The sequence below is a fragment of the Astatotilapia calliptera genome, chromosome 17, assembly GCF_964374335.1.
Source record: "Astatotilapia calliptera chromosome 17, fAstCal68.1, whole genome shotgun sequence".
In the NCBI taxonomy this organism is placed as follows: domain Eukaryota; kingdom Metazoa; phylum Chordata; class Actinopteri; order Cichliformes; family Cichlidae; genus Astatotilapia; species Astatotilapia calliptera.
The window spans coordinates 9,019,270-9,163,448 of NC_137438.1; the positions used below are offsets into that span (position 1 = coordinate 9,019,270).

General features: G+C 39.6%; 1 protein-coding gene across 4 annotated transcripts; it reads left to right on the forward strand.

The window, feature by feature from the left end:
- Positions 1-753: 753 nt before the first annotated feature.
- LOC113008869 (contactin-associated protein-like 4) lies at positions 754-114,610 on the forward strand. 4 transcript variants are annotated; one of them, XM_080291438.1, is made up of 25 exons: positions 754-1,028; positions 1,619-3,129; positions 23,032-23,142; positions 43,746-43,939; positions 47,427-47,574; positions 48,845-49,051; positions 63,482-63,657; positions 64,062-64,208; positions 67,261-67,528; positions 68,611-68,760; positions 71,995-72,166; positions 81,169-81,275; positions 84,908-85,027; positions 85,176-85,376; positions 86,014-86,176; positions 87,475-87,602; positions 88,231-88,401; positions 90,250-90,468; positions 98,513-98,752; positions 102,698-102,922; positions 106,153-106,286; positions 106,993-107,080; positions 112,222-112,437; positions 112,874-112,945; positions 113,739-114,610. In XM_080291438.1, exons 2-25 carry the CDS (start codon positions 3,048-3,050, stop codon positions 113,933-113,935), a joined length of 3,936 nt encoding a protein of 1,311 aa, XP_080147564.1. In that variant the 5' UTR covers positions 754-1,028; positions 1,619-3,047; the 3' UTR covers positions 113,936-114,610. The 4 variants fall into 4 exon arrangements, with proteins under 4 accessions (XP_080147564.1, XP_080147566.1, XP_026002515.1 ...); XM_026146730.2 differs by lacking the exon at positions 754-1,028 and having other exon boundaries at positions 1,257-3,129; XM_080291439.1 differs by lacking the exons at positions 754-1,028; positions 1,619-3,129 and adding an exon at positions 14,682-14,795.
- Positions 114,611-144,179: the final 29,569 nt, after the last annotated feature.

Below are 144,179 nucleotides of genomic sequence, written 5' to 3' on the forward strand. Positions count from 1 at the left end.
TGTGTACTTGTAACATTGACCTCTTATTGAGAGAAGGAACATATTCATTCTATTTTTAGTGCAGTTTTGGGCTTATAAAAACAAATTTCAATCATTTCTAAAAGATGAATGTTTGCGTGCTTGTAACATTCTCAAAGTATTTCTTGGTTACTGGACTCGATACACACAAAAACACTTGAAATACTTGTGTATTAAATTTCCACGAATATTCGAGATGCTTGTATTTTCTCTGTGGAGATTTTATTTGTTGCTGTAGTAGACTGAGTCGGAGTGCCTGAGTGACCTACTGTAAACTCCCCAGATTGTTGTGAAAAAACAAAACAAAAAAACAAAAATGTAGTGATGTACTGACTATCTGTGCACAAAGTGCATTATTCAGATATGGCTGTGAAGGCCCAGGGCCCCTCTTTGTTGCTTTTAATTATACAAAACCTCGTTGTATAAACTGATTTGCATAAAAGGAACATCAAAAAACGAGACAAAAATGATGCAGTGATGTGTAACATTACAGAAAAGCTATTGAAGTGACCCTATTAATAAAACTGCTGCTTAAGCTTTGATGCAGGGACAATTTTGAAGAACCTTAAGTTTAAAAAAAAAAAGTGCTTTGCTCATTGTAACTTTAGTTGGCTGTTAGACCTCCATGATGCAGAATGATAGACATGCAGGATTCGACACTAGAAGGCTGTTCACAGCAAATTCAAAAGTGTTAAATGTTTTGGTGTTAATAGTCTTCTTGCAAGAGTTAATTTTACACTAAGCAGAGTCACATTCTTTTAATGTAACTCTGAGGTGTAAAATGATAGTAGTTAAAATCGAGTGTTAAAAATGAGTGTTTCTCTGTCAAATCTGGAGGTGTTACAATGGAAACATTAACTCTTGACCTCTTAACTCTGAACTCCTACAGGGGCTATGACACCAACAGAGTAAATTCACAGACTCCGCCCCCAGCACGGCTCCAATCGAAGCTGAAGTGAAGCCGTTTCAGAACATTTTGCTCTACATATTTGAGTTGTTTGCCATGCTTGGTAAGTCATTTTTTCAAATATTGTTTCAATTGTTATTAGCTTTTACTTCTGTGGCTCTTTGGAGTTGAGACAAAGCTGTGTGAAAGGCATTAGCCATGTTGCTCGCTGATAGCATAATATTCTGTTTTAGCTAGCTGAAAGGTATTGTTTGCGGGCAAATACCACAGCCTTGAAGAAAGCTTGCATGTGAATTTTCAGTCAACCTTTTGGTCAAATACACCTAAAACAATGTGTAGAATTTGAAATGTTGGTATAATGGTGCTACTTGAAGCCTGAAAACGATCGCCCATAAAAAAAACAAAACAAAACGAGCAAACAGCAGTAGCTGACGTCCTGACTGGGTTCTACGTTAGCATTTAGATCCCTCCAGAGTTTTGTGCCACACGGTTTAGGTAAAAATGAAAAAGGTTGAGGTTTTACATTTAGTTCAGTATTACCTGTTGCCTGTGTCTTTGTCTTTTGGGAAAATACTTTACACAAGTAATGGCTCAAAGAGGATTCCTTTTTTTTTTTTACTGTGCTGCAATTGTTTACTGGATTATTTGTGCCATTAATTAGTGTCAACTAATTTTTATTCAATCTCCGCACAGGATATGCTTGTGAAGATGGAATATGGGGGAGAGCAGAAGTGCGTTGAAGTTCCACAAAGGGATGAATGAAGGACATGCATATTGTATTGAAGAAATAAGTGATGAGAATGCTGTTATTTGCATTTACCATGTCAGACCTTTTGATAAACAAAATTCTAATGAAAGTGAGAACATGTATACTGTTACATCTTTCAGAAGATGTTTTGAAATTGTGGTGCACAGTTCAGAATAAATGTTTTTCAAAAACCATTGCATCTTTTTAGTAAATGTTTATTTCCAAAAGAAATTTCTAGAAGTTCAGAACAGTAAAATTCCCGCTTTTTAGAATGAATTAGAAGATAACTCTTACGTAGTTAAACTAAAATACTCTTTGAGAGTTAATATATAAACTCTTAACACCAAGTGTTAAATTATCAACTCCAGACAGATTTGGTGTTTAACACTAAATCAGAGTTAACGTACCAACTCTCCAAAAAGAGTTAAATTAACACTCTCTGGTGTGGACCCATATAGACACTTTAATAGTGTTGAAATCAAATCCGACAGTGTTAATTTGGACATGCTGGATTTGCTGTGTAGAAGAACGAGTTCACCTTAAATCTGAGTTTTGGATCAGTAGCTTTGGGCGTAATTTTGTGATGTTCACATGTATGCAGCCTGATATAGAATCATGCTAATAATGATTTTTTTTTTTTATAAAGTGGGGTATATTTGATGTCCAGCGTAAAGCAAAGACATTTGAATACATTTTGTTTTTAAAAGAAGAAAGAGTTAGACGATTTTTAAAAAAAATCGTTACAAACACACTAAAATTGACCACAAAGTGATCAAAACTGCAAATTTAAAAAATAGCAGTTTTGTTCGGGTGTCTCAGAGTGAGCTCAAAACTGCCTCATAGTCTCCTTATGAATTATCCTTTCCTTTCCTGCTTCTGTTCAAATAAACGTGACAGTTGTTGCTTTTACGGGGAAAGCTTCCTAAAGAGTTAAACATCAAGTGCGCTCACTGCGCCGTGGTGGTGGCACTAAACCAGTCCTGGGGCTCCCAGAAGGAACTCTTAAGATTCTTTCATCTCAGTGAGGGAGGCAGTGCGTTGGACTCGGACCTGCGACAGTATCGTAAAAAGAAAGAAAGGGAAAAAAAAAAAGGAGCCCTTCCTCCTCACGGCTCCATTCTTTTGCCTCCATCACTTGGCGGAGTACAAGCGGCGTGTGAGCATCCTCTTCCTCCCTCCGCTGGGCACCGGCCTGCCTCTGTACACTGTGACAGCGAGGCTACTCGGTGCGGCGCAGCGCACCGGAGCGCAGCTGGAGGAGAGCAGAGGGGAGAAGCGAACAGGAGAGCAGAAGAAGGGGAGGAGGTGGAGGACGGACGGACTGCTACCCTCAGACAGGCGGGATTATACCCCACAGTATCCCGTCCCTTCAACATGCCTCGAGGGAATAAAAGACTTGCTGGGATTATCGCGCTGATCGCCTCGTTGCTGCTCGGCTCTTGTGGGACAGGTGCAGGTGAGCGGCTCCGCGCGCCTCTGGCACTGTTTAGGAGAGATGTAGAGTGGGGTGTTTTCTTGAAAGTCATCCCTGTGGTTTACTATTCCACCTGGACTCACTCAGCTGTAATGAATGAGAATAATATGTTTGGACGGTTGTAAACACGCCCGCTAATTAACCTGCCAGCTGGCAAAAAAGAAAGAAAAAGTCTTCTTCGTCTTTGTTCTCATATATTCTGCAGATTGTTAATTCACAAAAAACCCTGAAAAGGCTATTATAAATAACTATAATAACTCATAAAACACATTACAGTTTGTTTATTTGGATTTAATTTCTTGATTATTTTTTCGAGTCATTAAGGTACAAATGATTTTAAAATGAAGAAATATTTCGTGTCTGCCCTGCGAAAGCTTTAACTGATCTGACCTGTTTTTCCGGGTTTGGCAAGGAGAAGCTCAGCGCAGTAAATTTAGTGAATTAAACAGTTGACTGGATCTAATCCGACCACCACAAGGGCTTGTTGTTGAAAGGGAGCGCATATCCTCTGGGGATTTACGGCTGTCAAGTTTTAAGAGATAGTGAATTCCAGTTGCCTTCTTATTTTATCATTTTTCAGCATTTGATGTTTTCTCATGAGAAGGAGAGTGGGAGAGACTGTGGGCTCGTCCTGGAGAGGCAGGGAAGCTGTGTAGGATCCTGGAGCTTCTTTAAGGTTCAGAAAAAGATCCTTAAAAAGTGATTTCATGGTGTGAAGAGATTTCTTTAAAAGAAACCACTGAACATGTCTGTATAACAGATATAGAATATTTGTCTGCAACAAGTGTGCTACATCTCCTGTTCACTGCTGCTGTTCAGTCCATGAGTGCATATGAGCTGTTAGTTTTTGATGGGAGGAATTTAGTGAATGGTTTCAGGACCTCCACAGTTGAAGTGGTTCAGTAAGATGTCATGGCCCCCTGCTTCCCACTGTAATTACTGTAGTCTACTTCCATGATACTGTAAATAAGGGCAATCTTGTATGTGACATCTCAGATTAAAAAACAAAACAAAAGGATCAGATGGTTTTGTGCACACAACTGGCCAAAAAAAACAAAAACAAAAAACAATCAGGAGGACGACTGTAAAGATGGGCATCCACAGGCATAGCACTTTCTCAGCTGCATTGATTGTTTGGATAGATAGTGGACGTATTTATATTACTGCCTGAAAATGACCTAAATTTGGATGAAAAGACAGTGTTGGTGCAGACCCACTTTGTTCAGGTTCATGAAGCCTAACAATCGCAAAGCCAGCAATTTCACTTTGCTTCAAATAGTTGATCTACAGAGTAATGTGTATTAGTGGGAGCCTTTATCATCCGTCTAACAATCTGTCGTCTGTCCATATTATGCTTCCTAAGCAATGAGCAGGTGTCAGCTCAGTAAAGAACTGCCATCTCATTCATCATGTTTCCTACAAGGAGGATGGGATGCTTCTGTCCATTCTGTAATAGTCTCTATCTGTCAATATACCCACTTTGTCACACAAGCACGCACACACTGAGCCAATTTCTCTAACGTTTCCAAAATGACAATATAACATACCCACATGACAAACTAAATGAACAGCTGTGTGATGGTGAGGAAGTGAACTGCTGAACTCGTCACTTTCCAGAACAGCTATGAGTCAGTTTATTTCCCAATGTGGACAGACAACATGTTACACAAACTAATTCTTTCTTTGGCGACCCAGTCCTTACCCTAACTAACTCCCAGCTCAAACAAAGACTTCAGCCTTGGACACAACAAGATGTTTCAGGCTGTGTGTACTTAAAGTCAAGGTATCTGTGATGACACGGAAGGTGCTGAGGTAGAGGGTTTTAGATGCCATTTAATGACCAAACAATGAGTTTGATTGAAATCCTCTTTGCTATTTGTGTGTAGCATCAATTTAGGCAGAACAGGTGATCTCAGTGCCAGCACACATAAGCCGGTGGCTGAGCTGCTATTCATCTTTAAATCCAATTAGCATAAGTCATATCAGGCATGGTATTTATGCTGCTTTAGCCTGCATACAGCTGCTGCACATCTGCAAGCTGCTTTGCAACCCACCTCCACCACAGCTGCTTCATTCCACGGTGCTTCTGACCTCATCAGCGTCATTATCTGATGGCTGCTCTGTTCTCTTTGAGCTCGCTTTGCGTGTATGCACAGAGAAGGACAGAGAGGTCCCAGAAAGAGCAAATGTGAACAAATGTAAATTGCTGAAGATGAAAATAAAAATCTTTTGACTGCTGTAGTCCTGACTGAAATAAATTTTTCATCCACTCACTCACGATCACAAGCCTAACCCGAAAGATGGTGATACCTAAAGCGAAATTACAGTACAATACAGAGTCACTTTAAGGTGAGAATAATGCAGACAAATCCAATGATTTTTCATACCTAAGTTGGAAAGTAGGCCAAGAAAAGTGTTTTGTGTCGTGACTGTCAACAGCCACAGTGGAAATTAAAAGTTTTACTTTCTCGCCCAGCGCTCATCCTCTGCTAATCAATTCATGAAGAGGAGAATTTATTTTTAAGGCTCTCTTACCATTAAACGTACATTTCTAATTGGGGGTTTAATGACCATTTAAGAACATTATGCAACTGCTGCTGCTGCTAGTAACAAAACAGAGGTCACCTGCTGGATAAATATGTCATTTTAAACATTTGAGTAAATGACCAAGGCTATTATTTTTTCCCCAGCGAAGACTCTTCACCCCTTAGATCATTAGCATCATCAGCAGCACCACCATTATCATCTGTGAGAAACAATCTGGATCTCCTTCCTCCCACACACACCCTCACTGTTTGCTTTGTTTCATTTCACAATACAGGTAGACACATTTCTTTTTGCATTTTTCTCAAACTTGAAAGAAACCACAAATTTTCTTTATCTTCTTTTTGATTATTGCACCGACAGGGGCACCAAGGTAGCACAGGATGCGTTTCATCTCTCAGATGGCTGAGGGTAGATGTTTGATTATTTAAATAGCCGAGGCTGGGACGACAATGACTTTAAGGTGTTGTTATTTTCTAAGAGTGCTGGAAATTCATCTCCACCAGTCACAGCCAGACAGAGAATAAAAAAATGTGCTGGGGGAGAAGTTGATTTAAATTTGTGGCTGGCTCCCCGCTTCATATGGGAACAGCCCTGTCTCATCAGAATTTATTACTTTTCAATGAGCTGGTGGTTTGCACAGAGTGATCTAAAACCACGGAATAAAATCAATTTGATGCGAATGTGTCTCTGCAAACCATCCCTGTCCTTTATGCTTCATGAGGTTTAGAGAGCCAGTATGTGGCAAAAGAGCAAAGTAGTTAAGTATAAATTGCCCTTATTTTTATGTCATGTATTTAGCAGATGTGGAGTCATGAAGAGGTTCTGATTAAACCAAGGTTGCACAAAGGTGGCAGTACCTGGTGGTGTGAGCCTGGAGCTGTCAGTCATGAATCTAGATTTATTAATCCAGGGACAAGTAGTTAAGCCATAAAAGTGACAGAGAACTGCAGTCCATCCATCTGCCTTTGTAACCTCTGGGATTTTGTATTTGCCCAAGGCCAGCTCCCCAGCGGACGTCTGCCTGCCTAAAAACAGACCCATTCATCAAATGGGCCTGTCATTATATCAGATGACTTGTTATCGGTTCAAGAATTGGCCACATTCTGCTGAGGTCACTACTCACTGTCACTCTCTGGAGCAGCAGGAAAGCAGAAACTGTAGTCATCAGCTATTAGCAAAACCACACGGTGATTACCATCACTCTCTACAAGAAAATCTGCAGAAAAAGCTGCTAAATGGAAGATGTGATGAGATTCTTAACTGCTGTTTCAAATGAGTGTAGTCTGAACCTTTTGATCAAACATATTTTTGAAATTAAACAATAATAAATAATTAATTAAACATCCTTTTTTTTTTACTCCAGTTTTTTTTTCCTTACAGTCCTTCTTTTATATTGCAGCACTGACCAGGAAGTTTCAACCATGGTTGCTGGAAATAAACCTACCAAAAACTTATGTTTTCTGCTTTGTTGCTAAACAAAGATTTCAAGCCTACATTACATTTTAGCCACCTGGGGGCAGTGCAACCCTCATAGACTGTATATAAAAGATGGCTTTACCATCAAAGTCTGAAAACTGAAGCCACTGCAAAAGCACCTTAAAGCTGCACTCTGTCCAGCATATTATACTAATAATAATGACACTAATGATAATTTGTTATATTAAAAACAAAATAAACTAAGTAAAAAATAGCAATACAAATAGTAATACATAGAAATAATATCAATAATATATTACACAATATGTTATTGTACAATATATTATTGATATTATATATCTGGTAGATAATTCTCTGTGTTTTATTGTATCATAGAAAGTCACAGCGTGTGCTATAAAGATTCCCTGTATCTGTCCTTGGAGTGGAGTTAATCAGTCTGTTACAGATGCTTCTCTGCTGCCCACCCACTAAGTGTTGTGCAGGGTGGTCAGGATAATCCATGATAACAATTTTCTGACTGCTTCTTCATAGAAGACTCTGGGAGAACAGCCTTAATATTGCTTGTCTATCAGCTCAGAAGGACCATAATAAAGATCAAGTTGGTTGCAACCAAGCCCATAAACTCATCAGGTGTTTTGTTAGTGACAAGAAAGGCCCCAAAGTATTCTTGCCTTGCTGTTGACAAGTCGCTACTATATTAGCACGCCGTGTACCTTGATTTGTCAGTCAGATCCACCACTCTGCTACATCCCTCACTTACATACAAAAAACTATGAAAGTTACTGTTATTGTGTTCTTGTCTGTTCTACACATGAACTTCATGTAATGCGAGTAGTTTTAATGACATAAAGACTTTCCCTGTGTCACCTCACCAGCTGAGCCACCCATTAACACTGACACTGAAGTATGATTAGGTTCCTTCAGTTATCAGGTAGCTCAAGAGGCACAGAAACTGTGCAAAAATATTGGGATGTGCTCTGCTGTTCTCGGGTAATATAAATCAAAGGTAAACATGTTAGGATTTAAACGGTGGCTAATTGTCAAAAAACAATTCGTGATTAACAGATTTGTTGACCTGGAACTTCCCAGAGAGAGCATGAACATGTATTTGGCCACTTTCAAAACGTAAACAAAATTTCTCTGGCTCGTACCTCAGCTTTGCCATCCTGAGGAAGCAGTTTTAACCATTTAATGCCTAATGAAGTGAACTGCAGGGTTTTTCTGCTTTGTTTGGCTGAAACACTTGTTAGTGACAAGCTAAGAAACCAAAACAGTGACTTAAAAGGTGCTAAAATATTCCTTAGAGCTGAAGGAAACAGCTTTACATAACTCCCTGTGGGTTTTGTCAGCATACGCAACACCTTTGACATAATCATCTAAGCCATTGCCATCTTAACAATATCGATTATTGCAGTGAGTAATGCAAGAGTTGCATCAATATTTTAGTGGAATTAATGTTTATGTGCTTGCTTTGAGCCCAAGATCTTCCCTACTGCCCTGCACAGTTTTAAGGTTTTCCAACTGCTTTTGACAATCTCATGTGGAGAATAATGTGTTCTTCCATTCAAATTAAATACATGATATGGCTACAAAGTCATTTATTATTAAAGGAAGGGTCATACGAGCTGATCCTTAGAAGAATACGCTGTATTTCTGTTAACGTAATGGAGGAGAAGCTGAGGAGATCAGCATATGGTGGTGGAAGGCACAAGAAATCAACAAGAAAGTGGAGGAGTTTGGTTCACTGCCCTGCATGGACATTCGTTGCCTGCGCCCTTCGTCTTTAATCCATTCAGTGACACTCCCAGGTCCTTCTCTCATTTCATCCATCAGTGGGTTTTCTTTGTGTGTGTATGTGTGTGTGTGTATTCGGATTCATTTGTCTCTCCTCATCTCACCTTCACACAGCTGCTGCTCTGTGGTGCACAACAACACAAGTCCCAGCAATGAAGTCCTGTTCAGTCCTGCATCACAATCTCTCTCTGTATGGTATTACTGTAACAAAGGCTGGGGGTGGAGTAGCAGGGTGGTAGGTGAATAGTAACCTACTTAACTGCTTGTATTATTGTATAAATCCACTTTGAACTGCCTTGAGAAAAACAAACTGAATTTTTTGGTGAAAAACAAAAAACAAAAATTTGACTGTTAATCATGTTACCCTGTGTGCAGTATCGCATGTATCGCATTCTCCTTTGTTCCTCTCTCAACCAGTTAAATAGGAAATCATCGTCACATTGAACCTAATCATAGTCGGTGACCTTCTCTGTTTTCAGTTTAATGAATATGTAAGAACCTCTTAAAATATGCTGAATACCCCAACCGGCTGCGGTAGATGGCTGCTGCTCCCTCCTGGAAGTTTTCTTCCTGTTAAAAGGCAGTTTTTCCTTCCCACTGTTGCCAAGTGCTTGGTCACAGGGACATCATCTAATTGTTGGGGTTTTCTCTGTATTATTGTGGGGTCTTCCTTTACAATAGAAAGCACCTCAAGGTGCCTGTTGTTGTAATTAGAATTATTTAGAATTATTTAGATTTAGATTAGAATGATTAGAAACTGAATTGAATTGAACTGGACTGAGTCATCAACTGAAATGATTCCTTTGTTGTTCTCAGTAGTGCCTTTTTTGTTGAGTGTGTTTGCTTTGCTTTGTAGTAGTGTTTACTCATAGTTACAGTAATGTGTGTTTTTATTAGCATGTTCTGTTCTGTTAAGTTTTGTTAAAACTGATGGAAGGCTGATGGAAGGTGAAAACCACAAAGAGAAAAAAAGATTGTGAAAGGAACCCTCAATGTCACTTTGTATGAGAAGCAATATTGTCATTGTGGGCTATTATTTATCAGACAGGCCTTGAGAAACAGAAAGGTTTTTCAGTTGCAGGATGTCATCCAAGGAAAATCTGCTTCTCACAGATCAATATATACAATAAAATATAAGTCAAAGGCATGTCGATACAACATTTTAGTGTGAAACATTACAATAAAACGTTATTTAGAAATGATTGCCTGTCACACAAATTATTGTGCCTGAATATAAAAGAATTCACCCCTCGCTTCTGGAAGTTCACATTTTATATGTGATTTAACACCTTTTTTTTTTTCTTCTTCTTTAGGCTCCTCATATTTGGGGTCACCACAGCAGCCCATCTACCTCCATTTTGCTATATCCTTAGCAGCCTCCTCTTTCATACCAACCTGTCACTACACTAGACTCCATGACATTCGTGAATTTATTTCCACATTTTTTCCTCATGTCGGGCAGCTACCCATCCAACATCCTTTCTATTCATCTTTCAACGCATATACACCTAACCTTGCCTCTCTAACTGTGTCTCCAAACCACTCAATCTCAGCTGTCCCACTGATGTACTCTTTTCTAATCTTGTCCGTCCAATGAAAATCTCAACATCTCCAGCTCTGCCTCCTGTTATTCTTTAGTGCCACTGTCCTGAAGCCATACATTATAGCAGGTATCACAACAGACTTGTAAACCTTCTCTTTCACTCTATCCTTCTGTCACGAATCACCCGTAGCACTTTAGCACTTCCACCCACTCCTGCACTCTCTTCTCCACCTCTCTTGTCAATCAATCAATCAATCAATCAATCAATCAATCAATCAATCAATCAATCAATCAATCAATCAATCAAGGCTTTATTGGATAGGTGGAGAAGAGAGTGCAGGAGTGGGTGGAAGTGCTAAAGTGCTACGGGTGATTCGTGACAGAAGGATAGAGTGAAAGAGAAGGTTTACAAGTCTGTTGTGATACCTGCTATAATACCATCAGCCCTTTTGCACATCTTTCTTTAACACCATACCTACCCAACACATCCTCATCTACGCCTGTTCCCTTCACCTACATGTCCATTTAAATCTTCTCCAATTCCTCTAATTTTTCTGAACGTCCAACCTGTGGGGCATGCATACTAACAACATTCAATATCAGCACTTTGATTCCCAGCTTCAAGCTCATGATCTTTTCTGTTGATCTATTCATGATCTATTCTATTTCAGTTCCTTTCTATACCATGGTAAGATGCACCACTGATGCTCCTGGCTTTGGTTCCCTCCCATCTGATCTCCTGCACACACAATATACAGGGTGGGCCATTTATATGGATACACCGTAATAACATGGGAATGGTTGGTGATATTAAAGTCCTGTTTGTGGCACATTAGTATATGTGAGGGGGCAAACTCCTCAAGATGGGTGGTGACCATGGTGGCCATTTAGAAGTCGGCCATCTTGGATGCAACTTTTGTTTTTTCAATAGGAAGAGGGCCATGTGACACATCAAACTTATTGGTAATGTCATAAGAAAAACAATGGTGTGCTTGGTTTCAACGTAACTTTATTCTTTCATGAGTTATTTACAAGTTTCTGACCACTTATAAAATGTGTTCAATGTGCTGCCCATTGTGTTGGATTGTCAATACAACCCTCTTCTCCCACTCTTCACACACTGATAGCAACACCGCAGGAGAAATGCCAGCACAGCCATCCAGTATCCGTAGTTTCAGGTGCCGCACATCTCGTATCTTCACACCATAGACGATTGCCTTCAGATGACCCCAAAGATAAAAGTCTAAGGGGGTCAGATTGGGAGACCTTGGGGGCCATTCAACTGGCCCACGACGACCAATCCACTTTCCAGGAAACTGTTCATCTAGGAATGCTCGGACCTGGCACCCATAATGTGGTGGTGCACCATCTTGCTGGAAAAACTCAGGGAACGTGCCAGCTTCAGTGCATAAAGAGGGAAACACATCATCATGTAGCAATTTTTAAATATCCAGTGGCCTTGAGGTTTCCATTGATGAAGAATGGACCCACTATCGATGTACCCCATATACCACACCAAACCATCACTTTTGTTGTTCCAACAGTCTTGGAGGGATCCATCCACTGTGGGTTAGTGTCAGACCAATAGCGGTGGTTTTGTTTGTTAACTTCACCATTCACATAAAAGTTTGCCTCATCACTGAACAAAATCTTCTGCATGAACTGAGGGTCCTGTTCCAATTTTTGTTTTGCCCATTCTGCAAATTCTGGGTCATCCTCGTTGAGATGCTGCAGTAGCTGGAGTTTGTAACGGTGCCATTTGTGAGTAGCTAAGGGACCGAAGGGATGTTCGACTAATGCCACTCTCCACTGACATGTGGCGAGTGCTACGCTGTGGGCTCTTGCTGAATGAAGCTGGGACAGCCACTGATGTTTCTTCATTAGTGACAGTTTTCTTGCGTCCACATTTTGGCAAATCCAACACTGAACCAGTTTCACGAAACTTAGCAAGCAGTTTGCTAACTGTAGCATGGGAGATGGGTGGTCTCGTAGGGTGTCTTGCATTGAAATCTGCTGCAATGACCCGGTTACTGCGTTCACCAGATATCAACACAATTTCGATCCGCTCCTCACGTGTTAACCTCTTCAACATGTCAATGGCTGTAAACAAAGAGAAACTTGTAAATAACGCATGTGTGATGGCATGCCACACATGGTAAGCTCCACACCTCACCACCCGTTGATTCACTTTAGTTTAATTTACAGTCACTACTTTAAAATATTCTATTTATTGTTCAATATCGTTTCTTTATTAAATGTATTCATTTTTCCATCACACCTTCCAATGTTTATATGGCGTGCACACATATTAACCTTGCAAGGTCAAAGTTCTGTTTTATGTTATATTAATATATCTTTCTTTGTTTGAGTTACCTGGGGGTTGGTGTCTCCTCCTGTCTGGCAAAAGGTGTGGCAAAGGGCTGGGAGACCTGAAGTACTACTGACAGCCTAATTGGATTGCACCACATGCTTCATTGCCTGGGGAGTGTTTCATGTTTGTTTAAATGTTTTGTATTAGTTGGTTATATGGCAGCCATCTTGTTTTCCCCCGTGTGTGTCATTTGGTTTAGCTAAACCAGTATTTAAGTTCCCCTGTGTGTCATTTCAGGAGGTCAGTTTGTCATATGTTTGTTTGAGGTTCTGTTAATTATTATCTTGAGTTTAGTCTATTGAGTTGACCTCTTTTATTGGTCGGCCTGTTTAAGTTTTGGCTTTGTTAAATATATTTTCATATTTTTGGGTCAATAAAACCCGTTTTTTGAATTAAAACCACCTGTGTCCTTTATGCTTTACTGCTTGGTCCCTGACAGCATGGAAGAATAAAGTTACATTGAAACCAAGCACACCATTATTTTTCTTGAGACATTACCAATAAGTTTGATGTGTCACATGGCCCTCTTCCTATTGAAAAACCAAAAGTTGCATCCAAGATGGCCGACTTCTAAATGGCCACCATGGTCACCACCTATCTTGAGGAATTTGCCCCCTCACATATACTAATGTGCCACAAACAGGACTTTAATATCACCAACCATTCCCATGTTATTACGGTGTATCCATATAAACGGCCCACCCTGTATATACCTTTCTCCATTATAACAGACACCTCTGTCACCTTACTAGTAATAAACCGTGCATTTAAAGTCCCTACTCTCACATCAGCAAGCCTGCCTTTCCTTCTTTCTTACTACCTCCTAACACACTTTTCCTTCTCATCTCTTTTATTTTTGTCCAACAGTAGGAGATTTTCCGCTGACACCCTGTTGGCCAACAGCACCAGAGGCGGTCGTTGTTAACCGGGGCCCTTAACGATCCTGCACAGACATTCTTTATTATCTGCATGTTTGACTTGGTAAAGATTTTATGATGAATGCCCTTCTGATGCAACCCTCCCCATTTATCCAGGCTTGGGACTGACACTATGAATACGCTGGCTTGTGGCTCCCTATTGCTGGATTGTGTGTAATTTGACACTGATCAGTAAAAATGACTGGTTGAAGTAGATGAACTTTTTCAGTGAAAAAAAACTTTTCTGTGGTCAAGATATGTACTGTCTCTGGAGGGTAAATGTCCTGCAAGAACTGAGAAAACAGAGGAACATGTCAAGTAGCTCTTAGGCTCCTAGTGTGGACAGTGTTTAGCAGTGCTGCCTTGCACCAAGAAGGTTTGACCACACCAGTTGTGGAGTTTGCATATTCTCCTTGAGTGGAGTTTTGGGAGTAAAAAATATAATCAAATCAAATATGAAGTATACCATCAGTAAATGTCTCTATATTTGCAGTTAATGTCAATGGAGAAGTTCCAACCCAATCGAAGGGACTGTGCTCTCAACAAAATAATAAGTCTTGTACAGCAGTGCTTCCCAACCTTTTGAATCCACGGCACATATTTCACATTAGAAAAATCACACGGCACACCACCAAACAAAACATCACAAAAAAACATAATAATTTTCCCCGTGCACCAGGTATAGCGGAATTGGCTCCGTTTGTCCCCAGTATACCATTTTTGCTTTCTTCTGTCTACTACTCATGCTAGGGCCTTCATCTAGAATTAAATTGATTACTTTTTCTTTTCAAATATTTATCTATTGCTATTACATGCTGCATTGTCTCACTCACAGCACGACTATTATATAAGTTCTTGTTCATCTTCTTCTGTTTTACTGGCAGTTGGCAACCTATTTAATTAGAGCAGGTAGTTGTACTGCCCTCTACTGGAAGAGAATGTAATTGTTCTGCACGCTACGCTGATCGCTTAGAGCAGCGGTCCCCAACACACCGGTCCGTGAGTCGTTTGGTACCGGGCCGCGAGAGTTGAGGCTCAGGTATGAAATTTATGGTTTTCAGGGTTTTTATCGGTTTTCAGCATTCTTTTGTTATCGTTTTTATCGTTAACTGTTTTCCTGGGTCTTTTCACGCGTGTTATGAATAAATCTTCTTTTTTTCGGTACCGGTACTAGTTTTATTTTGTTGTATTTATCCGCGACACCTTAAAGGCCAGTCCATGAAAAATATTGTCGGGCATAAACCAGTCCGTGGCGCAAAAAAGGTTGGGGACTGCTGGCTCAGAGTACTAATCAGATTGAACCAGATTATCTTCCACGGCACACCTGATCATTTCTCGCGGCATAGTGGTTGGGGAACACTGTTGTGCACAGTGTAATCATCTTCTAAGGCCATGACCATATGTTTTTTTAGAAAGCTCTTCAGGTCCACTTTAAATTTCTTTTGTTTTTTTCTTTGTCCAAGTTCCACCATTTTTTTGTGAAATTCAGCTCTGGGTTTTGCAAAATCTTGCCGATAGAGAAATGAACAAACACCACAGCAGACAAACTTGTTTTGAGGCTCCATCTTGGCTCCTCATCTTGGCAGAGGAACAACAGTCATTCTAGCAGATGCCCAGTAATGATGTTCATTCAAGTGACAAAGCCTTCTAGTGGCCATAGGGACTGTAACTCTTGTCCATTGATAACTTCAGAGGGAGTGGTGAATCATTGCCACTGTAGTTTATAAAGGCAATGGTTACTGTCATTAAAATGTTACAAACAATAGTTGTTTTTAGATCTGTATGAGTTGTTGTAATACATCCAAATTGTCTGACAGAATTTGTGAAACTTCAGGTTTAGATAATGTACCTTTAAAAGGAAAAAAAGAAAGAAAAAACAATGCTTTGCAAAAATCTTTAGGACTAACTTCTTACCCAATGCTGAGGATGAATGCTGGAGGCAAAAAGGAAAGGAGGAAGCAGATAATAATTTGTAAGTCTGTTTGTTTGTTTTTAATATCACTTAATATTCTCTCAGGGAGAATGTCTATAAAGACAAGTATGCCATTCAGTGTATTTGTCCCTATTTTGAAATGCAAAAATGATCCATTAATGATATTTGCATCACATAATCCACATATCTCCTTCTGGGTCCATTAGTAAGTGTGATGTAACCAGCAGCAATTCTTCCAATCTACATAAGACTGACATATTTCATAGTGAATGGTCTTAAGTTTTCCTGCTTACTACCAATGTGTTCATTAATTTTTTTTAAATTACTAGTTTCAGCATGTGCTGTAATGTGGTAAGGGTTAAAGCTTACAGATACATGTTTTAATTGTGGCCTTGTTGCAGCACAGTTCCTTTTGATGATATAATTTACTGATTGGGTCTGCCTCCCATGAATCCTCACATCAATGCAGTTAACACAGCAATGCCAAACAGCAGTGATGTTTTCATGCCGTGTCAAAAAAGAGCGGTTAATTATGTTGCATGGGAAGGTGAATTTATGAGTGTTTTATAGCTTAATGTGATTTTGTAACTTTGGAGGGCTTCGATCATGAGTCAGCAGAATTACTGGCCTGGTGTGTTGCTAATAGACAGATGAAGGGCTGGTATGGAGGAACTAACGTTTCTCTCATTGTTAGCAGTCAGCCCTGCAGCACAGCATCTCACTTGAGCTGTCAGACTGTCAGGCTGTGGTCTGCAGCCAAAGAAGACACAGGATTCATATCGTTCTCAGCCAAACTGCATTACCACGCAAACTTTTCCTTTGACTTTCATGGCCACGAAATAGTAATGATTATGGATGACTCAACAGAATAGTCTTATTTCACAACTTCTGCAGGGAAAAGAGAGATAGGAAGACACAACAGGAGAAGTGAGCTTGCTCCAAAAGGGTTTAGGAAAAGATCAATTGTAGCTCAGTTCCGTTCAATGACAGCATAAGTTGTTCTGGTATCAGTTTAGTAGCTGGAGTTTAGCTTAGCAGTTACCTCGACTGTGCCAAAGAACACAGAGAGGACTTAAAGAGGTATGCTTTGGTTTGTCTGGGCAAGTTCATGATTTTGTGGATTATTTGGGGCCATCTTTAGGAATGGCGACATGCTGACCTCTCATATCGCATGTAGTGATTAACTGTGCAGAGACACATATTTAACTGAACCAACTAAAGTCCACTGAATTAAATTTCCAAATGAACTGAATACATAAAATTACAACTAAGTATGATGTACAAAAATGAGTGGGCTCGGTAGTAGGTTGGTTGGCAAACAAGCTTTTGGGCCTCTCTGTGTGGAGTTTGCATCTTCTCCCCATATCTGTGTGGCCTTTCTCCAGGTACTCTGGCCTTCACACTGTCTCAAGAACATCCATGTTAGGTTAACTGGTGATTCTAAACAGGCTGTGAGGAAAGAATGTGATTGTAAATGTGATGCTTTTTCTGTGTCCATGTCACAATACAAGCAAATATTAAATAATCAAAACCTGCAACGAAGAAATAAGAGACACTAATCAATATAAAGACATTAAACCTAGAAGCATAATGAATTCCAATACACATAACAACAGCAACTAAGCACTAGAGCTAAATACTAAGGAAAATACAAAGATACAAAAAATAAAACAAACAAATAGTGAACATGTTCAAGAACTCAAAAGCTCTGGGTCAGACCCAGGACCACGACAGAAAGTATTTAACTTGATCTTTCTTATCTGTCATTTATTAAAATGTTAGATACCACTCAGTATTCAATATCTTGAACTGAAGTGCTTTGGATGCCTAAAACTAACTAGATAGGGAGCTGTACTCTGGATGCAAACACTGGTCTCTGATATTATAGTTGTATGTTTTACATACTTACCATCCACTCCAACCACTGTGTTATCTCTGATATAGTCTATAAATGCCAGACTTCCTTATTATTCACAAGGTAATCCGGCACAAAATAGAAGAAAAAGAATATTTAATTAAAGTGTGCAAAATGATTTGCTAATGTTTTTGACACTCAGTCTACTACTAATTGCACCAATATTTAGTGCAGAAAAAAGCACGTCTTAGTTTTTGCACTTCATATTGAAATGGACTGATTGTGCTTGTGTTTAGAAAGTGGTGCAATTAATCACACCTATTAGCGCTATTCAGGGGTTGCGCTCATACTTAGATTAGTAAATCTGGCAAAAGTACTGCATATAAAGATGCCAATTGTTGAGACACACAGTGAGTAAAAGTTGCCAACACTCAGCTCTCTGGTATTAACATTAGCACATAAACTATGCACTGGGAGCTTCATGGCAAAGGAGCAGGGTCTGTAGGTGTTATGTGTTTGATTTGTGGGTTTGCTGAGAGAAACAGTGTTCTTGAAACAGCCTTATTCCACTTCTTTGTGGAAATTTACTAAGTGACAAAAACATACACTTAAATAATTAACGCTCAGAATTCAGGGACTCAAAATAATAGACTTATTTCAAGCATAGCTTTAGTTTACTTGTAATAGTGTTATATTAGGTTTCCGGTAGTACAGGCTCTATCAGTGTTTGCATTATTATTCCACAATCAAATCCAGTTAGTCCTTCTGTCAGTTTAGTCCTCAGTAAAAGTTCTAAGCAAAACTTGAAGCTGTTTTTTAGTCTAATAAAGTTAGTTAGTGGCTGGGATTTCAAAGCATCTTATATATGATTGCTATATCATGTTATATCATGTTTGCCTGTGTTAATCAGTACTTTTCCCCCCCTCACAGCCACCTTTCAAATGTCACAGCAACTCTGAAGAAAATCAGACTTGCTTATTCAGAAATCTGATGATGTTTTACAGCACTCATGCCCTTTCGGTCATCATCTATATCTTGTTTAGTATCTCTGTCTGCTTTAGACTAAGCTAGACGCAGGTGAAGCAGCATCAGAATGATATGAAATGTGTTAGGTTGCATGGGTTATATGTTGTTTCCATAAATGAACTGAAATGAAAATCTGCAAAGATTCACTGCTTAAAAAACAGCTGAAATCCCCAGTTATTGATGATGACTGTGCACATTTAATGAAATAGAATCAGAATCCAGTCGCTCAGGCTTGAGTCCATGCTCACCCACTGTAGGTTGGCTCGAGCAAGTATCTGCTGAAGCAGGCACACACGAGACAACTGTACTGTTTCCTTGAAGCCTCTGGAGTGTCACATGTGTGCCTTTTGCCACAGTGGATGATGACACGAGGTTATTAGGCCAAGTCTCACTGCCAACTCGTCACATATGGATGCTTGCAGAGGACCCCTGGGTGCTGCATTTAAATGCACTGAGTAAGCATCATTTTAAGCAGCAGGGTTAATGTTGTGCAGCATAGTTTAACTCTAGGGAGTAAAAACTGTAGATTATTTAGCAAGTGAAAACAAACTCAAAATGCTAAGATTCCAAACAGGACACAAACTGCAGTCTTCTGACTGACAGACTTGTGATTTACTGCACATCTATTCTTCCAAACTACCAGTCTCTACTGTTTATGATGGGATTATTGACGTTTGTTGTCCAAGAGTTCATGCTGCCACATGAACAGCACAGTTTTATCCATTTGCTAGATTAGCTTAGATTAGATTAGATTAGATTAGATGAAACTTTATTTATCCCTCGGGTGGGTTTCTCTGGGAAATTCAGCTTTCAGTAGCACAGCACCGACAGAAGTTGCAGAATGTGAGCAGAAATATACCATATATACACATATACACATATATAAATAAAGATACATATATAAATACAGAGTATACAATAGGGATAAATAGAATAAATAGAAATAAGAATATACAAGGGAATTGCACATTTCAACTATTGTGAGTCTATTGCACTGTTGGATATTAACACAAAAATATTGCACAGTGAAAAAGGCACTATAGATTAGTTGTTCCCGCCCTCCTTTGTATCCCTGTTTCCCCTCCCTCTCCCCTCCAGCAAGGAATTAAACATAGCCATGACAGTAGTTGCATGCCTTTCTTTGTACCTTTATATTACTTTATTTTGTTAAAATAACGACCTGCATAAGAAATAAGTTTGTAATATAATGGGTCATTAAATTAGTCTGCTTTGCTAACCTGACTGACTAAGATATTCATTGATTATTTTGCTAGCTATACCTAGGCTAAAACTTTAGTCTGTTAACAAGCTAAAGCTAGCTAGCTACATGTAACTTAGCTACACTACGTAATTGCTGTTCAAAATGAGAAGTTAGAAAAAGCTCTTTAGCATAACTAGCAAAATCCACATCCATAAGGTGGGAAACAACAGCTTTTTCACATTCTTTATTCAGTATTGCAGACACAAATTCTGGTATCTGTTAAGTTATTTACGGATATGTGGGAGAAAAAGGCAGTTGGAGAATGTGGCTTACTTGCAGGGGGGTATAAATATGAAAATCAAACAAGTTGGGATTTATAATAAATCTTTTTTTAAAACATAGATGTTAATATTTGCTTTAGGTGTGACAATGTTGTGCAAAGGTTTGTTGAGATTTGGCTCACTTGTTAAGGAGGACAGATGAACAAGGTTATGTAATATTAGTAAACTAAGGAAAACATCCTGGCATTTTATACTGCACAGCTTATAATCTTATAGTGAGATTATACATTTCCTGAACACCTTGTCATTCCCACTGTCATTTTATACTGCACAGCTTAATTATCTGTTCTTGAATCTTCATTTTTCTGTAGGTGAGAAACATGTTTACTGTTTCCTATGTTATGAAGGGCTTACAAGTCACTGCTGTCCATATGGGATCTGCATCAGTGCATCACGGCTTCAAAGAAAATGCCTGGATGTTTTCCTGTTTTCCGTAGTTGACTAATATTACTTTATTACTTTGTGCAACTGTTTGGTGGTGTAGTATTTTTTTTAAGTATTGCTGTTGTTTTAAAACATGGACTACTGAAAGAAATGACAGTTGTGATTATCCAATTTCTTGCACAGGGCTACCCAAAGTAAAGAATAGATTTCCGACAATAAATTCACCTGAGCTTGAATAGAAATGCACAAACTCTCAAGTACTTGCAGGGAAGAGCGGTTTTAGATGGAAAAGGCTTAGCTGGATATGACAGGCTATTCAAAACTGTCAACAGTCTCTGGTTTATAGTCTCAGGTAATGAAAATCCCTCTGTGCTTGAAATGAAGTACAATAATGTTGACAAAGTAATCTCAGAGGAAGCCTTGTTGTCATGGTTGGGAGACAGGACCAGGCATCTCTGAAGGGATTGTGAATAATTTAGGCCGACTCTTCTTGGTGGTGGAAATCCATTAAAAAATGTTAGATTACACAATAGTCATAGAAATGAGTGAACATTTGTAATGATCTAATAGTCAGGTGTTCTGGGGAAACGGCTTCCCTGTGAATAAATGACATATTAGTCACAGCCTCTGTCTTATAAGTACTTCAGTCATGAGGAGAACAGCAGCCCTCAGTTCTTGACTAAAGGGTTCTTCAGCATGACATATTCTGACAGACAGAAATATCGAGTCTGGGTCCTCCACCGAAGGGTAATCCTGTTCACTAATGTGTTCTTGCACTTCAAAAAAACAACAGCTGTGAAGTAGCATTGGCAGATATACGCTACAGCAATTTAAACACAGGGAGCCACAACATTAAAATCACTTCACTGGTATTGTTTATATTTCTGACATATTTTAAAATTTGTCCTGGACCACTGAATCATGGAAAGAGGATCTCTGGTTTCTTTTGGCATCTTGCCTTTGGCAGTGAATCCTTTGGGTCTTAAAGGTTATCAGTTTAGAAGCCCAAGCATTTTGTGGCTGATTTGTTGCTAGAACTCGCTAGACGCACTTGTAGTGTACGTACATCAGACAAAATGTCATGGATACCGCTTATAACTGATGATGAGAAACAGCATTTATGATGCTGTTCGTCGTAAATGTATACGATCAATTACAAATAAAAGTATGTGTTAAATATGTTGCAATAACAAGACTTTTTTCTGATATGGTTATATCTAGTATTTCTACTGAATACCTGTTGGCATTAGTGCTGAATTTTTTTAATAAATTTACATCACTAAGGTTCAGTACGCCAGCATTTGACCTTGTTCGGTAACAGAGAAATGATTTATTTTCTGTGTTCATTGATTCAATATTTAAGATTCATCCTAGCAGCGTCAGTATTAAAGCAGAAAACCAATGAAATTGTATAGTTCATATGCACACTTCACTGCTGCAAGTTGTAGTAATTGTGTACACATTGTGTAATTGTGATCAATGTATCACAATCAGATTTTTCCCCCTTTATTACTTTAAACCCTGTATTAATGGTCTGGTAAAATTTGTCCAGTGTTTCTTTAATAAGCATAACACTGATTATATTAAAGACTGAATGAATATACTCAAACATTTGTCAGTATTTTATATACACTTTATATTACTACTGCAGAATTTACATTTTCTAATAAAGGCCCGTGGACAAACTCTTGTCATAGTGTAGATCCTCTGATCATCAAAGCCATTCATAACATCATAATAAGAACTTCACTTTATGATATAGTTTTTGCATTGTATCAATGACTCAACTGCAGGTACATAAGTCACTAATTCATATAAAATTTGAACGTTGATGTATTGCTTGTCCTTGATTTCCATAAACATTAGAGTGTATGAGGCATGTAAACGTCTCTCCATGAAACCAAGCTGTCTTATTGCCTGAAAGAGCATTTTAAGGCCCCATATCTATCCCCCAACCTAGGATTACATATATTTTGGGTATCGGGCAATCCAAGTTTAACCTTTCAGGTGGAATGACACTATCATATGAGCAAAACACACTGAGATATTAGCCTATGAGACTGATTGAAATGGGCTAGTATAGATCACTTTTTCTAGTCTTACTGACCATACAAAGCATCCTACATTATGTGCCTCACTTACACAGCTCTAAACTCTTAATCTGTACTTTCCTTTAGGCTAACTGTTTTGGAAGAGTGGATGGGGTCCCCCCTCCCCCCTTGACAGTTATGATAGATCTGATCATTTTGTTGAGGGGATGTGACACCTTACCAAAGCCAGTTCCTGGGAAAGTGAGATACATACAGACTTTAAGTGCAGAATCTTTCCCACTTCCAAACCCACGGTGGATTCAGGATGAACATTTAGCCTAAATGTCTTTGGACTGCAAGAGGAAACCAGAGCACCTAGACAACACTAACATAGGCAAAGGGAGAACATGCAAACTCCTCACAGAAAGTCCTTATGAATGTCCAGTGAAACAGACCGTGAGTGTAAACACTGATCTCTGTCTTTTCTGCTGTGGCTGGATAACAGATGTTTGTGACAACCCACTGATGTCCAGTCTTCTACCATCATCCTTCAGAAGCTCCTCCCAGCTGTCCAGTAGTCATGGGCCGGTCTTTGCTAAGGTCAACAGGAGAGAAGGTGAGTAGTTATTCATTGTTATTGTTAAACTTAGACGTTTCACCATCTGCTGTTAGTACCCTGGTAATTGTCAAAAATGCTAACAGAGACAATCCAAGCTGGTTAGCCGTGCACCACTGCAAGCCCAAGTGAAACTGTGACTTTATTACCCAGAATTCATTACTCAAACTTAATCCCACACAGCAGTAAAAGTTCAAACATAAAACTGAACTCATTGGGGAGTGCTCTCTTATTGTAAAGGCAATTATTTTGTTTTTGTTTTATTTGCTACCTTGTGAAGAAATCCATTTGGCTGACCTTACAGAGCACTCACAGTAAAATTCAATTATCCTCATGGTGTAGTCATCGTACAGCCCACAACTGTGGATGTCACAGAAAGATAATAGGTACACACACTGTGGGCTTCATATGTATGTTGCTATACTGTGCTTCACACACCTTTCGCCCAGTTCTTGTAAGATGCTGTTTTTGCTGGTTGATCTTTTTTGTGTTGGCTAACAAGAATAAACAAAGAACTGTTTCCCCTTCTGTCAGATGGTTCTCATCATGTTTTGTGCATGTGGAAGGCATCTGCATACACAGAAACCAGATTTCAGTACTCCAGCAAACATTATGACGTTTGAATTACTGTCGCGACTGGCCGACTGTCTTTTCTTGGTCTTGATTGGATTGAGTTCTTGCTCTTGGTTTAAAAAAAATGTTCCAAAATTAAATTGCCATCTGGTAATACTAGCTTGTGTATGTGGAGCAGATGTCATCTGGCTGTCTACACTCGGTTGGTAACCAAATAAGTTGACAGTCGGATGAGACATGCATTTCCTGTTACTATTGCATTTTTTTTTTTGCTGCATGTGGAAACAATGTCAACATATGTCTGTCTGCAGTGTAGCTTGTGACATCATGCTGGGACTTTGTATGCTTCTTGAATCTTATCTGACCCAGATTGTGTGACACACTGGATTTACCTTCCAAACCGCACACGTTTTTCATGTCTTTAACCCCCCCCCCCCCCCCCCCCCCCTTACAAAAACTATTGTCATGAAGTATTCACTTGTAAAGGATCAATCAGTGGATTTAGTTCCTTTATTTTTTATCTTTTGTTAAAAACTTCTCTCAGTAATAAAACTTTATAAAGATCAAAATGCTATTGATGTCATGGTGAGCTATGTGGCAGGCTAGGTCAGGACCCAAACGCCAGTTTCGGAGACAGAAAGCTTAACTAAAGGCGGCAGCATTATTGCTTGAAAATGCAAACTAAAAACAAGATACATGAATACTAATGAAACAAAACAAACTCAAACTAGAACTAGGAAACTCCTGACTGGTCATTAGTCACTGGACAAGACTTGACATGACTGAAGAAAATGGAACTACACATGACACACAGGTAACGTAGAGAACGTGACAACAAACGGAAAGGTGGAAACACAGCAGGGACTAATCAGACATACCAAGACAAAGGCAAAGCAAAACTGAACACACTAACATAGGACATAAGACTGTCAAAGTAAAACGTGAAGCGTGCACAGAGACACAGACTTGACACTGAGACGCGACTGACTGGACACGAAACTTGGAACACATGGAAGACACAGTGGCTGAAACTAAAAGCTGGAACCACAAATATAACGTGAGCAGAAAACAACATGAATAACAATCATTAAGGAATATAAATTTAGCAACACAAAACACTGGGCCACTGGTCAGTGCTGTGACAATTGAGGCTGAACGTTGATGGCTGACCCCAAAGCACCTATGAGAGGCCACAAAGCAACTTTCGCAAACTTTCTTAGAAGAAAGTGTATAAATAATAATATTGGGTTAAGACTGAGATAGTTCTTTTTATTAAAAAAAACAAGTTTCATTATGTACTGACCCCCCCAAACCCCCATTCAGTTAAATATCTCCTTTACATTCGTCCTGTACATCCAACTCAAACATGGTGGATACACAAAATCGAAAAGTCAAAGAACAGTAAGTTTACTCTGTGCTTTTGTTTCCACTGCTTACCTCGAGTTCTTAAAAAAACAAACTAAAAATATAACAAAGGTCATTGATCTAATCTGTTTGATCATCAGTTTAAATGTTGTTGGTAAAAAAAACAGGAACGGTTTCATATTTCCTGCAACTATTCTGTCGAAAAGGGCTAAATATAAGATTTGTGTTAGCTCAACCTGCATGGTTATCATTCTTCTCTACCCTTTTCCCTTACAGCAATGACCTTTTCCATTTTTCACATTTGTGTTTGAAAGTATTAACAGTGAGGGGTTTGAGGTGCAGGCTATCCATAAAAAAGTTTTTACCTTGTGCAGCTTTACGCTTCATACATTTGGTCAGTTGTTGACATCAACCGTCAAGAAGCACCTTCAGGCCAATGAAATGGTAGGAACAGACTGAGAATTAAAAAACAACAACAACAAAAAAAACAGTACTCCTTGACCGACTCTCTGTCTTTTTACTGAGATGTGCTCAGTTCTGTGGGTGTCAGTGGTGCAGGAGAGTCTTTGCCTCCCTACAGGGCACTGAGCACAAAACATCAAAGGCAAGCCTAAGCTGGATTCACAGAGTGTGAGAAATACATTCGCGTTGGCTGTAGGGATATCGAAACAAAGAGAAGAAGATGACATTTATCAATTTATCATTTGTTTTATAAATGACTCTAACATGTGAGAGAGATAGATAGATAGATAGATAGATAGATAGATAGATAGATAGATAGATAGATAGATAGATAGATAGATAAAGAACAGTTACTGCTAACAATTTGTACTGTACAACACACTGAAATTATATTACACTAGTACATCAAAAGTCTCTACCGGGCCACCTGCTCGCAATAGGGACATAAAACTGGGTTGTGATTCACAGAACACAGTAAAAATTCAAGAGAGATGTCTCTACTGGATGCAGATGCTGGCCTTGCAAAGGGCTACCATGCCATGTTTGGAGCTTTACAAAGCTCACTTGCAGACTGCAGAACCAGTGGACAACATCGTCAGTGGGAGCGGGAGACTTCTTCATCTTTTACTCAGACTGTAAGAATAATTTGATCAAGCTGGAGAAAAATGGAAGATGAGCCACCAGAATGTTGTTTTTTAAATAAGGTTGTTTGTAAACGATGTACACACATGATCGATATTAGACTGAGACAGAGGAATTATTGTTTTCGTTTTTCCACTGAAACACTAAAGCCAGGCACTTATTGGACCACTTCCAACTGCCTAGTGTAACATGTACTGTGTCTGCTCAGTTTGTAATTTCATTCAGGGCAGGTTCAGAATATGTCTTGGGAGGTAGAAAATATCTGCAAAATACATAATTCATCTGCCACATTAAAACCACTGACAAGTAATGTGAATAACACTTATCAAAGCATTATTATAGAATAAAACAGAATAGGCCTTTATTGTCATTGTACACGTACAATACATTTATGGGACAATGAAATGCTACATTGTGCTGGAAAACCTGGGCTCCTGCCATTTATGTGCATGTTATTTAGAAACCAACATTTACCTGGCGCATTGTTGCACACCTGGCACATTGCAGAAACTCCTCAGGAATGACTTGTGGGACATAATGAACCTAATGAATTGATCCAGCCTCCAGACTCCCCACATCCTAGTCTGATCAGACATCCGCAGGATTCACAAGGTGATCAACAAATAACGTTAAGGGATCCAAAGGCAACATCCTAGTGCGAAATACCACAAGGTACCATCTCAGGTCCCGTGTACTTTTAGTGGCAGAAGTAGAACTCGGTTTGAGGTATGATTACAAAGTGGTGGGAATAACTCATGAAAACTAAAACCCTTCAAAGTCAACTGTTAGGCATATCTGGACAACGCTCGGTGAGGCTATTTTTAGATTAATAACAGGAAGTCCTGTTCTGATGGCGTCTCTATGATGTGTCTCTGAATCTCCTTCATGTGTGTCAAAACAGCAACCCTTCAGCTTTTTTGGGTCTCTCCTGCTGAGTATTCTCCCTTTTTTAACTTTAAAATAGAATTCACAATGCACAATGTTGTAAATTTCAAAAAAATACATGCATACATCCTGAAACTGCTAAGTTGAGCCCCAAACTACGATCTTGAACATGGAAGTCTGACCAGTCTGACAGAGAAACCCACTGCTCATTGCACACATTTGAGATCTGTGGTGAAATGGTCATAACAGGATTGTAAAGATCCGTCTGAAAGTGGCCCAGACCTATACAAGCCAAATGTAAATAGTTTTGGTTTTTACAAGCAGATTCCAGGAAGTTCTTGATCCCACCCTCATTTGTTGTTTAAAGGAACAACAGAAACAGCGTCCTGTCATTTACTCAGGATTCTACAACAGTGATTGTCAGTTTCCACTAGTTCCCTCTTGTTGGTGAACAGGGGCAATAAAAAGTGAAGAGCAAAGCACAGTGAAGTGTCCTGTCCATCACAAAGTAGTTAGAAGTCTACTAGAAGCCAAGCAGCCGGATTAGATGAAGGTGACAGAACTCCCACGTGCTTCCTTGGGCTCCTTTGGCTCTCATTCCCACCTCTTGAGTTGCATCGTGGCTGCTCAGCCCATATGGGGACTGGTGCTGGATAGGCTGCTCACACATGGTGCCCTGTTAATCCCACTCAAGGATCACAGTACTGCCTCCACTCCCAGTACTGTGCCTCACTGTATGCACTATTTGGCTGAACATTGAACGTGGCCAATTCATTAGGCTGGGAAATGGCCCTGGCACTGAGAGTTGCTCCTTCTGATGAAGCTATAAAAAAAGGGTCTTGGGAGAGGCCAGAGAGAGGCTTTGACACAGAATTCAGCAGAGGCCCTCAAGCAGAAGGCTTTAATTTAAAGGCCAAGGAGCAACAGTCCTCAATATGTTGAGCAAGTTTGGTTTTTTTTGCCATCAGTTATGCAAGAAAGACACTTTTGTAGGACTAAGTTGAACTACTTTACTGGAGGAGTGAGACTAGTGCAAGTGGTGCAGCAGCTTATCAGAGCCTAAGTAAAAACAAAACTTATATTGACCCATGTGAGTTCAGACGCCTAAAGCAATACAGAGGCACAGAGTTGGGGATAACATTTTTGAAATTTCTGTTCATAAATGAGGAGCAGTGTGGTGCCATCTGTCCAGATTCAACCTGTTATTTAATGAAGAAATATTTTCACACCGCTGATAGCACCTGACGGAAAGTGAATCCAAGGCAGAACGGGGTACAAGGTACACCTTTCAAATCCAGAATAATGAGGTCAGTCACGCTCAAATCTTCTGTACAGTGGCAGTTTGGTTCTTGAGGTACATAAAGGTTAATAGATGCCAGGACTCTTTGTACAAGCTGATCAGTGCCTTGCTGTTACTGCCTTTAGGCTTGACTTTTTCCACCTCATCAGGCCTAGAACTGGAACTGAGGGTCTTGTGTGGAAAAAAAGCAAAGTGAAGTCCAGAACAGGGCTTTAGATTTGAAAAAAGCTATTTTACTGCTATTGGCAAAGTCAGCCAGTTCTCACTCACACACACACACACACACACACACACACACACACACACACACACACACACACACACACACACACACACACACACACACACACACACTGAATTTTCATCTATCCTAGTGGGAGTTTGCTCCGTGACAAAGCATTTGAAAAATTTGAAAATACATGATGTATGCCTGGAAACCTGCGATTCTTCTTGAGTTAGTTAACAGTCTCATCTTTGTGTCAATGCTGTTACAGGACTAAAGAAAAGCACAGGGGAAATTTCCCACAGGGGTGATCAAGCTGATGTTAAATGGGTGCACTCAGGTGTTCATATTACAGATACTGAGCTGAAATCTGCCTCCATATAAGGGGAATGACAATAGAGTTCTTTAGCCCCTCCCTCCTCTCAAATCCAGCAGTTCCTCTCTCTTGCCGCTCTTCTTTGTACAGTGTGGTCAGCTGTAATTATAATTTAAACTCAGTCTCATTTGGACTGCCAAGAAAACATTAAGATAACTCCATTTCATCTTAAAGCCAAATGTTAATGGCCGCATTTAACATTTATAGGCAAATGTTAATGGCAGTATTTAACTTCTAAACAGTTTCTGTTTTTCAGTGGTCCATACTGATAATTGCACATTAGAGTCACTGTAATTATGCTGAAACAGGCTTGGAACACTCCATCAGTCCCCAGTAATCATTTTCTGGAAGTGCTCATTTAGAGTTCAAGGAGGGGTGCAACATTAGCAGAGGGGGGGAATTAAATGTAGAATCAGATATTGATTTAAGTGTGATATGTTTATGTGTCACCTTTGCCACCCCAGGTGCCCACTTACTGCTTACTGTTAAACACCCTATCTAGTTAAATTCCACAGCTCCTCCATTCAGTTCCTTCTAATCTGAGGTAGTCAGCCTCCCCATAAATCTTATTATATGGATAAATATATATAAATATTGCCTCATTCCTTGACAAAATGCAGCTAAAGAGCCTCTAATCTTAGCATTCTGTCTACATTGCTTCTACATCCTTCAGTCAATTTACTGAAAATAGCCAGAGTAACTAATCCATGACAGCTCATTAAAAATCACATTTTTATGCTGTGACTAACCCCAATTTACTGCTGATAATAAACTATCTGGGACCCATAAGTCTTCTTTAACTGTGTTCACTCACATGAAATATCATATATTTAATAACATCCTGTATATTATTAATGGATATGCATGGCCATGGTCACACACGGTTCAGATGGCAAGTATCCGTGGATGAAGACTCCTAATGGAGTTGTCAAGAAGGTTAATTTCTGATATACACTGCTCATTGTTAATGCTCACTTCTCAACATCTGCAATATGGAAGTGTCAGTACCATCACTGCCAAGCTCAGTAACTGAGGGTCATGCTATTAATGGGAAATACGACAGTTTGAAATGAACACAAATTACATTTTAAGCTAAAAGCTTCACGTGCTTAAACTTGATCAAAACTTAAACCGCACGGCAGCAATGAAACCAGGTTGCACATGAAAAATCGTCTTACGAAATATTTACTTTTATACATTCAGCACTTTTGGGTTGATGTTACCATTTATTTCACCCAACTTAGCTAATGTTGGTCAATAATAAAGGTCTTTTAGCTCAAATTCATCCTCATCCACTAGAGAAAATGCCCAGCTCTAAATTCTCGAATATATTCAATGGTATGGAAATGATCATGAGCCCAGGTTAAGCCCAGCATAAGCCCTTCATGCAGAAAAAGTAAATCAAGAGACTTAAATATGTTTTAAAAGTGTTTGATAGAATAGAATAGAATAGAATAGAATTCAACTTTATTGTCATTGCACATGCACAGGTACAGGGCAACGAAATGCAGTTTGCATCCATCCAGAAGTGCTTTAGTGATATAGATATATTACAATATATATTAGCAATAATATAGATATGTGAGTATATTACAGAAATGGGTCTATTATGGTATGTTATAATGTACACGGTATGAAGTATGTTGTGAATATTCTATAACTATAAGTATGTACAGGTTGTAGTGAGTACAAGCTATGTACAGGATATGAACAGGATATAAATATGAAAAAGTATACAGAATATGAAATAAATAACTTTACAGAATCTGGGATATACAGCTATACAGAAATGGGAACTATGCAAGTTGTAAACAGTTGTAGGATTAAAAATTATCGAATGTACAGAATGATTATTTACACAGAGCTATACAGTAGTGCAGTTAAGATAAGTGAGGGTGTAGATAGTTTCTACAGAGGCTATATAAAGTGCTAGTGGTTGTGAGTGGTGGTTCAGTCCATGTTATTATTGTGTTTGAGGGTACAGTTGTCCATTGTGGGTGTGTGTATGTTCCAGAGGTGGGACCAAGTCATTGTTTTGCAAGTCTCAAGTAAGTCTCAAGTCTTTATCCTCAAGTCTCAAGTCAAGTCTCAAGTAATGTCAGGCAAGTCAGAGTCGAGTCTCAAGTCACTGGTGTAAAAGTCCGAGTCAAGTCACAAGTCTGAAACTTTGAATTTCAAGTCCTTTCGAGTCTTTAAAAAAAAAACAACGAAAAAATAATGTTGCAGTTATATGCTAAATGTAAATATTAGACCATGTAATTTTAAAATCTGTGTTTTTCTCAACACATGACAAAATAGTGAACTTAGAAAATATACACAAATTGTGAAATTGCACCTCTTTAAAATGCAGCTCAATTAAACCTAGCTCCAAGAATAATTTTCACCGACAGTTCTGAGATAAGCTGCATGTTATTCTTGGATGCGGTTGTAGGACCAGCTTTAAAATCGCATGACAAAAATATACACATTAAAAAAAACTGTATCACCAACGTAGCCTGGACAACATTTGCTAGTTAGATGAAGTCAGCTATCTCATCGTAGCATATTTATATGCATATTTATAATTATACGCTTCTTGGAGTGAGTGCATACACTCATGAAGTTTAGTAACTTCCGGTCACTGCAACAAGCCCAGGTACAGTTTACCGACGGATGGGTGCAGGACCTTGAAATGCACCGTGTAGAACGAAAGACCATCGTACGTATCATAAGTTTACCAGTCTCACAAATCGTCGTCATAAATACACATTCGTTAACCGTTTATTAATAGGACCTTTGAGCTCAATGGTAATTAATTAGTAGTGGAAATAATTTCTGGTAGCATCACAGAAATGTAGCAGTGACAATAATACTGTATGCTGTAATCGTACTGGGCAATTAGTGATACAAAAAACCTGTTTTATCCTGTGAATAAAAGTATATGTTTTTGTCAGTGTACCATAATAACAGAAGCGAAACGCAATATTGTGTCAGGACAATTCACTATTTATGCACAATAAACAAAGGAGCATAGCGCCACAATTTCTGTTCAGCGCCAGACTTGCTTGTAACCTATATCACCAATTATGTTATGAAAATGACGTATTAACTACTAAAAAACACTGACCTTCGTGTAAATGCTTGGAGCAGACTAACCTGTGAGCTGGAGTGTTCTGGGACGTTATATTTGGTCTTTGAATGGCTGCAATCCAGGCCATCCGTCGCGTCTTTGTTACTTCGGAAACATGGCTCGAACAATTTCTCTTCAACGACGTAATCCGATAACAACCGATCTCTTTACCCGTCGGCTTCCCGTGGCTGTCATGCGACCGGCTATTGCAGTTAATAATACAACGGCTTCTTGACATTTTTGTGTTTCTTTTTATCGCTGTGTGACTGATTTCAATTGAAAGCCTGCGTGCGCTAGTACCGCTTGCCACGAGTTCCCAGAATCCTTTGCGGTTCTACCCGTGAATGACGTCACATTTTCAATCTCTATATAATATGCATGTTAAATTTTATATTTGGGGTAAAATATCAAGTCTTTTCAAGTAAACCGGTTCAAGTCCAATTCAAGTCCCAAGTCATTGGTGTAAAAGTCCAAGTCAAGTCACAAGTCTTAGAACATTATTTCAAGTCAAGTCTAAAGTCATAAAATTAATGACTCGAGTCTGACTCGAGTCCAAGTCATGTGACTCGAGTCCACACCTCTGGTATGTTCAGTCCATGAGTTTAACGTGGGTCAGATGTCAGGAGGCAGAGTTCAGGAGTCTGACAGCTGTGGGGAAGAAGCTGTTCCGGTACCTGGTGGTCTTAGTCCGGAGGCTCCTGTGGCGCCTCCCAGAGGGCAGGAGGGTGAAGAGTCCATGTGATGGGTGACTGGGGTCTTTGATGATTTTCCCAGCCCTTTTCATACACCGCTTCCTGTAGATGTCTTTTATGGCAGGAAGTGGTGCTCCGGCGATGCGCTGGGCAGTTTTCACGACCCTCTGCAACGCCTTCCGGTCCGAGGCAGAGCAGTTCCCATACCAGACTGTTATACAGTTGGTCAGGATGCTCTCGATGGTGCAGCGATAGAAGTTCACCAGGATGTCTGAGGACAGGTGGTTCTTCCTCAGAGTCCTCAAGAAGAAGAGGCGCTGGTGAGCCTTCTTGACCAGCTTGGAGCAGTTGGTCGTCCAGGTGAGATCCTCGGAGATGTGGACTCCCAGGAACTTGAAGCTGCTCACACGCTCCACAGCCGTCCCCTTAATGTGGATGGGTGGATGTGGGTCAGCATTCCTCCTGTAGTCCACGATGAGCTCCTTGGTCTTCTCGGTGTTAAGCAGCAGGTTGTTTCTGTCGCACCACTCAGCCAGACGATCCACCTCCTCCCTGTAGGCAGCCTCATCGTTGTCACTGATGAGGCCAATCACCGTGGTGTCATCTGCAAACTTAATGATGGTGTTGGAACCATCAGCAGGTCTGCAGTCGTGGGTGAAGAGGGAGTAGAGGAAATGCATCTTGATGCATCTTGAAGCAGAATAAAGGCAACCAAGCATCGTAAGTTCTAAGCACTGTCCTTTCACAGGGAGTATTCACTTATAAAATAATAATCACAGGTTCTTTTTCTGGGAATAAGGATCCTATCTTCTCATTTTCAAGATGAATTAAGACCCCCTTAGGATTCTGTATAACTCAAAGATCAGCTTTGTTACATATTTTAAAAAAATCACATTGGTTTTTATGATTTTAAGCTCTTTTCTTTGCTGCATTTGGACACTAAAAGTGGTTTTGCTATACCTGTATTAAAGGCTTTCATAAAAGATTTCAGTGACCTGGCCTCTGTATCTTTCAGGTGTTTCTTTTTTTCTTTCTTTTTCTTTTTTTTTTACTTCCAAGACTGTTTATTTGCTCTGGTGCCCGGTCAGTTTTATATATAGCTGCATATTATCTCCCAGGTTGTCAGAAATACACCTCAAGCTCTGTCTCATATTTGACTCTCCCACTCAAATCAGTTTAAAAACCAGACACAGACACATTTACAGATCTTGGCCTGAAATACTGCCATGCGTCTCTGCTTAGTTATCTGTGACTTACTGCATCTTTGAGACCCGCTGACTTTGGGTGACTTTTTTCCCTTGTTATAATGGCTCGTATCCTTTCCCCTCTACCACAGTTCTGCTTTTGTCTTCTTGTTCCAACCTTCTGTTGACATGAACAACTGTGCACCAGTGCTAACCAAACAGTACATTTATCTGGCAGACACATCTATTCCTCCTTGTAAAGCCACTGCCCTGACAAGCGTTGTGTCACCATCTATTTCCCAATAGACACTAACATGGTGGAGATAGCAATTAGAACAGAGAGGATAGAAATAGATTGCAGGATGTTGAGTTCTTTTACCGTCTTATTAGCAGAGACAAAAGCTGAAGTTAATTCTGCAAGTGGAGATGGCTCTGTCTAGCACCAGGGGCACTGCTCCATTATTTGTTGCAACAAAAGCTGTGTCACCGGCTTGATTGGTCTCTCTGTGGTCAAGCCACAGACTTTGGTCATGAACATACAGTAACTGCAGCAGCAGGTATTTCTCAGTAAAATTCCTAGTGGCTACTGCTAGTTTGAAACTAGAGATTTACTAACACGAGCTTCACCATTAAAAGATAATAAATAGCATATATAATAAAGATTTTATAGGGACATGTAATTGGGTTGCTGAGAAAATTTATAGCTCTCCAATCAAAAGCAGTCAGCTATATAAACAGGACGTGACTGCAGTATCATTAAGTCTAAGTGACAAAATGAAGGTTTTAGGAGGAAAACTGTAGTGCCCATCCTTTGTAAATATGGTTGTGCCATCAGAGATCATTGCTAGCACTCAAATGCACATAAAAAGAAGCAGGTTCTGATACATAAGCTCACATATGCATAGTTAGTTTTTCTTACATAAATTTGCAAAACCAGGCAGGTCAACAATAGCAAGCAGAGGGAAAAGCCTCTAAAAAACACCCCTTTGATGCTTTCCTTCTCCTCACATACAGGGTCTTAAATAATCAGACCCCATGTTATCTTAAAAACATCATAGTACCATATCACCACAACGAAGGCATAGCCTTCAGCCTTCGGACTTCACTCCTGAGGAACAAGCTCCCAGTTTTGATTTGGGAGACAGATGCCCTCTCTACTTTTAGGATTAGGTGACCCTGAACTCCCTTCTCAGTTACACAGCAACAGACCTCGGGGGCTTCCCATGATGCACTTAATGTTTCTTCTTCACTCACCTGTTTTCACTCAGTACGTGTTTATACACAACTCTGCATTTAATCACTAGCTATTATTAATCTCTGGCTCTCTTTTGTCCTGTCTCCCTCGCCTCACCCCCACCTGGTCATGGCAGATAGCTGCCCCTACCTGAGCCTGGTTCTGCTGGAAGTTTCTTCCTTTTTAAAGGGAGCTTTTCCTTCCCACTGTCGCCAAGTGCTACTTTATTGGCGGTTGTCTGATCGTTGGGGTTTTCTATAATAATTTTATGGCAAACAAATGTGTGTAGATATGTTGGACTATTTCCGTTTTACTTCTTTATCCATATGAACTAAAATATGATCATTTTGACAATGTTTCATGTTTACTAATCACAGAGTGAGATACTGTACGTGCATGGGTTTAAAGAGTGTAAAGATTTTGTTTCTCTTTTTTTTTTTACGTAACAAGTGTTTTGCAGTGATATAGCTTGTTAATTCATATGAGGCTTTTATCAAAAATCTGTTCCACATTTCCGATAATCCCAGTCATGTGTGGTTTCTCAGTAGTTTTTTTTTTTCTTATTTTGATCTAAATCAATCTTAGGCACTAAGATGGTGTTCTTATTTGGTGTGACTCAAGGACACTTGTGAAACATTTGCAGTTTCTGATGGGCACAAACTTGGTGCTGTGGGAACTGAACTTGTTATCTGTGAGTTTCTGTTCCATCTCCCACCCCTGCCCACCATGAAAAAGTCATAATCCATAGCTGACACCACGTGTCCTTGGCCTGTATCCTAGCTCTGAGCCAGGAGGAAGCCTCTAAAATAACACCCCCTTTGATGCTTTCATGCTAGCCCAAATAAAACCATGCCCGATTTACCGCAATGACACATATTAACTTATATGAAAGGATGTGCTTGTTTATGGAAGAGTAGAACTTGAATCCTACCTAAACACTAGGTACTCTCAGTAGATTATCACACTCCTAAGACAAATAGGTGGCTTTTCAAAATCTACCAGATGCAGATGAATACATTTTAATAATAAAACATTGTGCAATCAATACTACAATTTATCCAGTTTTTTATTGACCAACCATGAAGAAATCAAAACTGCACAGTCTCCCAGTCTCACCTTAAATCTCATTTCCAAGCAGACTGTTTGGCATTAACTTACTCCTAAATTCTCAAAGAGCATTGCACCTGGGTACTGTTGTTGGTACAGATGTAAAGGTGTCTGTTTTGTTTTTAAATTGTGCAATGAAAATAAAAGCTAATTTACTTTGTGACAAAAATTCAAAACTCTTGCTTGAACTTGTAGTTCTTATATAATTCTGCTGTGCGTGCATGTTTTAATTGGAAATTTGCTAATTACATTTGTTTCTTATTTGGCCAGTGTTCTACAGTAAAATCTAAATGTCTCAAATCAATATTTTAATGTAAACAAGGCAAACCATAAACTCAAAGGAATTACTTGTAGCAACAAAGTACAGCTGCTCTACAGTGCTTTTCAATCATGTCAGGATACGAGCATTTTAATAGTTGGCACCAGTACCAATAAAATACATAATTTTCAATACCCAAATGCAATAACAAAAAATAATTATCTCATGTTCTTAAATAGAAACTTCTTTATTAAAAAATTTGTTCTATCACTCTTGGCAGACCATTTATTTATTTTGTTGATGGGACCCAGACTGAAATGTTAGGATGGCTGGTGTAGGCTGTGTATTTGTTTAGCATTAGCCACTACATTTTCTCCTGGAACATAGCTGCTTTTGCAAATAAAATACTAGCAGGTATTTAAATCCATCCATCCATCCATCTTCATCCGCTTTATCCGAGGCCGGGTCGCGGGGGCAGCAGCCTAAGCAAAGAGGCCCAGACTTCCCTCTCCCCAGCCACCTCCTCCAGCTTATCCCGGGGAATACCAAGGCGTTCCCAGGCCAGCTGAGAGATATAATCTCTCCAGCGTGTCCTGGGTCTGCCCCGGGGCCTCCTCCCGGTGGGACATGCCTGGAACACCTCACCCAGGAGGCGCCCAGGGGGCATCCTTGTCAGATGCCCGAACCACCTCAGCTGGCTCCTTTCGATGTGGAGCAGCAGCTGCTCTACTCTGAGGCCCTCCCGGATGGGGCCCGGCCGGGCACAGCCCGAAGAGGAGACATGGGCCCATCCTCCCGCAGGCCCACCACCCGCAGGAGGCGCCATAGGGGTCGGGTGCATTGTGTTCCGGGTGGCGGCCAGGAGCGGAGGCCCTGGCGGACTGACCCCCGGCTGCCAAGACTGGCAATAGGGACAGGTATTTAAAGATTACATAAAAAAGGATAATGCTGTTGATGTTGTTGGATGTGGAACTCAAACTCATTCACCTTGAATTCTTTGAACAAATCGAGCTGCTGCTGTTTTTTTAGGTGCTTTTCTTTATTTGAAGTCTTTCCTTGTCTGAAAACTATGATAGGACTATTTGCATGTCTGTTTGTTGGTGTCCTTCTTCCTTCCTTTTACACTGTGAAGCACTTTGTGCAGCATAGACTGTTGGTAATGTGCTATATAAATAAACGTGACCTTGAGCTTCCTTCAGTATAGGTGTATGGTGCCTCCTTTCAGTACTGGAAGGAATGCAGCCTTGGTACATACCATAGTCTGTATAAAACAGGCTATACAGAGAAAACAAACAGATATGCTGGATTAGAACTGACAGAAATAATTATGCTGCTGATCAAACAGGTGATATGTGAGAAACATGGTCATTCGTTTTTTTCCCCAAACACTTTATACCCAGTTCTCCCCTCTTTTATTTAGACCCCTTCAGCGCTCCTCTCTTCCAGGTGTTTCTTCCTTTCTTCCTCTCTTCTTAAGTCTCCCTCCTCTGCAGTCCTATAGATGTCAATTGATCTGCCTTCTTCTGTCACTCTGTCAGTCTCTTCCTTTCCTTTGTTTGTGTTTGTCACTTCTTCCCTCTCCACTCCAGCTGTAATGAGTAAAGGTCAGCCTGTCTGCTCTCTCCTCTTGCGCTGTCAGTGTCCATGTCTGTTACTGAGGTACTTATTAGCTCTGGCCTTTAGCTGCTGCCCTAACAAGCAGGAAGCACAGCAAGAGAAAAGAAGATGACCTCAGACACGGTTAATTCAAGTGAAGTCACAAGTTTGTCAGCCAGGAGACTGCTGCTTTGTTTCTCAAGCTTTGCTTTATTGCCCCACATTTGCTTTTAGCCTTGGCTTTCACTCACTGCTTACTTTTTAGGCACCAAAAACAGATTAAATCTAGGAAAAAATCATTTCTTGGGTTACAGTATGCCCCTTCTAAAACACACATTGATAAATAATGATTACTCACATGGGTTAAACGTGACGCCAAGGTGTTCATTTGCATGGCTGTACCCATGAATGTGGTTTTTAAGTGCAAAAAAAGTTTATTTTTATTGATACCTGGATGCTTCTATCTTGCTGAAAACCAAAATGGGAATGACATCACACCCGAGTTCTGACATCAAAGTTCCAAGCTATCTGGATTGCAGCATTAGTTGTGGTTATACCACAGAGTTTCCTGCAACTTTCTACCAGGAGATTTTATTGCATGCTTTTTATTCATGCTTCCGTCTGCTGACAAGCTTTACTGAGATGCTGATTTCCTTTTCCAGCAGGACTTGGCATCTGCCCATAGTGCCAAAACTACTGCCAAATGGTTTGCTGACCATATTATTACTGTGCTGGCCAACAGCTCACCTGACCTGAACTCCACAGAGAATCGATGAGTGATTGTCAAAAAGAACCCACCCTAAAAATACAGAGAAGCTGAAAGCTGTTTTTAAAGCAACCCGGCCTTCAATAACACTTCTGCAGAACCACGCACTAATGCAGTCCACGCCACACTGCAGTGGGAATTTGCGGTACTAAGTACTAACGGTATAAACGAGTTGCTTTTCAGAGGTTTTCAACGCAGAACAGATTTCTCTGTTGAATTTTTTTTTCTCTTTTGGCTGATTTTAGGAAATATTATGTAAGCTATAATCACCTAAACTAAAACAATAAGGGCTTGAAATATTTCCCTTGTAATATATTTCCCTTTTAAGTTGTGATGAATATACATGTTTGCCTTTTTAAAATTAACTACAAATTAAAATAACTACTCTCGGTAACGTTGCTCAGCTGAACATTGACTTCTCTACTGTTCCTTGAGTTGAATGTTAGCATGTTGCCATGCATCTCACTTCATCTCATAGCAATCAACCAATTTGATGAAGAGATTTCAACATGCTGGCAGCGTGGATACTTTCTCACTGACACATTATACTGGGAGGCAGAATGGAACTGAGCCATTATTAAAGTTGTTAGATTTGTTTCTCCTTCAAGCTACAACTGAAAGTGTGGGCTGTTTTTTTAAAGGTCCATAATCTCTATGATCAGTTATGATGCTGACTGACATTACCAATCACTGCTGTACTTTAGCAATCTGTTCTGCAGCGTGCTATGTTGAACAATTCAAATGAAGTTCATGGCGGGTTGTGTTAACACAGTAAACTGATATAAGGAGGATTAATAATAGATGTGATAAAAAGACACTGTGTCCACTTTGGCAGTTTGAAAGAGTTTGTAGTATTGATTTACATTGTCCTAATAGCAGCATGACATCACTTTGACAACACAATCTCAACTGCTCTTCAGGGTGGCTGCGTTATCGTGTGTGTGTGTGTGTGGGTGTGGGTGTGGTGTGTATGTGTGCACCCTCAGTAGGGGAGAAATCCCTCCATCTGCTCCTTGGGCACCATGGATTTGCTTTGCCCTGACTCAGCACTTTTTATCAAGCTTACACACATGTAGACTCACAAACTCAGACACAGCCACTCAAACACACACACACACACACACACACACACACACACACACACACACACACACACACACACACACACACACACATGGGATACCAGCAGCATCCAAAGTAAAATAAAATCAGATTGCAGCTGTGTTAGTTATGGCAATGTCTCTGCAAAGGTTAGCAACTGCATCAAGGCACCACTCTTTGTGTCTGTGCCTTTCAGTCCTTTTCTGCCTTTGTTTCACTTTCTGGGCTAGTTCACTTCTTCACTCCCTTTCTCCAACCTACTCATCCTCTGCGACATGTTCCTAAATTTCCCAAATACAAACCCACTTGATTAACTGCAGTATTTTATATGACACAGTTCACACTCCTGCTGTGTGTTCCTGCCATCTTTCCTGTTTCGATCTACACCATTCTTTTTTCAAATCCAGATATTTTAATCTTTTCCCAAAACATTTCATTTGAAACATGAGCTTGAGGTGATTAGAGGTGATTGGATGCAACTAACTGTACTTATAGAAAAACAAATCATGGAGGCTCTCAGACTCAAACATCCCTGATGGAGTCTGGTGCATAAATATTCAGCAGCTTATTTCAGATAAGATATATTTTGTTTATGCCAGAAATTTTGAGAAATTACTGTGTTACAGCAGGCAAAACATTAAAAACACATACTAGCTCAATAAAATTGAGTACCACAAAACAAATATGTTGTTTCTCCTTATATGCTCTTATATTCAATATTCTAATCCAGATTCATTTAGATTTTTGCTTACTATGCATGACAGTGAGTTTTTCTTCTTTGATTAAGATGCCAAAGGATATTATAATCTGTGTGTGAATACTCCACGTTATTCTTTGTGGAACATTTAGTGAAATCAACTTTCACCTACTTTACTTTTGATTTCACTTCAACAACGAAGCTTGATAAAAACACTAAACAGTGATACATTGTCAAATATACCCCAACATTTTGTGATACTTAATTGGAGGGTGTATTGCTAGCTCTACTTAAACAGGTTTATTGCATTATATATTTTTTATTTGATTAATTTACTTGGATATTAAAGGTCCTTAGTTTTGAAAAATCCACCGTGATTTTTGTTTGTAGCTAAAAAAAAATCAACACTGGCAGGCAAAAAAAAGAAAAAAAGTCAACACTAGAAGAAATCCAAAAACGTATTTTTATAGCTGTACTTTTTGCACAAATAGCTGAGTTCAAAGGCTTCAAACTGAACAGTCATTTCTGTTCAGTTCAATTCAGCTTTGTTTATATAGCACCAAATCACCTCAAAGTGCTTTATATTGTAAGATAAAGACCCTACAGTAATAGAGAGAAAACCCCAATAATCAAATGACTCCCTATGAGTAAGCACTTTGTTGTCAGTGGGAAGGAAAAACTCCCTTTTAACAGGAAGACACCATCCATCTGCTGCAACAGGTTGGAGTGAGCGTGACAAAAGATGCTCTATTGAAGAGAGCCAGATTAAAATTAAGTAATGATTAAATGTAGAGTGGTGTGTAAACACAAAGAGAGTGAGGGAAGAAGAAACACTCAGTGCATCATGGGAAGCCCCCAGCAACCTAGGCCGTTTGTAGTGCAGGCAGGAGGTTAATCTGATCCAATCCTGAATATAAATATTATAAAATAGGAAAGTTTAATCCTAATTACAGTAGAATCCAAACTCGGAGCTGGTTCCATAGACGAGGTTCCGGAAAGATGAAGGCTCTCCCTCCCATACTCCTTTTAAATATCCTAGTAACCACAGGTAAGCCAGCAGTCCAATAGTAAAATGCTATGTTGGAGTTATATGCTACTATTAGGTCTTTAAGATTAGATGGTGCCTGACTGTTCAAGATTTTTTGATTCTAAATTTTAGAACATAGCTCAATAACCTTAGTTTTATCTGAATTCCCTTTGAAACAAGAAAATGTGCAGATCTAACTATAGACTATCAGCCTTCATTCTAATGAGGATTTCTAAATGAGTGCATTTAGGTATTATGACTCTGTCCTTCCAGTGTGCTGCTACCTCCACACTTGCATCTTCTTAAAAAAAATGGTATAGCAGTGTCAGACATACCACAGTGCTGATGGAAGTACCTATTTTAGACAACAGCATGAACATAGTGTGTGTTAGTCCCTTACATCCCTGAGTGTCCTCTCCAGCTGTTGCAACAGATGTTGCCCAGACAAAAATGGAGCACGTTACCCCTGGAAAATATGATAGTACTCTGCATGTCACTGGAGAACAGACAAAAGTTTCAGCTCAGTGATTTGTCTCATGTCAGAGAAGATATTTTAAGTGAAGTTGAATCACATTCACTTTCTCTCATATTGTCACCTTGGTGAGCTCATAAAAACCAGAACAGATCCATTAAATGGCAGGACAAATCTTGACACTTACTTGTGGAGATTCATAAATACCATTCTGGTGCTGCATCATCTAATCCATTTTTCTTCAAAGGGTTTGTGGCCCAGATATATCCCACTTAATGTCTTGAGGATTTATTAGTTATCATCATGAAACCAGGCAAATGTTGACATATTCTAGGGTTTTATGTCTGTGAGCATCTATGTGGACTTCAATCAAATCCAGAAAAGGGATGCACTATAATTGTACTGTGATTTGCAATATTTAAAGTTCAAAGCAGGGTCTCCTTATTATGAAGAAAATATTTACAAATGGAACATTAACTAATATACCTTTCCAGTAACTTAAACGCTCTCTGTGATGTTTCTGTCATCTCTGAAGGGATCTGCATTTTTGGCAAATAGTTTTTAAACTTCCCTTCAAGTCGATTAAAGGGAGCCAATGGCTTCTTGGCATCTTTGACCATCGTGACATTTTGTGATATGAAAAACCTGAAGATTTCATACTGAAGTGGCTGCCATGCTTGGATCCAGATATTTGAGCTGTTGAAGTATGCAGATTAGAAAACACCCATTTACCATTTTATAATCAATCTGAAGACTTAAGAATATCTAAAAAAAAAAATGTATTGTACAAACCAAGAAATGCTTTAAAAGACAAAAACAGAATAAAATGGTGTGTTAAATCTTAATTTAGATACCTGAAGGCATCAACAGGCATTAGCGGATTATTGGTAATTTATGTTGCTGCCTTTGATTTCTTGTTCTTTAATGATTTCTCCAAATTGGCTGTTTGAACTGGTATTATTTCCATTCTTTTCATTTTTACTACTCACACTCATACAAATGTCTCAAGTCAGTCAAAAGTCACACAGCTCAGAGTTAATCAACGCTTGGGATGGTTATAGGCTGCAAACACAGAATAACAAGTGAAATGATTTTGACACCATTTACAGAGCCGTGGCTAACCAAACAGTCAAATAACACATGCTTGGATGGAGTATTAGTAATACCGTTTTGCAAATGTGATCCACAATACTAACTTATGCATGTGAACAGTGGTCAGCTGGTCAGATTAGTTAATCACCACCTGACTGGTCAAACCTTACACCAATGACTTTTTATGCTAATGTTTTCACACACAAACACAGAGCATTTTTTTCACTGTCGACCGTAACTGCTTTTTGCCTGAACTTCATCTTGATCTTAAACCAGGTCTTCTTGTTAAAATATAATATTTACCTTATGATAACCATAGTGCCTGCAGTGTGACTGTGTAAGAGTCGTGGTCCCACAACAAGAATAATACTCACACTAAGTTTACACTAACCGCGTATACCCATTATTATAATCCACTCTTTGTTTTTGTCCCCTGTGCAGGAGCTGGAGGTTGGTCTCCTCTGGTCTCAGACCGATACCAGTGGTTGGAGGTGGACCTGGGGAGGAGAACCCAAATCACTGCTGTTGCCACGCAGGGCCGCTACGGCAGCTCTGATTGGCTCACGGCCTATCTGTTGATGTTCAGTGACACAGGACACAACTGGAGACAACACCGGCAGGAAGACAGCTTAGGGGTAACTCTTCTTCCGGTGGCAGGATTACATAGTAGTGTTGGGTGTGCAACATATTTGTGCAGTCACCTGATGGGAGTATGGATGTCCATGTCAATCCATCATCTTGTTGTAGAAAAGTACATATTTTTTAACTGATCGTGACAAGATCATAGATATTTAACAAAAAGTGCACACAAAAAGAAACCCCCCACATGTGTTATATAATACAGATTTTAACAGCTAAAAATACAGTTTGTCCAGGCAGTGACACTCTACAATCACACACAGTTGACCTAACTGTCATAGACATTATTTAACATTATCTGTGGGGACTGGTGCTGCCTGCAGCAACATGGCGTGCACACCAGGAGCCTTTCACTATTTATTAATAATACATGGAACAATGAAAGGAACTTGGGCAGGAGTCTGTTGACGGTGTGGGTCTGCTGTCAGACAGTTTAGCCTGTGCTGACAGGAGGTTGGTGCTGTTATGAGAAAGACCGCCTGGCGTAGAAAAACTCCCAGCTTTGATGCCTGAAAGCTGTCCATCACCAGTCTGCAAGCAGGTCGCTGAATGGGCGCTTTCGAGCTCAGCCGCTTTCGATAAGTGTGGCGGCTCTTAAAATGTAAATGTGCAGAAGAAATTGGTGAGAAAGCTCGCTGAGAAAAGCACGCAGTGACTTAAGTACCTAGTGTTGCGGTTGCTTTACGTCTAAATATATTCCCCATTTCTTTTTCTCTCTTTAATTTTTTATTTTTCCAGTGTTGTTTCAATAAAAAAGAGAATACTAGACTGGGAGAATGACTGATCACCAATGAGCAAAGTACAGATGTCAGAATGACAGGCAGCCATGCAAACCTCGACTGACTGAACAACATTTGATATGTCACGCGTATCCTCCCTTCTGTATGGAAGAAAGTGCAGCTTTCACTACAGCAGCAACCCAAAGAAAACTTTTTTTCCCCTCACATTTGACTGGGTACAACTTTTTCACAGTGAAGGATACAAACTCTCCAAAGCCCTTCAAGTCATCACTAAAGAACACACTCCTTGTAGCTTAAAAACATGTTGATTTGACAGTCAGCATGAAAGGCGGTGAATCCACATCAGCTTTTAGAGCACTTTTAAAGCTTCGTATATTAGTCAGGCTCGCTTAGCGTCTCTGTGATGGTGAGAATTTTACTGCAAAAACAGCTGCATCAGTCACAGCTTCTCACTGACTTGTGAGGTAAAGGTAGAAACAAAGTCTCTACTCAGGTTACTTTCATTTATTTGATGGTTAGAGTCACTAACTACTTCATGGATTAAAAATAGAATAAAATTAGATCCCATCATCAAGCAAGTTGCATGTGGAGTCTTACTTTATGATGCCACATGTTTCAAATGTTTTAAAGTGTGATTCAAAAGGAGACTGTGCCTATAGAAAACAAACACAAAAATGACATTAATTAACCTTTTATCATTCACTCTTACTTTTTTGGATGTTTTCTTGAAGTCCCAATCTGACCATTTGCATTTCACCATTTTTCTTCAAACTTGAGTATGCACTAACTTGTTGTGGGCGGGTCTTCCATCCATGATCATGACCTATCCTTCCCCATCATTCTGCAACAAAGGAGTTGCTAAAGGAGAAGCACATTAAGCTCATGGAGTGGCCCAGCCAGTCTTCAGACTTCAGTCAGCTAGAAAATCTCCAGAGAGAGATGACATTTTCGGTGACATAAAAATCAAATTAGAACTTTCATGTAATGTGTTTTATTTCTAGGTTTTTTCACTGATATTCTGTCTCTCTCCATTATGAAACTACCAAAGAGACTGTTCATTCCTTTAGAAGTAAGCAAACTTACAAGTTCAGCAAGTGATCAAAGAATTGTTACCCCCACTGTACAGTATATCTCTGGCTTCAACCCAGATACCAAACAGCAATCTCAAATCCTAAAGAAAGCACATCATGTCAGAAGCATGACCAAGACAATACTTGTCATTAAATTCGACCTTTAAGGAGTTATGCACTATGAAGGCATCCCTCAGCATCCCCAGGATTTCCTGTGCCACAAACATGCTTCTGGGATGCGATCCAAACATTGCTGGAAAACCAGACCACCATAAGAGGTATATCTGATTTTGGCCCATAGGGTGGCAGGCACAAGGTTTGGTTGAGATTTAAAAGTCAGTGCGTCATTTAGAAGTTTTTTTTTAAAGCCCACTTATGATAATTTACCTCCCTGATAAAGTAAAGAGGAGTAAATGAGGTTAACAAAGCTGGCAACTCTCCTCAGAACTTCCTAAGGAGCAAAAGTCATTAGCATGGCAACAAGTATATTTCAGCAAACACCCTATTTAATAGTGAATAATCTAGCTTCACTGTGGGCAGCTATGCAGTGAAATTCCTATGTTGACTGACATGTCACTTGAATAACGTGTCTGCCAACATTATTATACTGCCGATTCCAAACGTTCTTTTCTTGTAGCTCCTTTTAATGAAAGACTTTATTGCATAATTGCATAATTCAGTATTTTTATATTGTCTTGGTGGTACCAACTACGCCAGGCACAGTTCCTCTGCAATTCCTTTGTCATGCCCTCTCATCCTCTTCTTCGACTCATTCTCTAGCCATTCCTCTCTCCTTGACTGAAGGCTTGTCAGAGGCTACTCATATTTCAAAAGATGCTCAGGCAAGTAAATGAGATGCTGCTCTCCTCAGCAGGAAACAGAGCCATTTGTTGAGCTTAACGCTCTGCTGGCCAGCCGGCTCAGCCCTTGAAGACGGCACTGAGATCACAATTATGCAGTGCCAGAGAAGCCAATTTCTCTCACACAGTTACATCGGTACACCCTCAGCTGAGTTTCTCACACAAACACACAGGTAGCATCACACAAGCGCTCCAGATAGGACACAAGCAAATGACATGCACAGGAACACATGGACACCTACTCTATACCGTATATGCAGCTTGTTCTTCTTGTTTTCTTCTTACACATATTATTGCAGGTGTTTCTCTGTGTGTGTGAGCCCTGCTGGATTCCCACAGGCAGCTGATTGGGAAAAATAGAAGCCATTAGTCTTTTAAAGAGAGGCTTGCTACGGAGACAGAATAGGTCCAAGTTATTGATCACTGGACAGAGATGAGGGAGAGGGAGAGACATTATCATTACTTAGGATCAATGGCTTCGGTGAGTTCAGAGTTTGAAAATGAAGATGGTCTCAGGGCAGAGGAGGTTTGGGAGACTTTTTCTTTCCACTGACAAAGAGATTTTCAGCCCTCGAATATGTAAAACTTTCAATGTATAATGGTCCTATCTAGCTTTTAGTCACCATTATGAACACTTGATGAGAAGCATATCTATCTGCTTTCCTGATAGAGGCATCACCCTTTAGTGTTTGTTATTGCTATTACATCATTATTACATTATTACATTGTTGTTGCAGCAATCAGCTGACTGAGACAGAGTGTAAGAATGAAGAAAACGGTAACTGTAACAAACATGTAACTGTATTGTTGCAGGCTTTTCCAGGTAACAGTAATGCTGACACTGTAGTCCAGTACAAACTGGAGCAGCCGGTCATAGCTCGCTTTCTTCGTTTAATCCCACTGGACTGGAACCCCAGTGGGAGGATTGGCCTCAGACTGGAAATATATGGATGTCGATATAGTAAGTAACTGTGAATTAAGTGTTATGTTATAGCAATTATAAATATATCCAATGTTTATTTTATCATAGAATATTTTGACCTTAAGTAACATATAATTATGTTATCAACAGTTAGTTGGTCTTGATTGCCTGTCTTGAAGTCTTTAATGCCCGACTGGCTTCAACTCATTTTGAATGCTAAAAATGTAAATGTGTTGTGGCATTAAAAGTGTCTTGTTTTAAAATATTACAAATGGCAGTTTTGGCTTGTTATTGTATTACAAGTATTTTGCTAGCAGCTAGTTTTGTATCTTAGAATGTAAAGTCAAACTTTAGTCAATTAATTAAAATCTTGATTTGTTGGATTAAATCTACACAGATTATCTCTATCAAATTTGGATTATGGTGTTTAAATGTGGTGCGGAAAAATAAGAAATGGTCCCTGGAACACCTTGAAAGTTATATTAATCCTGTAGCATTATATACAGAACAGGATTGTTCATTGTTTTTTTAGAAAAATAGATTTAAAATACTCCCACACACATAGGCTTTGGTTTGATTTTGCTCTGGTGTGTGATGTGAGTCATACAAACCTTTTGCAGTCAATTTAGAAACCATTAGTTCTTAGAAAAATAAGCAGTGCTATTCAAACACTAAGCCATGCACTAGAATTATTGGGTGTTGTGTGTGAGATGTACAGAGAACACATGGTTTTAATACAGAGTGCAATACGAATTGAAACAATAGAAATGTACATGCAAAATGCCTTCAAGCAATCCAAGCATTTCAAGGCAGCAGCAGCACAGCAAGCTTTGCTTCTTTGTAACTGACTTAACTAAATGTCAGCCCTGTTACTTTGTGTTGTACCCTACCTATAATAAAGCTATGGTTTGTAAAACTGTACTTCTGTGACAACAGGGCTTAAATTCAACTAGTGAAGCCTACTGATCAATCGCAATCGCCTCTTTATTTTAAAATATACTAAAGAAGTTTCACAAATCGAACATAGCATTGAACATAGCACCAAAAGGAATGGTCAACTCTGGGCTAAATCATATGGAAAAGTGATGTTAATGGAGTTAAATGTGCTTGCTGAGTAAATAATTTCACCAAGAGATCCAAATCTGTCTAGAAATATCTTACAATTCTGTGAAATTCATGATGTTAGAAAAATGGTGGCAAAGACAGAGTTTGCACAGTTGTGTTAGTATTTGGTGCTAGTATGTTATTTAAAATGAATGAAATGTAAAGAATAAAACTTTTCCCTCTCCCACTTAATTTTGTTCTGTAGCTTCTAGCGTGGCAAGCTTTGATGGGAGCAGAAGTAGCCTGGTCTACAGACTGAGTGTGAGGGCAAGCTGGACTGTGATGGAGACTATTTCTTTGAAGTTTAAAACCCTGAAGAATTCTGGGACACTGCTCCATGCAGAGGGACAGCGAGATCACAGCCTCACGTTGGTGCTCGAGAAAGGAAAGCTGCTACTCTACCACCTACAGGGTAGGACACCGGTCTCAAAGAGCTACAGACATAAATTAATGCTTTGTTGTGTTTTCTTACATGATAAACATAACCCCAATAATGCTGAATCATTCTGCGAAATTGCAGTTTATAGTGATATTGCCTAATTGGTTGTGCAAGATAAATATATTCACTCTGTTTAAATCAGGTCTTTTATGCATGTGTAGCTTGTCATGCTGAGACACACATTGTTGGAAAGGTGTGACAATGGCACTGCCAGCAGAGATGTAAAACATACATTTTCCATCATTTGAACAGGCAGCGGTAGCATCACATATACAGAAAGTCTGTGGTCCCAAAGGACTAGCACTAGCATTAGCTGCTAAGCTCTCTAAGAAGCCTCCTGTGACAACATTAGTTTAAACCCCAGCACGAGTCCTTCTGTAGGTATTTTCCCCGAGTCTGTGTTGTCCATCTGTTACTGCTGAATGTTTGTAATTTACATATATATATATGTGTGTGTGTGTGTGTATATAGTGTGACCCCTCAGCTTCCCACTGGATGTACTGATGGTATAAATTTGACTTCTAACCTGTAAGGGTCCTATTAGTGTCCAGAAAGACATAAAGGAGGGTACGCTTTAGGGCAGTCCAACTGATTTAACAAATTACTTGTTAAGATTTACCCTTTTGGGAAAAACCGTACCTGTCAGAGGGACTTTGTCTGCTGTGATGACGTGTGTTTTGATCTTAATAGTGTGCCTGATTGTCATGTTGTCATACTATATAATCAGGGACTATTTTGCACTCCTCAAACAGTTTGCAAGCAACATATTCACACCAACTGAACATGGTAATGTTTTTGGAAGGACCAAATCAGCAGTGATCGACTTCCTGAGGACAATGACTGAAACTCTGTGCTGGAGAGTGAGTGAAACTTCCGATGTTTGAATTGAATTCAATATTTTGGAAGTTCCTTGAGCCAACTGCACTGGCAAACTCTGCAGCTCCACTCATCTGTTCATTTATTTTTCTTTCATTGTTTAGTTCTGCGAGTAAATGTCAGCTAAACACGCAAACTGTACAGCATAATTATGCACTCACTCAGGGTCCAGAGCTTCCAAAATCCCTTCTGTGTATAGCAAATTTAATATCTTGCATGTTTTGTTCCTATAATGAAATGGAACAAGCTTGAAGTCACTCTCAACCCATCTGCTGGTTCACTTGCATGTTTGTCAGAAACAATTTTGGGAAATACCTCTGATTCAATTTTGATGAAACTCAGGGGAATTATGGTTCTTTCTACATATGCCTTTTAGCTCACTACAGTGCTTGTTTGTTTATCCATATGTCTCAAGCTAATTAGAAAGAGTGCTATATGTCTAACTCTGAAAAAGTTGGGATGCTTTGTAAAATGTAAATGAAAACAGAATGCAGTCATTTGAAAATCTCAAAAGCCATATTTTATTCACTGTAGAACATAAAACCATATTAATTGTTTTCCAATAAATATTAGCTTATTTTGAATTTCATAGCAACTAATTAAAATAACTGGCAACTGATCAGTAACATGACTGTGCATAAAAAGAGCATCTTAGTAAGGCAGAGTTTCTCATAAGGTAAGATGGGCAGAGGATCACTAATCTGTAAATTGTGTATTTCACAATAATGCTCATCAACATAAAATTGACTATGAATATGTCATCATGTACAGTACATAACATCATAAAAATATTCAAAAAATCTGGAGAAATCTCTGTGTGCAAAGGAAAGGACACAAAATCAATATTGGATGCATGTGATCTTTGGGGCTTCTAGGGCACCATATTAAAAACAGGCATGATATTGTTATGGAAATCACTGCACAGCTTGGGAAGACTTCCAAAATTCATTGTCTCTGAACACTGGTTACTGTGCTGTCCACAGGTACAGGTTAAAGCTTTATCATTCAAAGAAGAAGCCACTGCCTGAACAGTAGTGATGGGTCGTTCGCGAACGAAATGGCTCTTAGAGCCGACTCTTTGACATGAACGATGCGAGCCGGCTCCTTATCGCGAGCCGTCACGTGGGTTTTTTTTTCTTCTTTCTCTCTCTCTCTCTCTCTTGCACTTTTTTTCCGCTTCACTCTGCACGCGAGCCTTGTGCTTTACGCTGGGCAGAGGGGGGAGGGGCGGTAGTTACACTCAGTAGCACAGGAACAGAGCCAGAGAGAGAGAAAGAGAGCCAGGGACAACAACATCACATTAGAAAGGTATAGTAATCATCCACAACTATTTTCGGTTGCAGATGATAAAGGATTCAGAAAGTTTATTCATGCAGGTCCATATGACAGAGAATATGCATGTTCTTTTTGTTTTCATATTATAATTTATATTTAATTGTGTTGTGGTTTGCAGTGTTTTGTGTTGTTTTCACTTTAAATTTGTAAAAGGAAACAGCTGAAAATTTAAATGGTTAAAAGTTGAAATGTGAATAGTTGATTTTTGTATTATATGATTTATTTATTACATTTTATGTGGAGTGAATAAATAAAAGTATATTTACGGTGGCCCCTAGAGACAAAGCACATATAAACTTCAAATCACGTACGAACTCTGAAGCATGTACAAACTCCAAAACACGTAAAAACACCTACAATCAATCAATCAATCAATCAATCTTCATTTATAAAGCACTTTTCATACAGAGAAAATGTAGCACAAAGTGCTTTACATAGTTAAAAGCAGCCCACCCCACCCTCCAACTCACTCCCCACACTCTCAATACACATATATCCCCCCACCCACACACACATACACACACGCGCACACTTAAAGAGTAAAAATTGGGCTGGGCTCGCATGAGCCAAGTGAGGAAACACTATAACAGGGAGCCGTCTGCACCGGGAGCCGGTCACAGACCGCAGCCTCCAGGCTGGGCACACAGCAGGAGGGAGGCCAAGGAGCCCCCCAACCAGGCTGAGAGGACCCCAGAGACCCAGCAGCCACGGTCAATAACAGCCCCGGTGCAGAGAGCGCCTTCCGAGGAAACACTGGAGATATGACGCAATACAATATATATAGGGTAAAATGATAAAATAAATAAGAACAGGATACAATATAAATATAAATATAAATAGAATAAGAAGATTAAAAAATGAATAAGAATAAAATCAAACAAATATTAGGTAAATCCTAAATTAATAATAGAATAACAGGATAGAATAAATAAGCATAAAAAATAAATAAACGCTAAGTAAAAGCTAAATTAAAAAGGTGGGTCTTGAGCCTGTTCTTAAAAACATGTACGTTCTCTGCGGCCCTGAGCTCCTCCGGCAGGCTGTTCCACAGACGAGGACCATACCACTGAAACGCTGCCTCTCCGTGAGTATGTGTCCTGACTTTAGGGACAATCAAAAGGCCAGTACCAGAGGACCTCAGGGTCCGCGAGGGTTCGTATGGTAAAAGCAGATCTGAGAGATAAGAAGGCCCAAGACCATTAAGACATTTAAAAACCAATAAAAGAACTTTAAAATAGATCCTGAAACACACGGGGAGCCAGTGCAGCGATTCTAAAACCGGTGTAATGTGGGCCCGCCCTCTGGTCTTCGTCAGCACACGAGCTGCCGAGTTTTGCAAGAGTTGTAAAGTTGAAATATTCTTCTTAGGAAGACCAGAGAGCAGGGCATTACAGTAATCAATGCGACTGGTAATAAAAGCATGCATCAGCATCTCCGTGTTGGCCCGAGAGAGAATAGGGCGGACTCTGGCTATATTTTTTAGATGATAAAATCCAATTTTAGTTACATGTTTAACATGTGGGATAAAACCAAGCTCAGAGTCAAAAATAACACCCAGGTTTTTCACTTGTAGCGAAGGACATAGTGAAAATGCCTCTAATTTAGACAAGAGTTTCTCTCTCTGAGCCTCAGGACCGACAATTAAAACTTCAGTTTTGTCCTGGTTAAGTTGTAAAAAGTTTTCTGCCATCCAAGATCTTATATCCAAGATACAGTTAAAGAGGGCATCCATTTGTCTGGTGTCATCAGGAGACACGGAGATGTACAGCTGCGTGTCATCAGCGTAACTGTGGAAGTTCACTCCATGCCTCCTGATGACACCGCCGAGAGGGAGCATATACAAATTAAAAAGTACAGGGCCTAGAACCGACCCTTGAGGCACACCACATGTCATTTCATGGATCTTAGAGGAGCATGTATCCATACTCACCATAAAAGTTCTGTCAGAGAGATATGAAGTGAACCAGCTGTGTACAGCACCAGAGAGGCCCACCATGTGTTTCAGTCTGTTTAAAAGAATAGCGTGGTCTACTGTATCAAAGGCTGCGCTTAGATCCAGTAGCACCAGGACTGAGAGCTTTTGGGAGTCCCAGTTACATCTAAGATCATTTAAAACCTTTAGGAGAGCCGTCTCTGTGCTGTGGTTCACCCTAAATCCAGACTGGAATATCTCCAGGATCTGTCTATCATTGAGAAAATCAGTAATCTGAGTAAAAACAAGTTTTTCTAAGACTTTACTTAAAAATGGTAAGTTGGATACAGGTCTGTAGTTATTAAAATCATTACAATCCAAATTGCTCTTCTTCAGAAGGGGCCTCACCACCGCCGTTTTAAAGGCAGCAGGGAAGACACCCAACTGAAGAGAGCAATTCATCATGCATAAAAGCTCAGCCTCAAAAAATCCATAAAGTGTTTTAAAGAGTGAAGAAGGAATTGGATCTAAAAGACATGTGGTGGGTCTCACTGTGGAGAAAACCTTCTGAAAGTTCTCAGCATTAACCAGGACAAAGCTGTCCAGTGTCTCCTCAGGTACAATCGAGCCCTCAGATGTGTTTACAATCATATCGCGATTAGATAAAATATCAGATCTGATGGCGCTGATCTTTCCCCTGAAGTGGTCTGCAAACTGCTCACAGAGCGAGTCTGTGGGGGTTCTTTGGGAGCTTTTAAAATCAGGGTTAAATAAATGATCTATGGTGGAAAAGAGGACCTTGGGATTATTTTTGTTAATACTGATTATTTTGGCGAAGTATGAATTTCTTGACTTCCTTAATGTATTATTGTACACTTTAAGTTGCTCGCAAAATATTTGATGGTTGATATTATTTTTATTTTTCCTCCATCTCCTTTCTGCTGCCCTGCAATTTCTTTTGAGTTTTTTGACTTCTTCGTTTCTCCAGGGTGATGCATGTTTTACGTTAATCTTTTTGGTGGTGAGTGGAGCAACGGAGTCAAGGCTTTTCTTCAGTTTGCTGTTGAAATAACTAAAAATCAAATCGCAGGATGCAGGTAAAATCACAGGGGGGCATTCGTCTAAAACCCTGGTAAAATTTGCAGCCACTTCAGAGGTTAGATAGCGCCTCCTCACAGTTCGCACCGAGGTCTCCCGCTGAATAAAACCGGTGATGTTAAAAAACACACAGTAGTGGTCAGAGACAGCCAAGTCAACAACAGAGGACACGCTGGTGGACAGCCCATGGGTGATGACCAGGTCCAGAGTGTGTCCTCTGTTGTGAGTACAAACTCCAAAACACGTAAAAACATGTACAAACTCCGAAGCACATAAAAACTCAGAAGCACATAAAAACTCAAAACACGTACAAAAGACAACAGAAGTGCTCCAGGATGCTGGGCGCAGTGTTGAGCTTTTGTTATCTTGTGGCTACACAAGCCAGCAAGTACCAACGACCAGATTTGGTGTGTGATAGTAACAGGTAAATGAACTTTTTTTTAAATTATTTGAATATATATGAGTGCCTGTGTATAAATACACAAACAATACACACATGCTTTCAATTGTGTAATTTAAGTGATCTAGTAGCTCTGCTTTGGAAGTTTAGTTCATGCTAGAAATGTGTTTTGGAGATTGTACATGTTTTGTCTCTAGGGGCCACCGCATATATTTATATATAAACATATATAAATAAAACCACTTTTTTAAAATTAGTAATTCCTTTTGTGCATAATTTTATATTATTGTTAATCATAAATTAATTAAAGCAACAAAACAACCTGAAGAGCCGGTTCGGAGCCTCTTTTTAGTGAGCAGAACCGAAAGAGCCGGATCTCTAAAAAGAGCCGGAAATCCCATCACTACTGAACAGTATCCAGAAAGGTCCCCAATCTCTCTGGGCCAAAGCTGAATTAAAATGCACACATGCTACTATCCCATCCAGACAATACCTTTTCAGGGAAAATCTTGCACATTTCAGCAGGATTCCTAAACCTCACACTGCATCTATTACAGCAGCACGGCTTCATAATGGAAGTCTGGGAGCTAACCTGACCTGTAGTCCAGACCTTTCATGAACTGAAAACATCTGATACATCACGAAACAAACAAACGAACAAACAAAAAAAATGCCACGAAGAACATCCAGGACTTTTGAGCAGCTTGAACCCTCTATCAGACAAGATTAGGACAACATTCCTCTCACAGGAATCCAGCAGTCAGTCTCCTCCGTTTCCAGATGTTGTTAGAAGAACACGGCATCCTACACAGTGGGAAACATGGCCCTTTCCCAACTTTTTTAACGTGTTGTTCAAAATGAAGAAATACTTTTTTTAAAAAAAAAAGGATACATCTGATATGTCCTATATTTAATCTATTGTGATTAAAATATGGGTCTGTGACATTTGCAAATCAATTCTTTATTTACATTTGTTTACACAGCGTCCCTACTGTTGTTATCTGGATTTGTACATATCTGGCAGATACAGTCAATCAGAATGTTGGTGATTGACTGTCAAGAAGGAACTTGTGTTTAGCTTTGTTCTTTTCTTGTCTTGTTTGTCTCACTGATTCTTAGCTATTCCCAGATTCTTCGCCTCTATCTAGTGGGGGGTCTCACTTTCTGGCCGTTTCTCTCCCAGCTTGACATCCTCATCTCTCTCTTTTAATCTATAATATATGATGGATGCTATAAACATGTGTCAAGGATGAACACTGTGGAGCACAGTGGGTTAGCATAACATAACCCACTGCCTGTGTGGAAGCTAATGAAGGTAAAATGTTGTGATGACCATGAAGCTACAGACACAGGACTCAAAAGCACAACTTAGAGAGATAGAATTAAAAGTAAAAAAAATAAAAAATAAAATAAACACTCTTCACTTTAACAAAAAAGTTTGGTAATCACTCAGCCGCTGACAGGGACCAGGCCATGGCAGTACAGGGAATCTGGGAAGTCAAATTCCCTAAAAATGTACACTGGGAACTAGAGGCTGGAGCACACAATACAGTCTGGCACAGAAAGAGAGGTACAACCATATTAAATAAACTCTGGGAATGGCACAATGAGGCACAGATGACACTCATGATGGTGGAGATGACACAACACTGAAGTGCCTAAAACACGTGTATTAAAATAAAATAGGAAACCATGATGAATGACAGGAAAATAGAAAACATGACCCAAGGTGCAAGGCGAGACATCGTGTGTGCGTATCTGGCGTAAACAAGGTTAAACCTGAGGTGCTGTTGGACTGCCAGCCTGTCGTATTATCACCATATGGCAAAGCTCTCATCAACCGTGCCATCTGGCTGCTGGAGTACTCTGCTGCTCTGCTCATCAGCCAGGCCTTCCTTTCAGTTACAGCTGAAATTAAAAGTGCAGCTTCCTGAGAATATATCACTTTCCCTCAGAAAACCATATTTTGTGGTCCTAAATGAAGTTATATTCCAAAAGTGAAACTGCAGATAATTAATCATAGAAATTAGTTTTATGTGTTTATTTATTTATTTATTTATTTCTGTGATGTAAGATTGTGTGGTTATATTTATAACAAAGCAATAATTTGATCTAAAGTTAAACTTTCTTTGATGTAGCAATAAATGAACAAATAAATAAATAAATAAATAAAAAGCACCACTTAGTCACTGTACTTTTCATTAATCACAGTATTCTCTTATCCCAAAACAGGGGGCATGCAGTATAGTTGAAATTTTGCAGACTAGTTGTTTGGTTGCTGAAAAACTGAGTGAGACTCGGTACCTGCTCTTTGTGTGGGTGAAAGGAGAATTCAAAGAAAGATTAGGTTAGAGCATTGATGAACTAATGGTAGCACACACCAGAAGGTCAAGTAGGAGTATGATGCAACAGAGAGCATCCGGCTGTTAGAACTAATAATCGATCAAAACCTTCTTAGATGCACTATAAGCACCGAATTTCCCACAATTCCTGCCATGTTTTGATTTGTGGAAAACTGAATATTTTGACCATCACTATAAGCAAAGCTGAGTTTGCTCCATGCATATATTGCTTGAAGATTGTCCACCAGATTGGATGTGATACGAAATATGTGCTCTATGGAGAAATAAGTCCTCCAAACTGGTTGGCAAGTGGTTCCTTGGGTTTATGACAGTTCCTGGTGAAATCAGATGCAAAGAGGTTGCTGTGCAAAAAAACATCCTTACAGTTGCTTTGGCCATTAACAGGTTGCCATGGATGTCTGTAGTTTGCATGGAAGACACAGACTTGTCTGCAAACACTACCTTCAAAGTAAAAGTGTGCTTCAATGGCGCAGCAATGGCTCAACTTTTACTTTGAAGGCTAACAATTTCAGTTTTCTAGCTGTGTTGCATTTTCCACAGTTTCACTGTAACTTGGAAAACACATGTCAACTAGTCAGTTTCTTTCATGCATACTACAAGTGACACGTAGCAGTCTGCCAGCAACCAAAGCCAGGTGTTTGCAGGTAGGAAATATATGTTTTGCTTTAGTGCACAGTAGCTGCCAGGAGGGGGCACTGAGTGTCACTAGGCCTGAGAGATGGGGCTTTATTAAACTTACCCTACAGGGGCACATGTTCGAAATGACAGACAAGTCAACATCATATGTTTAGTGATCATATGACAACAAAACCTGAATACAATACATGCTGTACCATTCAGTTCACGTTTCACAATTGTCAGACTTCCTGCATCATCCATTTACTTAACCATAAAAAGCATTTCAAGAGAAGACATAATTCAACTGCATTTTAGTGTTATATTAATGTTTGAACAAGGGACCTTTGCCATGCAGACACACACACACACACACACACACACACACACACACACACACACACACGCTGAAAATCCCAGATTCCCTCAGCTATTTTTCTAAGATTTTGTGAAAGCCTAAATTTGCTGTTTCCAACTCCAGGCCTCTCTCTACTTCTTTACATCCCCTCACCCTAGTCTCACCCTCCCCTTTCTGCATTCTTGAAATAAAAAGCAGAATATTGTCCAATTCCCATTATGACTGGGTGGAAGCAGTTTATTTCCCTGGTGGTATTGTCTAGTATATGTCAGCTGGAAAGAGGCGTCATCTGCAAAAGCTGTCAGTCTGACATCAGCTCCCTGAGTGACGCCTGTCACATCCCTGCTAGGCTCAGTCCGATAGTCAGCAAAGTGCTCAACGAACTTGGCTGGGAACGACAGTAAACACAGGATTGTTGTAACGGTGCAGAGATTATATTGAGCTAAATTGAGATTATCCTAAAAATCGTACTTCGCCCCAGTCACAGCACTGACACTGCACGCTCTCTTTATTGCCCTGCCTCTCTGTCAATCCCTACCCTATTGTTTTTTTGCTATTGAAAAAAATATTTATGTTTATTTATCAAAGCCTTTTTCATATGTGATCCAAATTCTGCCTCTGCTAGTTCTTTTTTCAGATTGAATTATTTACCTTTAACAATTGCATGGTATTCATCTTTTGTCTTCTTCCTCCCTCCGAATCTCCAAGGAGCTTGGAGTCTACAGACAGTGTAATTTAGATCAATAGCTTGGAGCATCCACCCTGAGCCACAGCATGCTCCTCCACAGTCAGCTATTGGAAGACAAGAGAAGATCAAACTAACAGAGCTAATAGATAATAGCAGAAGGTTTAGATCCATTATCTAAACACTGAAGAATGTGCGAGACTCTCTGAAGCTTTTCACAGTTATCTCTCCCTTTTGCCGGCCTGATCCTGTCAGTCCCGGTCCTCTCTTTAACGGTGATTCATGTCACTTCACGAGAACAGCAAGCTGGCTGAGACAGAGAGGTGGCTGTGAACACTGTGAACTGGGTAAATGTACAGCTTATAAGGTTGCAAGTGTTTTCATTAATTAGTGAGCAACATCCATTAGCATAAGTACACGTCTGAATGGAAACACAAAGACAGGAATAACAGACAGACCAATAGACAGTGACCAAGGAGACAGACAGTCAAACAAACACATGCAGTGAGACACTTAGACCCTCTCTGTGTGCCTGTGGCTGTCCAAGCAGTTGGAATAAATTGACTGGCTCATTAAGATTTATGTCCGCTATCCAAAACCATCTCATTTCCTCTATGCTTTACATTTATCAAAATGTCAGTTTGCTGTAATGTAGCCTGCTGCTTCATAATTCACTTCAATTCTGAACTGCCATTGGAAAACTGTAATACACAGCAGTAAATGCGCTGAGGGCTCCAGTGCCTTTTGGACAAATGGTGTTAAGTATCACTGACGAAATTAGGATGGCATCAGAGATCCATGCGGGGCAGGCTGCATGTTAAGTGAAAGGCTTTCTTCTCTCCGTATTCTCAGCAGTGAGGACATGCTGTGTTCACTGTCTGGTCTCTGGCATACTAAATGGAATATTTCAGGGTTTACAGTAGCACGACTTTGCCACAATCAGCATTTTGCTCATTGTACGGAGCAGCAAAAGCTACAACTAGATCTTCCCCCCAGGCATCTGAACAGCGCCGCTGAAATGAGATGAATGTCTTTGGACAAAGTGTGCCAATTGGCAGAGAAAATAGAAGACAATGAACTGCGGTGATTGCTGTTGCATTTGCTTACTCAATTCCACTTTGTCTACAGCGATTTACTCGTTTTGTATGCTGCCTCCCAAGAGTCCCAGAGGAGCCAGAAAATGGAAAGAAACCTCTTACTGCACTCCCCTGCTGTATGATAGGTTTCTTACTACTGAATTTTTTGGTGCGGTAAAAATAAAGAATGCATCTTTAAAATAGAATTTAAAACAATTTAAAAAAAACCCTCATAGTTCATTGTTTAAAGGCAAATGTAAAAATGTAAATGACTGCCGTCTTGTTTGCCTTTGAAGACACTGGGAAGTGAAAGAGATTTGTGGCAGAAAAAAAGGAGAACAAATGGAGGACTCTTTCTAAATATTAATTTACTGTGGATGGTAAATATTGCTATAACTTCTTGCCTTTCACACTTACTATAGGACTGATTTGGTTCATTTAAATTTATGGTAAGCTAAAATGAATGTTTCAAAAGAAGACATACTTTGTCTAGAGAGACAAAGTATGTCTCTGACAAAGAATTCAAAAAAGAATAGGAATAGCATCTTTGGGGTATAAATGCCAACCTATGCTATAATTATCTACTACTCTGTGTCTACAAGGGACTATCTAGCACTTTGATCTTGATGTTGTTGCTTTCATGTTTTCTGTTTAGTAGGTTTTTAAAAAAACAGTTAAACACTTTTATGTTCCCCTCAGGATCTTAGTGATCTCTTAATTGAGGTTTTTTGTAAACAAATGCAAGTTGTTGCCAGTGTGGTAAAGCGTTTTACCTTTAGACTGTACATTAAAATGGACATAGCCACTTTGACATCATCTATACGTTTGATACTTAATTCTCTCTGACAGCAAATGGGACGCCAATTTGTGCTATTGAAAAAGATACTGTATTTACTGGAAAAACTGAAGTATTTTGGTAAAACATCTTGATGCATTCTCAATCATCCAGGTAAGTAAATCTCCAAAAGTTGATTCTGTTCATCTGGACGTAGCGTTTTCAGTGCGAGAAACGTTTCGTCACTCATCGTTTCTCGCACTGAAAACACTACGTCCAGATGAACAGAATCATATTTTGATAAAAAATAACACAAATTGTCATTCAAAACAGCCACAGCCATTAATTATATATAATATAACCAGATTATATAACCCTAATATAAATAGGTGGGTAATAACTTATAAAAATGTATCCCATGTTGTTTTCAAGACAAGATAACAAGAGAAAAGAACAGACCCAAAACATGTTGTATCTTGATATAACCAAGGCCGTTTATGCAATACTCAATTCATTTTGGATTTTTCATAGAGGGTACTGCATCTGCAATTTTGTTGTGCAACCTTATGTAGAATAATGATAATTAAATTAATCTTGATCTTTTTCAAAGCCATTGATCTGTGAAATGGTTTGACACCATTGGTAAGACTGTGTGTCCTACCATTCTCATACACAAAGATGCAAATACATGAAATCAACAAATCTGAAACCCACTCATAGTCAAATTCTTGCCATGGATGTCTTGCTCCTTTTCTTTCTGTATGGTATGAAATTCCTCGTAACTGTGACTAAAACTAAGAATTGGTTTTGAGAATGTGTGTTAGCTTTGCAGTGAAGTTGTATTTTAAATGCTGGCACGGTTACGGTTCTCTTAAATTGAACCTTCTTTCTCTCAGCTTCCTATTAAACTTGCAGGCAAGGAGAAGAGGAATAAGGGAATCAAGACTGACAGAGAGTCAGAAAGAGATTCATTAATGGAAGTGAAGTGTTTCTATTATTGTTTTCTCTTAAACTACTTGTTTATCCTCAGCATAAGTACTGGATGCAAGAGGAAGACAGGCTTCTGTCGATGGAACTAAGCTAGCTGTTTCCCATGTTCCTATCTCTGCGCTAAACTAAGCTAAGGTAGTTGTGTCCTGATCAAAGCTCCATTGTTGAAGCCCCTGAAAAGTTGGTTTCAGACTGGAAGTAAGTTTGGATACTATTTAACATTAATCACGATCTCAGTTAAACTTAAGAGCATTGTGTAGCCACTTATTTGTTTAGCATTGAATACTCACTTAAATGTTTGTGTAATCACAAACTGTGTTATAAAAGATAGAGACACTGATCACTTATTGGTTTGTGAATTTTAATACTGTTTTCCTCGATTTGGCTATTTTTGGCTATTTTAGTCAGTCCTGCATTTTTTAGGAGGTAGGGATATATTTGGAGAAGCTGGAACGTTTACTCATCAGCTAACATTAGCTAGCTTCATTAGCAAGGTGCCTCTTTAGGCTACAGTAGGAGCAGAACACACAGGCGACTTAGTGCTAACGTATTAATAAAGTAATACTAGCATAACCAAACTGAATTACAATACATTTAACCATAGCACTGTAACATGAGATAGCTAACAGCCGGTGTGTACTTTTAATCCACTTTTGGTTCGTATAAAAAATACTGATGAGATTTATTTACGTACATTTATTTATTTTTGCTTATTTCCATTGCAAAATTGAGCATTTTAGCACAGGAAATAAATAGGAGCAACTAGCTTTGAGGAACTATCCTCAAGTTGCCTCTAGACTACCTGCAGTTTTTGTGACTTCCATGTTAGATTTATCTTTCAGATTTTAATTTTAATTTGATTTAATTTGATTGTTAGTAGTGGGAAAACTGTCGTTGGACCTTTGATTCATAGCTAAAGCACAATACTAAAGACAATTTAGGATAAGTCTAATATATCTCTGTAACATTGCCAATATAGAAAAAAATGAAGTCACTGATGCAAACTTTGAATGCAGCGTACTCCCTTGTTGAAACCTGAAACTGATACCCACAGTTTGATCTATTCAGCAAGTTGATCGCTGACAGTTATTTTAGATTGGAGAAACTACTTGGTTTATGATAGTAGTGGTTAAAAACCTCAAACTGATTTGGGGAGCAGGCTTCAGATTTTTTGTAAGGTTTCTTCTTTCTAACTCCCAGCCACCAATTTTCCAGCATTTACCAGCCTTTTGCGTAGCTCTACCTCAGACCCCTAAACACACAATGAGGAGTTGGAATTCTGTAATTTGAACTGTCTTTCTATCTAGAAGAAAACACCTTTCATAATTAATGACTTGGCTTATATCTCTCCTTTTGTTGTAGCTCATTCTGTCAGCAGAACCTCGTTTCCTAACCAACACATTGGAGGACCCAAAGATAAATCCACCTATCAGACCTACTGGTGTTGGGTCTGTCATTAATTATGTCCTGGTATCATTTTGTAGCATCATCATTTCTCGTACTCTGTCCTCCTCCCTCTCAGCATACAGAAATGTGCTCTATAATGAAAGAGGGTGACCTCAGTGACCTGCTTCTTGTTTTGAAACAGAGATTAAAAAATATCCCACTGATGCAGCAATCTTTCCGTGGCGCTTTTTGTTTTGATAGATTGAACACAATCCCTTCCTATAGGTGTTTTGCTGGGAAAAAACACTGACTATTTTCTTTACAGATGTTTGTCCTTGTTAAAAATGTTTTATGGATGTTCTTCTTCAAGTGCGTTGGAGGTAATAAACTTCAGGAAAAAAAAAATCTAAGATCCTCAGCAGGAGATGCATAATGGGATTTCTGCGTTGGCCGGGGATGTTGCTCTTCTCTGAAATGTACCATGGCACCGACATGACAACTTTTCTCCCGCTCCTCTCTCCCTCTGTGTTGCAGGTGTGAGTTCATCCTCTGGTGGTCAACTTCTCGTTTCCCTGGGCAGTCTGCTTGATGACCAGCACTGGCACCATGTAAAGCTGGAGCGGCTCAGCACTCACCTAAACCTGACCGTAGATAAAAATACACTGCAGGTTCAAATACCGGCTGATCTCAGCCACTGGCACATTCACACGGTGAGAGGAAACACACAGACACACACACACACACACATTCTGAAGCAAACGTGTCAAAAGCGCATCCACTCCTGCAGAAATATTCATTTGTTCAGCAGCGTGAGTGAGTTAGAGTGAGAATAAATCAGACAGGACGTTCAAGTCATATTAGTTCTTCTAGTGAATGAAAAGGCAGAAGGTGGGCAGCTTTCTGTGCCAACCAGCTTGAGAGGGTTATTCAAAGGGGCTATTCAGTGCATAATTTAACTGTGTGAGTGTACTGAGGCAATGAAGAGGTGTTTTTGAGCTTATTTTTCTGCGTTAAAAGGCAGCGTACTCTGTGAATGAACCTCTTACAGCAACCTTGATGTCATTCAGAGGAAGAAGGTAATATTATTATAGCGTGTTTTGAAATTACTGTGCAGCTGACGGTGGCAGCTGTCCAGAGCCACGGACTGCAGAAACCCATCCTGTCCAACAGGAACTTTCATGGCTGCCTTGAGAACCTGCTGTACAGCGACATCAACCTGATAGACCTGGCCAAACACGGCAGTTCACAGGTCGCGATAGTGGTGAGTCATTATATTTCAGCATTTTATGAATTAATTTTACCACAAGCACTAAAAGTAATAGTGTGGTACAATTTTGCCTACTAATTGCTTGTCACTCATGATGCCGAACTAGAGCTGTAATGTTATTAATTTAAGTTTTGCATGTTTATATTAATAATTCTGAGGACAGCTCTTTGCATACACGCAGTTTCAAAAAGTTTAGTAGAAAAAAAGCAAAAGTTTTTGTGGAGTCTAGGATTGAGAATGACTGCTATATGTCACCGTGTAGTAACTCCTTTCTTTTACACAAAGCTTTCATTGTTAAATATGTAAAAAAAAAACAACAAAAAAAACATGGCCTCATCTTAGTGTGCGTAAAGGAGAAAAGCTGAGTCCAAGTCCAAAGCCAGCTCAAAGACATCTGTTCTTTCAGTACAATATTCATTGTTGTGTTGGGGTTCACTTGCCAGTTCATCTTCATGCATCTCTGCTTGTGTAGGGTGTATGGCACATTCATCTGTCGTTTAGCAGCAAGTGCCTTGACTGCCTCCACAATCCATTTGTAATATCTGTAAAGTATTCTAAATATTTTATTTCAGCTTTTTGTTTTGTTTTGCAAGAACTGCAATGTTGAGTCCTATATGACATTTCAAACCTACGAGAAAAGAAGAGATTTTTGAGCATACGTTGAAATTGCTTCATTTTTGTGTACTAAGTTGTATTTTCAAAATGCATCTTCAGGAATCACTTCTTTTCTAATAGGTTTGTAATGTCATGAAGGACTCAGCATTGCAGTTCTTGCAAAAACTAAACATTCAATATTAGTCCTGAGTCCAATGACTCCACCATCTAGTCGAAGCCTTTCTGTGTGGAGTTTACACGTTCTCCACATGACACTGTCGATTCTCTCCAGATACTCTGGCTTCTTCCCACAATCCAAAGACATGCATTTAGTGGGATTCGATTATTAGTGATAGTAAATTTCGCACAGGTGTGAATGTGGTTGTCCATCTTTCTGTGTTAGCCCTGCATCATATTGGTGACCTGTCCAGGGTGTACCCAGCCTTCCACCCTGTGGTGCCCGGGATAGGCTCTAGCCGTCCCCTATGACCCTGAGGATAAGCAAAAGTGAATGGATGGATAATTATTGTTGTATTGTTTTACACTTTCTTCTTACTCTAAATTGTGTTTGGTGATGATCCACTTTGTGTGTTATTTGTAAGAATGCGTTAACATCTATCATTATTGCATCTCTAGTGAATAATTTACTGGGCCATTGCATCGATTGAACCAATGTGCAGAAGTTAAATGTACTTCATTAATTCACATAATTCACTTATCAGCTACACATTAGCAGTCAGCACTGGTTAGCTATTGGAATGGCTGCTGTGCTTTGCATGTACTGTTTTTGCAGCTAGTAATGGTCTTTATGTAGATTTTATGTGCACGCTCCCTGCCATTCTATGTTTTCTATTGGTCATGCAAATGTCACACCATGTCACCAGCGAGTGCTCACCAACCAGGAAAATAATAAATTTCAGAGCACAACGGTGCCATTGAAGCGTTGTATGTGAAGGGCACTTTAGCAAGGTAATCGGGCAAATTTAAGAGTTTATGTTTGATTTGTTTTTGGGAAGTTTTAAAAAGTTTTTACAAAAGTCAGCCACAGCCCTATATCTAGGGTTTAATATGGATATGAGGGGTAGCATCACTGCATCAGAGTTTTTTTTCCACCACTCTGATTATTTATAGGTCAGTCTGGCTGATCCTATTTTCATCCACCAGTAGACTGCACCTCTAGAAAATTAGGGGAAAAAAATCCATGCACATCATCTCCACCTTGTTGAGCTGTTACAGAGCCAAAAAATGTGACATAGACATCTTCCACATATCGCTGGTCTTCCATGTGTTATTCATAGAAGATTTATTCATCAGTTGTTTGTCCTATGTAAGACGTGGATGTGATCGTATATTATTGTCAGTGATCGTGGTCATTGGACCTAACACAGGTGATTAAAGATGGGAAGGTATGCTTGAAACATCACAAAGTACTAAATGCATTAAATAAAGAAATTGGAGTTCTGCAGTGTGCCAATCGTTCATTTTTTTCCCTTTGAAAATCAAACATTAGCTGCAAGTTCAAAGCAACTTTCAGTTTATGTATTTGTAGCTTAAGAACAAGTGACATTTTTATAGTAAATAAAAAGTCTTCTGTAAAAAAAATCATTTAATAGAAAAATGGTGTTTTATTATAGTGATGATAGCATTTTCTAGTAAAGCTGTGTTATCCTTCTGTCAAGGCTGTCAATTTATTATGATAGTAATTAATTATTTAGCATTTATCATTCTTCTGTTAGAGTACTTCCGTGATAAAAGTTTGAACAAGCTGTGAACTTTTATTCCCTACGACAGACTTTTAGTGACTTTTCCCCCAGCCTTCCTCTTTGCCTTTTCTGCATCGTGGTAATTATTATGCTAATGGTCACTGTCATGATTACTATTGTTATCATCATTATTTTCATCATTTGCATCATCATCCTCCCTATTTTTACACCCATCATCATCATCATCATCAGCGTCATTAGCATCATCATAATCTCCTTCATTATCATCACCAGTGTCATCACATCTACATTCTGATGTTACAAAGCCCAAAGCAAAAGAGCTGCATGAGACAAGTGGCAGTTAAAAAAAAGAAGAAGAAAACTTGAACCATACTAGCTTATACGTGGTAAATTTCATCATGGAATATTTGGACACACTGCTGTTTATGAAACTATATTTCTCATGTTGTATTATTTCAGTTTCCCGATGTAATTAAGAAATTTGATTATGTGGCAGTGTGTGCAAAGCCTTTCTGACTCTGTTTCAGGTTTCCAAAGAAAGCCTTCAGCGTTTTAGCTGTTCAGCTGATATCAATATAGAAATACAGGTGTCCTTTTTCAGAGAGGTGCTGATGAGACCTCTGTGACACCCAGTCAAACCAAGTCAGCCTCTGCAGTCGATGAATATTCATGTTTTATCTCTTTCACAATCATTTCTTTCTCTCTCTCTTCCCTCCTCCTGTTCTCAGGGCAATGTGACCTTTTCTTGTGCTGAGCCAGTTTCAGTGGCTGTGACGTTCACTGACTCCCACAGCTTCCTCCAGTTGCCTGGCCTTACATCATGGTCAACAGGGCTAGTGTCTGTGATGCTGCAGTTCAGGACGTGGAACAAGGGAGGTCTGCTCTTGACCTTTGGTCTCCCGCAGCAGGATGGTACAGTGTTCCTATACCTGAGCCAGGCGAGGCTTCGACTACAGATCAGTAAAGCAGGCAGATCCTCGCTGGACCTCAGCGCAGGTGGGTTCAGTCACGATCTGCATGTTTCTCTATTCATTTGCGTATACCGGTACATTAGAGTATGCTTAATGGTCACTTCATTAGGTACATCAGTTCAACGACACAACTATCTACTCAGCTAATCACTAATGATTGTAGCATGGTTGTTGGTGCAAGACCAGCAAAACATGCATGATTTTCCCACATCTCTAAAGTTTACAGAGAAACGTCTGAAAAAGATATCCAGTGAGCAGCACTTCTCTGGCAGAAAATGCTTTGTTGATGCCAGAAGTCAGAGGAGAACTCTGTGGATAGACTGCTTCGAGCTGACAAGAGCAGTAACTCATATACCCACTCATTACAAATGGGCAACAGCAGCAGAAGACCACACTGGCTGCTAACCTGTGACCTAAAAACAGGAAACCGAGGTTACAATCAGCACAGACTCACCAAAATAGGACAGAGAAGTTAAAATATTTGCGAATCTGATGAGTTTCTGTTTTTGCTCTAACATTAAGAGGAAGGAACAGATTTTAGTGTAAACCACATGAAAGCATGGATCCATCCTGCCTTGTATCAGTGTTTCAGACTGCTGCTGCATTGGTTTGGGGGATATTTTCTTGGCAAATTTAAGGCAGCTTTCAACACCATGGTCTACTTGAGTTTTGTTGGCCATGACCACCCTTTACGACCACAGTCATGTCAAACTGGTTTCTTGAATGAGACGGTGATTTCAGTATAATCAAATGGCTTTCACAGTCACCAGATCTCAATCCAATAAAGCACCTTGGATGTGAAGTTGACAAATTTTCAGCAACTCTGATGCTGTTATGTCAATATGGACCAAAATTTCTAGGGAAAGTTTTGAACCTTTTTGAATTTGTGGCGCAAAGAATTAAGTTCTGAGAAACAAAGGAGGTCCAACCCAGTGCGGGCAAAGTGCACCTAACAAAGTGGCCAACAAGTGTATGCAAGTAAAAAATGGAAATGGAGTAATTTATATTTTTCTTATACTTGAAATTAAAATTAAACCAAGGTCACATCCTGATTTGAACTCAATCACACCCTGTTCTGGATTTTGTATGTGTGTATTTGTGTCTCAGGCTCAGGTCTGAATGACGGTCAGTGGCATTATGTGGAGCTGAGCTTCAAAAATGATCATCTAAGCATCACAGTGGACAAAGATGAAGGAGCCACCGCTCACATCAGCATCTCGGTTCCTCTCACCTCAGATAGTCAACTCTTCTTTGGTGGTAAGAATACCTGCATCATGTACTACTTTTATATAGAGAGATTTTGGGGGGGATTTTCAGCGTTTCTAAAAGCTCTCTATGGTCAAAGTCAACAGATTATACATACTGTAAGCATGTGCAAGGGCTTTGCTGCCAGAGAAACTGCTGACATCGACAGACGGGGGTAGTTAAAATTCATGCAGGTACTCTGGTAATAATTATCATCTCCAGATCTCCTCTGGAGGTTTAGTGCCACCCAGAGAGGGACAAAGTCATAAAGCTGCTCGGTGGCTCTCACTCCCCACCCCCCTCTTCTTTCATCTTTCTTCTGGCTGCTCCACCCATCTTTCTTCTTTTTTTTCCTCCTTTTTTGTCCTTACTGTATCCACTATTTTCTCTCTGTCATTCTGTCTCTCCAAATCACCGGTGTTTTTATTTTAAAATTGAGGTTTTCTTCTTTTCATTTCCCTCCCACCTGTTACTGTAGCACATGTATACTTTCTCTCTTCCACCCCTACACATGTAAACACATGGAGCTAAAGACAAACTTGTTAAGAGATCAGCTGCAAAATTACATCCACCTGCCTAATATTGCGCAGGTCACTTCCATGCCACAACAGATTTTGTTAACACAATTTTGTTAATGTACAGGATATCTTTTGAAATGTTTTGTTTTTAAACTTTTTTTACATGCATTATCCTTTCACACACCTTTGCCTGCAGCATAAATGTTTATATACTGCTTGTGAATGGTATCACAACATTAAAGAAGTGCTCCAGTTTTTCTAAGAGACAGCAGCCTTAGTATAATGAGCAAAGGATGGCAGTGAGTTGAGCTGTAGTTACATTCTTAACCTAATTTCAGGTGAAACTCAATTGTTATGACATTGTGATCAACACTAAACTTCCTGCTGCGTCATCTTGACTGCCATAAGCAAAACAGATCCAACAAAGTCTTCTTCTGAGTTTCTAAAATTTAAGGTGACAACGACCAGTGACTCATCTTTCCCCCCTTCCTGTGGTAAGAAGTGCCAAACTGTGTGTCTGACTGACTGTAATTAGAGCAATGCAGAGCCGCGAGCAGCAATGCTGTGTTGGGTCACCGAATGCTGCCATCCAGGATCAACCTGAAGCACGAATCACTGATGGATAAAACATGGGGCTCATTCACAGGATTGGGCAGAGAGGATTTATCTGACAGCCACCTCTGGACTGCTTGTGCTGAGGGCTTAAATCAGAGTTCATACACAGAATCCAAAGTCTGTGCAAAGGCTGATCAAAGAGCAAGTTAAGGGAGTGGTAAGCAAAAACATATTGAGGGTAACTGCCTAAGTAGATATTAGACCATGATGATATTGTGAGTTGCTTTTTCAAATGAATGAATAAGATGAACATGGACTGGGACAGTAGGTGGGGTGGAGGGCCTTTGTTGGTCAGCTACTCTTTTGTGCATGAGGTGATCAGAAAAAGAAAGCTTACTGAACCTTTGTGTTAGTGCAACCAGCAGGTCATAGGTTGACAAAACATCTCAACATCTAAGTATTTGTGTTCTGAAAAGGCTGAATACTTTTGATTTTAGCTCTCCTGTAGGTTTTCTCTGCTGCATTGGGGTTTCAACAAATTTTGTAAAAACTTTGATTGCCTGGATATATAAATGTGTCACATTTCTATCTGTTCAACATTTGTGCTTTCATGTGAAAAACTGAAAGCACAAAATGTGCTCACAGGATGCTATGGAGTCTTCTGAAAAACTACGTACACCCTTATTGCTTCTATAGGAATTAAAAGGGGAAGTGGCAACCAGGTGCTGCTAATCAGTTCAGCTGGTCATTAGCAAGTGTAAACTCTATCAGAGCAGAAGACCTGGCAGTTTGCTGATCTGTAGTACAACAGTATGGTAACACGGTAACACAATCTTTCCAGGAAGATACTACAGACCTCAGTCAGCATGTCAAATGTTAAAGTTCATAACAGTTCAATTACGAAAACCCGAAAGTAAGTATAGCTTGTTTCGAAGGCTTGGAACAATGTCTGCAGGCAGGCAAGACCAAAATCAAGATGTTTGACCATAATGCACAGCAATACATTTGGTAAAAACCAAACACATTATATCAGCACAAACACCTCATACTAATGGTCAAGCACAGTGGTGGAAGTTTGATGATTTGGGCTTATTTTGTAAAAACGGGACTTGGGCCCCTTGAAGTCACTGAGATGTCCATTAAGTTTGGCTGATCTGGGTTGTGCAACAGTACAATGACCAGCAGTTATACTGCTGAACGTATTTCTTAAAGCTCGTGAATCTTGACATGTACTTAGTTTATCACAGAGTAGAGTTCTGTGAAAACGTAATCACAAATATTTGAAACCCATACCATTTCCAAACAATCTGTTAGTCTTTATAAAACCTAAAGGTGCAGTCTTCAGAGGTGTGATCATTCTACAACTTTGAAGAGTGTAAAATGACTTGAGAGTGTTTATTTAAGCTTATGAATGATGATGAATAATAAAACATAATATAAAAGTTTTTAATAATATTCAGAAGGAGCTGCTTTTTAGATGACAGCTGCAGTTGCAGTGCCTGTTTGTCCCAGCTGACTTTGTTTGCATTCATTCGCAGCTAGTCCCTGTAGTTCACTGCTAGGTTCTGTATTCTAAAAGAGTCAGGGGTACAAAGTCGACCTAACTGCAGTCACGACCTATCACCCATTGAAAATCTTTTGGAGCATCATGACAAAAAAAATACAGCAAAGGAAGCACTGAGCTCTTAAACAGCTGACAGCCCAACAGGAATGAGAAAATATTTTGCTTTTAAAACCGCGGAGGTTAGTCTCCTCAGTTCTTGCTTACAGGGTGTTGCTCAAAACAGAAGTGATGTAGTACGATGCAAAACAACCTCCTGTTCCAAAACAAAAAAACAAGGGATATTAAAAACATACCCCAAACTGTTTCTTTGTTTCCACAATGCTAATGTTTGTTTTTGTGAGCTGGATTTTATAAGACGTCTGTGGGGGTTTTCTGAATGTCTTATAACGTGCAATTTTTAAAAAAATCAAAAATGTGAATTAAGATTTTTTTGGGGGTGTATTTTTGCACCTAATTAAGATGTGAAGAGATAATTCTCAGGAAGGATGGAAATAAATATTGTTGAGAAAAACTTTGGAGAAAATCTATCTCTGAATTTTTGTATCGACATCATGTGGAATCATTTGGATAATTTAAAAGTCCAACCATTAGATTTTTTTCCCTTCTCAGGTTGTCCCACTGGGGAGAGCGCTCAAAAGTGCAAGAACCCCTTCAACACATTTCAAGGATGTATGCGTCTCTTGAATCTGGATGACCAAACTGTTGACCTGATCAAAGTGCAGCAAAGGCTGCTGGGAAACTACAGCCACTTGCAGATTGACATGTGTGGCATCATTGACAGGTAAGTCCCTATAAGTGCCACCTTTCAAATGTGGTGCCAGGCTGAATGTAGACATAGTGAAGTGACTTTTATTTGTTAGTAATTACAACTGACATACAAATGACAATACAAGAATAACACCTAATATTAATTATAACCAGTGTTGGGTAAGTTACTTTAAATTAGTAACTTAGTTACATTACTATTTACTTCTATCAAAAGTAACTCAGTTACTTAAAGTTACTCGTTACTTTCAAAGTAAGTAGTTACTAGGGAAAGTAACTTTGGTTTTACTCAGAATTCTCTTATTAATGTGTTGCTTCCCTAACTGCAATACCAGCAAGGATGGCAGTCTTCTAGCTTGCTTACATGTTAGCACTATCCTGCCACAAGTGCACTATGCCACCTACCAACAGAAAGGAAAAAATAATGTGCAGAAATCCCACGCCTGGACTGTCATTAACCGCCGCCATGATTCTAGCCTACGTCACAGCGTCACGTGCACTTTTTACATCCAACACGGAAACTGCAGTCGTGGTGCTTTCGATTATACTCGGAAATTCTGCCTTCTGAGTAGGAAGATGTGGGAAATTCCAGACTGCAGATGAGCTGCATACAGGGCTGGACTGGGACAAAAAATCGGTCCTGGGCATTTTGGCTAGGAAATTATAGGAAAAATCATAAAGCCTTTGAATGAAAAAAAAAACGCTGTTGTGACAGTGATGTATATCTATCTATCTAATAAACTTAAACCTATACCACCCTCCCTATTCTGGTATTCTAAACAGTACTTAGCCAAAACCCCCAAACTGCATGCTTGAGTTAACCTCCTGAACTATCTACAACACATGAGAATAAGAAAGAAAAGTATTTCTTTGTGCCCCCCTTTTCCCTTTTCCCTGTTAATGCCCTACCTGCCCCCCTGGCAAAACTTTGCTAGACTCTGTACAGTTACCAGCTGTCAGTCTAAAAAAGGATCCTGGTATTATTTGTCTCTCAGAAACAGTTCAGGGTGGCTGTAGCTCAGGAGGTAGAGCAGGAAGGTTGGAAGTTCGATCCCAGGCTCCTCCAGTCTGCATGCCAAGTATCCTTGGGCAAGATACTAACCCCAAGTTGCTCTCCGATGCATCCATCGGAGTATAAATGTGTGTGAGTATATAGTATAGTGCACAATATAGAGGTAGTGCTTGTCAGAATGGGTGTGGCTGGGTGAATGTGGCGTGTTGTATAGAGCGCTTTGAGTACTCCAGAAGAGCAGAAAAGTGCTATATAAGAATCAGTCCATTTACCATAACTTCCCTTCAACTCCTTCATGTCACGTAAAAGGTGAACCTGTTTCTCCATCACCTGTTCAGCTCTAATGATTCAGTAAGGACATCTCCTGGTTTCATCTTCATGTTTCCCTCTCATCACATATCCAAATTGATAATATGACCAGCAGCTTTTACACCTGTGGCTTCAGCAAACATCAGCTGATACTAGAAAGTAATATTAAATAAATCAAGCTCAAAGGTGCTGCTGTTGGCGCAAAGTGGGCGATAAACAAACAAGAGAGACGGGACTTGCGACAGAAAAGCCGGTCAGCTGATCATTGATCAGTTTCATGATTGAAGAAGCAACAGAAGAGGGAGGGGGAGAGAATGAGAGAAGAAGAGGCAGCTGTGCAGCGTAAAGACAGAATAAATCCAGCTTTGTGTATTTTTTTTTTCATTGTAGCCAAAGTATGGGACAAACTGTAAACGCGTAATATTTTTTCTGAATACATTTTTTAGGGGACGGTTGGCAACTCTAATAACTAACCTTATGGATAAAATAAAGTTCACTATCAGTAACATCATAGCACCCCCCCCCCCCTAGCAGTATATAAACTCCGTCATGCTAGCTTGTATGCAGTATGAGTTATTATAACTGACTGTAAAATGTTAGCACAATGAAAATAAACTGCACCTAAACTTGGTTTATATCTGACCCACATAGACTGCAGGTCATAACTTCTTACCTGAAGTTCACCTTACACTTGGACCGGCGGCCGCCTCGCGTCGCTTCTCCTCCTACCTCACCTTTCCCTCATCCACCTGCTGGCCTCCACCGCTTGCTAATGTTACTGAATCTGTGGAAGCTCCGTGATAGCCACCCACCGCCAAACAATTGAGTTATTTTTACACATCTGCCAGCATCTGGTCAATCCACCACCTTTCATTGTTTATACCGTTATGGAAAAAAAAAAGAAAAGAAAAAATGAAAAATCTCCATTGGCTCACTGAGTCCAGCTATGGCTGCATATGTGTTTAGTAGTAATTTGTTTTTTGTAGAGGGCTAGCAAAACAACCGTTTTCGAGGGCATTGCCATATTGGAATCCCAACTTCTCTGACGAGGCTAACCAGAAAGCCGTTTACTCAAGTGTAACATTATTCCCAGGTCCGTGTCCCGATTTCTGAGGTAAGTCGAACGCAACACATGAAATAATGAATAACGACCCTATCTAAAACCCAGTAACGATTAACGTGTTCCTGATTTTGGCATAATAACTAGTTACCGTGCTCGTTACCACAATAATAACGTAGTTACTGTAATGCGTTAATTAATAACGCGCTAGTTCCTACACTGATTATAACTAAGTACTGGGTAATAATTAGAGATGTACCATGAACGTGGACAGTAATTTTCTGAATTTCAGTGTTCTCCACCCACTGTATATATCCGTGGACACTATAATGATGATGGACTTGGCTACCATGAAATTACCCATTGGTTTCTGAAGCTCCTTGAGATGTTTACAAGATGTCAGAGGTCTGATTGTGAAATTTGTGATTGGCAAGTCGTTAGCCAGTGAGTGTGCAGCAGTTTCATACTACAGATAATCCTTTAGAAACATAACATGACAGTGTATTTTTAAAGAATAGACTCGTCCCTTTCATGTGTTTGCAGCAAATGCACAGCGGCAAATATCCACTAGCACAACCACTAACACATAGTTAGCATGTGAAACTGAAATGGGAGAACCACTAGCCACTTATGCAGAGCTCTTTTCCTTTGCTGCTTAACAACCCTTTAGGAGAGCCTAAAGCCTTGTTTGCTGTGCAATTAGGGAATTAGTTGGCACTGAAAGGCAAATAATAACAGGGCACCTTGTGTAGGCGATTATCAGATTTAAAAAAAAAGAATGCATTTAAGTTCTTACCATGTTTCCTTGGAGAAAACAGACTTTGAAAGTAAGAAAAAAGCAACACTATACAATAAGGAATTGGCAGTGGATTTTGTGTGTACTCAGACTGAGCATGGTTGCCTTGCACCATGCCTGAACACAATTGTCCCTCCTCCCCACTCCCCTGCTGGCCGCTTAATGATCTGGGTCCACGTACGCATCATTTTCTCTCAGCATCTCAACTCTTCTCTCTTTCTTTGCCACTGCTGGGGAGCCTATATGTGGATTGTAGGGGTAGTGGAGGAGTGGAAACAGCAGGTAGTGATCCAGCAGCACCAAGAGGTACTGGCATGTTGGAGGGAGAGGTGGAAAATTTTGCATCTCAAAAAGACCAAATTTGATAGAGTGAGGACTGTAACATGTGCATGATGCAGTGCAGCTCAAGCTTCGTCTAGCTTGTAGGTTACTCCTCACCTTTGTAAAGAATGAAAGAAAAAAAGTGAAGGAAAGTGCTGTTTGTTCGATTGTCAGCCTTTGGAAAATTGCAAAAGTTGTTGCAGCCCTAAAATTTTCCACAGCAAAAGCGTGGGAGGAGGCGGTTTCAAACAAACACTTTGATTGAAGCATACTGACAACTTTAGGACGCAGATGCTTTCCAAGGCTATAAAGCTCCTGAGCTTACCACCACCACCTCGACCTCTGTCCACAGCAAGTGTGTGTGTGAGTGCGTGTTTTGAAGCCAAATAGATGAAGCTGTCAGAAGGCAGTAATTCTGACCTCTTTGCTTCTGCCAGGTAGCTGACAACTTAATAATACACCATGTCAAAGCACACACACATTTTCAAATAAAAAGAAACACAGGTCACTAAGAGGTCCACTCTTCTTCTTGTTGTGTCTGACTGTCTCTGTGTCTGTCTGTCTGACAAACACACCAGTTTGTCAGCATGAGCAGGGACTCACAAACATCGAATTTGCTATGCAAAGTCACCGTGTGTGTGATGTGAAAGCATATCTAGGAGCAAGTGCAGAGCAGGCAAAAAGAGTGAAAATACATACCTTTCCCTTCTCTTGCTCATGCAATACATCACACTACAGCTATTTGAAGTCTTTGTTGGACATCCTAGTCGGGCTGTCCAGTAATAATTTTCAGATCAGGGAAGTTTCTGTGCCGTGTTGCTTTAGCCAGAGGCAGTAATGGAAACCAGGGAGATTGGATGCGAGTCTTGTGATCCAAGCTGTTTTACAGCACACTGTCATTCCATACTATAACGTTTCAGATAAGCTACAAAGTCTTGACTGAGTTAATCCAGGACTCCTGTGATGTGGACTGTGGTTCGTGCCGTACGTGACCAAGTTTCATTGCAAATCGTCAAGCTAGGAGCCCCCTGAAGACTTGTTTGTAAATTTTCACTGGGTTTGGTGATAAAATGCTATAGGGCATCTCACCATTCGCCCCAATCTGAAGTCTCGTTGTCTGTGTTCCTGTCTGAGGCTGCAAACAACTCCCTGAATGTTGAGACAGTTGGCAGAAAACTAATGTTTCTGGAAAGTGTTACTCTCTGTGAATGTAAGCAGTTCTTGCCAAGAAAAGTTTGGTTTGCTCAACTTAATGAAGATAAAGTTATACTGTTGATTTGATTTGTATGGAAGGGCCATGAAAGTCCATCCAAAAATTATGGTAAAAGGATCTCATCAAGTCAATCAAGTTGGGGAAAAGAACTCATTGGAGATTGGAGACAGATGTTTCCCTCATAACAGTCTGCAGTCACCAAATCTGTTGTTTATCATTTAAACAGTTAGAAATCAGTTCTTCACCAAGTTTGCTTTACCTCTTTATTCCCCCTTGTTTGTTTTCCAGGTGTTGTTGATATCCAGTCCCTGTTTTTCTCTGTTTTCTCATCCGTCCCACTCGTTAGTTTCATTGTGTCCTTCCCACCTTCTCTGATTTTCTCTCCCACCATCCCATCCCGCCCCATCCTCACTCTTTTTCTTTGATCTTTTCGGATGCGTTGCACGGCTGAGGAAGATTTTTACATTATAGTACCCAGGAACTTTCGAGTAGAACAAGACATTTTTGAAATGTGGGGTTACCATCAGGACATTTGGCAAGTAGTGTTAGGGGTTCAAGTCTAGTATTATGTCAGTGAGGGTTCTTACAAGTATACAGACACGTGCTTGTGTGAGTTGACAGCTGATTAAAACTGATTTAGGGGTTAAATGCTGTTGTAGAGCTCCTTTTCACACACAAGATTCAACAAATGTAACACAGCTCCTAGTCATCATTTCATAGTTAAAAAGAAAGTCTTTATAAGAGTCAAGAGATTAGGTTTTACTGTACCAAATGTAATTTCTTTTGTATGTACAAAGTTGATGTTGTTTGCTACTGACAACTGTAACATTGGTACACATCATTCATCTCATTAATAACTACATACAAAGTAACACAGTATTCCAAAAATCAATAAATAATCCATTATTGCTGCCCGGGTGTTTAACAGCAGTAATGGAGTGATGGATGCAGCAGTGTCTGTATTTTAAATGGCTGCACTGAAAGGAGGTGAAGGGTGTGTTTTTCTCTTTCCTGATGCTGTTTTCCTCTTATGCAGTGAGGAGTTTGGTTGTTGTTTGACTCCCATGCTCTCCGTGGCCTTTGTGTGAGGCAGCCTTTTACTTCACTGACAGGCTGCCAAAACATGCTGAAATTCCACAGTGTAGAAAAGTCTCTGCTATTGTGTGGTAGATGAGAAGCACACTCTGGGCAATGAAAGAAAGAAAAAACTAAAGTCCACCATGCAGTACCATGGACACTTGAGCACACTTTTACTTCACAGACTTTCCACATTAGACTCCTGCTTTCTGTGTGAACCTCCAAGGACCCCAAGTTGACTTGTTAAATAGTGTATTCATGGGTAAGCGTTGTGGAGATGGAGTGTATTGTGCTATTTTTCGCCTGCTTGGTGTGATGAGTTAGAAATAACTGGAAACCAGCTTTTTATGGGAAAAAAAGTTCTTTCAAGGTCTTTTGTTAAATATTGACTGCTTTTTCACCTATCTTCAGCCCATTTTCCAGACCGGACCATTTTCAGAGAAATGTCTTTTGTTTGCTAAACCTCTTAACACTGGCCTATGAGTCATTCAAGCATGAAAAAAAGGCACCTAACTCAAGGGATGAACCAGAGTTGTGTCCACACATCAGCAAAGAACCAATTTGAAATTGTACCTTTAGGCACTTTGTCACTAGCAACCTGTAATAAAAACAGATAACTTTTGTAGTAGAATCTACAAAAAGTGGTTGACAGATATGAAATAGTATTTTTGCACGTGTTTCCCAAAGAACTTAGCATATGTTGGCATTTTATGCAGCATATCCTTAAAAAAAGTTGAGGAAACTGGTAAGTTGATGATAGAAGATGTGGCAGATCTAAAAAAGCATCTACAGCAGACGAACAGTTTCTGAAAGTCTTGTCCTTAAGATCTGAGAGATGGTCATTCTGTTAATTCTATTGCTCTGTCATGGTTTGGGGCTACATTTCAGCCAATGGTGAAACAATGTTGGAACTATTAATGTAGTAAAATAACATCAGATCTTGATCCACCATGGTACCATCTAGAAAACAGGCCATGTCATTGGGTTTAGGTCAGGTGACTGTGGAGGCCAGATCATCTGGCGCAGCACTCCATTACTTTCCATTACCCATTACTCCATTGTCCTGTTGAAAAATAAATGATGGTCCAACTTAAACACAAACTGGATGGGATGGCATGTCGCTGCAGGATGCTGTGGTAGCCATGATGGTTCATTGTGCCTTCAATTTTGAATAAATCCCCAACAAAGCAAAGCGCCCCCACACCATCACACCACCTCCTCCATGCTTCACGGTGGGAATCATGCATGTAGAGACCATCTGTTCACCTTTTCTGCATAAAGACGCATAAAGACGTGACAGTCGTCACCAAAGATCTCAGATTTGGACTTATCAGACCAAAACACAGATTTCTACTGGTCTAATGTCTAGTCCTTGGCTTTCTTGGCCCTAACAAATCTCTCTTCTGCGTGTTGCTTTTCCTTAGTAGTGATTTCTTAGCAGCTATTTGGCCTAAAGGGCTGATTCACTCAGTCTCCTCTGCTACTGGTACTCTGTGTGGCTTTTATCTAGGCTCTAATCTGAGGTCCTGTTAACTTGCGATTTGTGAAGCTGGTGACTCGGGTGAATTTATCCTCAGAAGCACTGGTGAATCTTCCCAGGGCGGTCCTCGTGTGAGCCAGTTTCGACGTAGTGCTTGATGGACTTGAAGACACATTCAGAGTTTTAGCGGTTTTCCAGACTGACTGACCTTCAGTTCTTAAAGTAATGATGCACTGTCATTTCTCTTTACTGAGCTGATTGGTTATTGCCATATTATGAATTCTAACAATTGTCAAATAGGGCTGTCAGCTGCGTACAAACACGTCTTCTGCACAACACAACTGATGATCCCCAACCCCATTAAGAAGGTAAGAAATTCCACAAATTAACCCTGACAAGGCCCACCTGTGAAGTGAAAACCATTTCAGGTGACTACAGAATGAAGCTCATTGAGAGAAGGCCAAGGGTTTGCAGCACTGTCAACAAAGCAAAGGCTGGCTACTTTGTGCAACTCTAAAATATAAGACATACTTAGAGTTATTCATCAATTTGTTGTTTGCTAAATAATTCCATATATCTTACTTCATATATTTAAAACAGATCTTAAAATGTCCTCAGAGCCAGTGGAAGGAATTCTGACAGTGTGATGTCATTTGGTAAAAAACAATAAAAAGCAGCACTTCTAGAGTGTGACTTTTTTAATGTAGACAGGGAGGTGTTGGAGTAGTCAAGCCTTAAGAAAGTTAATGATTGTCATTTTCCAGATGGGAATGCAAATTTTGCATTAATGTACGATTTCACAGATTGCAAAAGAAAGCTAAGGCCCATTACTGCAGTGTGGAGTGCACATGCAAATTAGCTTATAAGTGCTTATAAATACAGTTTATGTAATTGCACTGGGTCCCAGCTAAATATACACAAAATTACTGTTTTGCAGCTCTCTTAATGTTTTAGGCTCACAGGAGGAAGTTGCTCATCTCACCTCTATTAGGAGCAGGACACATGCATTGTGATCCTGTGAGAAACATTATGCAGAGCACAGGCTGCACAGAATGGAAAGCTTTGCTGTTGTGGCTGTATGCTGTGTTGTGGGAGAATTAATTTAAAAAAAGAGAGGTATGAGTTTGATAAATAATGTAGCCATGGCGAATTGGTTGCCTAAGCCAACAGACGAAAAGACAAAGAATTCATGGAAAATCATTATTGTTTATTTATAGGCTATATATTTAGTCTGTGAGAGACAATAATCAGAAGGTGTTTGTATAAAGGGGTGCAAAAGAGGAGCAGCTATGGAGCACCACAGCAGACTGACAAGAGAAAAATGCTGCTCCATGTGTGGGACAAAAGTGTTTCTTCTCTCTAAAAAAAAAATAGAAACGCAAACAATAAATTGTGTCTTTTTTTCTTTTTTTTGAGTGGCAGGTTTGGTGGGAGTTCAAGAGTTTTGTCTGTGGATCCTACAATGGTAGTTAACAATACTAACACAACAAAGGAAGGTTTCAAGCCACCTACATCTGAGAACACACACCTGTGCTCTCATTGACACTGAAATAAAGCCCTCTGAAATGTTTTTTTAAGACTGAAAGGTTTTTTTTGAAAGACTTTGTATATTCCCCGTCTCTCCTACACACCTCATCAAAACCATCAGGCATGCTGAAGGTCTGTTGTTCCGTGCATAAACTTTTTCAGATAACTTTAGAAAAAACACTAAACATCTCTCTCTCTCTGTCTGTCTCTTTCATTCTTCAAGGTGTTCCCCCAGTCACTGCGAACATGGAGGAATATGTACTCAATCGTGGAGCACCTTTCACTGTAACTGCTCCAACAGTGGCTACAGGGGAGCCACCTGCCACAGCTGTAAGCAACCAGTTTCATCTGAAGCTCTTTAAAATGCCTGAAGCCTAAAATTTATCTAGGAAAAAGTAGTGACATTTTTTTCCCTTTAACTTTTCATTTATTATTACGTGACACAGATTTGTGTATTTACACATTGAGCAGAAATATAAGTAAATGTAAGTCCAACCCTTGCTCTCTTGTGTTGCTCCTCTATAGTCATCAACTAGCCACCAGCTCTCTCAGCATGGCTTTGGAGTGCAGACGATGTCTTTTTGTCTGTTTTTTGTTAATAACTTTTACAGCGAAAACAGTAGAAGGCTGCTCATACATGCGTGTTTAGTTATTTCCTACAAGAAAAGGTTAATATTTAGGACTTTGTACTATTTACTTAATAAAATAGAGGCCACATGCCCTCCAATAGATATTTCACTTCCCTCTTTTTCTTCTCAGGCCATTGTTTCAGAACTTTAATTAGCCATGTTCAAATGGAAATAGATCAGTGGGATTGGTGGTACTTCATTATGCTGAGTAAATTGGACTTCTATTCAAAAGTCTTAAAAGGTCGTATTTTTTGTTTTTTGACACCTGCAGATATCCCACTATCTCTCATCTTCGCTTGGTGTATTTGTTCAGTTTGAATATATGTATGTATTAATGTCACGTGAAGGTGTGTGTTTGAAGTTTGACAGACTGGATTTCACTCCCAGTGGACACAATCAGCCAGAGGTTCACGCTGAAATCAAACACCCATCCAGCATAAAAAATACATAATATGTACATTTCATAATGAATAATGAATAAGGTTCTCTTGCAGAGAAGTTATCGGATTAAAAAACGTGCCTGAACTGGTAAATTTTTTATATGTGATATCAGTTTATACCTAAACCATATCCAGTGCAGAGAGGGATGAAAGGTGCTCTAAATAGCTTCTCCCGATTGCATTAGGTACTTTAGAATTAAGTTAAACATGCTTTTAGTAAAAAAAAGAAAAAAAAAGCCTAAAAAGCTGTGGTTGGTTTTCATTGAAAGTTACACTTTACCTGCAGGCCTGTGGAGACTTGTGAATAACTTTGCCCCAAATTTGATATGCTGCTTCTTAACAGAAATAGCCCGGTTGGTAATACATAATGCAGAAATAAAGTGTCATTTTATCCACCGAGGAAAAGCTGAACAAAGAACAAAGGGATGGCATCCTGCTGCAGATGAAAGCCACAGTTTTCTCCCACTTCTCACTTCAAAGAGCACGCATCAAGCGCAGCGTCAATATCCGACTGTGACTTCTTCCTGCTTCCTTAATAGTTTGATTTTTAAATGTATGAGTTTTCCAGATATTAAAAATAATGTACACTCTTATGTATGAAAATGTTTTCTCCTCAAAAAGTTTTTAAAATTGTTATATGGGATATGGGTCCCCACATATGAACTGCAATCAAACATTCAGAATAAATCACTTAATTTAATTGTCGGCCTTAAATGCGTTAGAAAAAAACTAAGGGAGAAATCAAGAAAGATACGACGATGATTGGAAAAAGAAATATAAAGAGGGGGTTAGAATAGGAGTAAATGGGAGGCACATAGCAAGCATGTCAAAAAAAGGAGAGTAAGTCTCAAGGCAAACTGTTATTTCCACATAAATGGATTTCAACTGAGAGAGTGCCTACAGTATTTTAGGTGAGTCAGATTAGAAATTAAACTGATTTTTTGCTTTGCTTGTACCGCTGAGCATTAATTGAATCCTTCTACACGCTGGTGGTGTGAACAGCTCTGAGCTGGATTAGGGCCAGGTCTCTCTCTCTCTCGCACACACACACACACACACGCACACACACGCACACGCACACACGCATGCAGCTATGGTAGTTGAATTTGGGTCAAAACCTTTCTTGAACTGTATCAGGGCAGTGTCTTGGGGAAAGTTAAACAAGCATTGACGTGGCTGTTGCTGCTCATAGATGGACTCAGACATATTCCCTTGTGGATGTGTGTGTGTGTGTATTCTCCGCAACAAGCATTATGTAATCGTAGGGCTTTATATAATTTGCTTTCATCTAATTTTTTTTCCGCACAATTACCAGTTTTATTGTTACAATTTTAATTGATGGACACAAATTTTAATTGATAGATGTTTTTAATTATTTTAAAATCACTAATCTTCTCATGTTTCCATGAATTTTTTATGCACATACTCTGGGTATACATGTACATATGTACTGGTGGGCATGTAGTCTGCTTGACTTTTATACTGAAAACAGTCAGTGACTCCTTGGTGATGACCGGTTGAGAGCAAGAAATGTGTAGCAGTGATAAGTAGAACAGTAATGAGACTTGAAAAACTGGAAATGGAGAACATTAGCCTTGAAAGTAAAAGCTCTGCCTCACTACTGAATTTTAAAAACTTGTCATATATCATTTGAAGGCGAACACTTTCTAGTTCCAGGTTGCGGTGCACCTTTCACAGTTTCACTACTAGTCAGCAAGTAGTTGCTGAGTGTTTGCAGACAAATGAGCATCTTTCTTGCAAACTACTGCTAGCAACGAAACCACAGGGAAGTTATGACCACTTTTATCTTGCAACTGCTGGAAATCTTCAGCAAACAATTGCATAGATGACTTGCCCATGTAACTGGTGTCTATGTAACTACAGTCACACTAGGGAAAATTATTGGGACTGTGTTTGATGAACGTTTAATTTCATTGCCTTTGAAATCTTTCTTTCAAAGTCAGATATGCAGCCATTTACAGTCAATCACTGTCTTTAAAGCAACTTTAGATGCTGAGATGTTGCTATCAATATGCAATTACATGGGGTCAATTTGACAATTACATCCAACCTATTTGTGATAAATCCGAAAGCCGCAAATCCGTTGCCATCTACATACACAGAAATTCAATTAAAAAGAAATACAACTATTTTACTGTCTCCATATTTAGAATCCTGCCAGAACCTCACAGGTCTGGAACAGAAATTTAAATTTAAAAAGTCCCCACAAATAGTGAACCTACTTCCTGCACAGAAAAGTACTGGCATAGGAGTTTGACAACCTTGCTTTCTTATAGGAACATAACCAGAATGCATTGAATTGGTAACCAGTTGATTTAAGTTCTATTGCAAAGATATCAGTGGATATCAGAGTGACTCAGATTAATTGCAACATTTTGGCAATCAATATGGATTTATGAATTTAATGTCTGTTGCAAATCTGTGCAATCGCCTTGCAGTAGAATGTTTTTAACAGAACATTTTGAAAATGGCTGTTGTATGCAAAAAAGTGAAAGCAATCCCCCACAATAAAATGTTTTTCATAAGCTGAAGTCTTATTTTTACTCTAGTGTGACTGAGCCATAAAGCAAGTGAGTTATTTATATGTGATGTGACACATAATGTATTAACTGGTAGTGTTGGCTCTTTATGTAGATACAACAAATAAACAAGAATGTATTTGTTGTTTGAAATTTGTATCATTCAATTGCCAATATTAGAAATAATAAAAAGGTTACATCATGTGAATTCAGCTTGACTGTATCGCCCACGTCTGCCTGCCATTTATTAGGATGCATGTTACGGTTTAATGGTCCCAAGCATAGCTAAGAAATCAATAAGTGTTGATCCAGTTTATTAAAGTTTACGTTTTTTATTGTGTTCTTTTCCTCAGCAATATATGAACAGTCATGTGAGGCATACAAACACAAAGGCAACATGTCAGGGCATTACTATATAGACGTGGATGGCAGCGGACCAATCAAACCCCAGCTGATTTATTGTAACATGACAGGTATGGTACACAAACGTATTCTGTTTCCTTTTAAAGAAAATGTGCATTGTTTTTGTTTGTTTCTTTAGTTTGAAAGATTGTTTGGCTGCCAGCGTAACTATGTTCACACCTTCTCTTGGTCTTTCCACCCTGCCTGTCTCTCCACCAGAGGATAAGACGTGGATGGTGATTCAGCACAATAACACAGAGCTGACCAGAGTTCAGTCCTCCGCTGAGCGAAATCAACATTTTGCCTACTTTGACTATTCCTCTGAAGAGGAGCAATTAGTGGCTGTCATCAGCCAATCAGAGCACTGCGAGCAGGAACTGTCCTATCACTGCAGGAAGTCCCGCCTCTCCAACACACTTGGTAACATCTGGAGAAATAGTTGTTAGTTATTATGTGTTAAATTTATCAACTTTTTAACATAAGATATTCAGAAGAAGGGAGGTGGTGTGAACTGCTGATGTATTTAATTTAGTAAGAAATTAGAAATCATATTACAATACTGCTGCACATTTGTTACTGATTTTGCAACACAAGTTAAGTGGATTTGTTTGATTTTATAATAAAGATTTAACTATCCATCTATCCATCCATCGATTCTCTTCTAACATAGGGCGAGAGGCGTGGTACACCCTGGACACATTCACACCTATGGCCAATTTAGAATCACCAGTAGAATCACCACTGACCGCACTGACTGACTGAGTGCTAATCACTGTGCCAAAGATAAAAATGAAATGATAAAAAATAAACAAATGAAAACAGATGAATGATAAATTCTCTACTGGGGATGTTTCCCTTCCACGCTATCATTATCTTTATAGGAATCACCGTCTTCATACCATTTCAAAATGACTGAAAAATTGATTGCATTTGCAGTCTAACTCTTCCCTGTAGTGAAAAATAAATTAATGATTAATCACGTCTTTATCTATGTGTGTGTGTGTGTGTGTGTGTGTGTGCGTGTGTGTGTGTGTGTGTGTGCGTGTGTGTGCTCAAGAGGGTGCTCCTTTCAGCTGGTGGGTGGGAGGCGCCGGACCAGGTCAGAGCCAAACATCTTGGGGTGGAGCCCTGACCGGTACCCAGCAGTGTGGTTGCAGTCTGCAGGACAGCTGTCTGGATCCAAGTCACGACTGCAACTGTGATGCCGACTACGACCAATGGTACTGTACTTTGGAACTGCAAATGTGAACTATTATGGTATCACTCCAGGCTGTAAGTTCTATTTAAATCTGGGTTTTTGATTCTTTGTGTTGTAAAAGAAAATAGCTTTTGTTACCATATCATGGAAAGCGGGCAGAGTGTGTCACTCCATTTTAAAAACACATGCATGTCTCTGAGATTCTTTTACAAACTGATTTGGTTGCTTCCCATGACATCCTGCCACACTGAACAGCAAAGAGCCATAAAACAACAAATCCCAAGATATTTAAATGTCTCTTCCTTTTTGTTATCCACTCCTTTTTTATTCAAATCCTTTTATCCATCCTGTAAGCAATTCTGTATTTAGGTCACCTTCTCCAATCCTGTGACCAGTTCTGCAGTTAGACCCATGTTGTAACCCATAGGTGTCAAACTCTGGCCCGTGGGCCAAATTTGGCCCGCAGCCTAATTACATTTGGCCCGCGAAGCCATACCAAATTACTATTAGAGCTGGCCTACTGGTATTATACAGCTAATATATATATTGTTTAGTATTAAGCTTTGCTTGTTCCATATTCAGTTTTTCAGCAAAATGTGTTTTAGTCCATAAGAAAAGATTCATTCTTAAATCTGGAGGAATAAATATATTTCAATAAATATTAACGTCAGCCCGCGACTTTGTTCCAGTTTTGAATTTTGGCCCACTGTGTATTTGAGTTTGACACCCCTGTTGTAACCAATCCTGTTGGTGCCTGCATAGCCAAAGGTCCTTCATTCTATTATCTCTTAGCCTAAATCTGTACTGGGGAACTCTATTTTTATAGACTCTTCTCCTGCCATCAATATCCCATCAGATACACGGGCGCTGGATGCTGCCTAAAGTCCCAGATTTATTTTTTGACTACATTTCACAGCAACAAAGCAGACTGCTGGAATTTGAAGCGCCACAGAGCCGAGCTCGTGTGGTGAATTTACAGATTAATCACTCGACCTGCGTTCGTTCAGAGACGGTTTTCACAAGACATTGTTTCAGACATGTTGTGTCAGCTTTTCTCAACATTCACCAGTGAGCCTCTGAGAGCAGACAAGCGCAGTCGAGAAATGAGGAGTTACTAATCTAAATACGGCCTGTCCTATTTTTTCAGACACAGTTTTGTTTGAGTTTTAATGGTGACAAGTTTTACCTTTGCTTTGCATGCATGATTATTCAGCTTTCTAATACCAATGCTTTCTCACCTTCCACACTCTCTTCCTATTCTTTCTTGCATTTCTTTGCCTTTTATGCAACCCTCCTCCTCTGTCCCCTCTTGTACCTCAGGACTGAGGACTCAGGCCTGCTTACCCATAAGGAGACCCTCCCAGTAAGGTCTCTGGTGCTGGGAGACATCCATCGGCCTGGGTCAGAGGCTGCCTATAGGGTCGGACCGCTACGTTGTCATGGAGACAGTAAATCCATTTAAATTGGTTATGGTTTAGCACAATGGGGGATGATGTTAAATATTGAGACCTCAGTTCTCTCCATGTGAATATCATACATATTGATGATGTTTTGATGGAGTACTCAAGAAGTAGGTTTTATTCAACCACAGAGTGAAGAGAATTCAAGTAATTAGTGTATCCAATCACCCACCATTTAACTTGTTAATGGGAAAAGAGTCTGCACAAGCTAATTAGTAGCTAAAATATGACTTTATTTTTACTCTTTAATAACAACTAACACAAAGATATATAACAAACTAATGTAAGTGATAGATTTTACCTTGTGTTAATTGCTTCTAATTTTACCACTTAGTTTAATGACTACATAAATAAATGGCTTACTGATAAATCAGCCTAAATGAGATAGCATAGCTGGAGTTATGCCTTTATTCTTAGTTAATTAGCTGAACAGTTGGTTCATTTGTTTACCATGCGATTTTCATTATATAGCCATCATAATGAGTTTTCTTTTAATAAGCTTTGTTCCAAAGTGATATATCAAGTTTTTATAAGAAAGTTTTACATCCCTTTTTTATGAGCAAACATAAAGATATGGTATGACACATTTAAGAAGTGATTTTCTTTTTCTTTGCAGAGAACTTCTGGAATGCTGCATTTTTTGATAAGGAAACATCCTACCTTCACTTCCCAACCTTTCAGGGAGAGTTGAATGCAGACATCTCTTTCCTGTTTAAAACGACATCGTCCTCTGGGGTTTTCCTGGAGAATTTGGGCATCAAGGACTTTATCAGGATAGAACTCAGCTGTAAGTGAGAACTTAATGTCCTGGATAATTGTTATTGAATGCTCAATGCTTTCTTGATTTATTCTAAATAACTGATAATGACAGTTTATAAGAGGGATTATTGCATTTCTGCTTCTATTTTGAGATTAACTGTGCAGTTTGTTTCACGTTAACTTGGCAGAGGGGAAGAGTTTCTCAGTGTTTACGAATGTTTTTATTTGTTCAGACACTGCTAACTTCAGCCTCTAGCCACAGATGCCTACAGACTGCTGAGTGACTCCCTGGCAACTGCAACTCGCTAGGGAAAATAAGTCGACTTGAATCCTCCTTAAATTGGTTGCAAGAAGATTGCGACAGTCTCCTGTATTTTCCAGTTTGTGTCAAAGGTTTTCAGGTCGTACTACTGCTCAGCTCTTTATAGAGCAAACATGTGCATAGAAGTCAATAGCCGCATGCAAACTACAGGCTGCCAATTATGATGATTACATTGTCCCATGTTTTTGTTGATCTTCTTGCAGTTGACAGTCCAGTCAAGGCAAATAACAAAAATCACAGCAGCAGTTCCTCAAAAGCCTATTACAGTACAAGAGCTGGCTAAAAAAATATCTGTTCGTATATATCAGGAAGTTCCAACTAATTGGCCTGTAATTGCAATATTTTTCCACCCAACTGAATAAAAAAAATCTGAAAATTAAAATTAGATTACAGAGTGATTCCCAGTGAGCCTAGAAATGTATTACTGAACATTAGAATTATCATTACTTTTGATTTCAAATTAGGCTTGGTTGTAACAGTCTCAGCACACATGCAATTTCCCACACACAGACACACACAGGAACAAACAGATGTGAGTCTTTTTTTCCTGCCCTCGGCTGGTCTCTAAATCATCTCAGATCTGCGTCCAGCTGTCTGTCCATGCTGCCAACAGATGGGCCGGTGGGAGGAAGTCACTTCACACTTCTGCCAACATATGATGATGGACGAACATGACTGACTAATGGGTTTGCTGAAAGACGGCGCATTCTGCAGCCAGACTGCAGGGAGAAAGAAGTCTATTAAAAATATCACTGAAAAAAGCCACAAAAGAGTCTGATACACTTTAGCTGCTAATAGAAAAACATGAGTGAAAAAAGAGCTTTCTTGCAAGTCAAAGCTTGTTTTCTCAACTGTGTTTGGATTTTTCTTTCTTTCCTCTTTTTGAATACAAAGCAAGAATCTGACTCCTTGCAGTCATTCTACTCTGCCCACATGCTTAACTAATACAGTTTGAAATTAGTGTAATTATTTGATTTGGCTATAATTTAATTTAAAAAAAACATAGCATGCATGTGCTCTTCAGTTCATTTTTCCAGCTACAGCAATATCAGACGACTCTGGCACCATCTGATCTACATTAGCTTTAGATTTGAATATACGTACACTATCATGTGCTTTATACTGATTTAAGCCAGAGCTTCATCCTCCCACTCCAACTACTACCAGCTTTGCCTCTACTGGACAGCCAACAATGAGAAGATGACAGTAAGGGCGTATCAGACCGGAAATGAAGCATGGTCTGGCACTGGCACTTATCATACACTGGCTCTACATTTTGTGCAGTTTTTGTCATCCATAAATAAATGATCAATGATAAACCTCTTAACTTCTTAAGCCTTAACTTCAAGAGTGTCATCAGCTTTGGACACAGTGTGATTATGGACTGATTCTTTGGAGTATCGTGGTTTGCAGTGAAAATAAGCACCCCTTTGATCATTTTCAATCAAGATTTCCATGAATCAGATGTGGTCTGCTGATGTGAAGGCTTCTTCACCTAATGTTTGTTTTTAAGGCTTTTATATGATCTTTTTATCTGTGAATAATCCTCTTCAGCTTCTACGGAGGTTGTCTTCTCCTTCGATGTGGGGAATGGGCCACTGGATGTACGAGTGAAGACAAGCCTCCCGTTGAATGACAGCCGATGGCACAGAGTGCAAGCTGAGCGAAATGTGAAGGAAGCATCGCTGCGTGTCGATAATTTCCCCGCCGCCACCCACGAAGCTCCCACTGATGGACTCATGCATCTTCAGCTAAACAGCCAGTTATTTATAGGTGAGGAGCAAAAGTTGACTTTTTTTTCAAAAAGTTTAAGAAACCTGAGGAACATTTAAAGTGAGAACATGGGATTTTTAGATTAAAATAAGTCAGGGTTAATTTAAGGTTATCAAGATTAGCCACTTTGTTAAGAAAAAATATTGTCTCGATTTTAATTTGATGGCAACAACGCATCTCAAAAGTCTCAAAAGGCCAGAAGGGCAAGTTAAACTAAAAAGAAACAGCTGACAATAGCTCAGCAACAGGAGTGGAGATTTAAGAAAAGCAACTTAGAGAGGCAGAATTTCTCAGCAGAAAAGGTGAGCAGATGGAACAACTTCAGAATAATGGCTCACGCTGTAAAGTTGTACTACAGATGTTGTTGAGAAGTAGTCACAACTGTTAGCTGCTAGAATACAATATCAGACAAAAACATCCCATATGGAAAAGAAATAGTAAAAACTTATATGTGATTACTCATGAAAGTGGCCACTTTCTCATTACTTTCATATATTGTTTTAGTAAGTATCCAAAACATACAAGTTTCATTATATAATCTTTCAAGGGATCTTATATCTGTTTTCACACTTATATGCTTTTCATACAAGTTTCACACAAGACAGATACAAACTTTATAAGATTTATATATATCTTTTCTATATGGGATGACACTGTTCCTTTCCCACAATTCCAGGAGCTGGTCTCCTCAGGCTGAATTTAAAAGAGGATGCTGCCATCAAATTCAAAATGACCTCAAATGGGATTTTTCTTAAAATTATGTTTTTCACTTTAAACATTTGTTTAAAATGTTTTCTGTGTTATGTTTTGAATAAAATATGGGTTAATGAGATTTGCAAACCATTTGCAAACCATCATTCTGTTTTTTTATTTATATTTTACACAGTGTTACACAGAATTGGATATGTACAAACACGCATGCAAATGTGCCCACATGCAAAGACAACCTGATAAAAACAGAATTTAATTCTTGCAGTTTCTACCCAACCACACAAGTCCCACATGGACACCTGTTGGAGGTGGTCGACTGATTATCTGCATAGTGTATGTAAAATAAGAGCAAACCTTACTGTTAGAGTCCAATCCAGTTGGTGTTTAGGTATTTGGAAAGTGGTGAGGAGTGATTAGAAGAGCTGATGATTTTGACTTTACCAAGAAAGAATTCTGCTATACTGTATGCAGGACGTGCTGAATTCAGTTTTTCTAAACAGTAATTACTCTGGATAAGTAATGTCCATTTGTGTGTGATAAAAAAGTGTAATATTTGGTGTGTGTGTGATTATAACCATCACAAACCAACTGTGCATTCTGCTAGGAAAATGGGAAGTAAGTGCAGCCAGTTATTAAAATTTGCAAAAAATACCTAGAAATATAGTAAATACACCAAAATTACTACATTTCTAATGAGCTTGAAACTCAGTATTTGGTACGACCACTTTTATTCATCAGCATAGTCTGAACTACCCTAGACAAACTTTCTTGTAATTGTCTTCAAAGCTCGTCTTTAGATGTTGGCTGCTTTTTCTTCTGTTCATTGTCATGAGGTCCCACACTGCTTTTATCAATTTTGACAAAATCTCAAACACCACTGGCTGAAATGTAGTAAATAAAGTAACAAAGTCTCTAATTTAATTTAATTTAAAATTGGTTCTTTGCTAAGTTGCCTGTTATATGTAGAGACGACACTTACTCATTCTTTCTGTTAGTTGCATTTTTTATGGTTGATTAAGTCATGACTCAGTGGTAAGTGGCTAAACAAAAGACAAACTGAAAGAATATTGATGTGAAAATGGTCATAAGCGAGGACTGGACTGAGAATGTGTGAAAAAGCAACCAATATACAAAGAAAAACTTTGGAACCCTTCAGATAGTCTATTCTATTGATCAAGACCACTTACAAAAATTCCATGAGCCTGGCTTATTTGAAACAATTTATCTATAATACTGTAGAAGATCAATAATACTAGGTGTAAGAGTTTTACAAGCACAAAAGAAATGACATTTTTGTAACCTGGAGATAGAAGTCTGTGAGGAGGTTGGCTTCTACAGACACCTCTATGATGCATCAGTGCAGGAAATTGGATACCAAAAGAGACTGGTGAAATACATAAAAGATACAGCCTTCTGCAAAAGAGTGTGAAGTCTCTGAAATTTCAATCATTTCCTGTTTTCACTTTTTCACTTTTTCTCTTATATTTTTTCTGAGCTGTGGCTCCAATAATTGAGATATATCATTATTATTCCCAGAGTTTAAGTTCACCACATCTGTTAGACAGCTGAAGATGTTTTAGACATCACTGACAAAAGCAGTGTTACATGGAAAGTAAATGCAAACAAAGAGCCAAAATGGAAACCTGTGCAGTAATACTGACTAGTTAAGTTTAAAGGAATAAAGCAACTGCCATAGCCCTAGTGAGTTAAAAGCCATGGTATGGGGATACAGGGTTGTGAGTTCAACTTCACTATCTCCACCCATGCCTGATTACTGCCAGACCTGCTGAAAGCTGTCCGACAAACTGAAGATCTCAGAAAGCAACACACTGTGCTGCAATCTAAAGAAACAGTAAGAAACAGAATGAACAAAAATGGCATCCATGGGAGAGTTCCGAGGCAAAAACATCTGCTGACCAAAAAGAATCCAAAAATTCAAAAAACATCTTGATCTCCAAGACTTTGGGGAAAATACTCTGTGGACTGACAACAGAAAAGATTTGTGTCTTGTTACATCTGCCGTAAAACTAGTACAGCGTTTGATAAAAAGAACATCATAGCAACAATCAAACATTGTATAACAAAGTATACAATTACTCTGCCTAGTATACACTAAGCTAGCCCTAGACACTAGCCCACTAACAAGCTAGCTCTAGACACTAGCCCACTAACAAGCTAGCTCTAGACACTAGCCCACTAACAAGCTAGCTCTAGACACTAGCCCAGTGTCTAGGGCTGCTTTGCTTCTTCAGGGCCTGGACAACTTGTCCTAATTGATTAAATTATGAATCCTGATGGAAAATGTTTGACTATCAGTTCATCCCCTGACGCTTAAGCACACTCAGGTTATGTGCTGTTATGATCTGAAATATAACAGCAAGTCCACCTCTGAATGGCTAATAAGAATGAAGGTTTTGAAACCCTAGTCAAAGTTTGGACTAAAATCCAATTAAGATGCTTTGGCATGAATTTAAACACTTTAAACAGACTTTAAACAGGCCGCTGATGCTGGAAAACACTCCAATGAGGCTGAATTAAAAACAATTCTGCAAAGAAGAGTGAGCCAAAATTCCTCCACAGGGAAGTGAAAGACTCATAGTCAGTTATCGCAGACTGCTGTTCTGTACCTCATATACAGACGCAAAGTTTGGGGGCTTTCATTGAAAATACCTTCCCTGTTCTTCAGCCTCGCTCTTGGGACAGCCAGAGTCAACTGGTAGGTGACCCATGGGACCTAAATGTTAAATCCGAATAAATCCTGAGAAGAAACCAAAACCAAACAGATGTATTGTCTGACTTTCATCATTACCCACTCTGTGGCCGTGTAACCAAACGTCGGTTAGTTTCCACTGAAACACAAATGAAAATGGGTCACACTTTTAAAGTTACATGTAAATTCAAATGGCAAATGAAGCTATGTGATGTTGTTTTTAACGAACATTACCAAAACAACAGGAAACATTGACGCTGTCATTTGGTCTTCTAGTGAGTGTTTATACTACCAGGGGAGTGTTTGTGGGACTGAATCAAAATAAATCACTTGTGTTCAATGAAGGAGCATGTCGCCTGGTGTGACAATGCAGCTCTGTGTATTTTGAGGCATTAGCAGAGCTCAGCAGCACAGGGGAACGAGCGATGTCAGACTTTGGCTACATGCGTATACTTATTACCGTTTTTTCTTTTCATGAGATTTGTAAGAAGCAGCTTTATCCTTTAGAGGAGATAAACCTAACTGTATGAGCGACACTTACTCTTTTAAAAAATGTAATATTGCCTCTTTAACATTACAGTTTAAACTGACTGAGCTTTCTTTTATTAAATCAATAGCTTTTGGTCATTTTTAGGAGATGTTGCATACATTTTTCCACCATTTTCCTCTTAAATTCACCACTTCTGTTCCAAACACATCCAGATGCCTACACATTAATCTATCTGAACTGTGCTTGAAAATCAGTCTTGTACTGTAAGGCTTTGGCTTTGTTCAAATAACATTGGTTCATTTATTTTTGTAGGTATTACATTTTTTGAAGAGAAACAAAACCATTGAACAAAGTGTGATGAGACTGAGAGGCTGCAGAGAGATCGAAGTGGGAATTGAGTTGCTGGTAGTGTTAAGCTGATAATCCGCTCTGAACAGCTAAAAAAGAAACGAACATCAGTCGTTTTCTTTACTTGGGCGGGATTCACCGGCAACACACGGGGACTCATTTGTTTGAACAGAAATGTGATTAAAAGGATTTTGAAGGACAATACTTTTTAAGAAGGTGTTTTTGTCTGTCTTGACTCTGTTTTCAGTAAAACGTCAGTGTTTGGGTGCCTTTGCGCTCTTTCTGCAGCTTTATTGTTAATCCAGTGTTCACAACACGCCCTCTGTGGAATCATAATTCACAGTACTGCAAAGACATCTGTATTACTATGAATAATGGATCTCATTTGTAATATATAAAATTGTGTAACTTAATAAGAAATTATGTTTGCTGGTTTAAATAAATAAACCTTAATATTTCCTTGTTTTTACGCTTGCAGTTTATGAACAATACAATTCAGCAAAATTAAGCAGGATGTCACTATGGGTTATGTTTTGCATTATTGTTACTTGGCCTAGGATGTAGCTACATTAATCAATGCTTTAATAAATCATAGGTGAGCGTACTGGTACACGGCACATCTGACTTTAATGGTGCATACTGCTTCGGTGAAGGAGTATGGGGCTATTAAATCTCTGTAGCTTGATAATGAAGTGTTCATAACCCTGTTGGTCATGGTTGTGTAATAGTTTTTTTGTTTTCTGGTTGATTCTTTTAAGGCTTTACAGAGGAAGGCAGCTTTGTATTTATATGGCAGATAATCAGTAAATTCACAGGACTTAAAGCTCGAAATATTTCTGTGTCTGAATTATACAGATGAGAACATAATTATGAGCCCCCCATGTCTTTTTTAAAAAAAAATTCCCAAATGCTGTTAAACCAAGCAGAGGAAACTTCAAATCCACCATCTGGCATGGGCCTTTCTGCGTGGAGTTTATATGTTCTCCCCGTGTCTGTGTGGGTACTCTGGCATGACACAGTCCCTTATAGATGGATGCCTAAAAAATCACCAGGGTAAAAATGATCAGTCCCCCTTACTTCCTGCCATTCCATTTAAAATTCACTGTGGTTACACTGTGCACACTTTGTTTTGTGTTCCATATAATAATATTTCCACATATAGTAAAACCAACGTGTGCAGCAACCAGACAACATGAAATGTGCAGAGTTTGGCACCAAGTGCAGGTGGACAACTGGATGAAGTAGATAAATCCTCTTAATGCTCAGGACCTTAAGAAGGCCCTGATTGTGATTCCACCACCTGGCTGAGGCCTTTCTGTGTGAAGTTTGCATGCTCTCCCTGTGTCTGGGTGCTCCCGCTTCCTACCACAGTCCAAAGACGTGAATCTACATTTCCCAAAGATGTGATGGTTGTCTGTCTCTTTGCATTAGCCCTGCGACAGACTGGCGACCTGTCCAGCGTGTATCCTGCCTCTCGCCCTATGGTAGCTGGGATAGACTTCAGCCCCCCCTCAAACATGACAAGGATAAGCACCAGAAAATGGATATGCATTTATTGTGTAAAGCAGAAACTTCAGGAAATCAGTAGATTTTTTTCTTTTCCGAAGCTACAGTATATATATTATCAGGCTGTTTTTTTCACATGCCCAGCTATGCTGAATTAGGTCAAAACTCTGCAAAATGACCATCTTACAAAGCCTCAGCAGCTCGCTTCAGTCAGCTCACAGCCAGTATTCTAGCGGAGTGTTGATATGGCAGTATGCCCCAGGGTCTTTCGCTCCATCTGCCAATCTTCTTCCAAGATGGGAAAGTCTGTCTGTGCTTTTAGCTGCGAGGCGCTTCTCTTCAGCCTTGATCAAAGAGCTGGTCTTCTTGGGATTATGTTTGTTGCTGTAACTGACTGCTGAGGTTGCTATCTCAGCATCTGCTTTGTGCACCTGAATGTGCTACCACCGGGAGCATCCTTTCTTTGGGCAGCTGCTGAAGATGGGTTTGAATCCTCCACCCAAACATTGTACCCAAGGCGTGTTGCTCTTTCCCCCAAGAGTGAAAATTTGCAGGACTAGGCAAACCATCATAGGCTGCTTCGATCAGGAAGCACACTTGGTAAAAATCAGCCTGCAATGCGTTTTGTGCTACATTAAAAACTTTCCCCTCCATTTATTAAATGTCTGCAGCCATTCAAAGGCAGTAGGACACAAAGGTGGAAAAATACTCAGCCTCTGATTTTAGCAGTGCCGTTCCAAAGCATTAAGCATTGCAGCATTGAATACTAAGCATTGTAGTTCACTGTTCTTACTATTCTTTTAACAGCAGTACTGTGTGCAAGCTCTTTAATCAAAATTATTATTTTTAATGCTACAATATAACCATTGTTGTCATTCGTGAAAGAAAAGAGACAGAGGAAATATGTTATTATCTTCTGATAAAGTTGCCAAATTGCAGTTATTAACTTGCATTAATAAACAGAACAATTAGTTTTAGTCCTTGATTAATTTTCGACTTCCAGGCTCAGATTGGAACCTGCAATTCAATTTTTCAATTAAAAAAATAAATAAATTTTTAGTTTTAAACAAGTTTTCTTTTGACAGATTTCTCAATTATTTGTGTTTCCTTGTTCTTCACAGATAGTCTAATACATTTGTTAAGCATTGTATAATTTCTCCAGAAGCAACCTCTCAGTTGTTGAGCTGTTGAAACCTGTGATTGTCTCAGCTGTACAGTGAGGAGACCGGTGATTGGATGAGAGTGAAATTATTAGTCACGTCATTTCATCTGATTTATAATTCACTTCAGTCAGCCCCTTTGCACTTACAAGCATGTACGAATGACCTAAAAAGACCACTCTGAGCTTGTTGTTGCACTGGAGTTAAAACAGGGATCTGGATTATTCACCATAAAGTGGGAAAGTAAAACTGCTTAAATGGCTGAAATTCATATTGTCATGCAAGGCTTTTCCTTTCACTCCTACAGGACTTCTTCCTCTGGCAGCGTGTGTCCTTTGTTTCTTCCCTTGGTCAGAGGTGGCACCCCTCAGGACCCCGTCCTTGTTCTTTTTGTGCACTGTGATCTCTTCCTTTCTTAACAGTCACAACCAGTACTTTATAGAATCATGGTGTAGATTTGGCTTTTTAAATCATCATTGAGCAGGAGCTTTCCTTTCTCTGTATTTCATTCTTTGTAGTCAAGCTTATCTTCACAGAACATGTTAAAAGACGTTAATTAATTTTCCTGCCATGTGTGCTCATAATGTGTAGGCGTTTTATAACTTTTGTTGCAGAAGGAAGTCAGAGCCACACAGAGGTTATCGATTTTGTGGAATGACAAGCCGCTTTGGCTGAACATTGACTGTGACAATAATACCCTGCCAATAACCGTCTATGAAAACAATAATAACTGTCAGGAATGGATGCAGCCAGCTTGGAACTGTAATTTTGCCCAGACCCTGTGTGAACTGCCTATATTCGAATGTTAATAGGAAAATGAAAGGAAGCAGGGATTCGTCCGCGCACACCAGATGGCTCAACAGCCAAGTAGTTAGTCCAACAGCGAGGACCAGTTTTAGGCTGTGTGACTGTGTCTGCCCTGCAGTGCAGACATGGTCTTGTGCCACAGTGGCAACTTATGGCTGTCAATCATAATTTACTGCTGAGAAGTATGAAAAACTATAGATCTGCAGTCTATAGGAACTAGTCTGTACTGCATAGAACTTACATTAAGAGGTTTGAGTCTGAGTAGGCAGAAAAAGAGCAATGGTGTATCAAGTGTTATTTCTTTCCTGGCAGGAGGCACTGCATCCAGACAGAAAGGCTTTTTGGGCTGTATCCGCTCTCTGCAGCTGAATGGCGTCACTCTGGACCTGGAGAAGAGAGCTAAGATCACGCCTGGAGTCCTACCTGGATGCCCAGGCCACTGCAGCAGCTATGGCTCGCTGTGCCAGAACGAGGGTCGCTGTGAGGAAAAAGCCAACGGTTTCTCCTGCGACTGTGGACAGTCAGCCTACACTGGAGCCTTCTGCCACAAAGGTACAGACACTCACACTGACAGTGGAGACTTTCTGCCACTGATTACACAGATCCATAGACTCAATTCATTGATGTTCTTTGTACAGACTGTTTATAAAAGACTTCTTGGCCTGAAAACCTAATGGCAAACCTGCCTTCTTTCATTTTTATTTGTATGTACGCCTGTGAGAAAATTGTGCTATGGACAGTGTTGGTCAAGTTACTTGAGAAAAGTAATAAGTAACTAATTACTGATTACTTCCCCCAAAAAGTAATCCCGTTACTTTACTGATTACTTATTTTCAAAAGTAATTAATTACTTAGTTACTTAGTTACTTTTTAAAAACACGATTTACAACCTGAATAGGTGATAAAGTGATAGATCCTTCAGCCCAATTCTGCTTTTTCTGCATAATCCATCATACAAAATGTAATCAAATGGAAAAGTCTCTTTTTAAAACTTGTTTTATTAGTTTTAATCTTTTAACTTTATGCATCAAGCAAAAATTAAATTATATGCAACATTCACTGACTGGAAGAAATTTGTTTAACATTTAAACCTATTTTCTGCACATTCCAGCACATAAAATAAAATATTTTTTGTGTTTACACTCAGTCTTTCAAATAAATGTCATTGTCATGAGACACTCTCGCAAGAAAATCACGGTTTTAGTACCGCAGTAACGCAGCGTGCTTACGGGAAAGTAACAGTAATCTAATTACTGTTTTTGGAATAGTAATCCCTTACTTTACTCGTTACTCAAAAAAAGTAATCGGATTACACACGTTACTGCCCATCTCTGGCTATGGATCACTTGATTTATGAGCTCAGTAAACACTGTATCACTTTATTGTCTTAATACCTTCTTTTAAGTCTTATAAAATACAGTATGATAATTATTTCATACATCATGGTATCCATTTGAGTCAAAAAAAGAAAAAGAAGAAGAGAGCAAGATCTCCTTTCGAGCTGGCCTACTTTTTGACTGATATAACACCACTGTAGCAGTGCGCAGTGACCGTCGCCGTCAAAGTCCTTGACAATTCAAGCTAGGATGTGCACATTCTCTGGCTCTGTGCCTTACTAAATATATTTTAAAAGCAAATGCAAGGCTTCCATCTATATTTAACAGATTAAACAAAAGTATTAACGTGAACTTTATTCATAACTGCAGACCCAGAAATCTCAATATCCAGCAGCCTCCAGACAAGAACGACTAATATTTTAAGATCACAAGCTGCAGCAGCAAACACCTCAGGGAGCCATGGTCTGATATCATAATGAAATTGAAAGGAAATCTCTAGAGTTGAAATTGGCTCCCTCCATATTTTTGTCCCTACTATTGCCTTGACAATTTCATTTTTTTTGTGCATAAGAGATGAAAGACTAATTCAGCATAAAATTCATTATAGGTTTGTGTCTAAGAAAGGCAGAGTACACTTTTAGATGCTGGATCTTTCATGAGATAAGGAATGAAAAAGAAATATTAGGGTGGTATTTGATCGCTTGAAGATAGTTATTCTGAAACACAGTTTTGTATTTTACAACCCTGCATAATATTCCTGTAATATTGAGAGACCTAGAAAGTGTCTGGTTCAGATCACAGTAAGCTGATTCTGTTCTTTTGGATGTAGTGTTGTCCAACATTTCATCACCTGTCCAAGAGTCGTCTTCTGACTCTCATATGTTTCTCCCACTGAAACGCTACGTCCAGAAAAATAGAATCAGCATTCTGGGATGATTGATATCTTGATTAAGGCTTTAATGGTAACATTTTATAAGTGCAAGAAAATATGTTTAGACACTTTTTCTTTTCTCTTTCTCTGTAATAAATGAACATCTTAGTACTTTATACATTTATATATTCCTGATGCTTTCATCACATTTTATAACACTTGTACCAACTTTTGAATGACTTTGAAAATCAAGAGTGATTTCCTTCTGTCTTAACAGCAGCTTATTATGTTTTTTTATGGCACTTTATTTTGACAGTTCAGTCTGTGCATCCTATAGAGCTGCTCTCCAAATAAAGGAAAAGAGATTTGCTGGCCAATTTCATATATCAGTCACAGGCATTACATTAGTGAAACTCTCAATGGAACAACATCTTCTTACGCTCACTGTTATAGTAAACATGGAAATAGAAGAAAGAAAGAAGAAAAAAGTATAAAACTTTGAATTAAAAGTTTGATTTATGCTTTGTCATTCATACACATAATGTTACACCAGAAAAGATCAGGACCATGTGTTGTCTTGTTACACTATTCAGGTTAATGAGTTTGACCTTTCCTAAAAGCAGTAGGGTAAGGGCAGCTAATATTAGCCTACAATCTGCTATGGCAGCGATCAGGGCACGCAGTGGAGAAACACTATATGCAGTGGAAGAGCTAAATGAAAACACAAACTCTGGTATTGGTAATGCTACGTTGCAACTTCTACTAGAGGACACAAACACACTGTCTCGGTGTACAAGGTGGACTCACGCGCTGGACTCCGGGGATTGATGCACACAGGAGAATTAATTAATGAACAATGTCCAATGAGTGTATATACAAAAGGTACAGGGCAGTGCTATCTCCAAAGGTGTGGGGCAAAAGGTGAGAGGGGCAGGGCTCCGGGGGAAATCCAGGTGAACACTCTTGCCTCTCTCCAAACAATCCAAACATGAATCCACTCAAACACTCGTCGCTCAGGGAACACCAGGGAAAACAGTCCAGAGGGTCTGACTCTGCACACAAAGAAACACACAACTACATGGAAAAACATTTGCTAGACGCTCGACTTTCACTGACGCGATTCTCACAACGATCCAGCGAAGAATAGCCGTTGCTTCTTGGCTTAAATGCCATCCACATTGATGAGGCACAGGTGTTTCCTCCTCCGAGGGCGCGGGCCAAGGGCGTGAAGCCATAATGAGTTCCGCCCTGGCGAGAGAGAGAGAGAGAGAGAGAACTAGAGAGATAGAGAGAGAAATCAGCTGATCAGCGACCAGCTGACCCTCCAGGCCGTGACACACACTGTCCATACATTTGGACTGCACTTAGTTGTTGTTATAGGGGGTAATTAAAGCATATCAGGTCTGACATGCCTGTTAGAGAGAAGGAGCAAACAAGAGAAACTAAATAAAAACTTTTGGAAATTTGATATTTTATTTAGTTTCTCAAGTTTTCCATAAAAAAAATAATAAAAAACTTCAAGAAGGGGAGTGGAATAGAGCAGGTTTTAATTTGTGTGAGGCAAAGCACTCAGTGACCTATCTAAACCGTATGGACCACCGAAGAGGCATTAATATACAATATTATGCAAACAATCTCAACCTGCATTTCTTTATATACTGCTCAAAACACAAACTTAAAGGAAGACTTAGGAAATACATCAAATCTTGGTGGGGGGCAAAAAAAATCATGCCGATATTAAACAATGCTTGCCTTGCTTGCCCTGATAAAATGCCACAGGTAAAGTATGTTTTGCTGTTTAAACTGCTGATTAACTCGCAAAGCAACTTGTTGAGTTATTCATCAAAAAGTACTTACCTCCTTTGTTGTTCTCTACTTTGCTTTGTCTGGACTGTGTAGATAGGCAGTTTGAGAAGATACTGCAGAATCAGGGAGATCACAGAGAAGACCTTAAGCCAGATATTAAATTACATTTTCAGATACTGCAAAACTCAAAATTTACTAAAGTATTCAACCAGATGCTCATTAACATTTAATCAAAGCCACACTGTTTCCCTAATCTCAACCATTTGCTGCTTCGCTTTATCATATGAAGCTCAAGATGTCAACTCTGAATTTTTGCATCCATTTCGTCCACCTGGAGTTTTAAAAAATATTTTCTACTTTCTTCAGTTGATGTGATGCTTATCATCAAAACAGAATTTGCAAAGAGCATTAGTTGAATTTAGTCTTTAAACCAGCACATTCAGCTCCGACAGTGACACTTCTCACTAACTTCTTAACTCCCAGAGGTTTCAGCCACCTTTAAGTCAACAACATCCATCACCTACATCCTGAAGGAGCCCTTTGAACTAAGCAGGAACAGCAGTGGCTTGCCTTCATCCATCTACTCAGATATCACACTAAGAGGAGAAAACATCTCTCTGAGCTTCAGTACCAATCAGAGTCCTGCTCTTCTGCTCTATGTCAGCTCGTTCTACAGAGAGTACCTGATCCTGCTCATCAACAAAAATGGTGAGGACTCTCAGATAGCATTTTCTCTTGGCTGTCTTTTGTTGATAAATGATTGCGTCTTTTTAATTCTGCAACCTATTTTCTCATCTCATTGTTCCTGCAATTTGTTGAATTAAGCCTCTCCTCTCTCCTTTGCTTTCTCCTCCCTCTCTGTCTGTCCTATGCTGCTTTTTTCCAACAGAGCCTGACTAGTCGGGTTGGGTTTGAAAAAAAATATCTGGTGCAGATATAATAAAATGATCATTTATTTTTGAGAGGGGGGTCTTTTTTAAATTATTTATTTTTATTTCTTTGTTTTGTTTGTCGTGGTTGTTTTGTCATTGTATTCAAAGTAAGTAAACTGGAATAATAGGAAATACCAATCAGATTCAAAACTCCAAAGGGGCTGATTAAAATATCTGGATTTATCGTCTAAGCTACTGAAAATATCCTTTTTTGTTATGAATAGAGTTGTTGTTGCTTTGTAGACACAATATTGAAGCTTTTTAATGACACAAAGAAAGCAAGTTTAAATTAGCTGATCAAGCCAATATCAAGTATCTGAACTCTTGCTGAAGTATCCAATTAAATCCCAGGGAGAGTTTTATTTTGATTGTGCCAAAGCACAAATCAAAGCAATTTCCTAAAGGCCCCTTCTACTGCACAGGAAAAGAATTTCCCAGATGACTCATTCACTGAAATCCTGCTCCAGACACTGCTCCAGCTATAAGTCTTTTTATTATAAATATATGGCTTTATGATAAGGGAATTAATCACTAATAGCCCATACTGAAAAAAAAGTCAAAATGAGAGAAATAGCATAGAGTATCAAATTATATGTGTAGTACTAAAGAAATATTATTTCTTATCATTTCTGTTCATCTTTTAAGCCTGCAAGAATCTCAGAACATTCAAATTATATCCGCAGCCAAGGGATATAAATGTAACAGTGAAACATGATCAATTTTGTATCATGGAGTTTAATCTTAGATATAAAGATTGGCTCAGGGGGTTGGGAAGCGCATCTGTAACCGGAAGGTCGCCGGTTCCATCCCTGGGCTCTCTGTCCTGGTCGTTGTGTCCTTGGGCAAGACACTTTACCCTACTGCCTACTGGTGTTGGCCAGAGGGGCCGATGGCGCGATATGGCAGCCTTGCGTCTGTCAGTCTGCCCCAGGGCAGCTGTGGCTACAACTGTAGCTTGCCTCCACCAGTGTGTGAATGTGAGAGTGAATGAATAGTGGCATTGTAAAGCGCTTTGGGTGCCTTGAAAAGCGCTATATAAATCCAATCCATTATTATAAAGTGTTAATTCTTACAGTATTACGTGGTTTGTAGACGATCTATTAAAATATTCAGATATGTGGCTTGTTTTCTTCTTTGGTTTTATTAAACAATAGTTTCTTTCATCTACTACCCGAGCTAACCCGAGTTTTTGGCCTAATAACCCCAACCATATAGCAAGCAGGTCTGGCCCGGATCTGGTATCAAGCCGGCACTGCAGGCTGACTTCTGGCATGATACGTATGTCTTTCAGATATGGGCAAGGCCTGGCATAGATGGCACTGTCTATGTGATGGCATGACATTTCTGGTCAATTGTGGTTTGGTTTATGTGGCCCAGGCTCTTAGAAAACAGGTCTGGCCCAGATCTGGCATCAAGCTGGCACTTTTGACTGACCGGTGTCATGACAGGGTGTATGTCAACCAGATGTGGGCCATGTCTGGCAATGATGGTACTATTTATGTTCCTATTTTCCTATTTTACTTAGAAGACCCAAATGCCATGTTGCAATACTATACTGCTATGGTGGCCAACGTTTCAAATGCAGGTTTGACAGGTTTGTGAGTGTACACTTTATCCAAAACCTAGTGAGGGTTTACTTGCGTTTACTACTTGGTGGCTGTAGCTCAGGAGGTAGAGCAGGTCGTCTACTGATCAGAAGGTTAGTAGTTTGATCCCTGGTTCCTCCAGTCTGCATGTCAAGAGTATGCAGTTAGGAAGCACTCAGTTTAGAGAAAGTGGGTTAATGTGGCATGTTGTATAAAACACTTTGAGTAATCCGGGAGACTAGAAAAGCGCTATATAAGAGTCAGTCCATTCATTGTCAGAACAGAGTTTTGTCATGTTACCTTTGCATGTTCTGGCACATGTTGTTGTTACATGGCTTGATTAAGGTACACATTAGGCTGACATCTGGGGCCAGAGCGGAAATTGGTCTGGGCCAGCACAGGGCCAGCAGTGTGTCTGCAACTGGCCCGTGGCTGCACACAACTTACACATGGTCCACATACTGCAAAGAATGACGGCCCTTTGGTGGCCCAGATCAGGTTTGCCAGACGTAGTCCACACATGGGCCAGCGCAGGACCACCAGTGCGTCTGCAGCTGGCCTTGTGCTGGCCCTCGTGTGGGCCACATCTGGCAAACCTGATCTGGGCCATCAAAGGGCCATCATGCTCTGCGGTATGTGGGCCATGTGTAAGCACATTGTGTGGGCCAGATCCGGGCCATACCAATTTTGCTATGTGGATAACATCCCATTAACCATATTGTGAATCAGGTGACTGTAGAACTCGACTCCCGCACGTCAACTTGTTTGTTTTCAAGTTTGAGAAAATTTGCAGTTGTATTGTCTGGTCAGATTATGAGTAGTTAGAGGAGGTGATGCAATGAGAGACCATCAATTTAGTCAGACATCTAACATTTATTATAGCAGTAGAATACAGTCAGATTTAGCTTCTGAGCTCACCACTTGCTGCGTTTATAATAAGGGAAGTCATGAGAAAAAGATTTACAAGTGTGGGCGAGGTGCAGCACTGCCTGCTGTTTCAACCCTTCAACACGATACATAGTAGGAGGGACACTAGCATGTTAGGAGGAGGATTTTGCAGGGATAGGATATGAAGAGAGTGCGGCATGTTGTGCATGTCTGACACAGTGCAATTAAACTAATTTACTTGAACTTTATCACAGGATTTGCTCCATTTGTGCCAACTGCAACTGTAACTGCAGACATGTTGAGGCCAAAGATTACCATTTAAAGAATAATACGGATTCATATTTTGCATTATTCCATGAATAGATCTACTTTGTTGTTTGTGGTCTTTAGTAACATTATATTTAACACATATCTAACACAGTTCTTGTCATCGTTTGAGAACACTTTGACCAAATGACCACTTTTGACTTTCTGACTGTTTTATTCTGTATCCATTCGACTACAATTGTACTGTTGCTCTGTGTTTGTGAAGACGAGCTGGAACTGAGGTACAAGCTGCACAGCGGCAGAGATGTGGAGACGCTGAGAAGCAGAGTCATAAACGTGGCTGATGGGCGCCTGCACACAGTGATTGTTAGGAGACTGGCAGATATCGTCTCTGTGCAGGTGAATACAAACACACGGGAGATTTTTCTTACTCTCTCTTACCGGTTTCTGCTGCTTCTGCAGACATAAGCAAGCTGGGCTGTTACCACCAAATGGAATGACACACAGGTTTTTCTTCCCCCAGAACTCCACCAACATTTAAGTCTAAGAGCTAAAGAGTACATTGTTTAATTAATCTGCTGCTCACACTGCTTTAGCCGCTGGTGCTATAAGGAGTCTGCTGGCAGGCTCTGAGTGGAAGGGAAGTATTGTGGGCTGATGCTTGCAGCTATTTCTTTAATTTAAAAACCAACCCTGACCACAAGGATGCTTTCGGAAGTAAAATAAAATATAATAAATGGCAGATTTCCTCTCTGTAGTCAAGCTATGACAACCACTCTGTTTTCTATCGCTCCACTTAAGTCTCAGCATTAGCAAATGTCTTATTGACAAATGAGACTAAAGCCCAAATGTCATTGTTTCCTAGCTTGTTTTTTTTAAATAGAGAGGATCTCTCTCAGACACGTTTACTACCTCAGTATTTTCCTGCTCAGCTGCTGTGAATCGCACAGTCACATTTCAGACTGCCTCTCATTAGAATATGCAGATCAGGCTCCAGGCTGAACATATAATCCTCACATGTTATGCTTTTTCCTTCACTGTGGCTCACATAGCCGTCGTCATTTAAACACTTGACATAAAAGTCTTTGCTTAATGTTGTTTTCAGATTGACCAGAACGCCAGAGAGGACTTGAACTTGACATCTGATGTGGAGTTCAACAGCATCAAATCACTCATACTGGGCAGAGTGGAGGGTGAGTGTGGCTATCTTAGGACATGCACCAGTACCGGCTCATTTGAATAACAGTACTGAGATGTTTGGCCTCATGTGGCAAAGTGGTGTTCTGGATCCTTGTGCTGTTCTCTGGTCATCATGTTGTCTGGAACAGAGGGAAAGCTGCAGCCCAAGCAACAGCTGTGACTCTGTGAAGCAAATCAAGCTAACATCCATATTCAGCTGGTCACTCTCTTGAAGAGATTAGAAAAGGACAGCACTCTGCGAAAGTCACTGCGATGTAGATGCATCTAAAAGTATGGTAGGTTAAGATAATTGTGTAAATGGCACTAGTGCAGAAGTTCAAAATATACCTGCATGTCTGTGCAGTTTTATCTGTGGTATCAGGGCGGTGAGTAACACAGTCTTTATATCTGTCTAGCTGAGCGAGGCTTCAGACAGCTGTAATCATAACAACTTCAGAAAAAGGTCCTTCACTTTGTATGGTAATGAGGAGAGAATGAAAAGAACAAATTACTTAGAAGATTGGAGTCAGCACCTTCAATTCAGCATAACAACCAAAAAAAATAATAAATCTAATCTGCTGTGGGTAGGGTCAAACTAAACCAGGAAGTCAGGAGGTGCCGTTCCCCCTATTCCTCTATGACAGAATGTTGTATTTCAGCATTGCTGCAGTAGTTGCACAGCTGATTTATCTGCAAGGAGTTCTCATTATGAAAGAAACACTTAAGTGAATTCCCTACGCTGTTTTTGAATAGCATCACTTGGGATTTTTCACTGCTGCTAGAACCTGTGGGCGTTAGAAAGGATTTTATATTGCTAAAATAGAAAATCACTGTTTCTCAAAATGTAGAGGTAGCACAGGGTAAAAGTGCTGCAACACCTCTTAACCTTTGAATTCAAGTGTTTTAAGTTCAAAAGCTACAGATGTAAAACATCAAGCTCCTAGTAATGCAGTGTCTTTACAAACATTTGTGGAAGGACTGGTTGTTATAAACAGCTCAATAAATCTGAGTGCTCTAATAATATGATGCCACCACCGAAACAAGTCAGTTTGTCAAAATTCTTCCCTCTACAATTAACTGTAAGTGCTGTTATTGCAAACTGGAAGCATTTAGAAATCATAGTAACTCAGCAATACAGTGGCAGACCATCTAAAGTAGCAGAACAGGGTCACCCCGTAAATAGTGTGTATTGCTGACTCAATAACTGCAGGGTCCAAACCTCCCCTGGCATTAACATCAGCACAAACAGTGTGCGCCAGGAGCTTCAGGGCATGGGTTTCCATTGCCAAACAGCTTCTTTAGGTGTAATGTGTAGAAGGCTCCGAAACAACCCAGTATCACAGAAAAATGTGTAAATGGCACGACATCCACCATCTCCATTCCACAGTTTGAATCTCCAAAGTATTAAATGGACATGCATGCAGGAATTGTATTGCTGCATGCAGAAGTTGCACACTAGCAGGGGTGAAAAAAATTTTAAAGCCAAGAGGCTGGTAGTGAACAAAAAACATATAAAGTGTATTCCAGGCTGCTTAGTCGCCAGAAAGCTAGGCGGCTAATGTGTGTAAGAATGTCTATTTAAACACTTTCCCTTGCTTCTGCATCCATGTCTATTTCATATCTATTTCATGCTTTGGACCGGCATGTCTATTTTGCCATGATATCGAGTGGCCCAGTACTTTTATCCATTAGCCCTGGCCCTAAAGTACATGAGCCAAGGGATTAGCAACGCTTTCTGAAACCAGTTTTGACTCGTACATTTTTTTTTTTTTTTTTGCAAGATCAGGCCTCTCATTTCACTATTCCCTTATATATCTACGTGTAGGGTTTTTTTTTTCGATATTTTTGATGAAATAAGACAATGAGTGGGAGAGGAGGATAAATGGGATGAACATAAAATACATTTGCTTTCTGTGTTGTGTTGTGAATAAAATGTGATTAAATTACATTTTGTTTTAATTGACAATTTGCACAGTGTCCAAATTTTATAAAGCAATTGGGGCTGAATTTTGTTTTTGTCAGGAAGCTACTGAACTCCTTCCTGTACTTGGTTCACAAGTAAGAAACCGATATAAATTGATGCTGTTGCTGTTTTTAGGTCCTCCTTGTTACGTTTTAAAAAAAAAATTTATTCTTGACCCAGTCTGTGTTAGTATGTAACCCCACTGCCCCCATGCTGAGCCAGAGGACTCGGGCAGTCATATCAGTATCAGAGAGGCAGCAAAATAGTTGATATACTGTCGCTCCCTGCCAGCCCTGTCATCCATCAGCCTAACTAATGGACCAAGAAAGAATGGAGAGATTCAGATGCTCACAGAAGGAGACAGAGACAGTGAAAGGAGGTGGAAGTAAAGTTTTTTTCAGTTCATATACTGTCAGGGTTTGGCTACATAAACACCTTTTGACTCTTTTTAGCATTTTGCACCCAAGGATTATTCATTGTGTAAGATTAGTATCAAAACTTTTGCCACATCAGCTGTAATTTTACTAATACATGTTGAGTTTGAGATGTTCAATTCCACATATTTTAATTTTTAATATATATTTTTATATATATTCTTTTTCTCACAAGAGGAGATGTTGTCTTCTTAATACATTAGGTGGTTAGACTTGTGAGCCTGCATGCTGTGTTAAAGAAATTAGTTTTCTTTCAAATACATCCATCATTCTACCACCACAGCTTTTCCTTTTATTTTTTTTCCTGTCCTCAGTCATACCTTGCTGACTCATGCATATATGCACATGACACAAGATACTTAAATCAAAGTCAATTTACGCTGAATTTAAAAACTCAACGCCTGATCAAATATGCAGCTGATAAACTGGCCTCTCCAACCAGGCCACTCTGCAGTGTCCCATTAATGTGGTGAAAAGTTGTTTCTCTCTGGTAATAACTTAGATGACTGCCAGTGATGTGCTGTGTAATCAAATTGCACTGCAGGAATAATTGTGGTTTGTACTGACATTTATAGCTGCTTAAGATTTTATTTAGCACCTGCTGCCACACATAGCGGGGATGTGACTGTATTAGAAAGTAAGACTCACTCCTTAAAGAGGTATGCACATGAGAAATAGGTACACTTTTTTTATGCTGGGCTGGACCCTGCTTTTGTCTTGAGAACTGTTCATATTGCCATGATAGCGTCTCACAGTTGCTGAAGATTGTTGACTACACATCCATGATGTGAATCTTTCATTACACTTAATCTTAAAGGTGGTCTATTGGATTAAGATCTGGTGACTGTGGAGGTCATTTGAGTGTAGTGAACTTACTGCCCAAGTTTAAGAAACCAGTTTGACGTGGTTTAAGCTTCGTGATATGTTGCATTATTATTTTGGAAGTAACCATTAAAAGGGCACACTGTGTAGAGGAAGAACATTATATATATATATATACACATATAGTATATACACTGGGTGAATGTGCAGTAGTAGCAGCAAGCAGGTGAATTCTGTACATTAATATGAATAGATATCTGACTATTTTACAGGATAGACAATATAAACATATTTAAAATTAAAGGAATTGAAATGTACATTGTGCCTTGGTTTAGTGTCTGGAAGAGTCCTGTCTCAGTCAATTATAGATGATGTGAGAGGGCGGGTGTGTGTGTTTAGGGCACGGATGGCTTGGGGATAGAAGCTCCTCTTGAGTCTCTCTGTCCTTGCCCGGAAGATGCGGAACCTTCTACCAGATTGCAGAAGTTGGAACAGTTTGTTGCCAGGATGGGACGGGTCCTTCAGTATCTGCGCTGCTCTAGTCCGGCATCTCCTGGTGTAGGTGTCCTGAAGCGGGGATGGAGACAGTTAGCAAAGGGATGGATGGAGACAGTTAGCAAAAGTACTCAGGTTTGCTGTGGTATTTAAATGATGCTCAGCTGCCCAAAAATGCTCAGCTGCCCAAAAATATGACACCATTACACCACCAGCAGTCTGAATTGTTGATGTAAGGCATGTCGTTTCATGTTGTTACTCCAAACTGTGACCCTACCATCTGAATGTTGCAGCAGAAATCGAGAATCACACCAGGCAATCTTCTATTGTCCAATTTTGGTGAGCCTGTGCAAATTGTAGCTTCTGTTTCCTGTTCTTAGGTGACTGGAGTGGCAGCTTGTGTGGTCTTCTGCTTTTGTAGCCAATTTGCTTCTAAGTTTGACCTGTTGTGCATTGACAGAGCTCTTCTGGATATCTTGCTTGTAACAAGTGGTTATTTGAGTTACTGTTGGCTTCCTGTCAGCTTGCAAGAGTCTAGCCATTCTCTTCTCACCTCTGAGGCATTTTCACTCCAGCAAACCACCGCTCACTGGATATGTTCCCTTTTTTTCAGGCCATTCTCTGTAAACCCCAGAAGTGTTACAAATCCCAATAATACCATCAGATCAGCAGAAATACTGAAATACTTAGACCAGCCTCGTCAGGCACCAAGAACCGTGCCACGTTCAAAGTCACTTAAATTGCCACTATTTTGTGCAGATGCAGCACGACAGACACAACATAATTTGTGTGGCTTTGATGCTGGATGCTATGATTTATGCCCCATCTCAAAAAACACAGTCGCAACCCGCCTTTTGATGCCATGTCAAAAAAGAGAAACATGCAGGATAAATGCTGAATGATCATTTAAGAAAAAAACCAAACATGGAATTAAAACAAGCAGAAACAGACGAGGTGCTATTATTAAGAAAAGGAGTAAGGGTGTGTGAGTGGATGAGTGAACAGTGCTGAGGTCGAATTATCATGAGACTCAAAACCATGAAACATGTTGAAGAACAGCACTCAAAGGTGTGAGGAAGAGTGGGGTTTATATAGGAAACGCTGGGCTCAGGTGTCTCCAACTAGCCTGATCTGCTATCCTGCCCCACTCATACGCTATGCTGGAAGTAGAAAAGAAATAGAGCAGTGACAAAGGCAAGCAGACCATCACAGCCCTTTGACGTTTATTTTTTCTTTAAAGTTTGCTTCACTTTCCCAACCTTTTGATACTGTCATCATATTGCTGTTGATGTGTACGAATACCGTATAACTGTATAACTCTGTTAAAGCAATCAAAGACTTTGAACATAATGAGTGGTTGTTCATTGTCGTCAAAGTCGAGGTTTTATTTATCTGCCCCCTTTTCCCTCTCCTTGCTGTGTGTTTCTCCCTCTGGATTCAGAGCCTGATGGATTGGATGCCGAGATGGCCGAGCTGGCCTCGCTTGGGTTCACTGGCTGCCTGTCAGGTGTTCATTTTAACTCCATCAGTCCTCTGAAAGCTGCTCTGCTCCATCCTGACAGCCCTGTTATTGTCACCAGCCCATTGGTACAATCAAGCTGTGGTTCCTCTTCTCCAGCCAACACCTACGCAGCAGAAACAACACACTCCTTATCAGGTACAGGGAGCAAAGTCAGCCTCTGTATGCTCAGTTTATGTATATATTATTGGCCAGCCCTCTCCCATCCACCCACCTTCTCCTGGTGTGGGAATCTGTCTGGTACGCCTTTAATATTATTCTTATGGCTGTTCATTAGACTTTCTTATTGGCTCATTAACCATCCTCCTCGGTAAACAGACAGAGTGATGGCACAGCGGCAGATGAGATTAGTCAGACAACTGTAGTGAGGTCCTTTAAGGCTGTGCTGAGACTTTAAACAAGCACTCTCAGTACTGACTGATGGCTTTCTCAGTAACTCTACCTTCTGTCACTTTATTTCATATATATATGTATATATACATGTAGAGATATATAGAGATAGAGATAGATGTGTGTATGTTCTTGCCTTCTCATCTTTGCTCTACGTATTTTTCTCCTCTGCCTCTGTTTGCAGGCCAGCCTGGTTCAGTGGATCCAGGTCAGCCTTTAGTCAACACCATCAGAAGTGACTCCGCTCTAATTGGAGGTAATGCTATTCTTCTCAGCAGGAATAAGAACAAATCAATAGATTATAAAAGTTGAATCAAAACCTTTGGGAAGATGCAGTTCTGTAGAACTGAACACCTTTTTTTGGTTATTCGTCAGTTTTTCTTGTGACTGTGTTTATGTGGGCTTTCTTTTGCATGTGTGACTCACTGCTGCTTCGTCGTATGTGTGCTTGAAGGCAGTCAGGAACTTTGTGAACTGCCAGGTTGTTCTCTCTGTCCTGCACCATGGTTATAGAAACCAAATTTCTCATTTGCGGGGCAGCTACGATGACAGGTTGTTGTGGACGGCAGACTTTAATCCATTACTTAAGTGCATCTAAACACAGTGTTTGCACTGCAGCCTTGTTTGGCTAAAGATTAAACAAATGTGACAAAGTGAGTTTTAGAGGTGCTGGTGGGCACATTCTTCAACTCTGCAGAAAGCTGCTCTTACCTCCACCAAGGAGGTTTTGTTTTTGGTAACGCTTGCATGCATGGTGTCATTCTGTCTGTAAGCTTGAAAAGTTTCAAATAAATTGAATAAAACTTTGTCGGGGTGTAAAGTGGGGCCAACTTAACGATCCATTTAAATTTTCCTTACCCATGTTTAGGTATGTTTCCTATGTTTGTGTAATCAAAGTAAACATGTCATGCTACCCTTATGTGATTTTTAACATATGGTTAAAAATTAGAGAGCGATAATTTTTTTTCAGGTTTTTTAGCACAATTACACAACATCTGAAACAATTCAACAATTATTTTTCTTTCTTTTTACCTTTCTGTTGTTTTTAGGGGTGATTGCTGTTGTGATTTTTGTCACCCTATCCGCATTGGCAGTGATGGCCAGATTCATATGCAGCAGGAAAGAAACATATCGGAACCAGGAAGTGAAAGCAGCTCAACCTGAAGACAGCAACGAGTTCCCCTTCAGCGGCCAGCCGGATTCTCCGAGCGCTCCCAGTGAAAACCAGAAGGAGTATTTTATTTAGCAGGACTGCTAAATAACCGCTCACTGACCTGGCCCTGTACAGATCAGGAGGACTTACTCTCAGTGCTTTATAAAATACCACTGAGCTTTTTTCTTTGTTACCTTTTTTTTTTTGTAAATGTTGTATAATTTGCTAGAAACACTGGCAAATGTGTTGGACTCCATTTCCCTGGAAGTAATCGATGGTGTCACTTTGATGTACATAATATTTAATGATGCACAATAAATGGTGATTTGTGTGCTTATTATCCAAATTCTCTGCCATTGTGAAATGCTACAATTAATTTATTAAAAAGAAAAACAAAGGTAATGGCACATTTATGCTTGATTTTTAAAGAAAAAAGAAACACTTTTCTACGAGGATGATGACTTTTATGTAAAAAATCGAGATGTCAGAGCCATAGGATGTTTTAAAAGATGGGAAGATGGACTTTACTGACAGGAGGATTGATATGCGTGGTTAACATGTGAAACCTCAGCCAAAGCACAGTGCAAGAATCAAACAAAATCCATCTGTTTTAACTTAACATAACTTCAACACCTGCTGTATATATAAATAATAAACTGTCAGTCAGTCCAAAGCTTTACGTCAACCCTTTGTCACAGAGTTGGTCGGAAAGCTTTTATGCTACTCCGTGTACTTTTTCATGAACAAAATAAAAGCTTTACAATGAGACCAAGGTTTGGGTTTTTTTAAAGTTGCCTACCTGTACCTCCTGCAGTGAGCAGCCAGCCCGAGAACTCAAGGCGACACGGACCATAAAACACCATCTCCCTGCTTTCACTCTGCAGACATTTCATCTGTTTTTGCCGTTTCCTCTGTCTTTGCCTGATAGGTGTCCTGAGGACATAACCACACTAGAACATTCTTACCACACCTGAGCATGTTTGACCCCAAACTCCAGTTTGTTTGACTAGTGAGACTGCTGTGTTCCCTCCAAAAATCACCCAAATAATCCACAAAGTTAAAGCTTTAATGCTCCATTCACTTCGGGATAAAGGAAAGGAAGCACGGGTACAAAATATGGGGAATATGAGAGGAAAAATGAAGAATACTCACTCTGAAAGTTAAGCGCAGTGTGATGCAGGCTAGCAGTGGGTGGGGTGTAGGACAAATGTACGAGGCAGCCGAGCCTGGCAGCGCCCCAGCCTGTAGATAAAAACATGTTCAAGTTTTGTGACATCTGGTGTACATTCATCGGCCCTTTTATGTTTACCCAGTGGTCCTTTTACAAACTTGTCTATTGCTGCAGAGCTATGCATCATCTCATCTTAGCCTTGCTGCAGGTGCACCCCAGTTTGAGAAAGGATCCCTTAAGGATAATCAGAAAAAGAATTAGGATGAACTCAAGGAGACGGCTGTGTAGAAATGATGCAATGAAAGCCAACCAACTCAGTATTGATGCTTGTTACATATATATTTCACTCTTTATGCAAAACTCTGAATCATTGGAGGTTTTTTGACCAAAGAAGTGAAAAAGTAGTGCTTTTTTTTTTCCTTAATGGTTTCATGCATCACAATGTGAAGTCATTACTGCAGAATTTAGCTATTTGTTCTTTTTTGCTCATTTCTCTCAAAAGCTGTCATTACCATTCAAATAAATATCTTTGTTGATGCTCTTTAGCACAGAACATCCACGCAAATGCGATGATACATTTTTCATGAAAATGGTTACTTGCTCTTCTACACATCAGCTGACTGCTGGTGTTTTTGTCTTTCCCGTGGAGCAAATAAAGAGATGCATTGTCTTTTCCAATGTAGCTGAGAAACCACAAAGTGCTCCAAATGCAAACTTTATGCTTAGAAAATCAAAGGAAAGCAACAGCAAAGCGATGCCCAATGAGTGGAGAGGTAAACAGGGGAACGGTATGGATCATGTCTGCAAAAAATAACTTAAAAAGAAAGTAATTTTTGTGGTTTCACACAGCTCCCATCAGAGGACTACTATGAATAAGTCTTCTACACAAAACAGCAGTCGTCTGCATTTTGATTGATGAAACAAAATGAAAGTGTATAAAGTGAATCCCAAGAAAAGAAGAAATGTTCTCCTGCAAAGTACCCGGTCTCAGTACGTCTAGATCTGCTGCATAGCCGAGTCTCTGCTCCTTCAGCCTGCAGTCAGTCTCTTAAAAGCAAATGTTTTTCTTTAACAACATACCAATAATAAATCTAAAAGACACACAAAAAATGCTGTACTTCTTTTACAGTTTTCTTGTTCATGGAGAAAAGTGTGATTAATTCACTGCAGACTGTAGACAGTGGAACATTTATAAATGCTGACCCTATAAATAAAATTAGCACGACTCACCAACCGAACAGTCATAGCAACATCATTTATATGCATAAGTTAATCTATTCAGTCTGTACTAACCTTTATAGCTGCAGCTACTTTTTCGCTTCAGTTCAGTTCAGTTTTATTTATTTGGCACCAAATCACAACAACAGTTGCCTCAAGGTACATTATGTTTTAAGGGAAAGCTCATATAATAATAAAGAGAAAACCCCAACAATCAGACGACTCGCCATGAGCAGGCACGTGGAAACAGCAGGAAAGAAAAACTTCCTTTTCAGAGGAAGAAACCTCCAACAGAACCAGGCTCAGGGAGTGGAGGCCATTTGCTGTGACTCACAGACAGGACAACAGGGAGCAAGAGAAAGTTATAGTTGACTATTAATTATTAAAATCCAAATAGGTGTATAAAAATGAAAAGAGGCGAGCTCCCATCAGCCTAGGCCTATCGCAGCGTAGCTAAGGGAGGAGTCAGGGTCACCTGATCCAGGAAAGTTTTAAGCCTAATCTAAAAAGTAGAGAGGGTGTCAAACTGGGAGCTGGTTCCACAAAAGAGGGGCCTGAAGTTGCAAGGCTCTGCCTCCCACTCAACATGTGTTGTGTGGTGCTACTATGAGGTCTTAAAAATGTGATGGGTCTGATTATTCACTAAGTATTTGAAAGAAAGGTTTTTTGAAAGCTGGAATATGTTTCCTGAACCCTCAAAACCTTGGGCAAACACACTCATAAAATGAGTAAGGTATTTACATCCACAAGGTATCCCATAATTTTATAATACTCTGCATCTCTTAATGACATCAGTAGAGGTGTTTCCCTGCTCTGGATTATGGGAATAGACAGATTAATGTTTTAACACAAATCACCTGTCAATCACACACCAGCACCGATGTGATGAGACCTGAAACAGAAAAAAAGAACCTGTAACCAGGGTGATGCAACAATGTTGTTGAATGACTGTATTTGACATTAATATCCAGAATGGCTTTAGAATACCAATGGCAGAAAGCAAAGGATAAAAGCACAATAGGACTCATTTAAAGAGAAACTTCACCTTGTCATCGACTTGTTTTTTTTTTTTTTTTTGTTGTTGTTTTTAAAAGAGCCAGTTATTAATGTAAACCAAAAGCAAGAAAAACTCAGTATCTATGTTGCTTTGTGTAAATCATGACCCTGTAAGTAGTTTCTCGTAGGAACTAATTTGTCTGCCGTATTAGACTGGCCAGCCTTATCAATGTGCAAAAGGAAACTGTGTTTACCTGTGACAGGATGTATGGATTTTATGTTGTTCCAACTGAGATTCAAACACACAAAAAATGCTTGAAAAATGTTCCTACTGTTGTTATCCTGAATTCCTATTTGTCCTCACAGAGAGAAATGGCAACTATTCAATGAAACTATATAGCTTGCATGTCCTGTAACAGCTGCTAGTTTGGGGTTCTGCTGTCAGAAGCAGCCCAGGTGATTCAGACATCTGAGTGAGACCTTGGCTGAGAGCTTTAGTCTCTGGTGGTTAAAGAGGTTAAAGGGTAATAAATTTCCTCCTGGGACCAACTGGGGAAATTACACAATATGGGTTCTGCTAACCGTCCTTTTAAGTGGCGTAACTGCTTTTTAACGACTTCCTCTCCATCCCTCTGAGTGCTTGTTTAGTCTCTGTCCCCCAGTCATATAGAAGAGATGCAAAGCTTTTTATCTGCTTTTGTGTCTGCTGTTGGAACAAAGCCATTGCTGTTTGGATGGGTGGTTAAAGACACTTTTATGTATTTCTTTTTGAACCAGAATCTTGCTGATTTTTACAGATCAGCTCTACTTTGGCTGATCTTTGTGTTGAATGTCCTTTTAATCATCACTTACGACCTTAAAGCAAACTTTTACATTGTATATAGGATTGTTTTTATGTTCAAATCTGGTTGAATGAAAAAAAAATTGTTGCTGTGCAGGAAATGCAGTGGAAAAACAGTGTTTAGAGGCAGCTGAGGTCTTTTGTTTCCCTGTTAAATGAAGCTGAAACACAGCAGCACTTTGCATCTCTGGAGCAAATTAAATTAACATAAATTTACATCATGTATTGTAGTTCCTAAACTTTTAAGGCAAGGTTTTCTTTATGCTCTATGTGACATTATTGATGGGTATTAATATGCTTCCATCAGCCTAAACACAGATAAACATCAAAGCTGACTAAACGGAAGCGTGTTTTATAATCGCCAAATTCCTTCCAAATTACAACATTTGGAGAGCGAAGAGAAGTTACTTCTTGGTCCAAACTTTCACGACAGGAATGAATTCATCTTGTTTAAGGCTGCAAGTTCTGGAAAGATGACTCACATCGCTAACAGAAGTTTCGGAAACAAATGAACTTCTAAGCAAAGTCAGCTCTGCTACAGCATTTTGAAGATTTTGACAAGGGAATACGCTCCTTTCAGCTGCTGTGTTGACACAAGGTGTTGCTATAGCAGGTATAGAAGTGTTTTACACCAGATGCTCTTCCTTGTCTACATCTGGCATTGAACCAGCAACCTTTCATTGCCTAAGCAATTGTGACAGAAGTACAAAAAAACAAAACAAAACACAGCAATAATACAATCATCCAACCCGGAATCTCAGTTTCTTCATTGAAACACATGGATTAGCTCATTATTACTTGTTGTAAGATACACATTTTTCCAAACTGTGTTTTATGTGTGCAAATGGCTTCAGTCTCTATATTCATTCATTACAACAAGATTGCATCAAATTTTGAATTTTGTGTGTTTCTCAGTCCATATCACAGATAGGTAAATTTGAACTTCTGGTATCCACCATAATCACAATAAATGGCGCAGGCATTCCCAGTGCTAAGTGGAATTTTCAAGTATCTGTACTCTGTTTGAGTCTGTTTTTTTTTCTTTTTTGAGAACTTTTTACTTTTACGCTCTAAATTTTAAACAAATATCTGTACTTTCTACTCCTTACGTTTTCAAAAAAGGCTTGTGACATTATGTGGTTTTTTTATGTTATGAATTGTGCTGCAAAACAAACCGAGGTAGACTTACTGATATTTAAAGGCTGCATGAAAATCCTCTGCAGGTTAGTTTGCTGTAATGTGAAGGGTTTAAAGTAAAGAAGCATTTGTGCACACTGACTGTGGTTTCATGTCAGAGTTAGGTTAGCAGAAGCTGATAATGCTGAGATTCATCCACTGAATTCCACCTTCACACCAACTTTATACCGTCTAATATAATAACAGTATAAACAGTGTACTGTCAGTGTAGAGGACGGAAATGAGGCAGGACATCTTATGAAACATCTTGTTAAATTCAGATGTGTAAATCCACAAAGAGCAGTAAACCTCAGAACAGCAGTAGCCCAGATCAGCCGATCACAGCCTGCATATAAAGAAAATCTACTGAAGCTCTCTATAGAAATTAGTGCGAGTTGTGAGTCTTTTCCGTACTCTGAACCACTACAACTGATTTTACAATTCCATACCTGCTGACCTGTTTTCTGTGTTAAAGGCAAAGACACCCTCCACAATGCAGACATCATGTTCCTTCTTTTTCTCTGCTCAAGATTTATATGTTTACTTGAAAATTATGTAAGAATGCAGTCCCCTGAATAAACACTGGATTCTCTGTTCAAACTGTCATCTCAGGCCTCATGAGGTGATGTCGCATGTTTTGATTGGGTGACTTGTTTACCCAGTGGGAGTAACCGGCAACTTCTTGGGCAGTGGACAGAAAAACAAAAACCTGAGCTGTAGTCCCCGCTTATTTTTCTTTTTGTTTTTCTAACTCTCTGAAGACAAAGAAACATAAAACAAATTAAGCATAATGTTCTCAGAAATCATTGATATAATTTCTGAGAAAAATCAACAGTTTATTATTTTTTCATTCAGTAACAATGAAATTATTTTACTGTGGATTGAATGCTAATAACGAACAAATAATATATCTGCTGCTGGGAGACTCTTCATTTGATAATCACTGTATAAATGAAACCTGTCTCCACGTCTACTTGACATTCTTTGGATTACTACTTAATATCTAAAAAACTCCGTGTGTTTCATGTATGTTATTGCCCACTTTTGTTTCTGTCTGCATGCCTGTCAGATTATTTCACACTCCCATGGAGCATCCTCTGTAACTGCTGGCATTTTTGAATAATCATTTTGTTTCAGTATCACTCCATGCTCACATGACTCTAAATTACCCAAATACCATTAGGATTTCCGCTCATCTCTAATGTAACATGTGGACTAAATTTAATTTAACACACTGCTCACTCAAAGTTGGTGTCAAGTGTTATGAATAAACGTGCTCTCACCTGAATGAAGAGAGTTGATTAATGCGTTCCTGTGAAACAGCAGCAATCAGTGGTAAGAGAAGAGGCGGGTGGAGAGAAAGAGCGTTGACTCTCTGCTGCTGTTTCCTGCTGCACTTTGGAGATCTGATGGATAATTACCAGCAGCCTTCTCCCTGATTAGTGATCTGATGAGACTGCAGCACTACAGGCAGAAAACACATCGCCACCCGCCTGATTATATACGACATCGCAGACCTCTGTTGTCACTTTGTATCCATCATAATTGTTCTGGAAAATTGATCTGGAATTGCAGCGTGGCTTCTATGGTGGCAAAACACTGTCAAGTTTAGAAACATGATTAAGCAAGTGAATGTAACATGAGCAAACAAAAAAGAGCACACAGGTAGATATGTGAACTCTGTTGTGCTATTTCAGCCATTTCTAGCAGTTTAGTTGCAGCATAAGGTAATGCAGGTGACATTAGCCCAATATCCCCATTTTTCCACTGTTTTGCAGGATAAGGCTGGTGGTATTATATCATTTTCTTGTCACAATCCCCATAAAACAAACATTTAATTGCTTCCAATACAACACATGTATGATGTATAACCAAGGTGTGCAGTTAACTAGCTTATTTGTGTGCGATAGATTTCCATTGTTGTGCAATATTAAAATCACATGCAGTATCATACCATAGCACTACCATAAATGTGCACATTGCAGTATGCTTTATGCCCATCCCATGTACACTGTAGTAAACACAAAGTAAAGGGTGAACATGGAAATATTTACAGTCTGTCGATAGATTCATGTCTATTTTATTTATAGGCAATAGCAGTGCTATAGGCTCCAAAGTGCTTTAGAGACAGACACATTTGCGCTCCACTACCATTCTGGATCTTAGTTGGTTCCTCTCCCCTACATAAGCTACATATTTACTTTTTTATTAGATCAATATGAAAATTTGGGGGTCATTAAGCATCTGGGAGGAAGTTGGAATACCAAGAGAGAACCTGAAGTGACATGGAGAGGACCTGCAAACTCCACACAGTTAAACACAGTTACAAAAGTATTATATTTGCCTGACCTGAACTACACATTATTTCCCTAACCAAAAACTTTTTATATACCCTGTGCAAATATCACACATACATTAAAATTTTTTGCAAAAATTTAAAAGAATCAAGTTATTAAAGGATCGTTTAAAAAAATCTGGTTTCACAGAAGTATAAATGACTACTACCTCTTACCATGTAAAGCTTTTTCTCCATTGTCTTAGGCTATGTTCACACTGCAGGCAAAAACGCATCAAATCCAATTTTTTTGACCCTATGCAACCCATATCCGATCATGCTATGACAGTGTGCGCAAATCCGTTATTTTCAAATCCGACAGGGGTCACTTTTGTATGTGGTACTGAATCCGATACATATCCGATGTTTTAGAAAGCGACTGCTGTTTGAACGGTCATGTCTCATTAAATCCGTCTTTTACGTCACTGACACAAGACAGACGCCAATTATCAGCGCCAGAGAAGCGCCCGAGAAGACATCGTGAACGCTTCCTGGCCATCCAGTGTAGATGTCAGTGAAACTGTTGGGAAGACAACGTTGGAGAAACGTGAACATTTTATTTGTACTGTATAATCTGCAGATTCTGACAGAAATCTGCAGCTATCCTTTGAAGCACCGCTCCTCTCTAAAACAGCAATAAGGATAATTATTAGGTTATTTACATTATTATGTAAATAACAAAATAACTTAAAACAAAAACTGGGAAGCGTAAAGTCCGAAGTCTTTATATTTATGGAACGCCAGGACTGCCATAATGAATTAATTAAATACACCATTAAATAATTAATTAAATGTGTCAATAATTAATTAAAATTGGAATTAATTAATTAAATAAATAGTTATGACACATGTAATTAATTAATTATTGACACATTTAATTAATTATTTATGTATTTCACATTTTAATTAATTATTGACACATTTAATTAATTAATTATTGACACATTTAATTAATTATTTATGTATTTCACATTTTAATTAATTATTGACACATTTAATTAATTATTGACACATTTAATTAATTATTTAATGATATATTTATTTATTTCATTTTGGCAGTCCCGGCGCCTGGCTCTCGTCATGAAATAATTTTATCTGTCAGCCTCACCCATCAAACTCAGGGGGCGGGGTTAACGCTGCCCATGCAGCTTCTCTAACATTTGATTGGTTGCCGTGCAAAGTAAGTCAAAACAGGTCGATCCTAGATAATCGATTGCTTGTGTAGACTTGGGGCAGCCAGTTATCCCAGAATGCAGATCAAATCACAGGCAGCAATGGTGGTGGTGTAGTTTTAAAATACCCCGTTTTTCTGTCACCAGCTACACTTTTAACAGTGTTTTAGCCGCGAATGTCGCGCCGTATGTCTGGTCAGGTTGTCAACATAGAACATGCTTGCAAAAGTGCTCAGATGTTTTCAGAGATTTCACTAGCTCTGTTAACAGCATGCAGAGTGCACCGAGGGGGTACATTAACCGGTTTGTTTACATATTCCACTCTCCGTGTTCCACATGTTGCATTCGCAGATTCTCATTTTCACCGAACGATCGTCTCTTTCCGCCTGGTCTTGTGTCTCTGTGCTTCTGTAACATAAAGAACGAGCTGACATTTTTCTCACGAAACCAGCGATCAGCTCAACAGACCCTCAGTTTACCTGCATGCATCCTCCTCCTCATCTGTCAGCTGTTTAACACCTGCTGCTAATTCAAGAAACAGGCCTACGTTACCTGGTGATAGTCACAGTTTAACTGGGCAGCCGGTGCTCGATATAAAGCAATGTCAGCGCATTTTTCTGCACAAGATAAGTAAATATAGTGTTTTCCCCGAGCGCAGAGCTGCTGGAGCTCGTTTCCTTACAGAGCACTTTATAGGCGAACAGCTTCATCAGCGGCTGATGTCCAATCACCGGCACACAGCTTTCAAACCTCAGCTGAGTTTTAGCTCTCAGTGGTTAAACGCTGGACTTCATTCACTCAGGTTCTGTCTGTCGGGTCACGTTTACTTCGCTGTTTTATTTACAACTGAGCAAATCGGTTTGGCTGAGGTTAAAGTTACGTTTCATAACTGCATAGTTTCACAGACGTTTAATGGTTCACTGGCACATGTGTTAGACTGAACTATCATCTAAATATCATCTGTTTTTTAATAGTTATTCAACTGTATTCTAAGCACCAGCTGTCTGTTAGAATGTGATTTTTTTTCTCTCTCTGTTGGCAGAGGTATAAAAATGCGCAGGAAAATCTGACGTGCATGGCGAACTTCACCGACGATATTTAGGGAGGAATAAACACACATCAAACATAAATGAACCATTTGTCTGTCTCCATAATTGAGAGAATTTTCTCTTCTTATATCAACACTCTCTCTCTCTCTCTCTTTTTTTTTTTGCTTTTTCGGTCATGTTATGTTTACCTGTCAAAGGCTTGTTACAAACTATGAAACACATTGTGCAGACTTCTGGATGTTAGAAGAAAACGAATACTGCTCATGAATGAGACTAAAGGCAGGAAGGTGTCCTTTAAAACTAAACATGTTAATAGGACCTCCCTGTTTATATCATAGTTTATGATATAGCACGTGTATTTCAGTAATAGCCTGCTGAGGCCACTATACGTGCTGGCCTCATATCAAATGTGAAGGCAGACTGAGTCTATGTTTGACGTTTGTTTATATCTAATCTTCCTTTTCAAACATTTAAACAGCAGCGAGTCTGCAGCTGAGGGAATACAAATTCAAATTGTCGGAACAGGTTTGCTCGTTTCTTGGATTCATTTGGTGATTTATTAAATGTATAACTGTAATTCTAATCTGCTGCTGAGTCTCTTACACTTTTCTTTATGCTGTATATTTTCACGTCTCTGGAATAGTTGGCAGTTAGATAGTCAGCTGGGAAACTCATGGAGCTGAGGATATCGTGGATATGCTGACCTCGCTGCGTGGTGTACAGAGCGAGGTCAGCATGATTAATATTCACAATAAAAATATTAGCCGAACATCATGAAGTCTGTATGTGTTTCATAGTGTCGAACAACCTTTGTACAGTTAAAGCCAGCAGTTACTACATGACGGAAACACCAACGTTCTCTTTTATGTGTTTATACACAGGTCACGCTGATTACTGAACAAAAACCCAAAGATCAGATGTTAAACAGATTTGCTCTCTCTCCTCCTTAAACATTGTGGCATGAATAATGCACGGCGGGACCACAGAGCGACGTTCAGAGCCAACTTTATTTGATTCACATCACACCACACCACCACCAACCCCTGAGTCCCCGTGTTTTAACACGGCGGGCGTGATTGCGGATGCCGTGCAGGTGCGTCCGCACGGCCCCGCAGACCACGCCCCACCACATACCCCCATCGCCCGATTGAGGCCGGGGAGTGATCCGGCCAAACCTACTCCCCCCCGCGACCTGGGGCGAGACTCGGCCCCTACACATCGGCGCCCCAGCCCCCGACCAAGCGACGGGGAAGCGTCCGTTCTGGTGGCCGCCCGCGCATCCAGCGGCAACGGCGAAGCTGGTCCGGAGGTCGGCCGCGTAGCAAGCGGACACGGCCCCACCGGCATGGCCGTGTGCTCCTGCACACAGGCGGCTGGGCAGACGCCAGGCGCGCAGAATCGACTGGTGGCAGCGAGGCTGGACTAGCCAGCCCGCCGATCCCCGGCCTAGCGGGGCTGTCCCGCTCCTCTGCCTCCAACTCCGGCTGCACAGGCTGCCCTGGAGCAGGGACCTCCGTCTCCCTGCACAGCTGCTCCGCCACCGCCTCCGCCACTCCCGTTTGGAGCGGCTCCCCGCACTGCGCCTCCGCCCCCAGCAGGCACCGCCCCTCGCCCCCCTCCGGGTGGAGCGACTCCTCTGCCTCCGGCAGGTGTAGACCCTCGCCCGCCTCGTCCTCGGCCTCCGATTGGAGCGGCTCCTCCACCGCTCCCGGCAGGAGCAGCCCTTCACCCGGCTGCTGCTCCTCCTCCTCCGGCAGGCTCGGACCCCCGCGTGGCTCGTCCACCACCTCCGGCTGCCGAGGTGACCCACACGGCTCCTCCACTGTCCTCGAGACACACTTGTGGGGGTGGCGCCCAGGCCCAGAGCAGCGCTGCCAGCTCTGCCATCTTCCCCAGGTGGCGTTCGCTCTCCTGCCGCAGCTCCTCCTGTTGGCGACGCACCTCCGCCGCCTGCTTCCGCTGGGTGGCCGCTATTTCGGCCACCATCTCGGCCAGCTCTTTCCTTTCCTGGCTCTGGTAGGTACCCGCCATGCCGCCTCCTGGGTTTCGGCACCAATGTGGCATGAATAAGGCACGGCGGGACCACAGAGCGACGTTCAGAGCCAACTTTATTTGATTCACATCACACCACACCACCACCAACCCCTCAGTCCCCGTGTTTTAACACGGCGGGCGTGATTGCGGATGCCGTGCAGGTGCGTCCGCACGGCCCCGCAGACCACGCCCCACCACAACATGTTTTTAATGTTAGTTATAATTCAGAATTGGCGACTGAAACACGTAGGACACATAAGAACATCAGGAAATAAAACACCGATAAATATAACCTCAGTAAAAGAAGTCAGCGGGGGTTACTACAGCTGTGTACCGGGGCCTGCGCTTTGTCGGTGTGATTGCTTGCGAGGCGAGCGGGTCTATCCCACGCTTTGCCGTGAGACTGGGACGACATCTCCGAAATCATCGAAACACTTTTGCAAAGAGGCTGTATCTTGACAAACCGACCAGACACATGAAGATTAAACCACTACATTCTCGGCTAAAAAAATATTAAAACGGTATTTGGTAACACACAAACAGGGTTTTTCAAAGCTCAGTTCTGTTAGCTTCCACATGCCGGTTGTTGTGTGCTAGAAACAATGGCCACCAGGCCAAAGCAATGGTTTTGACTCGATCAGCGTTAACCCCGCCCCCTGAGTTTGATGGGTGAGGCTGACAGATAAAATTATTTCATGATGAGAGCCAGGCGTCAGGACTGCCAAAATGAAATAAATAAATATATCATTAAATAATTAATTAAATGTGTCAATAATTAATTAAATGTGTCAATAATTAATTAAATGTGTCAATAATTAATTAAAATGTGAAATACATAAATAATTAATTAAATATGTCAATAATTAATTAATTAAATGTGTCAATAATTAATTAAAATGTGAAATACATAAATAATTAATTAAATGTGTCAATAATTAATTAATTACATATATCATAACTATTTATTTAATTAATTAATTCCAATTTTAATTAATTATTGCCACATTTAATTAATTATTTAATGGTGTATTTAATTAATTCATTATGGCAGTCCTGGCGTTCCATATATATTAAGGGCCATCAGTCAAACAATATTGTTTGCTCTGGGTCTAAACAGAGTGCGTTGTGTGTGACGTCTTCTTTTGCGCATGCGGGCCGCTTTGAGCGTTCACACTAGAGCGCGTTTGCTGTCGCATTTTATTTGTAGTGCGAACGAGCAGAAAAAAAAATCGGAATTGAGCATCAAGGCCTGCAGTGTGAACGCAGCCTTAGTTACCAGGGTGACCAGACCTACCTCAGAAAGGTCACAAATCTTACATTAACAGCAAATGATCATTAACATTAAGGAGGCATTAACCTCCTTAAAAATCAACCACTATGGTTATTTTTCATTGATGTCCTACTGCTAAATTATTCATCTTTAGACAAGTCCAACCAACCAGTTCTCTCAGGTGTTAATGTAGCCCTGTCTGCAATTATTTGGGCTTGCAGTATAAAGAAAAAGTGTACTGTAATAAAAAATGGTTAAACTATAAATAGTTGATAAAACGTTTAAAAATCATATGCTTTGGTACAAATGTATTTCATTTACAGTTAAGAGTCCAATAAGTAAAAGGGTTTCATGATTTAGAGTTCATTTTCTGTACACACTAAATATGTACCCATCTAGTGTCAGTTATCTCAATATGGTATTGTCATTGGTTGTTGTGCTGACGAGCCAGTCAATGTCACTCTTCTCTGTTATGGGGGCGGGACAAGTGGTAAGATTTGTGTGAATCTGTGGGAGCGGACACAGAAGCTAAGTCCGAAGAGAGAGATGTCGTAAGGCAAACGTGGTGTGGATTTTGCATCTAAGTGTGTCATTGAGGTCGACTACCCGTGGTCCTGATATTACTTATTTGTGATCTGCAAGAGGTAAATGAGACTGTGTGCCTTGACATTTGTACTGTAACTATTCGTTATAGTGATATAATATCGTGATATGTGATGCTAACTAGCGACTTGCTAATTAGCGCAACTTACCGCGTTATGTGCTGTGATACCATGCTGTATGTTTAGCTCTGTGATTTTCAGCAAAGCATGCTAATGCTAAATCGTTATGTGATAGCATTTGGTATTGTAGCTCAAGTGTTTTAATGTGTTTAGAAGCCGAGGGACGCTCTGAAAGGAGAGAGAGGTTTCTGCCCGGATGGACCCTGCTGTTTCCTCGCCCCTGACTGTTGTTTCCTCGCCCCTGACTGTTGTTTCCTCGCCCCTGACTGTTGTTTCCTCGCCCCTGACTGTTGTTTCCTCGCCCCTGACTGTTGTTTCCTCGCCCCTGACTGTTGTTTCCTCGCCCCTGACTGTTGTTTCCTCGCCCCTGACTGTTGTTTCCTCGCCCCTGACTGTCTTCACTACTGGTGAACTAACTGCCCGTTTCTGATTGCCCCACTAACAAACTCATTGGACTCGTGAGTACTAACTGGAACTAAAGTGCACATATTTTGTTTATTGCTCAGTTTGAGTGAAGCGGCCATCAGTTTTAGGCCTCACCGCACCCGAACTTCGAATCAGGCCTGCATCAAGCACCGTGCTACAGGTGTAGTGTGGACAGGTTAAAGTGTGTGTGTGTGTGTGGGCCCACTGTTACACAATCGGTTTAAATTGAGTAAGTGTGTAGTTGATCAAAGTTATTGTCAAAGGTTGAAATTCATCCATGTTAAAGGTGTGAGCTGTTGTAGCTGAAATAACAGTTGAAATACCTAAAAAGGAGGTATTTTGGGTTGATAATCTTTTATTTAAAATCCATGTAGTCATTTTTACAGTATTTTTGTTTGTTTATTTGAATTCAATCCATTTTATTAAAGTAACTGTTTATTTTATTCATTTCTTTTGTCTAAATAAATACCCGGTGAGGGATAAATTTGTGTAAAATACAGTTGTGGTGGTCCTTATTATAGCAATTAGAGGGTATCAGGTATTATTATTAGTAGCATTACGAACCCAGGCCCAGTCTCATTGTACTATATACTCTAGCTTTACCATAGCTACGTGGGACCTGGGTTACATTAACCAAACAGTGACAGGAAAAAAGTAGTATAAAATAATAATAACGGTGTACAGGACACCACCACTATATCCTTTTGTCAAGTGAAAGCTGCGTGAAGGCGGGATAGGACTCAAAACAGCTTTATTCCTGAAAAGGACCAAAAAACTAAACTGAAAAAATACAAAAAAATAAACAGGCTCGCAGACAGAACACAGAGTACAGAATCACAGAGGTCATGACACAGACAAAGGAAAACACAGGGGTTAAATACACAGAAGGAGCAATCAGGAAATGGAAGACAGGAGGGAAACACAGCTGGGACAAATCAGGCCTAATGAGACAAGGGAAGTAAAACCAGAAACACTGACATGAGACAGTGTTTCAAAGTAAAAGAGGAAACATAACAGACACGTGAACTTGACAAGGGGATACAGAGGAGATATCAACACAAACAGATACCAGCAGACTAAAACTCTAACATAAACCACACAAAGAATATAAACTTAGAACAAACCTGTAACCCATTAGACAAAGAAAGCTAAAACACAATAAAATAAATAAAATAAAAGAACCAAAAACACAAAACACTTTTGTGACGCTACCCAACATGAACCAATTGTAAAACAACTGTTCATTCACCGTAATCAAATTCCCCATAAGCTTTCTTTTGCCAGTTTTTTTCTGTGTCTCCACACATGTGGAGGCAGCACCCATTCACGTATTTCCATGAAAAGGTTGAATATTCAAGTTTTTGTCTGACTATAAATGTCTTTTTGTTATCAACTATAATTCATTACCAACTTCAGAAATGAGGGAAAGTTTTCAAACTAGAGGGACGTGTGGCATCGAGCAGGGTTTCGTGAGAGAATCAACAGCATATCATGTGAGAAGTGACAGTTTTAAAAGCATCCTTAGTAATGCTCATACTGGGCATGACTTAGCTGGTGGGAGCATTTATTCAGTGGTCTCCTTGAACTAAGGTCCTTTTCCAGCCACATTTCCGCGACTCATAAATACCCTGTACATCATTTTGCAGTAATAAGCTAACTTGACATAGTATGTTTTAGCGCTAATGACTGTAAACGGGTTGGTACAAATTTTAAAAAATAAAAATAACATTTTCTTGTAATTTCATCAAATATTTTATACAAGGTAAAAGTTCAAACTGTTATGAAGTTATTTTCTTATGCTGGAGAAATATTCGTATATTACACTAGGAGGGCACTGTGAGGGACAGAGTTTCAAGATTAGCCATCTCTTCATGGTCTGCCCTGATTACCTCCATAAGAGGATTTAATATTTCTCCTGATACATATCAATTATCAACACCAAGCCACCTTGGGGACTCTAAGTTTGATAATAAATTTTCTTGAACACTTTTCAACATCACCTTTGTCTCTTATCGCCACAGCAGATAATGATGTCGAAGGAGGTGAAGGGCTGAGGATGGTTTTTGACACAGTTACATCTACACAATGTCCACCATTAATTAGGAACACTGGTACATATCGTCCCCACCCGGCCAGCGTGCAACCTTTCAGTGATCCGATAAGAGTGCAGACATAGATCACTCGGCTTTGCTGTTCCACTGATTACATCTTCAGCCGCATTATGCAGAAGAAGCTCCATAAATAAAAGTGATCTGGCGAACACAGACTCACTAAACACCTCATGTATTATTGATATTGTGCTTGCAAACAGCCAGAGTTCATCCCTCTGACCGCTCACCGCTAAAGCTCATCTCTCAGAATGTCAACAAGACCTCAGTCTCACCTTTTCAACCTCCAAGTGTCATGACAGATGAAGGAAGGTAGAAGTGGTAGTAGTGAATCTTGTTTTTGAGCTTGTGAGGCAAACAAAAAGCACAAAGATATTACACAAGAGGTTTAAAACTATGAAACAGTACGAAGGGTGTTAACAGAGTTTCTTCAAGCTGCTTATCACAGAACTTTAGTGGACAAGGACGAGACAAGGACAAGAGAATGGAAGCTGAGATAAGCTAAGAGTGTAAAAATTATTATTTTATGATTCATGCAAACTTCTTGTCTCCTTTCACAAAAGAAAACATGATAGAAAACAATCAGGTGAATGAAGAGATCCAATTGTCTGAGATACAAAACTGACAGGTCATTTCATGAAGTCGTAATTTTTCACACAATAACTTTAGCATACTTAATAGAATTAGACTTTCATAATATGAATTTCAAAAGACCTTTTTGGCCAACCTGTGTGTACTATTTACATAGTAGATAGAAGTGAGTCAGCACTTGATCCTTATTAATTGCTCGATAATTCACCTTACTTTAAAAGTTACTAGTAGGTAAGAGCTAGCTTCATGTTTTCAGGGTTAATAAATTAATCAATTAATGAGGTGACTGTTGTTGTGATTTGGTGCAATAAAACCAATGAAACTAAACTGAATTGAATAAATACATTAACGGGATGTTAATATCTGCAATAGAATCAACTATACACCATTTCTATTACAAAGATATATTCCGAATTTAATACAAACAGTCCCAACAATACCCAAATCAAAACCAGCAATGAGGTGCCAGTAAACACACAAGTGCAAGGGCAGGACAGGAAACAGGAAACACAGACGGTAGCTCAACAGACACAACGACACAGGAAGGACTGGAGCGTATATACACAGAAGGCCTATAATGGAAGAGGTACAGCAGAGGGGTATACTAGAAAGCAATTTACACTCAGTCAGTCAGGCTTTATTTGTGTTAACTGGCTTTAGAAAACCTAAAACCCCATTTGGATATAATTGGTATCCAACTGGTATCCAACTTAGCATGTTGGGCCAGGCTTTGTGCTTTGGATTCTGTGTTTCTTGGATTTCATACATCCTCTGACCATAAAATTACCCCTATGATCAAACTAGAATCAAATATCAGATGGTGATGATGATGGAAAAATGGGGATACAATGGGAATATAAAAAATATAAGAACAGAATGCAAGACTATTGTAAATAACACAAGACATTAAAGCTGCAGGAAATTGTTAGTAACAGGGTTTAGACAGAGTAGTAAAATAAAAGTTAACTTGAGTTATTATATTTTAACGCTGTTATTTATATGTACTGTAATGACTGCACATTAGATATGTTATATTTAATGTTTCATTTTGATGTTGAATTTTTTATGTTCCTCGTAGATTTTTATCAATATATTATCATCATCTCAATAACGTCCCTGATTATTGAGGTGGCTCTCACAGGGATCATTTTGTGTTGAACAAAAGTCACATGACACACAAAGCATCCCTTTGTATATGAATATGCACAACATGCTATTTCCTATTGTGTCAGTCAGTCTGTGCTTTTGAACATGTACTTCATGGACTTTTGTAGTTTTATGTTTTAATAATGTAGAACCTTTTCCTGCGAAAATACGTTTTTACTGGAAAAGCCCTCCTCAGTGTTGGGATGATGGGTTCATGTTTTGCCTTTCATTGACAGCAGTCTCATACTACTGGAATGTTCTTTTACCTAAACTAAAACACCTGTCCTCTGTATTTGATATGTGTTTAATGAAACACTAAGTCCTATTCATACAATCTAGTTAGTTAAAATTAATGTTTAAAATAAAAGATCCTGTCAGTCTTTACTACCTCCCACTGTAGGCTCTGGCCTTGTTGGGTATGATTTGTTTTTGGCTCCAGTCTCAAGGATTTTAACCTCACTTGGCACAGTTCAGTGCTCGCCAAGGCTTTCTTGCCACTAAGGACAGTTTAATGTGAACAATCCTGCACTTCCAAGGGAACTTAGAAAGTTCCTAGAAACTTTTTAGGGGGTAAGGTGTTTAAAGTTGAAAAACATTCGATTGAATAGCGAACAGGTACATTTAAATCAAATTAAGACAAGTAATTTCTGCAGGTTTATCTGTCTTTCTGACACAGAAATACAAGTTTGATCAATGTGGTTTTTATTAATGAATTGCATGAAGGATTTTAGACATAAAGGAGTTTTAAATTTATATCAAGCTATCCCAGGTCACATGAACAATACTAACACCATTGCATAAAAGGTTAAAGACTAGAGCAATAACTGTAAAATAGTAGTAGCAACAAGTAATAACAGAGCACAAATAGAGGAGAATACCCAGGGGTTAAAATGGGCCAAAACAATTAGGATTTACTGAGTAATTAAATCTGATAGGCAGATTAATGCATCATACTGTTGAATGATATAATTTTTCATTCATGGAGATACTTGCTCCATAATCAGAAAATGACATACCACAGTCCTGATCACACCTTCAACACATCTCATGTTGTTGTTATGTTATGAGTTTTTGGTGCAGATGTCAAAGTTCAGCATCTCACCACTATGGAAAAGAAATGAGTATAGATGAAGTAACATTTTTTAAGTGGCAGGTTATTTCAGATGTAACTTTCCAAATAGCTCAAAAAATAGTAGCAAACATATAATGTCTCTGAGCATTTTGTCACACATTATGTCACCATAGCTAAATTTAAAATTGCTGTATTCACCAGGGAGAGAAGAAAATGATGTGGGGCAAAAGAATACACTTTAATTTCCTCGTCAGACGCACTGAACTGCAGCACAATAGATGCTGCTCCAGCTCCTTTCCTTCAATGCATGAAACATGGTCACATTAGTATGTATTCAGAAACACACACACAGAGAGGTAAAAACAGGTGAAAGTGAAAGATATAATGTGCACTTGACAAAAAATTAGTGCAAAACAAACATATGTCATCACAAGGAGGGGGAAGTGAGCTCCAAGCCGGCATGATATTGTACACGCTCACAGGACAGTTAGTTAGTACCAGGCTGGGCCCTCTTGTGCTTTCAGAACTGCCTTTGTTCTTCATGGTGATTTGAGAGGATGCTTTTTTTCTCTCCATATTTTCATCAATGTTTATGTGTTTTGTGCTTTTTATAACTTGTAAATTTCATAACCTGCAACCTACAATTCTAAAATAGTCTAAACACTCAGTATATTTGGATGTCCAGATTTGGTATACGCTCCTAGCATGAATATGGAGCATTGCTGTTGGTTTTGACATCTGCTGTCACCATCAGTGACAAATGAAAGAGACAAACAGACACCATGCAGACACCCACTGGTGGACAAACACAGGATAAAGAGAGCAGGAGGTATTAATGACTCAGCAAGTATTGAAACTAGTGCTGACAATGGCAACTTAAGAGTGTAACAGAAACTTTGTGCAGCCCAAATGCTGAATGTTGCAACAAGAGGAGATAAGGTGCTTGATTCTAAGCTTTCTGTGTGAATGTCTGGTTTTAGTCCAAGTGTGAACATTTCTTGGCATTCCTACACATTGCTCTACAGCTCTTTAAAATAGTCTCACTTGCAAAAAATTTAATTGAGAATTGAAATTTTGCTAGAAAACATACGGACCTGAATATCTGGTCATTTGTACTTATAATATCCTTAAGCACTGTGAAACTCCTTGCATCCATAATCACTACCCACACTGATTTTACCCCACAATACAATCAGATCTGTAGGCGTTTTAAGGTTCCAATGACATCTACTATTTATACCCATCTGTGCTGGCAGCATCCAGCCTGTCATGCTGTGTGTCAAATTCCCTCAACTCCTCCATGTAATTATTCAGTTTCTGCTCCTGTAATACATCAGTAATGCTGTTTATTGCCCAAGGTCAGAGCAGAGGGGCTAGGGAGCCAAGCCTGTGATGGATTAATAGTTACCAAGGCTTTGAACTCTCTGCGACACAGACACATTTCAGCAAATCAACAAAAAACAGACTTTTTGAGACTCTTTTTCTCTGACACTTGGGAGAAGCGGGCTGAAAATATGGCCTCGGTGTTTCCTAGTGTTCCACTGTGATGTAAGTCCTCATAAGCAGTAAACACAGGGCTAAATCACATACCTCTCGAATGCTCAAGGAAACCTAAATGGACTTTGCTTTTTCGGGAATCACAATTACCTTATCAAATTGATGAAAATGGGTCCTTTAGCAGCTGTTAACAATAAATGAATTTGTGAAGACAGTGGCCTTTTTCATTCACATTTCATTGTTGCAGTGTGCCTGTGAGGGCTAAGAACATTGATTCAATTCACCCCTGAGTAATTCTTCTTTGCACTTTTCATTTTTACCTAAACACCTAATCATTCAGCCTCGTTCCATCATCTCAGAATCCAGTGTGGTTCTGGTTTGTGCTGCTAAAGGACAATAGGCCATTCAGCTGATTTTTAAAAAAATAAAGATAATTTTCAGATCACCTTGAACTCAAAACACTGCATTTGCCTCAGGTTGTGTGTTCAGCTGCATTTTACTCAAACATCCATATAACATAAACACTCTTGTAAGCTCTGCCTCAAACACTTCCTTTTTTGGTTCATGGCCTTGCCACAATTGATAAAAGAAGTTTGCAGTCTTCAGGGTTTTAGCCTGAGTTGCTCCTTGAGGCTTTCATAGCTCTGTAGTTGAGTTCAGTTCAGTAGTACCAAATCACAATAACAATCAAGGCCCTTTAAATTGTAAGATCCCCCTATGACATGGCGACAGTGGGAAGGAAAAACTCCCCGTTACCAGCAGTAGAAACAGGCTCTGCTGTGATCAGTTAGGGGTGATGGGAGGGAGACAGAACCAAAATCACACCGAGGTGTCGTGGTTCTGAGTCATTTTGTATTATGATATATTATTTAAAGTTCATTTAGTAGCTCTGATTCTGATTCTGTTTAGATTTAGGCTCCACTTGTGTCTTTTTCCTGTGTCCCTCTCTGTGTGTCTGTGTTTGTGTGAGTCCTTATGTCTTGTTTCCTTCTATGATTCATGCAACGCTTCCCCTGAGTGCCATGTCTTCCATGTTATGTCACTGTTGTGTTGTGCTTTCACATGTACAGGTTTTGTGTTTTTGGTTCTTTGATTGGGTTTATTATATTTTTCTTTGTCTTATGGGTTATAGGGTTGTTCTGAGTTTAGGTTCTCTGTGTGGTTTATGTTAGAGTTTTACTCTTTTGGCTTCTGTCTGTGTTCATTAGTTTATTTCTCCCCTGCCTGCTGTATCCCCTTGTCAAGTCCGCATCTCTGTGTTGTTTCCTGTTTTACTTTGAAGTCCGTGTCTCGGGTTAATGTATCAGTTTTTGCTTCCCTTGTCTCGTTAGCCCTGATTTGCCCCAGCTGTGTTTCCCTCCTGTCTCTCATTCACTGATTGCGCCCTCTGTTTTTTTTAAGCCCTGTGTTTTCCTCTGTCTGTGTCATGATCTACTGTCTACCATGCTGTGCGTTTTGCCTGTCAACTGTTTTGTTGCTTAGTTTATGTTCTCAGTTATATTAGGTTTCTGTTGTCTACTATCCCGCAATAAAGCTGAGTTTTTTTGAGTTTACGTTCCGGTCCTTTGTGAAGCTCACTTGTCAGTCTACATCTCAGTGTTTCCTGTTTTATTTTGACAGTCTCGTGTTCCATGTTCATTACGTCTAGTTTTGCTTCCCCTGTGGCGTCCTGTTCATTTGTGTCGGTGTGCTCCCCGTGTGTTTCCACTTTCCTCTTTATCCTTCTGTATATTTAAGTCCTCTGTCTCCCTCTGTTCACTGTTGGATCGTCTGCTAATCTCCCCAGCGTTTCCGTGGTTCAGATATTCAACTATTTCCAGGTTTTGTGTATTTTAGGTTTTCCCACTTTAGATTTTATGTTAGTCTCTTCTGTAGTTGTTTCCCTCATTTGGTTTACGTTTGTGTATCCGCCACAATAAAGGTTCACCTTTTGCTAAGTCCAGTTTTAAGTCTTATCGTCTGCTTTTGGGTCCACACCTCATTCACTCCACACGATCTGCCATTGCAGATTGTGACATGAGGAAGGAAGCCAGAAATTAATAATAACTAATGATTAAATGCAGAGTGATGTAAAAACACATTGAGAGTGAAAAGAGGTGAGTGAAGAAGAAACAGTCAGTGTAACTTGGTTAAATAACCTGCTTGAAAGAAAGGAACTTTGGACTGAATGTGAACTGCCACATTCTTTCCTAAATAAGATTAGGAATTTGGGATGCTTAATTATAAAATTTAATCAAGAAGCTCTCTCTCTATATATGTAAATTTTATTTATTAATTAATATAACAATCACTTCAAGGTGCCTTAAGAGTGCCGACTGCTAGTTTACAGAGATTCGTGCACACTCCTTCATTCAGTAACTGTGCATAGCAATAAGTGCCATGATGGGGATCAAGATAAATTTGTCAAACGTATCTTGCACTCAACACTGCTACTTCTTTCCTGCTTTCCATCTTTCATGCAAAACAGTGCATTGTAGCACTATGTATAATGAAAATGGTAAAATGAAGACAAGTACAGGTGAATCTAAGGTCAGCTGCCAGCCTCAAATCTTTCCTTCCTGAGTAAATCCTCAAAATTAGAAGCTGAAAAAATTTTAACTGAATAAGTTAAATTTTTAACTTAACTTTTGTCAATGATCTCTCCTTTCACATTTCACTTCCATCTGTCATGTAATAAGCGATAAAGGACCTACTTTATTAAATGCAAAAGTTCATTGTTCTTCACTGTTGAAGGTGCAAAAACACTATCACGTGTCTGAGTGATGCATTTGAAGATCATCGTCATACTATATACACATCATCATATCAGGAGCTGCCATGTTTGCTGATAAACATGCTGAAAGTCATACCATATACCCACTACGGATGCATGACTACTGATTGTGGTTAAGATAAAAACACACACATGCTGACAGTGTTTATTCTGTATGAAATCAGCAGTTTTACTTACTTGCAACATCTTCCCAATCACACATTCGGAAGCAAAACTGAGGCTCGGGCAGGGCAGTTGGTAGTTTTTTAACCATTTGTCAAAGCATCTGGCACGCCTCATAACATCTCAACAAAAACATCACACATGAGTGCATTTGACGGGCTTCTATTTGACGATAATCCAGAGAATCTGTGTGGAAAGCTAAAAGCATAGTGAAGCAAGGAGGAATGATGTTTTTATCTAATTTCCTATTTAACTGTCATCTTCACTTAATCTCACTGGAGTGTGATGTGCTCACCAACACACTCTCCTACCTTCTATGGTCTGGGAAGGGTAGGAGACAATAAAAAGGCTCCAGGTTTATATTCCTTTTACAAAGCCATAATTGGATACGCTGACATGTGTCAGTGCGGTCAGGTAGAACAGTGCAGTCGGATCCTGGCACTTTAATCATCTAGTTGTGTGTACATCAAGCAGGTTATAAAGTATACTTGCATTAGGCTAGGATCCAGCGTGGTCTCTATTGCAGCATATCTAAGGGAGGATTCACAGATACACAAAATTACAAATCTTATTGTGCCAACTTCACAGAGGCTTTAGGTTTCATACTGTCAACTGTGCGATCACTCAGCATGTTGTTTAAAAAAGTAAAACAAAAAACACATGACTTTTATTTTTGAAGTCAATCACTGACAACTTCTGACCATCTGCTAAAAAGCCTCCCAGGTACGGATGTCTATGTTTGTGGTAAGAGCAAGAATCAAAGCAACACTTTGTGGTCCCTGTTCTCTGCCAGTTGAAAAAGTGTGAACCTTTTTTGTTTTTAATGCAAATATATCTATTTATAAATACATTAAAATATATTAAATATGTTAAAATGCATATTAGATGACTGTATTCCATTTTAATGAGCACAATCTGCAATGGCAACTTGCTCATCTAAGAGGTGCTGTTAGTTCCACACATTAAACTGGACTATTCAAGTAGAATATTCTCTTTCCTGCCGTCTGTTAAATCCACATTAAATGAAGGCAGTAAATTAGCGAGTAAAGCCTGTTAGACTAAAGCTCAGGTGTCAGACGGCATTCTTTTCTACTCTTGATTCTGCATAGTGTAATGATAGTGGAAATCTCAATATGGTGATCTCAGGCACACTGCCCCACCCACTTCCTGTTCAAACCCTCTGTTTGCAAGAGGCAGCCAATCTTAAGAAAGCTGACTTGAGTAGAGGAGGAGGGAGCTAAAACAGCTTGTTTCAGACACAGGATGAACTGTGGGCCTGCAGCTGGAGATAAATAAGCATTACCGTAATTGTCGGGCTATAAGCCGCTACTTTTTGCACACGCTTTGAACCCTGCGGCTTTTAGTCAGGTGCGGCTTTTCTATGGATTGTCCGTGATTTTTGTGATATTGTATGAGGATTTGTTTTGTTTGTTCCGCTGTTGTACGGCACTACGTTGCCTGGCGGAAGGGCATGTGATCAGACACACAGTATCGGGGTTCAAGAGTGGTATGTTGGTCACATGTCCGTCCGCCAGGCAACGTAGTGCCGTACGAAGTAGCGTGAAAAACAAACTTCAAAGTAGCGCTACGCGTTCAGCGGGAGGCGTAGATGATGAGCGTACTTGTACATATACCTAAAAAGTTATGCAAATATGTACCCCTAACTTGTTTTTCAAAATATTAATAAAAGGGGTGTGTCTCCAAACAGCCATCTCTTTCCTGACAATTCGCTTTGTGCATATTCTCTTACATATGATAAGTCACCATTGAAACACCTGCGGCTTTTAGTCAGGTGCGGCTAATGTATGTACAAAACATTTTCCCCTGATTTTAGCTTGTGCGGCTAATATTCGGGTGCGCTTTGTAGTCCGGAAAATACGGTATTTTGAATACTGAATCATGGATTTTGACTTTGTGGTTTTGGAAATGAACAGCTATAGGGAAACCCAAGTAAAAAGGAATCATATAGGTACCAAGAATACCAAAAAACAACAAACAAAAAAATAACATTCAGCAAACTATTACACAGAGAGGGGCTGTCAAAAGTAGTCCCAGAACCAGTGTTTACTCTAAAGACAGACATCTACTATTTGTGCTCAAGTTCTCACTTCTTCGCTCTTTTGCTTCTACTCCTCCGAAAGGTGCACTAGGCCCGTTATACCCCATACTCCGCTCTTCCTGGGACGCTTTTATTCTCTTCTGCCCCCTCATCTTTCTTCTTCTCTCATCTATAATTTCTTGCCTACCACCTACACTGTTCTGTGAAGATACATACTGATATTCAGCTACGCATAAAATCAGCACAGTTCATACCGCTAGTGGTGTAAGTGTTACTAATGGTTTTTCAAAACCATTTTAATTGGCTTAATGTGAAGGCTCCTGACTGATGTGACAGTAATTTTGCCAGATCTAAAGCATTAACAAACTGAGGCCTTTGCTGTTCAGAAATCCCTCCCACTCCTTCCTACCAGCCCACTCACTGTAAGAAAGACCGTGAAAATAGACACAATGAAATTACAATCTCTTCTAATTATACAAAACCATTTAAATACTAATGGTTGCATAGTCTTTGTGCAGCACTCCAGATATTCTAATGAACATATGGCATAGATTAAATTGCTGGCAGAGCAGTCAACAGCTGATTTTGGCAGAAACTGTTTCTTAATTTTTCTTTAAATTTTGGCTGTTATGATGATAGCAGTCATTGACTCATATAAGTCAACTTTAAGGTATGCAAAGAGGAAGCCCATACAAATGCTTTTGCTTCAAATATTAAACAACTTAAATGTAAACTAGCAAAATGGAACACACCAACAAGGGTTAGTGCCAGAATTGAAGTGAGAGCCCTGGGCAGCTCAGGGCCCGGCCGAGGTGAGCCAAATGAGGAACCTCAGTTTTAAGCTAATTATCACCAAGAGCTGCCAGCACTGCCTTCAGGATTGTGTAATTGGCATTAAAATAGGAAAATCTGTCATTTTCTCTGGTCCTCTACCAAGTGGACCAAATATTGACTTTGTGCAGACTGCATGTATTATATAAATCAAATACTGAATGGCACCTTTTGAATGAATTTTTTGCCTACTCGGTCCACAGACTGCTTTTTCCTGCTTTATTAGGTCCATCTCTAGTTTATTCTTTGAACTTCCTTCTTTTGATTTCAGGTTGGTTCAAACAGCCTATTAAACATTTTTCAAGGTTGGGAGCACAGACTGAGAGGCTATATGTCCTCACATCTCCATACTGGTTTAAAAGAAAACATTCATTTAACATTAAATATCATTGTTTGATAATCTGACCTTCCACCACTTTAATTTTGCTGGAAAATTATAGTATAATAACTAATGTTCACCAGACTCCTGTGCAAGAAAGCGTCACTTTTCTTCTTTAAGCCCTGGCAGCCATTATCACTTGTGCATTATGTTGTAAAAACAGTCAGTGACAGAAATGTAGGGGCAAGTTAAGATCCCCTCTTTCCCCCCAAGAAAGCTGTGTCAGCTTATTTACCAGCACCCTTGTTGACAGATTACCTCTTTCTTGTTTACATCCAATGGGGAGAAAGTCAGGAAGTTCAATCTATGGGTACATATTGTTCAGAGAGTGCTTGGTTTTCCGACATGCTTCCACACATCCTCACCCAAGTAATTTTTCTTTGTAGTGCACAAACCGTGTGTGCATTAAGCAAAACTGGACGCTTCTTTAGGTTTGCACTCTTCAGCCACACCAAAACCGCCACACAGTCCAACAGTGGTCCTGTGGGCTTCATATAAACATACATTCAAGATGTGTTTTTTTTACCCAGTGGTAGAGAACAAAACATTTCAGTGCCACAGGCCTGTGTACACTGTGTCTCTGGGGTTGGTTGTTGTGGGGCTTCCATTGATTAGACTTGCTTTTTTCCAGCAAGTGCTTGGTCAGGTTGAGACCTGGGGAATTTAAGAGGCTGTGAATTCTTTGTCCTGTTTCTCACATCATTCCAGAAATATTTTTTGTCTGTGTGGCAGAGCTCATTATCCTGTTAAAAGGGGTCACTGCCAGCATGTAATGCCTCTACCATGAAGGGTTGTAGGGTTATACTTAGCATAAAAACCTTATTTAGTTAGGTGGTACCTACAACATTCACATAAATCACATGATTTCCCAGCAGACAACTACTCAGAGCATCACACTACCTCTGCTAGCTGGTTGCCATCCCATGATACATTCTGCTGCCACTTCTTCCCAGATGAGTCATAGTATAATGTAAAAGCATTTTTACTGCAAACTGAGTTTCTCAAGTTTCACAGTGATCACTGGACGAAACAAAAGCCCTTCTGCTACATGCAATTCTCACATATCACTCCATTGTTAAAGTCTTTGAAATGTGTCCAGTTAGGTGCAGGTATCAGATGAAAATCTTCACTCTTATCTTTGTGGCCTTAGAGGAGTCCCCCACTTATATCATCCATCTTCTCCGCCCTTATTTTCCAAAGTGCTATTCCAAGGACCCGTTTAAAAATGGGCTTACTCCCTCTATGCACCATTGACTCTGTGGCTTCTTGTACAATAGAGCCGAAAACTCTCTATTTAGACAGGCATTTGGATAATGTTGTTGTGTATTATGTTTTTTTTTGTCTGATGTATTATTAAATTCCCTGTAAAGAACTTTGTAATAGATTCTTGTCTTAAAAAGTGCTATATAAATACATTTTGCTTTACTTACCTAACTACTATGTCCACAATTGTAGTTGGTATACAGTCACACATTAACTGGAAGGATAGGTTTAGAGTTTTTATATCTTACTCTTTGTTTACTCTGGAGCCTAGATGAGACACAAACCTGTTATCACTAGCTTGGGAAGCCAGTGGTCTGTCCTTTAGGCTGCTGGGGCTGCTGCAACTGTCAGACAGCCACCATCTAAAAGTAGGTGTTCTGACTTGAAATCTAATGGGCAGTCATCATTCAGGTTAAAACCTGATCATGGCAGCCAAGTCGCTGCTTTTTTTTCCTGTTAGGAGTTCTGAATGTTCTATTTCAGAAGATTCATTCATAACCAGTGTTGGTCAAGTTACTTGAAAAAAGTAATCAGTAACTAATTACTGATTACTTCCCAAAAAAGTAATCCCGTTACTTTACTGATTACTTATTTTCAAAAGTAATTAATTACTTAGTTACTTTTTAAAAACACGATTTATCACCTGAATAGGTGATAAAGCGATAGATCTTTCAGCCCAATTCTACTTTTTCTGCATAATCCATCATACAAAATGTAATCAAATGGAAAAGTCTCCTTTTTTAAAACCTGTTTTATCAGTTTTAATCTTTTAACTTTATGCATCAAGCAAAAATTAAATTATATGCACCATTCTCTGACTTGAAGAAATTTGTTTAACATTTAAACCTATTTTCTGCACATTCCAGCACATAAAATAAAATATTTTTTGTGTTTACACTCACTCTTTCAAATAGATGCAAGTAAAACACAGCAGAAAATAAATAAAATCAAAGACTAGCGGTCCTGTTGCTCTATTTTCACCTGTAAAGCAGGCGGAGGTTTACCCTGGTGCAGGTGTGCCGCAGCGGTCAGTGGAAGAATTCGCGAGTTTCTCTGTGAATTTCCCATTACGTCGTAGCGCACTCGGTGCTTGTTTAGGGTTTTTTTTCGCTGTAAATAGAAGTTTTCTTCCCACGCACAATGGACGCTAATGTTTTTGTCACTTTTTATGGAATCAAACTCAAAGTAAGGTCAGTACTTCCACGCTTTAAACGCTGCACGCTCATACTCTCTCCTGCACTCGATATATGATCCATTGTTGATCTGCACACAGCTGTTGTCACTAACGTCGCACTCGCTTACGTCACTTTCATGAGACATTCTCGCAGAAAAAATCACGGTTTTAGTAACGCAGTAACGCAGCGTTCCTACGGAAAAGTAACGGTAACCTAATTACCGTTTTTGCAATAGTAATCCCTTATTTTACTCATTACTTGAAAAAAGTAATCAGATTACAGTAACGCGTTACTGCCCATCTCTGTTCATAACACACCTGAAAAGACCCAGGAAAGCAGAGTTAACAATAAAAACGATAACAAAATAACGCTGAAAACCAATAAAAACCATGAAAACCATACATTTCACACCTGAGCCTCAACTCTCGCGGCCCGGTACCAAACGACTCACGGACCGGCACCGGTCCGAGGCCCGGGGGTTGAGGACCGCTGTTTTATTTTGTCCTTTTGACCTTCCCTCACCAAAACGTGCAGGCAAAATGGGTCCTTGCAGAACACGAACTACTCATACCACAGACAGAATGATTTAAAAGCTAAAATATACAAAATTAAAAAAACAAAGTTCTCAGTCATCCAAAGTGCAAACTAGCAGATAGGTTCAAGGGGAAATGTTGACAAAAACACAAAGAAATTCAAGCAAAGCTTTGACACTTTGCAGACTTTGCAGAAAGCAGGATATCCAACACAGAGAAGTAAATGGATGAACTTATGAAAAAGAGCAATAAGTCTAACCTGCTTTCTTAACTCAAGTGCTGGATTTACACAGCCTTTCGTCTAAGAATTATGTGGTCAATTATCTGGCACCTAAGAA

Bases quoted from the DNA above. Each gene is read 5' to 3' on its own strand.
- LOC113008869 (XM_080291438.1), top strand. From the start codon at position 3,048: ATGCCTCGAGGGAATAAAAGACTTGCTGGGATTATCGCGCTGATCGCC. The intron at 72,167-81,168 runs GTAAGTCCCTAT...TCATTCTTCAAG, and splicing joins ATGTGTGGCATCATTGACAG to GTGTTCCCCCAGTCACTGCG. The intron at 106,287-106,992 runs GTGAATACAAAC...TGTTGTTTTCAG, and splicing joins CAGATATCGTCTCTGTGCAG to ATTGACCAGAACGCCAGAGA.